We start from the raw sequence: 144,179 nt of genomic DNA, 5'->3' as shown, positions 1-144,179 counted from the left end.
GCGCCACCAACTTCCACAAGAGTCATACACCTCATACATAGAGGATGTCTTGGCTCTGGGCCGCCGTGCGAATCCTTGCATGACGGAAGCCGAATGGGTTCGCCACATCTTAAAAGCCATTGGGTCTGTCGCGTTCAACGCCTTAATCGTGCAAAATCCGGCTTCTGTCCCAGACATCACTTCAACGTGTCAACGCCTACACGAGCTGCAGTCTATTCGTCTTCCACATGAGAGCAGCGATCCTCAGGTTCCCCATTCTCCAGATCTACGTGCTCTTCTCCGCACCATCATCCGCGAACAGCTTCAACTACTAAGGCGTCCACCTACTGCCTGCGCCCACCCCCCTTCGACTTGCGCGAGGTCGTAAAGCAAGAGTTGAAAGCGATGACTACATCCACGACGCATCTTGCTCCGGTAGCGCGCCCCACGCCTACCTACGCGGATGTTGCTTCGCTACCCACCCCTACCGTGACCTCCGTGCCTACTGGCGTTTCCTATAACCATTTGGCTTCGATGGGAACCAGAGCACTTGCTGCGCCATCGTACCCTCAGTGGCGTCCACCTCGTCCGGTTTGTTTTAACGCGACAGCGTTAAGGAGCTCGTGTCGCAGAAAAGCCGGTGTCGTCGGCGTCGGTGTCGGCGTCGGCGTCCGCGGCGTTGGCCGTGAGCGATAAATCACGGCAGGCACTTCATAAATAAAAAGCAACTTCCAAGATGGGCTGGGTGGGAATCGAACCAGGGTCTCCGGAGTGTGAGACGGAGACGTTACCACTGAGCCACGAGTTCGATGCTTCAAAGCGGTACAAAAGCGCCTCTAGTGAACGCGGTGTTACCTTAGAAACGAGCTGTTTCTAAGGCTCAGGCGTGCGTCGCTTGCTGAGGCGCACATTTCGTTGTCGCGCCGAACGCTGCGTTGCTCGACGCTCACCGCGTCTGATGCGGGGCGCGTAGTCGCTGCGCCGTAGCCCAATACCCCTTGGCGGGTCGACGGGAACGCTGTCGCGTTCCACTCTTGAAGGCGAAGCTTAAGCGTCCTCCAATTTTTTACTGTGGTATACGCGGTCAGATATATCGCTTCTGCCGCCGTCGCCAGCAGGATGAAAGACGAGGCTATGCTGAGCACGAGAGAGACCACACTCGCCGATTAGACGCCTACTATCCCGGACCATACTCGCTCCCTCAACAGAGTTCTCCGTCTCCTCCAGCTGCTCCCAATCTGCCTCATAGTTCCCGTTCGGCCAGACGTCATTCTCCATCGCCTTACCGGTGCTCTACATCACCGCTTCGCCCCACTTCCCATCTTGTCGACCAGCACTCGGAAAACTAACTGTTGCAGTTTTTGAAGGGGAAACTGCTTCTTATCGGTCTTCAAAAATTCCTTTTGTTCGCCCGGCCAACATGCTTTCTGTGACTGTCGAAGGTGTTTCCGCGTTAGCTCTCATCGATACCGGTGCTGCCGTTTCCGTTCTTCGGAGTGATCTGTGTTCCCGGCTCCGTAAAGTAAAAACGCCTTATCTTGGACCTGTTTCGCGTGGTGCTAATAATGCATTCATGCACCCCAACGGACAGTGTACTGCTCGTGTTCTCATCGACGGCATGCGCCACCACATTGGGTTTATCATCTGTCCAACGTGTATCCATGAAATTATACTGGGTTGGCACTTCCTGCATTCTGCTTCAGCCGTCATTTCATGTAGAGAGGAAGTTGTCCACATCACGAATACAGAGCTTGGACCTGTTACGGATTCTTCACTTTCATGCGTGAACTTGGCCATCGCTGCAGACTACGTCCTGCGTTTGGTCACGAAGACGTTGTAGCCGTAACATCTAGTCAGATCGCCGATGGAGACGCCCTAGTCGCCCCTTCTTCCCGCTGTACTTCTCGCGGAATTCTCATTGTCGTCCGGCTTTCACGTGGCCGCGCCCTTCTGTCTGCTTGCAACACGACCCCAGATCCTGTGATGCTGCCCAAAGGGATGACTGTGGCAAACCTCGCCGACACTCAACCTATCTCTATAGTCACGCTTTGCCCTTCTTCATCGCCAGCACCAACCTCAGGTTTGGATGATTCTTTCCCTCCTCCAGCCGTTCTTGGTTCTGTCCTAACAGCCGCGCAGTCCGAAGCCTTAATGGTGGTCTTGGCAAAACACAAAGCCTGTTTCGATAGCTGTTCCCCTGTGTTGAGCCAAGCTCCTGCGGCTACACACCGCATCGAAACCGATGGTTCCGCTATAATACGACGACGTCCCTATCGTGTATCGCCGTCCGAACGAAAGGTCATTGAACAACAGGCTGCTGACATGCTTGCGCGGAAGATAATGCGAAATTCATCTAGCCCATGGGCTTCTTCCGTTGCCCTGGTAAAGAAAAAAGATGGCTCCATTTGCTTTTGCGTCGATTATCGAGCGCTCAATAAGATCACACGCAAGGACGTATATCCAATACCTCGAATTGACGACGTTTTGGACACACTACAAGGGGCGGAGTATTTCTCCAGCCTTGATCTTCGATCAGGATATTGGGAGATTCCGATGAACGAGACTGACAAAGAAAAGACCGCATTCGCTACACCAGATGGACTTTATGAATTTAACGTGATGCCTTTTGCCCTTTGTAATGCTCCTGCCACATTTGAGCGCATGATAGACAACGTACTTCGTGGTCTAAAATGGAAGACATGCCTCTGTTATCTGGACGATATTGTCATCTTATTTTCTGACTTTAGCCACCATCTTCGTCGATTAGACGAAGTTCTCAAGTGCCTTGCAAATGCTGGTCTCCAGATCAATACAAAAAATGCAAATTTCCAAGCAAGACGATAAAACTGTTGGGTCACGTCCAGAGGCGTAGCCAGGGGGGGGGGGGGCTTATGGGGCTTCAGCCCCCCCCCCCCGAAATTTTTCATTATGTCCATTCACCATCGACCAAAGCAACCCCCGGCGCCAGAAATTATTCTGGATTTTGTCTAGAACGTCTTTTTCACTCGCGAAAGGACCTCTCACCGCGAACATTTCGAACTCTGGCTTGATTTATGTGACCGTTATGTGGCCGTTTATGTGACCGTTATGCGACCGGGATTCACATAACGCAAGCAGCCCCATCCGAGCACAAAATTTCAAGGGCGTTTTGGTGGCGAACGGGCTCGCCGCGGAATCGCGCGGTGGCCGCGGAATCTACGGAGCCCATAGATTTCAATTCCAAAACCTTATGGGCATAACGTTCTCATAAACTTTTGATGCGAAACGTGCATTGACATTTCCGAAGTTGTGCTTCAGAGATTCGATTGCGGAAGTTCGTGGGTTTAAGGTTATAAACATTTCACGCTCAAGGTGCATTGACCTTTCTAAATTCTTAGATCAGAACATACAACGAGACAAGCCAAATCAACACACTATCAGACAAGTTGACAAAACACGCAGTGAGATCCGATGAGACGAAGCGTTGTGATGGTTAATTTGTGCCGTCATGTCGCATAAAAAATCATCATCATCATCATCAGCCTGGTTACGCCCACTGCAGGGCAAAGGCCTCTCTCATACTTCTCCAACTACCCCGGTCATGTACTAATTGTGGCCATGTTGTCCCTGCAAACTTCTTAATCTCATCCGCCCACCTAACTTTCTGCCGCCCTCTGCTACGCTTTCCTTCCCTTGGAATCCATTCCGTAACTCTTAAGGACCATCGGTTATCTTCCCTCCTCATTACGTGTCCTGCCCATGCCCATTTCTGATGACCTGCTCGTGCCCATTTCTAAAAAAATATCAACATTTTTTTTCACCTACGCCAAAGCATCCACATCAAGACACTAAAACCAGCCAGGGTAACTACGTTCTTATTTTCTTCTACTTTGACATTTATTTGTGAGGATACATTGAGCCTCGTATTTTTTTTTTCCTCGCTACCCTACCTGCGGGCTGCCAGAGCCAGCCAGAGCACATGCGTTTTTCTCGTGTTGCCCCGACCACCGCGCTATGCACTTCGATGCGCGTTTGGTTTTCTCTGGCCGAGTAGATTTTCACCTGGCAGAGTTTTGGACGCCTTCTGGCTAGCAGACGAGAAAAAGAAACAATGGTCGCCCACCGCCATCACTTTGAAGACTCGACGGATTGCACCGCGTTCGTTGAGCGCTACCTCTCCGGAAAGTGTTGTCTCGCCGGTATAGGATACCGAGCAATATATGCGTATGGTTCTCGGTGAACCAAAGGTCACACGTTTTCTTCGATATTCATTCGGTAGCCACATTAAGGGGCCAAAGTAGGCATTGGATTGTGGCCAACATACTCTCCTTTGCGTTTTTTTTCTTAATTTCGGTGCCCCCGTCGCACAAAAGAAAAACATATATATACATTGTTGCTGCGCAGCGAATTGTCACATGGCGACAGCTTGTTACTACCTTTGCGGGAAGTAATCAACCACGGCACGTTTCGGTTGCCGGATACCGTTATTATATTACTGCGATAGCAATTATATTGTTAGGTAGGAAGACGCCGACGAAAAGCTATTTACAAGTATATTTACAAGGCAAGACGCCGCAGTTGACCAAGAGGCAACAGCCCGCGCTAGCTTCCAATCGTCGTCTTCGTCTTCTTTCTACTCGGCTCTTCGTCATTGGGAATACTGCCCCGTAGCACTACCCCCGGCGGCAAAAGCGCCGTCCCGGAGCGACTAAAGGCCGGACTATGAAGCAGTGTAGTAGCTCTAGAGCCTACTGACGTGCACGACATCACTAGACACCAGAGTAGATGACGACGTTGAGCTCACAGGAGCAATTTCATAAGTCACAGGCGTCACCTGGCGCAGCACGCGGTAGGGCCCTGTGTATCGCGAAAGGAGCTTTTCGGAAAGTGCGACGTGACGACAGGGCGACCACAGGAGCACGAGTGCACCAGGCGAAAACTGTACGTCACGGTGGCGGGCGTTGTACTGACGCTGCTGCGTGGTTTGCGAGTCCGTCAGTCGAGCACGGGCAAGCTGGCGTGCATGATCGGCGAGGGCGATGGCGTCGCGCGCATACTCGGTTGTTGAGGTCGCAGCAGGAGGAAGTACCGTGTCAAGGGGCAAGGTCGGTTCGCGACCGTAGAGTAGATAAAAGGGAGAAAATCCGGCGGTGACGTGCCGGGAAGAATTGTAAGCAAAGGTGACGTAAGGAAGAGCAACGTCCCAGTCGTGGTGGTCCTTCGAAACGTACTTGGACAGCATGTCGGTAAGAGTACGGTTTAACCGCTCTGTCAGGCCATTGGTTTGAGGATGGTATGAGGTAGTCAGCTTGTGTTGAATAGAGCAGGAACGCACAATGTCGGCGATAACTTTCGAGAGGAAGTTACGACCACGGTCAGTAAGCAGCTGTCGCGGGGCGCCATGCACTAAGATAATGTCACGCAAGAGAAAGTCCGCGACGTCAGTGGCGCAACTGGTAGGTAGACCCCGCGTGATAGCGTATCGGGTGGCGTACTAAGTTGCGACGGCTACCCATTTGTTCCCAGAGGATGACGTGGGAAAGGGACCGAGGAGGTCTAATACAACACGAAAAAACGGTTCCACAGGGACGGTGATCGGCTGGAGATGACCGGAAGGTAGCGCCTGAGGCGTTTTCCGACACTTCCAGGGATCACAGGCAGCAACATAGCGTCGGACGGAGCGAGCGAGACCAGGCCAATAGAAGCGGCGGCGGACGCGGTCGTACGTGCGGGTTACCCCAAGATGTCCTGCAGTGGGTGCATCATGCATCTCAAAGAGCACAGGCTATCGTAGATGTTTTGGCACGACAAGAAGAAGATCAGGGCCATCAGGGAGGAAGTTCCTTCGGTACAGAATGCCGCCCTGGAGGACATATCGGCGAACGGATGCGTCGGTAGGTGTAGAGCGCAGACGCTTGATGAGTACTCGCAGCTATGGGTCTCGGTACTGCTCATCGGTGATGTTAGCGAAGGCAGACACAGAGAAAATGCCGTCGGCGGTACTACTGTCGGCGTCGTCAGGCTCGTCTACCGGGTAGCGAGACAGGCAGTCAGCGTCCTTGTGTAGTCGGCCAGATTTGTAGGTGACAGAGAACGAATATTCTTGGAGGCGGAAGGCCCAGCGACCAAGTCTTCCTGAAGGGTCTTTCAATGAGCATAACCAAGAAAGCGCGTGATGGTCTGTGATAACGGAAAAGGGTCGGCCATATAAGTATGGGCGGAACTTCGCAACCGCCGAAACTAGGGCCAGACACTCACGCTCAGTGATGGAATAGTTGCGCTCCGCGGGCGAGAGGAGCCTGCTGGCGTAAGCGATAACACGGTCGTGGCCACGCTGGCGTTGTGCCAGTACTGCGCGAATTCCGTGACCGCTGGCATCAGTACGGACCTCGGTAGGCGCAGAAGGATCGAAATGGGCCAGAACGGGAGGCGTTGTGAGAAGATCGATGAGAAGCGAGAATGCAGAGGCCTCGGTATCGCCCCACTGGAAAGGGGCGTCTTTTTTCAAAAGCTCGGTTAGTGGTCGTGCTATGGCCGCGAAATTTTTGACGAAACGGCGGAAGTACGAGCAAAGGCCGATGAAGCTGCCCACATCCTTGACACACTTCGGAACAGTGAAGTGCGTAACAGCATGGATATTGCCTGGGTCCGGTTGCACTCCGTTCGCGTCAACGAGATGTCCAAGGACGGTAATCTGACGACTGCCGAATTGGCACTTCGATGCGTTGAGTTGCAGACCGGCTCGCCGAAAAACGTCCAGGACTGCTGAGAGGCGCCCGAGGTGCGTAGCGAATGTTGGGGAGAATACTATAACGTCGTCCAAGTAGCACAGGCACGTGGACCATTTGAAACCGTGAAGAAGGGAGTCCATCATGCGTTCAAAAGTGGCAGGAGCGTTACATAGGCCGAACGGCATCACCTTGAATTGATAAAGACCGTCGGGTGTTACAAAGGCAGTCTTCTCGCGGTCGAGATCGTCCACGGCAATCTGCCAAAAGCCGGAGCGAAGGTCAATAGAGGAGAAATAGCGAGCACCGTGGAGGCAGTCAAGGGCGTCATCAATCCGAGGTAAGGGATACACGTCCTTTTTGGTAACCCTGTTAAGGTGCCGATAATCCACGCAAAAACGCCATGAGCCATCCTTCTTTTTTACCAGCACAACGGGTGACGCCCATGGACTACATGACGGTTCAATAATGTTCTTGGCAAGCATTTTGCGAACTTCGGTGTGAATGACTTGACGCTCAGCCGGTGATACTCGATACGGGCGGCGATGAATAGGAGGGGCATCTCCGGTATTAATGCGATGTTTAACAGCTGTTGTTTGGGCCAAAAGACGACCGTTAAAGTCAAAAATATCTTGGTAGGAAATCAGAACGCGGTAGAGCGCACGAGCGTGCTCGGACGGCATGTCGGGTGCAATCATTTTCTGTAAGTCGGCGATGGTACAAGTTGCCGACTGCGATGGTAGAGGAGGATCGGTTGAATTGTCGTCTACTGAAATCGATGCTATAGAGTGATCCTCGAATGAGCAAAGTTGGGCCAGAGACATCCCGCGTGGCAGCACTTGTGTCGTCAAGCCAAAATTGACCACTGGCAGGCAGACGCATTTCGCCGTAATAGATAAAACAGTATGAGGTAGTGTGATCCCGCGTGTAAGAAGGACGTCTTGCATAGGAGCCGCGATGTAGTGACCGTCGGGCACTGGTGGGGATGACACGAAGTCAACGTAAGTCAGTGCCGAAGGTGGCAAGCGAACGAAGTCGACGGAACTGAGGCGAGGAAGGTGTTGTTCAGCGGGATCCAGAACAGGCAGGTCGAGGCGGAGAGTACTGGCGGAGCAATCGATGAGAGCAGAATGGGCGGAGAGGAAGTCGAGGCCGAGGATGATGTCGTGGGGACAGTGAGCGATGACTGTGAATAGCACGGTAGTGGAGCGATCGGCGAAGGAGACGCGGGCGGCACACATACCAATTACAGGGGCTGATCCGCCATCGGCGACACGGACAACAGGCGTCGTGGCGGGCGTGATTATTTTCCTCAGCCGGTTACGAAGATCCGCGCTCATTACCGACAAATGCGCCCCAGTGTCGATGAGTGCAGACACAGAAACACCGTCGACTTGCACGTCAAGAAGGTTCAGATGAGTGGGCAACGTCAGGAGAGGATTTGGCGGCGTAGGGAGCAATGCAGCGTCACCTCGAGGCGCTGCATCGTCTAGTTTTCCGGCTGGGAGCGGCGTCCGAAGGGAGTCGGCGAATAGGAACGACGGGGCTGGGGAGAGCGAGATTGTCGTCGTTGGGGCGAAGGCGAACGAGAATAAGGGCTGTTCGGCGCAGGAGAATCGGTGGCGGCATTATCTGAGCGGGCAGCATAGGGATGAGAAAGGCCACCTGGGGTGCGAGAGCAGGCAGTATATGTAGACTGGTTCAGGGAACTCCAGCGACTGCGACAGTGCCGAGAAATGTGCCCGATTCGATGGCAGTGAAAACAAATTGGCTTGTCGTCTGCAGTGCGCCATTCAGAGGGGTTGCGGAAACGTGGTGGGTAAGAAGGTGCGGGACGGGGTGGAATCGAAGAAGCCGGGTGGGGATCAGGGCGATGGGCCGAGCAGATGGTGTGAATACCCATGTTGGCGAACTCCTGGCGGACAACTGCCTGGATCAGGGAAACAGTGACTGCAGGTGCATGGGTGGGGCTGGAGTCGAACGCAGCCGGATAGGCGGCCTCGATCTCACGCCGCACAATCCTGGTAACATCGCCAGTGTTGTTGGGACGAGGAGCGTCGGCACAGGAAGATGTCGCTGGGGTGTTGGGCAGACGGGCAAACTGTTGGTCGATACGTCGGCTTTTAGCGAATTCCAGGCGGCGGCACTCTTTTATAACGGCATCCACCGTCGCGACGTTGTTAAATACGAGCAAGTTAAAGGCGTCATCGGCAATGCCTTTGAGGATGGGGGAGACCTTGTCGGACTCAGTCATGTGTGCGTCAACTTTGCGGCATAGAGCCAAGTCGTCCTGAATGTACGTGACGTAGGGCGCCGTTGACGTCTGCACAGGACCGGAAAGCGCCTTCTGCGCGGCAAGTTGGTGACCGTAGGGGTTCCCGAACAAGTCTCGAAGCTTTTGCTTAAGCGAATCCCAACTGGTCAGCTCATCTTCGTGCGTCCGATACCAAACTCGAGGTGTGCCACCGAGGTAAAAGACGACGTTGGCGAGCATGATAGTAGGGTCCCACCGGTTATTGCGGCTGACGTGTTCGTACAGGCTGATCTAGTCCTCGACGTCTTCCCCATCTTTTGCCGAGAATACGCCAGGATCACGGGGAGCGGAGAGGGTGATGTAGGTCGTCGAAGTGGCAGCAGGTGTCGGAGCCGGCGGAGTCGGGTTGTCGTCGCCGGGAGCCATGAAGATAGGCTCGACGTACCGTCCACTGCGAAGCTCCGTGACGAGGTACAGGGAACGTCCACCTCCACCAAATATGTTACGTAGGAAGACGCCGACGAAAAGCTATTTACAAGTATATTTACAAGGCAAGACGCCGCAGTTGACCAAGAGGCAACAGCCCGCGCTAGCTTCCAATCGTCGTCTTCGTCTTCTTCCTACTCGGCTCTTCGTCATTGGGAATACTACCCCGTAGCAATATGAACACTCCAGGCGCATTCCTGCTGTCGGCGTCGCTCTCATGTTTCGTATGAAGTCCAAGGGCGATAACGTCGTGAGCACGCGCCGCATGCTGTTTGTGCGAGTGAAAGAGTATAGGGGGGGGGTACGACTCGGTGAGCCGACGATGATGGCTATGTCTTGTGTGCGCAAAAGAGAAAAGCGGGGAGCAAGTGCGCCGCCTTCCGTCGCGCGCGATACATCGAGGGGAGTGGATGGAATGGGGCGGGATCTAGGATGTTTTGAACCTGTGATTGGGTAACACGTTTACTTGCCTTGTTTGACGCATTATATACAATGACTTTTTCTTGGATACGTAGATTTATTGGAGACTTATACGTATATTCAAATATCTTGTTGCGAGGTTTTGTGTGTACGTTCAGTGAACATTCTTTCCAGTGACACTTTTGCCTTTTATCAGGCATTTCTATATTCGCATTTCAAATGAACGAGGGCGAGTCAAATGAAAGTGAGCCTACCCACCCTGTGCAATAATGGTTCGGTTCGTTATCTGCGAGGCATGCGCGTAACACACAGGCATTTTTCAAATACAAAAGTGACACGCAGGTTTGAGGGTAAATATTTCTTCATGCTCTCATACACTGGGTTGAACATGATTGCGTGACATAATGGACGCTTCAGACGTTGAGCAGCGTGGTGCCATGAGGTTTTTGACAGCTGAAGGTGTTTCCCAAGAAGAAATTAATCGCCGTATGACTGCCGTGTACGTTGAACATTGCATTTCATTGGCCACTGTGACGCATTGGAGCAAACGGTTGAAAGAAGGACGTGAAAGTTGCAAGGGTGATCTAAGAACGGGCCAAAGCCATCGTACAACCACCCCCAACAAAATTGCAAAGGTTGATGAGCTGATGAGACAAGAACGGAGGATAAGCATCGAGGAACTAGCAGAGCGTATGAACAACAGTCATGGTTCGGTTCACACCATAATTCATGAGCATCTCGGTTATCGGCTCTTGTATGTATGCCCAATATTTTGAACCACCGCCAGAAGATGGAGAAGTTCGGCGCGGCCTTGACTCATCTGATCCGGTATCACAATGAGGGTCACAACTTCTTGTCTGCAATTGTGATCGGGGACGAACCATGGTGCCACTACTACGAGCCTGAAACACGACGGCAAAGCTTACAGTGCAAACAGTCGAATTCACCACCCCAAAAGAAAGCAAAGACTGTCATTTCCGCCGGAAAAGTGTTGTTGACTTTTTTTTTTCGTCAGGGGCCATTATTGATGGAATTTGCTAAAGCCCGAGAGACTATCAATTGTTTCCGATATTGTGAAACGCCGGATCGGCTGCATGTCGGAATCAAAAGCAAACGACGTGGAAAATTGACGAATGTGGTCTTCTTGATCCACGACCTACCTACGATGTTGGGCTGCTGAGTACGAAGTCGCGGAACCGAATACCGGCCACGGCGTCCGCATTTCGATGGGGGCGAAAACGCCTGTGTACTTAGATTTAGGTGCATGTTAAGGAACCCCAGGTGGTCAAAATTTCTGGAGTCCAACACTACGGCGTGCCTCATAGTCAGAAAGTTGTTTTGGCACGTGAAATCCCATAATTTAATTTTTAATTGTTCCAAGACAATGCCCGTCTCCACGTCGCTGATGTGGTTAACACAAAACTGGCAACGTTCAAGTGGGAAACGCTGCAGCATCCCCCATACAGCTGAGACCTGTCGCCTTGCGACTTCCTCATTTTGGCACATGAAAAAACAGCTCAAGGGAAACGGATTCGTATCGGACGATGACGGGAAAGAGTCAGTTGCAGATTTTTTGAAGCAGCAACCCAAGGAGTTTTATGAGATGGGAATCGCTCGACTCGTTAGTCAATAAGACAAATGTCTAAATGCTGATTGAGACTACTTTCAAATAAAATACTCCGTTTGTGATATATTCGCATTGGCTCACTTTCATTTGACTCGCCCTCGTATATTTTGCAGCACGGCTTCATATACGTCTCTCTGTTGGGAGAATAATTTCGTTGCAATTAGTCACGATACACGACCGGTGACAGCTGCTCCTGCGTGATACAATAGAATAAATGACAGCGCCATTGAGATTTTTCACTGGCCGTTGCATATGTACAAAAATTTAAACAAGGTTCTTGAATGACAAAGTTTCATTAACATATTTGCCCTAGACTTGTTCATTTCATGCTGATTTTTAAGGACCTAGTTTTTTATGGCGCAACACAATGTGCACCCCCGGAAGTGTTTACACCTGCAGCGGTTACTTCCAAAAGCTCGTGGATATTTAGTAACCCGAATTTTTGGATCTGAAAATTTTTCATATCAGTGGCACGCATTGCTTTGCTGGTTTCGTGTTGATATAGTTCTAAAGGTTGTGTGATAATTTTTTTACTTATTAAATAGACAAAGACATGTAATCATTGATATCAGTTATTTGGGGCACAATTTTAGGCACATACCAGTATACCTTTTGATGAAAAAATACACATAAAACTTTGTTTGACAGTGCGTAGCGTTCAATAAATAATTTGCAGCGTCTTTGGCGATGGCAATGCAGTTATTATTTATGTAATTGAACCCTCGACAAATTGTTTAAGAGGAAGCTTTAGCTCGGACCCGACTCCGACGCGGCCTATTCAAATACATGTAAAACACAGAAAGGCTTTTCTGAGATAACCCCTAGATCGCTTTTAATGAAATTTGTTGCATTTAAGAGAGAAAGTTAAATTCTAGTATCTATTTGAAGCGGAATTTCGATTAAGGGTCTGAATTTTGTTTAAAATGTTTTGAAAAATTTGACAAAGCGAAGAAAATAAGAAGTACCACGTTTACAAGCTAATAGCTCTGCATCAAGAACAAATATCGCGGTTCTTCAAACGGCATCTATTATAAGAGTCGAAGCGGAAAAATTTAGTATGACAATTTGTACGTTACATGAATTGGTTACGTGGTGTACTAGGGTCCTGCAAAAGCATTATTTCGATAATACTAATTTTTTTCAGATTCATTTTAACATATGAATTTTGTCCTCTGTGGATGTACTATTAGATGCGATTCACAGAATTGTGATATTATTTTTCATTGTTGAGTTAAGAGTTTTAAACGTGATAGTCTAGTTTCCTGAATATTTGCGATTTTTGCAAATTTTTAATAAAGAATTGACCAGAAGTAAGTGGAATTTACGTTTTTCTTTTAAATGCAGATTTGGTGCAGCGGTTGCCGAGAAAAACGAATTCCCCTTCTACATGTTCCCCTTTACAATTTTCTACAATTCCCCTTTAGCTTCCTTAAGAGGAAGCTAAAGCTTCCTCTTAAGTAGTAGGCCAAGCTGTAACGCGAGCATATACACCACTCACAGGCCTTGGCGGCGGACGTGGAACGTCCATTTTGCAGCAGGCGTCACGAGAACGTGATCTTCTTGGGTGAAGGCAAGTGGTCAATAAACCCACATATGCTACCTGAAGGCATCAATGTAGCCGGATTCGAGACCCTCGTTATGCAATAAACGAGAAGAAAGGGGGGGGGGGGTGACGCTGGCTAACACTCTCACGGTCCTACTAGGACACATAAATGCCCAAGAAAGTGGATGGGGAAACAGCGCCGCGATAGCTCAATTGGTAGAGCATCGCACGCGAAATGCGAAGGTTGTGGGTTTGGTTCCCACCTGCGGTAAGTTGCTTTTTCATCCACTTTAATTTCAATTAATTTATCGTTTCTTTATTTCATTTATTATGCACAAGTAATTTTCCCTATGTTGTCCTTGGTGTCAGTGTTTGTTGGCTTCTTAGTATCTATCTATCTATCTATCTATCTATTTATATATATATATATATATATATATATATATATGAAGAGAGTAGGACGCACGTTGAATTAGTACAGTATATTTCACTGACGTTCCGGCTGGGGGACCAGCCTTTGTCAAACCTTTTACAAAGGCTGGTCCACCGGCCGTACCGTCAGTGAAATATACTGTACACAGAATATTTACACACACACACACACACACACACACACACACACACACACACACACACACACACACACACACACACACACACACACAAACACACAAACACACACACACACAAACACACACACACACACACACACACACACACACACATGTTTGGTGAGAAATCATGCATTTTAAAGGCGACCCTCTTGCCTCCTCCACGGTGTTCTGTAACGCTTTGGGGATGAAGGGGCATAGCCTTAGTAATCTCCTCGCTGGAGAATATTATTTGTAGAGCGTTTTCCGTTTAATTGTACGAAGTGACGCGACCCACCGAATAACGTCAACGGAGCGTGGGCGGCTTGTGAGGCGCGGTAATATCGCCCTGAAGAAGTAGTTGACACGGATCGCCACACCAGGCTGCCTGTCTTATTCTAGCAGCTAAAACACGTACAGCTAAAACAGTATACAGTAGTGTACAGTACTATGTAGTAGCTTACCAAGCCTCACTCCCAAGCTTTTTCGGCCCTTCGCAACGCGTGAGGATTCGAATCACCCTTTAAGAACCGCTATAATCACGACTGCTTTTCGGATGCCTCACCGCACATGGCTTCGTATTGTATGCTAGGCTTGAATCTGTGAATGGGGTCAAACAAATCTGCGCGATCGTCGTGCCGTTTATTTGGCGTCGTTTTGGTGACGTGGCCTTTGCAAGCCGATCGGTTCTTCATGTCCTAAAGGAACACAAATGTTTGGTGTTAGACACAATTCTTTGTATATAAACAACTCGTGAAAAGAGGATGGACAGTGACGAAAACACATACGTACAAATTTCTGTACTGACTGCCATTCAAAAGTAGCGCTTACTTTCTCCACTGCGTTTCTAAATGAGTTATAACTGAAGCATAATATCTGAAGCGCCAAACACGCTAAGCGCGATATGCCTGGTCATTATTGGAAAGAGCACTGATATAGATGCGTGAGAAGTTGTTGATAAAAGCCCAGAATACCAGCTACACCCATTGGATGCGTAAAACTAAATACGCACTTTGAGGTAAATATGCAAGGTTAGAAGCGACGTTCGCGTGCAAAGTGAATTCGTTATACAAGACGTCCAATTAAACGAATTTCCGAGAGAAGTTGCACCTCACCTGCAGACATTCTTACTTTCAATGAAGCCATCCCTTAACAGAAGAAAGTAAAAAAAAATTCAGTTTACTCAAACGACAATGTAACACAGGTTGTTGTCGTCATGTTCACTACCATTCAGTTTCGCTTGCAACACACTGTTATTTTCAATTCCGATCTCGAAGTAGTCGAACTGCCCGTATAGTAGAGTTCTTAGATATACCATGACTAAATATTAAATCCTTGCGGCAAGGCTAGACTTCTTGGAATTGCATCAAAGGTCGAATTAACAAATAATAGCAAAATGAACGATTTGGAATATGTTTTGTTACTTCAAGTAGTCGGTGATGTCTTTTCATGTAGTGGTTCTTAAAGCGTGACTTAACCACCATGACGCGAATAGCGCTGACCTATATAAGCGCTGTTTCTGCGTGACTGGCATAACTGATGGCTCCACGTGTGGGATGAGCTTCGGCCGCTAAAAGATTAAAATAAATCCATATACCACCTCTTTGCACCTAGGGAAGCAGTAGCTGAATTTATTGCCTTTTCAAATCTTTACTACCGTTGCGTGCATGAGGGGGCGTGGGAAGGCAGGGGGGCTGGTGGTGTCCAACAACGACAAGCAGGCGGCAGCAGCTGAAAAGTGCGTGGCTCAGCGCTTAGACGTGCCATCGAAAGCGACACCAGAATTGCGCTCTCATGGCAATTATTAACCACACATACTCACTGAACGTAACAATTTGAAGCACTTGGAAATTGATATTCTAAAGACTTTTCACGCCGGCAATCGCAGCTCCTTTTCGTCGAAATTCAGACCAATGACATGCCTGGTTGAGTACGGCGGGACAGTTAGAAATCGTGGAACGGAGTAATATTTTTTTTCAGTTAATGTTGGTTACCTCCTTGGTCATATTTGTATTAGCACGAATTAAAACAGAAAGCTGCGGCAGAATATTGAGTTAGGATACATGGATTACACTCTTTTGCAAGACACATTTGTAAAGGGAGCTAGCAGTATCTTCAAGAAACATAACGGCTGCGAGGTTCGCTTTGCTTGGGTGAACTATGGTTTTTAATTTCTCCAGCGCGAAGCACTGAAGTGCGGAAAGAAATGTCAACAAGGACGAAGGAATGCAAGAGGGCACACGCGAGTGCTCGTGTTTGTCCTCTTGCATACCTTCTTCTTTTGTCCTATTTCGACCTTTCTTTCCGTACTTCAGTGCTCGCGCTGGAGAAATTTACACCATCCACTGAAACCAACTCGCCTACATCGCCATACTTATTCAGTGGGCGAAGTAGTTACTCCTGTATGGACAAAGTAGGCCGAATGGGTGCAATAATATGATTACGGGAGAAAGAGAAGCGCGAAATATATTTGCAGGATATTTACAAAGACTGTAGCGGCTTACAAGATGGCAGTTGGCTCGCGAAGTCCAAGAGCATCGTCTTCGGGCTAAGCTTAGACGTCTTCTTCATCAACTTGTCACATGACCCCTGGAGGCTGAAGCACCGACCCGGTGCTGGTTAGGAGGCGATCGAATGATACGGCTTAAGACGGCCGACGCGGACTACGTCGGAGCCGGGCTGAGTCACGGTGGGGTCAACAGGAACGATTTCATACGTGAGGTCGGTTGCTTGACGCAAGATGCGGTAAGGGAATGGCGTGAGAGTAACATTTCCGAGAGTCCAACGCGTCGCGACGGGGACGAAAGGAGAACCAAGGCGCCCGGTGTGTAACAGACGTGGCCACACGGGCGTACTCCGATGTGAAATTCACACAAGCAGGCAGAACGGTGCCGAAAGGGAGCGTAGGACCGCGGCCAAACAAGAGGAAGAATGGAGAGAAACCTGCGGTATCATTGCGAGATTTATAGACAAAGGTTCCGAGCGGCAATGCAACGCCCTAGTCACGTTGTTCAGAAGGTAGATACAGGGAAACCATAACAAAAAGTGTTCGGTTGAGGTTAAGCCGGTCGTTTGTGGATGGTAAGCAGCAGAAAGTTTGTGTTTCGTGGCGCACGAGTGTAGACTGTCAGTGACAACTTTAGGAAGAAATCAGCGGGTCCAGTCGGTGAGGAGCTGTTTATTACGTTCCGCATTTCATTTCTTTAACCACAGCTAAGATCCCTGATGCTATCCTTCTCTTCATTCTTTGTTGAATTGATATGGTCACGTTGAATGAAATTCGAGCGCCTCAGTTTCCCTTGTCTCATTCATTCGCAGCGAGCGTTTCGAATCTGGAATTGTTGATGTCGCTAGGTGGCATACGAGGGATCTTTTAGCCCTATGCATACTCTGCTACGTTCACGTGCTACATGACGCCACCGAGCAAAAACGATCACTCCACATCCGCCCACCAAGGCTCTGAGTGGCGCTGGTTAACACTCCTGGGGCTAGATCTATAATATATAAATATCCAGGCCCGTGGCAGGAGTCATAGCCGTCGCCGTAGCAGAATTGATAATGGATCACACGCGTAGTGCCGAGGTTCTGGGTTCGGCTCCCACAGGCTACAAGTTGCCTTTTCGTCCACTTTCATTTCCATTTTCTCTTATTTTCTACATTACAATTTCAACCACCGCTATAATTTCCCCGATGCCTTCCTTGGCTTCATTGTCCGTTGGTCATGAACATATACATATAATTTACGGCTGTGTGAATCCTTTTTTGTTTCTTTCCGCAGCTCAACATTGCCGAACAGTTGCTACAGTCATTCCCATGAGGTTTCTGTACTTCGTATGCTGTGTGTGTGAAACTGTTCATTTCTATACGGTAATTGTTTTCATTCGTTTCTTTTTTCACCCTCGCTTATTATTGGTACCCAGGTTATCGTTTCAAGGCATCTTTTGACGTGAAACATCTTTGATTTCGGCCAGCATTGGGCATCGCTTCCTGAAACAGCATGTAACAAAAACATTTGACATCGCTTATATCTCTGCAAGCGTACTATACCGTGCTTTACTTTGGCATCGTTCAGCAAAAGGGAAAAAAAAGTCGCAGTTTCATCCTAAAAGGGTAGCATCCATTGCGATATCAAATTAATAAACAGCTATGCGAAGTAAGGATAGTTCATGCAGTCGATAACGGCCGTGTAAGCTTGGAAACATTCGCTTACTAACTGAATTAACAAGCATGGTGGCAGCGCACACAAGCAAACACGAACACATTTCACTCGATGAGCGCGGACGCTCGCTGTCAAAACGCTGTTGCGAGCAAGCACGGCAGCAGCAGCGAGTGAAGTGACCTTCGTGCTGTCTATCGCTTCAACGCAAGAGCGGCGAGGACACAGCGCGCACAGAGCTATGAGCCATCCGCAGATCCCTTTCAGTATACGGTGCGCGCGACCGCACACGGCCGTGCAAAGTACTCATTTGTTGGGGAAGTCGAAGCCGCGTCTCCCTCCCGCACTGCCTCACCGCTTTCCTCTCTATATGGCACGCGAGGTTGAGCCGCGATCATCAATTGCCTTGCGCCCGCTCGCAAAATACGCCGGAGCACGAGCCCCCCCCCCCTCCTCCTTCCCTCCTCTTGCGGCCTTTCGCGCGACGGAGCACTGCGCGTTTGCTCTCCCCTTTCTTCCTTCGCGCGCGCCAGGTTGACCCGCGATCGTCGGCTTCTCTCGCGCACTTTCACTCCCACATTGAGCATACAACGGGCGATGACGGCGTTATCGCCCTTCGACTTTATACAGAACATCACGGTGACGCGACGTCAAGAATGCGCCTGGAGTCTCCATATAATTGCTATCGCAATAAAAACTCATTACTTCAGCGCGCATCTGTCCCGTGCGCATATGGCACCGTCGTCGCACCACGCACGGCACAGTCAGAGCTAAATTTATCCTCGCGCGCAGATATGCATAGCTCGGGGGCCAGTTTCTCTATCCGAGGGTGTGTGGTCGCATTTAATGGAGCTCACTCATTCATACTAATTACAATCCTTCAACCTCAAACCTGTGCTCATAAGGAAGGCGTTATAGGGGCAATATGTTGTAGAAATTTGACGGTAGCCCGGATATGGCCACCACGCCTTCGGCACGTAGAATTGAAATGGCGTGAAGAGTCATGGACATCGAAACAGAGGGATACGCAGCCCTCTGGCCACGGCGGAACGTGTGCCTGTCCCTAGGGAGCCCGAGCGCAGGAGCCTCAACCGTGTACAAGTGCGGCGGATTCGAGCGGCGCAGGGCGATCTTTGGCGCCATCAGAAGGGCGGTCATTTAGAAGGTTGTCCCCGAACATACTCGGCAAAACAATCGAGCCCACTACGATCAGAGCGAGAGCGAGATTGAAAAATTAGACCGTAAGACCCCAAGTAGCTATAGCCTAAGTCAACCATGCATGCGTTTTAGTGTGTTGTCAGGTGTATAAGTGGGGCATTTTGTTGGGCATACACCCTCTGCAGCACGCTCAAGACGTTTCACGTACCCCACTGCGCCTGCTTCTCTGATACAGCCTAAACAATGCGCCTATCTAGTTCGTGCGCTTAAACGGCGCACGCCTATAACATGTGTTAGCAAATCTTAATCCACATCATGAGAGGGTCGGTCGAAAAGAACTAACGCCATTGTTTTCATTTTTTTCAGCCCGGCAACAAGCTCAAAGACGACCCCGTGCTGAAAATGCACGACAAACTGCGTGTAAGCCACCATTGTCTCGCAGTTCGAACATCTCCTTTAGTTACAATAGGCGCCGTGACTGTGCGCTTTCAGTCGACGAAGCGATACCTGTTCCACTCCACGCGCCGCATCTCCACTAATCCTCATCGCGATCACCTGTACAGGCAGGCAGAACGACGCGGACATCCTCACGATGAGAGAACATACAGCGGTGTGCATTTTCTTTAGTGCATTTTATGTCCGCGTTGTATGTTTTCTGCAACAAACTAGAAGCGGATATACAACAAGGCCACATAACTACCTTCACCTGTACGCGCCGTCTTTCATTGGAAGGCGCCATCACTAACAGAGCGCCATGGGATATGGAGGAGGGGTACAGGATTAGGAGACTAAGCGACTGACAGCTCACCCAATGCTTCATGGATACATGGCGGTGCACGTGAGGTAGCTGGAAAATGAAAGCATCTGCGAAAGACGGTTAATCAAGAAGTCTGTTGAAGGTGGTCGACACTATTATTTTGCACTGTTGTAATAAGTCAAGAAATATTAGCATACACAAAAACGGAGTGTATATCTCATATCTTATTCTTGTGTTAGTTATAAAAAAAGTCGTAGTTTCGCCGAAAGGCGAAGCATCGATTATGATAGCAACTTATTAGACTGCTATACGAAGTGACGAGTTTTATCGGCCGCGTAAGCTAGTAAACATTCGCATAATGACTAAATTAAGAACCATGGTGTGACGCGCGCACAGGCAAACACGAACACGCCTCACTCGATGACCACGGACACTCGCAGTCAAAACGCTGGCAATAGGAAGTATGGCACTAGCAGTGAGCGAACTAAAGTTCGTACTTGCCTCTCACTTCAACGCGAACTAAGCGGCGAGTACACAGCGCACACGAAGCTATCGGCCCTCTGTGCACCTAGATTCTGTACGCATCGCACATAGCTTCCATGATAGGGTCCGCGTGGCCGCTCTCAACCGTGCCATATCTTTGCCTCCTAGATAGCACAAGGCCGATGCACTTCGATACGCGACATCATGCTACGTTGCCCGATTGCCATATAATCTAATGGGGATGCTCTCGAGTAAGGCGCGGTGATTTTGACGTCACCATTTTCGTTATGCCGGGCTTCGCAAGAGAAACTTCTGTTCAAGTAGCGTGACCTTATAAAGCAGAGTGCATAGGCCTGTTATTTAGGATAAGAGAGCGGACAATTGAGCTAGTTTGTTTATTTGCATCTTGAAACTGTAAAAGCGCACTAGGACAAGTACGAATAGAGAATGCCGGAAGAAGGCGCTTACTCACAACTCGAAAATTTCATTGAAAGGAAACAAATATATGCGCGCTAAAATGGAGTATGAGGGCTGCTCCTCTGTGTCGAGGATAACGAGCTAAAGCTTTCAAAGGCAACGTTAAAATTAAAGAAAATCTAACTATCAAGGAACCTAAATTCCTTGTCATGTAGCAAGACCGAAGGGCGGCTTACGCAGTTATCTCTTCTTTATGTGACAGGCCTGTGCCATATCACGGGTTAGTTGGTTGTTGCTCTTGAAGATATTCTGATTGTCTTTCAAAACAGGATAACAACTACAATCCCAATTATGCGTGAGACGATCGTCGTAAAAGAACAAAATAGCTGTCGTTCCGTCCCTACAAGGAAGATCGTACAAATTAAAACATATAGGCACAAGGTATAAGGTTGAGATTCCTTTTTACAGCAGAAAACACTCTTCAGACACATTGTTCGCGTATTCACAGGAAGCCATTGCACTGTAATATTAAGCACACCAAAAAAATTGTAGATTGTGCGATGGGCATTATCTATATGATCCCGTTTAGGTGCGGTAAGGATTACGTAGGCCAGTCTGGACGCTGCGTCAACGTGCGACTAAGAGAACACTTGGCTACGTACAGTTCATCCGGAACGACACATTTAGCCGCCCAGTGTATAGGGAATGTGGTTGTTATCCTGTTTTGAAAGATACTCGGATTATCTGCACGAGCACCAACCAGCCAACCTATGAAATGTCACAGGCCTACCACATAAAGAAGAGAGGAGGTAGCTGCGTCAGGCACCCTTCGGTCTTGCTACGTGATAGAGAGTTTAGGTTCCTTGATCGTTAGACTTACTTCAATTTTAGCTTGTCTTTGAAAGCTATAGCCCGTGATCCTCGACAAGCATGAGGAGCCCCCCTTCTCCGTTTTTGCGCGCATATATTTGTTTAATTTCAATAAAATTTTACAGTTGCGACTAAGCGCCTTCTTCTGTCTTCCGTCCTCGTACTCGCCCTTACGCGCTTTTACAGTTTCAAGATGTTATCTAGGAGGCGTTGGCCATAGAGTTTCAAACAGTTGCTAGAGAGAACTGTGGCGCTAGTGTCTAGGGGAGCTGCAAGCAGGGCAGCTCAGCCAGCGTAGGAATGATAGGTAGTACATGAATTTACCTAAACTTCGTCCTTATGGCTTTAAATGACTTTCGTGACTTTGCAACATGAGAATTTTCAAGAAAGCACTGCGTTATAACTAAGTAAATAAACATAAGTAAAATTCCCCGATGGCAGGATTCCAACACAGGACCTCTAGCATAGAAGCCCCTTGTTTTGACCATTACGCCACTAACGCGTGGAGAAAGCAAGCCCTGCATTTAGCAGCAATTATGCGTGCTTGCCGAGTCGTGCTGCCTTCCGCATTAAAGTAGTATAAATTGCTTTAAAATTTAATAGAATTTGGACCCCTTTAAAACGCATTAAACGAAGCCACAAGAGCCGCTGAAACCCTAAGCACGAAGATCAGGCAAATATATGCATAGTCGTCATTCCCATGGCGGCTGAACGATCGCAGCGACAAGGTTTCCTCTAGTGATTTCAGAAAACTCCATTGGTGTTGGTCATACCCAGACTCCGCCTGATCATAACGCCCTCTCCACACCCGGTGCCTTCCTTGCCTGCGATTGAAGACGGCGTGCGGCTTCCACGATTTCCGCCCGTGCGCGCGCGCGATGGAGCCACAGTCATTGGCTCAGCCACGCACGCTTTCACTCGCACACACAGTATAGGCCTCGTGCACCGCCTATAGAGGCGCCACTGATAGCCACCTAGCGGGCGCTTCCAACAATACGCGCGGGAGCAGTAGCAGACGACAACGCTTTGCAGCAAGGGTGACTGAAGTTCGCGGCTGCGATTTGTCCTTTGTTCGGGCGCCAGACTGCTTCTTCTGCGGTGACAGCTGTAGGGAAGACGCAGACCTCTGTGGGAGCGGGTATGAACAAGATGTTACCGGTGTTTGGGGCAACATGGTCGACATACGCGCGAGGTGCGTCCCGCAGACAAACGCCATGAAGACCATTTACATGAAGTGGAGCTCATGTAAACTAGCCGACAAATTTTGTTGACTAATGCGATGTCTCGACCGTGTTTTTTCTTTAATTCTACCCTTGCCGTAATGCTGCTTCTGTACTTCAATAATAAGCACCCGTCGTTAGTGCAGACTTAGATAACAAATCCGCACGGTGCGATGTCTGCATATGCCGTTGTGATTTTTCTGCCGATGAATACATGTGACGCCGCCCAATAAGTGTAGTGAATGTCGCCTGAAGAAGAATAATTGCGAATTTATTGATAGAAACGCGTACACTGTAGTCAACGAAGCCTGGTTAATAGCACGGGTTAATAAAAGCGGGTTATTAAGCACGGGTTAATAAAAGCGCGTGTTATAGCGCTGTACCGCCGATGAACTGCCGTTCGCGCTGCAGTTTTTGCAATTTTAATTTCCCTAAGGGAGCTGCTTGGAAACGTACAAAGTTATAGTCTAACGTTGCAGTACTTTTCTTAAATGTTACTAGAGAGAGGTGCCGCATGACATACTTAAAGGCAGAGCAGCGCCAGTCAAATTAGATCCAGCGCTGGCGGCAAGGCCGGGTTTAGTCCTATGCGGCGTAAGCATAACAAGAAATAATTCAGTTGAGTACAAAATTCACTTGCAAGAAGCGACTACGTTGTGAAACAAACAAATCACTCGGCGTGTTAAGTCTGCTCTGACAGCATCAAGGTGTGATGACTTACCAAACGTGACGCGAACTATTCAGCGAAAAATGGATCAGCGAAAAATGGACCAAAATACCATATGCAGCAACTATGAGCAATTCTCGCTCTGAGCTACCTATTTTCTAAACACATTTCCCAAAAAAACCACGATATCTAAGATGCCCTCGGGCGAAATGAATAAAGCTGTTAAAGAAGCACTTGCTTGGTCATTCCGATAAGACACAGCGTGATTTATACCCTTTACAAACGAGGCAGGGTGAAAACCTCGCAGCCCAAAAGAATCAAGAGTTATGCATGAAGCAACTAGCAACAGTTAAACATGTGCGAAGCCACGCATAAAATAGATGTAGAAACATGAAGTCCGTGACAGCTGGTGCGAGGATTTACCGGGCCACATAAAACTAACAATTTCAGTTCTTGCAAACTTCTGTAGCTTTAACATACAACACAATGCGCTCATGCAGTCGTGCTGCCTAGCTAGCCCAACGCGGTAAAGAAGCGGAAAACAATATAAGCGCCAAACGGCATTCCGAATAACGCCCTCTCATCTGCCTTTAAACCACATGCTGCACTGCAGAAGGACTTCGTCGCTTACGCGTCTAACTACAATCGAGTAAAAAAAATATCAATAAAAGAAACCGAAGCGACGAAGGAAAGGATGAGAACAAGAAATTTCGCGCCGAAGCGACGATCCATTGCCACCGTTGCTCCTGCTGATGAGGCTTTGCGGGGAATAATTAGAACCCTATCGCCGGCACGTTTTTGCCGGTATTTGAGCCCCCCACCCTGCAACAATTCTTCTTCGAAATTCTTCGGAAGCTTTGGCCATCCCACACATGCGAAGAGTGTTGCCTATTTTGCTCTCAAAACACAAATAAGACGGAGAAGCACTATCAGCGACGCAGCAAACTACGGCGTGCTACGGCGCGCGGCTCGCTCCTCTCCCGTGCGTTCCGCGCAAGGCCGCCACCAGTGGCGCGGCCATCGGCGTGCACGCCGCCTATACGGCGCGTGGCCACAATGTCATCGCGCTTGGACTTGATACAGAACGTCATGGCGACGCCGAAGCCGCCGATGGAAATGCACCTGGTGTGTCCATGCACCTGGTGTGTCCACATAATTTGTATCGCAATAAAACTAACTCATTTGTGGTTGAAGACGCTGTATGTGCGGCTGCGGATCTATAGACAAGAACTTTTAGTGCTTGTAGGCATCGGGCACATCTTGGCGGGGTCTGCAGTTACAGGCGGTACAAACGACCCTGACAGCAATTAGATTTATGATTGTATTGCGCGTTGTGTTACACTGACAGGCCTAATGGACGAACATAAGGGTTTTTGAGGTTGCTTTTATCGCGTTCTTGCCTCCAGTGTTTACTAGTCACGAAATGCGATCGCGGCCACGTCAATAAAAACATAGTCCCTGCACTCGTGCCATGGATAGATGGCGACATTACGTCGAGCTTGAGTGCGCTTGCTCTAAACGGGGGCGACATTACCGTGTGCGTGCTACAAGGGTGGGCCCTAGTCACGTGTGCCAATCGCTCATTCTTAATGGAAGTGCGACTATAACTGTTGCAGCTGACAACTAGTAGGGAAGGTGGCATGACTTGTGTGAGCTGCCTATGGATATGAAGCGGTTAATGGATAATCAGGTTTTCCGTCATCATTGTTACTGATATCTAGCGTAACGTAATAAATGCGTACTTTTCGCTCGCATACATACAGCTGAAGCTGTCGGCATTCAAAAGCAAAATTTTTACTAGAATTGTTTTTACGATGTGCAATTTCATTTATATTTGCACTATTGCAGGACAGATCCATATTTTCCTCAATAGTGTTCTACGTCATATACGCCATATTCAAGGTAAGCACAACTGCTCGGGGCCGTCGGGTGTACGCGAACACGAAACACGTCAAGTATGTTACGAGCGACGGTCGCGAATGATTGGTCAATCAAATATTGCGTTGTAGAATGACACCTTTCATTGCGGTTAACTACCCCATAATCACTAAAAAACGCTTCACATCACGCTACATATTCAATATGATTTAAGAGGCTGCAAAATGTTTCATGATAAACTTTCTGCTGAAAGAGCTGAGAGCATCTCGAACACGAGGCACGAGGTCTCAGATTTTGGGAGCTGCAGGACGGTCATTCCCAAGTGCTACGAAAATACCTAGCATTCTTCATATACACGCACCAGCAGTTAAAGGATCAAAGTAATGTCACTCACCGACATTCTTGGACGTAACTGGATTAATGGATGCTCGCGCGACACTTGTGGCAGAGGCTTCCTTTGTATTCTTAGTTGTGGAAAGGTGCAGGCACTCACCCCTATCTTGCGACCGATTCTAAAGTTGTGACGCTCTGGCTGCATTGGCGCGCGCAACGAAAGATGTTCCCCAGCCTCTCTGATTGCTTGTTAGTTTATCGTTGATACGTCGTCCCGGTATGCAGCGGAATTGACACGTGTGTGCGTGGGTGCTACAGCTAAACTGCCAAGATGAAAATCCTTGCGTTTTTACTTGGGGTGTGGGAATATCCGAAATTTAAAATAGGAATTGAATACTTCTGGCTGTTCGATTCGCGCTCATCTTGAGAATATGCTGTCCTAATTTCTCGAATAATGTTGTCTTTTGACTATATGAAGGGTAGCAGCACTTAATGGAATTCAGAGGCGGAGAGAGAGAGAGAGGGCTCGGCGTGAAAACTGTTCCGAATAATTCTGCTGCAGAAGGGCTGTGCACGTAGCCGAGCAGTACCGCATTCTTAGCGAACGCTCGGGGCCGATAGCATCTGGTCCAGGATATCCAGTTATTCAATATCAACGGCTGCCATTTGGGCAGACCGCATGTGAGTAAATTTCTATTTACGAGTCGCCATGTTCTCGCCCCTTTAAAACAATGTATGATGCTATAGTATCACTTTTATTTCGTTCAACAAACACAACACCGTATGTGTATCTGGGGAAGTGCTTTTAACATTGTTACACTTATGTCATCGCTATTGTGCACCAGGTAGCTGAACCAGCTGCTGCACATTTACAAGCCGCTCATTTGTTGCGTCTGAGTGCGAATTGTAGAAGTCCAGTTGTTTTAACCAAACCAACTGTTGTGAATTTCATATTCCATGTAGCTATATAAATCAAGATATAATATATAGAAAATTCAATATTCGATGTTGTTTTCTTAACAATATTCGTATTAGGTTTGATTGGAAAATATCGCTATTGGAACACCATAATATTTACGCATTTCGGAAAGACAAGAGTTGCCCGTAGGTGTATTGACCGACTCGCACAGTATAAAAAGTAAACAGGTTATTATTTATTGCGTTTTAATACTGTCAGGACTTATTACAACAACTTATCCAAAAGTTACAAAACCTGGAACTCGATACTGAGTCACCACGACAGACGTGGTTTCGTTGATTAGGTTGGCGGTATTTACGAGTGGCAAAAAATCTGGCAATGCCAGATTATTCTTGTTGATTCCAGACATGTGGACGTTAAATCTGAAGCGCTTTCCCGACGGCCCCCGCTAGGGCGGTCGTACATCAAGCATGCATACGTGTTGCTCGGCTCGGGTGCAAGTTACTCGCTCTCTGTTCTATAGCCTTAGCCAAATTTCTAGCAATATTAAATATGCGCAAATTGTCCTAATGGCCAGGTCATAAGTTCATAAGTCATAACGGTGTTCTTGAAATTGGTATTCTTCGTTGGCAGCGCTTCGCCCGCCGGACACGAGTGCATTGCCAATACAGCTGGTGGAGTTCATCGCAGCCACTCTTACATAACTGATGCGTTGATACATTCGTGTTGCGATGCTAATGAGCTCAAGCATTTTCGTACATATAAGAGCGGTAAATGGGAAAGAGTCAGCATACCGCACTTTACATGGTCGATGCACGCAAATAAACACGTCGGTATATATAATCGTGCTGTTTGAAAGCGCAACGTAGCGTTAGTACTATTTACCACTTCGAAAACGTAGTTTCTTTTTGCTAATTATCGCTGCCAAAAAAAATTTGAATGCACAATAATAACTTTCGTATTGCGAAACACGAGGTCAAGGCGCCCCTTCGATGTCCGATAAGCACACGAGCGCTTTCGGTGGTGATACCAAGGCGTAGTAATTTGGGAACGTCCCGTACGAATTTGTGACGCGATTGGAGAGCAACGCAAAACTCTACCATCCTTTGCAACCGCGAATCAAGAAATAATGCTAACACCGCGCTTCGCACTGCTGTTACACGTAAACAGATGGAAGCTTTCAAATGCGCAGCTCCCGCATTTACGTTATAGCCTTTTAAACGGCCTCGCAGTCTCCGAATATGCACATTTACGGAATGCCGCCCACTGTAGCGACCATAGTTTAGCAAGGAGGTGAAATGCGCAATGTTCAGGCAGAGCTAGCCTGCCGTGCTCGAACATCTTGCGAGAATTAAATAACGACGGCGGCAACTGAGCTTGCGAGTGGCGTGCACTCTAGTTGTGGCAAGGTCGTTGTGTTCCCCAACAGCTGGTATATCTTTCGTCTCAGCGATACTGCCACAGAGACGGCACTACGTCCCGCGTGTCGAGGTGGGATGCGGTCACGTGAGTGTGAAGATATTGTCTTGTTGGTACGACATCTTGAAAGTTTCTGCGTGTAGCGCCACCCTTACATGGATGCATAGAAGGGCAGGCCAAGCAGACAGCGCTAGCTTTCAGCAAGAATTCATTTGCGTGATAGAGAGACCCGTACACTACATCCTGCAAAGTGCATGAATAACGTGCGCTTTTCTGAACTGTTTTTCGTCACCTCGAGGTGGCGTCGCGTCGCAGAAGCATCTTCCATTCATCTTCCAGACGGATCCAAACTTGTACCATTACATCGCTTCGAAGGTGCCCCGGCTATCTCTTTAGCTGCCTACGTAGACTTTCTGCGATGCTGGATAGAATTGGAATACACCCCTAGAGGCCGAGTTCTAAAGCGTGTTCGTAATCGAACGCGAACTAGCTCTTTGGGACGCACGTACTGCTGCACCTGAGTTTTGGGGAGTTCGAAAGCATAGATGTTGCAGTGGAGCGTTTGGGCAGAATAAACCTCTCATCCCGCCAGCATCTCCCTCTGTGGCGGTTGCGAGGGAGGGCTCCACGGCAGAGGAACATGGAGTTCGCCTTCCACGCCGCCACTTGAGCCACTGGAGACTACCCACGTGACGAATCTGCTTGTATGTAAAGCCACCTATACTACTGTAAATGGCATCACTCGGCTTCCCCGCATCCATTGAGGCGGCTCGGCAATTCAGCCCCTCACCCCTTCCCCCACTTGTCTTCTTTTTCTCTTACCAGTCTCTCCTATTTCTTAACACATATTTTGTGTAGTGAGTGTGAAAGAATTTAAAAGGGCAGCATCTCGTCATTTCGTCTCGCCCCACGTACACGAGCGTCTGAAAGCTTACTCCACGCATGCTGTTCCGTCAGCCCTCCTCTGCTTTAGTCATTTCTTCGTCGGCCATTTCAGCTGCCCTGGGCACAGGCGTGTACAGCATTTGGCTGCGAGACGCGGAGGGAGCAAAGGATCGAGTGGCAACCGCAGCACAGCCGCCGCTCAGCGGGCTTGGTGGGCTGCACCGGGCGGCGTATTTGCAATTGCTTCTAGGTACAGAGGGGCGTGGCACTTGCGGAGACGACGGACGTTTGCGCGCATGCGCGAGTAAGAGCGGGTGCGAGAGAGGAAATAGAGAGTTTTAGCCCAGCAGGTTTACGGCCAGCGGAGCGGAGCGGGCGAGCGGGGACACGACTGCGCATGCGCACAACGCTGAGGCGGCCAGCGGTTTTACGGAGCAGCGTTTACGCCCGCTGGAAAGCACTCCCCAGCGGAGGGTATACGCAGCGCGCGAGCGTGCGTAAGCGCGCGCGGGCGTGTATGGGAAATGCAAGATGGCAGCCGCGAACATGAACCCCGCAGTTCTGCATCGACGACGGCGACTGCGGCGCTGACCCGTACATTAGTACTCAGTATATTATTAACAAATAATGTACTGAGAACGTGTAATATATCTTTATTCAACATTTCTTGCATTATAAAAGCAAGCGTAATTCAAATTCATTTCTCAGTAACTCCTATTTGGACCACTAGGTGGGGAAGCAGAGCGCCCAGCTCTTTCCGCTCGAGCGGGTGAGTGATCCGCCGGGCTAAAATTCTTTTTTCGCGAGCCGCTCCGCTGGCGCAGCGGTGGAGACCACGAGCGGAGCGAAACGTAAACCCGCTGAGCTAAAACTCTCTAATGTGGGGAGTTTTGCTCCTTGAAAATACGACTCTGCCTAGGTACTACGGAGGAGTTTCTTGGCGCGCCTTGTATGCGCTTGTCTCTAGGCGTGCCGGCAGAAGTCGCGGGGCGCGGTAGTGCTGAACTTAGCATTGCAAGTTGTCGGCTCGACGCAATCATATTTCTTCGATCATGTTTTTACTAATGAAAACAACGTGTCATTATTTCGCATTATTGGCTGCACCTCCAGGACACCAAAGCGGCAACGGGGACATCAAAGCTAGAAGCCGGACTGGTCCGTGGGTTGGGGCTCGCAGAGGCCCCAACCCACGGGCCGCCCTGCTTCCTGCTTTGATCCCCCCGCTACCACTTGGGTGCCCCTGAGATCCTGCGCCGCCTGCTTTAATATAACCTCAGGTGCTCTCCTGAGGCCTCCGTTTGCCGGTTACATGTGCCCTCCTGGAGCAGTGCTTGTAAAAAATCCGATCAATCGTCGCGACGGAAAAAGCGACCCGCTACTTATACAACACCAGTCAGAACATTGTCCCTTCAGACACAGCGATCACCAAGCGGCGTCCGCGCCCACTGCCTCACCGCGCGGGCAGCCAGCGGCAGAGCGCATAAACCAACTCGACCGCACTCCGCAATGCCGGCATGTATAGGGGACAAACGAATACAACGCGTTTAAGAAACCTCCTCCGTAGTGCCTAGGCTGAGCCATATATTCAAGGAGCAAAAGCCCCCAGATTTTCTCTCTCGCGCCCGCTCTTACTCGCGCCTGCGCAGAAACGTCGAGCTCCATCAAAAGTGCCACGCCCCTCTGTACATACTAGCAATCCTAAAAACGCCATCCGGCGCGGTGCTTACTGGCGTCGAAGATGCAGCTGCTCCTGAATGTACTTCCCTTAGCCGCCTTTCACCAGGCGGCACCGTCACATTGCCGAGAAACACTGCCTCGCTTAATTGTGCTATCTGCCGCTTAAGACCATCCGACATTAAATTAAGGCAAGACTTCTTTAGTGATTTTTGCTATGCTCCTGCCAAGATGTTCTGAATGAGCTGGATTGTACAATGGAAGTGGCTTATTAGCCTCAGTTGACAACACCAACTCGTGTGGGCGCAGGAAAACACAAATTTTACATTACAAGTCGAATAATTGGCAAATGTGGGCCTTTTTGGTAAAAGTAACCCAGTAGGAATCATTGAATAATGGGAGTTGGTCTAACTTGAAGGAATTTGGAACGCGTATCGTGAAAGAAGTTACACGCAATATCTCCTGTGTGACGTATCTTATTGATTGTGTATTTGCCAGTACTGACCTGCTGTGTCGTCATCGTATGCTGGTGGGTTAGGTACAATTGCGAGAAACAACACGAAAGAATCGTGAAACGGAGAAGCACTGTTGCAATGCCGAAATGTAGCTGACACCAACATGAGAGGACGAAAACGAGGCGAATAGTATAGAATAGTGCATCTGGAAGATTCCGCTGCTTCGTGGAAGGTGAACACTGGCTCATTCGTGCTGTAGTACGTGACGTAATTTAACAGTGTTACGTTTGGTAGAGTTCATAAGTAGACGTGGTCGATGACACTGCCTTCTCTCGATGAGAACTATTATCAACGTTTCTCGGGCGGCGGCTGCATATGGCGCGGCAGTGCGGGCCTTGTCCTGAAAGCGATCTGCGATGGGGACAGAGTACGCCAAGTACTGATAGCTCCGTGTGCGCTGCGTCTGCACCGCTTAGTTCGCGTTGAAGCGAGAGGCAGCACGAAGGTCTATTCGCTCGCTCCTGCGGGCCCTGTCTTGAAAGCAATCTCGTCTTAACGGACGGACGGGTGTTCTCGTTGCCTAGGCATAGAAATGCTTATGCACTGAAAACCTCATCCTTTTTTGCTGTTGTGCATGTGTTTAGATTATTTCACTTGTAGTTACTGCAGCGTTCTTTGCCCTTCTTAACCAGCCCCCCCACTCCTATGTATAATGATTGGCCACTTGAAGGTACTTGAAGCAAAGAAACAAACAAAACACAAACAAACAAACGAATAAATAAATAAATAAATAAATAAATAGGCGACAAGTCTTATTCGAGTGGGACTGTGCTGATAGTTTATGAAACTACCCTTTCTTGCTTGACAAGCTAGATAGCGTGGCGCTATTTTTATCGCTTCAGACTAGAGAACCCTGATAAAATACTATACAAAGTCAAGAGAGCCTGCAGGCCCTTAAACCACTACGTTGGAAGCAGTCATCTACCTATATTTTACTACGTTTAGAGTTACTGCTACACAGTGTTTCTCTTGCAAGCCCACATAGCTCGACCTCCGCGCAGGCCTTGGTGCTGGTTGTGTTGTGCAAGTTCTACTGTCACCACCGGAGGAAGGTGAAGGACGGCCAGCCGCTGTACACGCCCTACGACCACGGCGCCCACCGCGATCACCACCGAGTATTCGCAGCGCCGACACATCACGGCCATGCTGGGGCTGCCAGCACCAGGCAACTCGTGCCCAGCACCAACGTCGACACCTCCACGGGCCTGTCTACTCCTGCGCGAGCAGCCGGCAGCTACATCACGCAGGAGGGCGTTTGAGCCTACAAATGTTGTTGTGTCTGTTTACGTGTTAATGTTCAATGATTAACAACCGTGCAAGCTTATATGTAAGTAATCATGTCTGTTGTGCTTATTGACGGCTTCTGACGACAATCAGGTGTATTTTTTTTGTGAACTTAAACTGTGCTAACGACGAGACACCGAAGTAGAAGAAAACAGGAGGAACGCAGTGTCTACCTCGGTGTCCTGTCCCTAGCGCAGTTTAAGTTCACAGAAAAATTTGTCTTGCCAACTAGCGTCCCAACACCATCTCCTTGAAATCAGGTGCATTTCTTATGCGCCAAAATGTATGCGCTTGAAAATATATGTAGGCAGTAAATAAACAAGAAGCATTGCAGCTTTGTAATCGGCACGGGTGGTTTCAATAAAGTAAGTTAGAAAGTAAAACGAGAGTATTCAGTGTACCTTTTAGAAGTGCAAAAGCTGCATAGATTTAGAGAACAGCGCGACGTAGGCATGATGCAGTGACATTGCTGGGACAATAGACATGTATAACTGGAACACGTTGGCTTTACCACTCTACATAAATGAACCTAGGTTTCCCTGCCACATACGCCCGCCAGATTTTCACATATGTTTTAATTGTCCACAGAAATTAAAATTGAGGCTTTAGTCACGATTATGTCGAGAATTTATTCTACAGAAATAAAGCGATGTATATTAGGTTTTTCTGAAAAGTTCTTGCATTAGCTGAAAAAAGAATTTTTTCACGAACATTCAGGTGCACCAACGCGGTTTATCTTCGAAGTTGTTGCGGATCTCACGCGCTGTTTGAACCGGTTTAGGCGAAGCTTTTGATGATGTCATCGGGAAACTCTTTTCTTTGTTAGGAACCATTTGCAAATAGAGAGGGCACGAAAAAAAATGGGCATATTTGCCCCGGTATTGGCTTCGGTAAGCATAAAACTGTGGTGCGCTCGATAATGCGCATGCGACGCATGACGACGACAGCATGAAAAGTATGGAAAGACGGCGTGACGATCACTGTATTACAGCTATACAATGACTACACTATTAAAATTTTCACACCCTTATGGGTGTAATGCGGGTGTATTTATCTTTTCACCCTTGTAAACACCCTTGAAACACCTTTTCTTAACGGAAAAGGGTGCTCAACAAGAAAACACCATTGAAACACCCCAGTCATTCTAATTTACACCCTAATTATAAGGGAGTAAGGGAACAAGCTTACAGTATATGATAAATGAACATTGCCAGTTAACGCGTTGATATTCGCTATACATGAAACGCGCGCTACCTGCGCTTGAATCAGGTAGCTGGAATGATTAGATCGGGGCATCTAGGCAGCAGCGTACAGACTCCGAACAGCGGTCAAAAATGAAGTTTCCCACGAATGTTGATATCGAATGGATGACACTAACGCGCAGACTTTGCATAGCCAGATATCTGCAAAAGGCTTCATATGATCAACGGCAAAGTATTTACAATGCTATCACTGAATACTTAAAGGTGTCCAACTAGTTAGACTGGGAATGGTTAGGAGCGAGGGCTAACGGTAAATAGCTCACCAGCTTACGGTTTGTACATGACATTGGCATACTCAGCAACGCTGCAGACTATTTGCAACAAACGCTTGAGGACCTTGGCGAAGAAAGAGTAAGAGTCTGATCGAAAGTTAGCATGCAGAAGAGAAAACTAATGTTCCGCAGCCTGGCGAGAGAACGAATGTCATGGTCGGCAGTCAGCCTCTAGAACCTGCGCAGAAATACGGTTATTGACGTTAATTACTCGCAGGGGCCTCTGATGAGGGCAATTAACAAAAATTAAAATTAGCTGGAGCTTATGGCAGGCATTACTAAATCATGACAAGGGAGCTTACTGCTAATCATTGCTTTCTACCGTCACTAACGTATGGGGCCGAAACTTATGGGTATGTTCCGCAGCCTGGCGAGAGAACGAATGTCATGGTCGGCAGTCAGCCTCTAGAACCTGCGCAGAAATACGGTTATTGACGTTAATTACTCGCAGGGGCCTCTGATGAGGGCAATTAACAAAAATTAAAATTAGCTGGAGCTTATGGCAGGCATTACTAAATCATGACAAGGGAGCTTACTGCTAATCATTGATTTCTACCGTCACTAACGTATGGGGCCGAAACTTGGAAGTTACCAAAAAAGCTTGGGAATTCGTTGAGGACCGCGCAACGACGATGGAATGAAAAATATTAGGCATGACGATAATAGACTGGAAGACAGCGATGTGGATTAGAGAGCGAACGGGGATAGCTGACATTCTGGTTGACATAAAGATGAAGAAGTCGTGCTGGGCAGACATTGCAATGCGTAAGAGAGAGAACTGCTGTTCTATTGGAGTTGCAGAATGGGTGCTAAGGGAAGGGAAGCACAGTCGAGGACGGCAGAGAATAATGTGGACGTGATGGAATTAGGAAACTTGAAGACGCGTGGAACCAGTTAGCACAAGACAGGGGTATTGGAGATCGCTGGAGAAACTTTCGTCCTGCGATGGACATCAAAATAAGCTGATGATGATGTGACGACATCCATGCCAGCTTCGCGGCTTGTCATTCATGTTATGCCATGCATGCGTGTCATGCACGTTCTGATAGCTCGATTTGCGTCGATTTCGGGGGCGGGGAAGGGGCAAGTAGCGGCGTAGCCAAGTGGGGCACGCCGGGCACTTGTAACGCTCACTAACAGAAAATTTTTGCTGCTAAGGCAATGGCCCTGCTTCTTCCCCTCCACGGTCAATTGGGACCCCCCCCCATCACACGAAAAATTTTCTGGCTACGCCACTGTGGGGAGGGGGGAGTGTAAGATTGCTCTAGACCCCTCCCCCTAAACTGTCAACGGAAACGGGGGAGGGCAGCTGCCGCCGGACCTTAGGCAGCCATATACCGGCTGCATTTCCTTTTGGACGTGAATGCTGCTCTAGTGTCATTACACAGTAGGATTCATGGCGGTTCGAGGCCCATGCGACAATAAAAAAAAACACATACAGCCATCAGCAAGTCTTAGCTTGAGCAGATCTTTGGGAGCTGGGCAAGACTCTCATAAAAAGAAAAGCTTGGCACCCGTCTTACATGCATTGTCAACTCTGGATCAGCGCTGACTGCACATTTACGATTAAAAAAAATAACACAGGAAGTCCTCTGGGATTTGTCTGAGTATGCGTAAGCATTGTGACTCTTCCTCATCTACACGCAGTCCATGGTCGTTATCAATGTTATGAGACTTGATACGAGTATAAGCGACAGCGCTGCGGCGACCCGAACTGCTGTGGTCGGCGGCGCCAAGTGAATGGCGCAAGCAAAGTACTGCAGGTGGCGGGGCCAGGTGCGCTGGTGACGTTCCGTTCGTTTCGAGCCGTTATCGCTCTTTAGCACTTCTCATCCGCGTCAAACCATTATCAACCGTTCTCCGGCGGCGGCTGCTTGTGGCACGGTCGCGCGAATCGTATCTTGAAAGCGAACTGCAATGTGAACAGAGTGTGCGCACTGCTGAAAACTTCACGCGCTGTGTTCTCACCGTTCACTTCGCTTTGAAAACAGACGTGCGTACACCTATCTTGAAAGTGATCTGCGAAAAGCGCATAGTGCGGTATGAGTTGAGAGCTTCGTGAGCGCTGTGTTCTCGCCGCTTCGGTCGCGTTGAAGCGAGAGCTAGCACGAAGGTGAATTCACTCGCTGCTGCGGGTTCTATTTTGAAAGATATCGTGCGGTACGGACTGACGGACGGATGGTGTTCTTGTTGGGTAAGTATAGAAATGCTTACGTTATAAAAAAATCGCAGGGTTCGCGCATGTCGCGATAACAACCAACTCCAACCTACTCCCCCGCCCTCCGCTGAGCGATGCCGTCTTGATCGCCCCCTCCCCACCCAGGGAAAAGGGACACTTTCTAACTCAGTTGAAGAAACGATGATGAAACGTTAACAACGACAAGAACGGCATTCTCTAACGCGTTGTCTTATGGCCTCCGAGATTTGCGCGCCATGCTGGCGCGCGCGAACCTGGGAGGCCATAATTGGCTGCTTAATAGCATAAAAAGACAAAAAGATAATACCAAACGACACAGTCAAAAATGCAAAGAAAGAACTGATCTTAGCTATACTGTTTGGGGAAAAGAAACTTAAAAATTAGACAGCCGCAACACACGCCACTAAAGCCACCACCGCCGGCATAACGGGGAACCAACAGTTGGCAACATTCATTCGCGCTTCATTGCTTCGTCCGCTTCGTCTCCGCAATGAGAGCCGCCATCCTTTCGCGCCTGCCGCTTTGGCATAGTTTTGTTTTTCTGCAAGTCCGCGCATGCAGCTCATCGGTAGATGCACGGGTGCACAGCGTCGCATTGCGACCTGCGGCATTTTCTCGTGTTTGCGCAATCGGTGTGAAACCCGTTCTCGGAAGCTTCGACGGGTTTCCGGCATGCGGATTTCAGGTACGTGCAAATGCGTTTCGCCCTCCTATTGCGCTCCGGAGCAAAGCGTGCAATATTTCATGTGAAAGATGCAGTGCCCGTCATCATGGTGTGAATTTAGAGCGGCAAACGAGAACTGTGGCACTTAACGCACACCGCGGCTGCTAAGTCAGCGTGGAAATTGTTTTACGTTACCGTAGTATGTTGCTGTCAGTCTAATCTGCGACTTGTGGACAGCTAGCCCATGGACGTTTGTTTGTGGCAGCGACAGGTATGTAAATGGAAGCGCTAATAATTTTCGAGAGCAGACAGTTATTTCGCTCGATGTTTGGTCGTGTTCATGGCGTTATGAAGGCTAGAAAACTGGCTTGATCGTGCTTAGTTCTAACTGCAAGAGGCGTAACGTTGGCGCTGTATGTGTTTATTTTCCGTGCCGCGAGTAGCACTTTCATGCTTTCGTTGCATGAGAGTGGTAGCTGCTACATGCCGCCTGGGCAGAATACAATAAAAGCAATTTCCTCACTTTCGTACGTATGCAATGTGACGTAACAAAATTTCCAGCGTTTTATTCGGAGCGTAAATATGCAGTATAGCTTAGTAGGAAACTCAAATTCTATCTTAGCTTAGTAGGCGTGAAACAAGTGAAACTCGCATTCCTTCTTGAATTTTTCGCCCAAACCGCACTGCCCGGAGATGCGTCATCGGGTATTTGACAGTAGCTTCGCTACGTAAGTTGTTTTATGCGCAAATATTGCCCGGTTAAGTATCCTGTTAATTTATGCCGACGCACGTTCATCTTAAGTTTAAGCGATTACTATCCCCGAGTACCGGACGATGCCAAACTTGTCGTGAGGTGTAGCGAACGCGGGAAATTCAAAGTGGCGTGGCTGCAAGTTCCTGTTTTTATGTTTCTTGCATTCAAAGCCAACAGACACAGTATCACTGATTTATTTCCATTTCTGCTGTACTTGATCAATCCAATCTGATAACTGTATTTGCCCTTTAATGTTCTCCATTTACTGCCAGAAAATGCTTGAATTTTTTTCAGTATCGAAGTGACGAAATATTTCACTGACGGCCGTGTGTGAAACACGCAAGATGACAAAACTGATAGCAACATGATGAGATGTTTCTTTTATAGAGTTTGGACTCGACTTTTGGTGAGGATGTCGATCGACCTTGAGCCTGGTGACAGCACACCCGACATGGCCAAAGTGCAGCCTATCAGTTGAGTGCCCCCGAATGGACCATCAACACCGGAAAAATGAAGCAGAGCCAGGTAGGGGCAATTTTTACTTTGGAACAGAATACTGACTGCTGCCTCTTTATTTAAGAACTAAATAACTTATTTACAAACCAATCCTTTCTCTTTGTGCAGCCTACACAGAATTTTTTTTGCTTGTTATACAGATCTTCAGAAAGCAGTTCTTCTGAACCCTTTTTGCATGCACAAATAAATAAAGAGGAGTGCACTTTCTGAAGAAATTGATGCACTGAAATGTGCGTTCGACACACAGGGAGATGCAAAATAACCAACAACTTTAAAGCGGTAAAAAAACAGGTTTGAAAGATGTTCTAACATCCTAACCCGCCTTGGCATACGGAACTAAATATGACAGCAACAGAGGTGCATGCAGAGAAGTGTTTGTAATTGTTTGCAAGATATAGACATTGTCTAAGAAATCGTTTTTTTTACTCGGAGCTTCTTGGTGTCATGGCAGTGCAGTAAATGCTCAAGATGATGTCCTGCTCCTAATAAAGCACCTTTAGATTTTAAAATTAAATTAAGGGCTTTTACATTCCAAAGTCACAACCTGAAGTTTTGGGAACCTGGCTTTCTTTAATGTACACCTGAATCTAAGTGCCCGTAAGCGTTATTGCCTTTTACCTCCATTGGAGGGTAGCTGCCATGGCCTAGATTGAAGCTGGGACCAGCATGACTGAGCAGCATGGCATCATAGTAACTGGACTATAACACCAGGTCAGGATGGGAAATACTACTTAGAACTACCAACTTTTTGGCTCACAAGCACTTTGCACTAAGTTAAAGGAGTATGGAGTACTGACAGCGACCGCTTATGTACCAATTTCTTTTTAGACTGTAGACTCCATTATTAGAGTGTGAAGCTCCAAGTAGTCAAAACCAGCCTAAATTACAGAACCAGTTCAAAACACGCATCATGTATAGCTGGATTTGGACATGAAAATGGAGTCAATTCTTGTCGCCGAAAATGGAGGTGGCAGTCACTATTTCATCCATTTTGCCTCAAACATAGTCAATAATAATTAAGCAATTACTAAAATATTCTTTTCGAAAAGGTTTTTTCAAGCATGAAAGGAGGAGCCAAATGGTGTTCAGGTGCACGAGTGGTTAGTTGCACGGCACTTCTTAAATGCATTCACAGGCTTCTTTCAAGCTTGAAAAAAAATTGTATTGCACCTATTGAGCAGTAGAAGCTGGATTGGGAATTTTTTAGGATGCTCTACTATTTTTGCACTGACACTTTTGCTTTGAATATAATATTTGAGCAGTTAAGTAATCGTTAATAATTACCTAATTAGGAAAAACGCAAAAATTGGTTTCACTTGCTCAAAACGATGGCAAACGACATTACCTTGGTTCTGTCCAGCTACGTGGCACTTTTACATATTTAAAGCTTGCACAAGTCACACAGACCACCTGGTACTTACAAGGCATATATAGAAGCGGCTAAGTTGTGTGAGCCAGCCATGTGTAGCGACTCATGAGAAAGAGCCATGTTTCTTTGACTTAAGGGCATGTTAAGATTTACATGCTCGACACCTTGTATCAATGTGTTCTAGGCCTGTTCGTAGTTTAGCTGCTACATAAACCATATTTCTCCACGTGTAAACTCATATGCATCTTTCAAGTATATTGCCTAGTGTGTCCAAAATAAACCATCCTCGCGCTTCCTTCATTATGTCTTCATCTGTTGCCGTGCTAAATTTTTAACATGCAACTGCACAAATTTTATCTAGTTTTCATATTTCCTCGTTGTTTGATGGCTTTATTTCTGAACAAGTTGCTTTCTTTAAACCCAGTTGCACACAGCAGTACACAGCATTTCTGTCTAAAGTGGGATTTTTTTTTCAGATTGACATTAATACACCTTACCTGTGCAATGTAAGGCATTCTGCATAACACGGCCCTGCAATAATGTTTTATATTGCATTCCAGCATCATGAAAAAGCTGTTTACTTACCAGATGAGAATATGTATAAGTGTTGGAAGTAACAACTGGAAGAAGCCAGCAGATAATGAGGCCAAGGAAAGCATACAGGAACATGTTTTAAGTTTTTTATATGAGGTATAGAAATGATAAATTCAAGGGAAATGAAAGTGGATGAAAAGACATCCACCTGTGGGTGGGGAACGGACCCATAACGTTCACATTACGCATGTGATATGCTAACCACTGTGGTACTACGGCCGCGTTCGAGCGTCGACAATCTGAGGGGCCATTGTGGATGGTTGAATGCTGCCTTTGTAGCACAGTGGTTAGTGCATCGCATGCCTAATGCAAAGGCTTTAGGTTCATCCTCCCCCCATGGCTGGTTGTTTTTTGACAATTTTAATTTCCCTTTATCATTTCTACATTTAAATAGAAAATTACAAATAAGTTACCACGGGCCTTCCCTGGCATCTTCCAGCTGTGATTAAGAAAAATTTTGACCCTCAGTATCCTTTCTTCTCGTTTGCAAGAACAGGAGCTTCATTTTAAAAATAATGAATTCACCTTGTGCAGCATCTCTATGTGGTCTCAAATCTTATCACAGCATGTGTATTACTAAGAAGTTTTTGTTAAGATGATTATATAGCATGGGACCTAATTAGTAGCCTTTGTGTACAGAGATATGATTAGTCTAATAAATAGGAGGATTTTAAGAAGCACTTCTAACACCTCCTGAACTAGTTGAGAAAGTGCAGGTTAATCGAGTGGAGATTATATAGTAACCGAAGTTGAGTGATTCCGCATTACATTCACGGAATATACTTCATGATACCTTTCCATTTATTTGTTCAGTTATTAAGAATCCCTTTTGCACTGTTGGACAAAACTACAGAATGCCAACATATTTTCTAGCATTTACTGGTAACAAACATGTCAAAACTTGTTCTAGTTTCTGGATTGTCGCTTTGCCCGTAAACCCCCAAGTTAATTCCGCGAAAACGTACCAAATTTTCCACATTTTTTATGTGCTCATTTTTTCGGTGTCATTCTCATTCTAAAATATATTACTTCATTGGTCTCTGGTTAGAAATGACACAAAAATAAAAGCTGCTCTTGAGGGCAGCTTTCCCTCAATGCCGACTGTAACTCATCTTTGACAGTCAGAGCAGCTTAACATCGGGCAGAAAGAGTGCGACTCGTCATTGGCGATATTGGTACTACCTCCAGTCACTAGTACAGCTCGGGATCAAGGGTTAAAGGTTGCGACTTCGTTGTGGCCCAGTTTTAATTCTGCAGCTGTTACACCAAGGGGGGGGGGGGTGTAGCGTGTGTATGTACGTGTGCATGCCTTAAAATGACTTCATGCTAGAGCAAAGCAACTGTAGCACAGAGAGGCATCAGTCATCTTTATGTATTTGCTTTGTTAAGATGCGCTAAGTTTATTTTTTGCAGTATAGACTTGGCGCTCTTTGGCCAAAGATGCCCTTGTGCTACTAAAACCTATCAATTAATTAGCTTCTTGCAGTAGCAGGTGCTTATTCTTTTTTTCAGGATCGGTGTGCCAGTTGTAATTTGTTTTTCTTGAACTGTGCAATTCCCATTCACAGGACGGCATGTCATCTGAGGTATTCCTTTTTCAATCAAGAATGTTGAGATTGTCTTTGTGAAACTCGATTTCTTGCCTCAAACGAGCTTGTACAAACTGACCAAGCTGATAATTCTAGCTGCTTATATGTGAAGTATGTTGCCGTTATGAACCCTCATAATGAATGCCACATAGCACAAAATTTTATGTGTTAAAACAATTTCATGAAATTTTTCATGTTTTTTGCGTTCGTGTTCACTTCTCTGCTCTTGTGTCCTGTCTGCACGCCTCACCTATTTTTTCTACATATTAAAGATCGTCTAAACTTAACCATGCTTTTTTTACCACAATGCAGGGAGAAAAAGTTCCGGTAACACCATGCATTCAGTATGGTGGCCCAGACGTGTATGCAAGCAACCTCCTTCATGTTGACCAAGAACTACTCTTCAGTGTCTCGCAGACTTCCATGCGAAGCCATCAACAGTCTCGTCTCAGTAGAATGGCTGCTCATCTATCAGCGTGTCCATCACCAAGACTGCCAGTTGTAAAGCTTCTGAACCAGTTTAAGAAAGCTTAGTGATTTTTTATGTAGTTTTCACGGTTGGCCGTAGAATCTTACCATTTTAAAGTTTTCTAACATTTTTACCTGGCACAGTGCGGTGCAATAACTTTAAATCAGTGTAATGTATTTAGGTGATGCTCACTCTAATGCCTATCTGGTTTTGTTAGTGTTTAAGAAATTTGTCTGATGAGGTAACAGCATTTGAATTTGTCATCGTGGCTCGTTTCAATGAGCTCCTAGGAAATAAGACGCAAAACTTATCACACGCCAGTTGTAGCATTTTTGTTTTCATGACAATATACACGTTTCAAAAGATGGAAAGTGGGGAAGAAAGCCTCAAGAACATAATCATCCTAGGATTGTCATGTCATTACAGCTCTGCAATGGCTAATGCCTCATACATCTTGGGAGCACATTGGTCGCAATACCTACAGGTATATTTGATAAGAGAATACCTTGCACCCAGATTTGCCACGCAGTCGATGTCTAATGGCTTTTTTTGTCGTCTTTATGTTACTACTATGTATTCATTATTCATTCAGATGTAAATGACACTACAGGCACTGAAGTATCAAATGGCACTTGCATTTCAGGGGACAAAGTGCACAGCATGCCTGTCGCAAAATGTGTTCTAGGGACTACCTTGCCTCTATAGGTAAATGGACACCAGATGCTCTGTGTACAGTGCAATCGGTGTACTTGTCTGGAGTGCTTGAAAGATGTGCTACGGGCTGTACTGGCACTGTCTGAAGATAATGCATGGTTCTAGAAAGCCTGCAGCTGAGCATCTGCCACCGTACAGAAGGAACTGTCCTAATTTATTTTGTTGATGTGGTTGAAATTTAGGAGCTGTAATGGATAGTTCTGAATGTGGCAGTGCTGCCCAAATAAAGCACAAATTACACACCTCGACTCACACAATGCACTCTGAAAGTTTTGCTACGTGGTATCTGTGTTTGCTGCCTGACCTTATGGCACCTTTAGGAGCAGTCGCCAGTGATTGCAGCTGCTGAGGCTTTATCAACTGGCAAGGTGAAAAAAGAATGCTGTGCCACTAATGTGGCTGCACACTCCGAGATGCAAGCTATCTTGAACCAGGTGTTCGGTAGACAGTACCTGTGCAGCCAAAACATGGTGTTTGAGCCCTATAGGCAACTGCGTTCACAACTGCCCACAAGTGTGCTGTCACAACAGAAAGTAGAGATCAAGCAGCATTTTTATCGGTGTTCAAAACATTAGTGTAAGTCATTCTTTCACCAATCATGCATAGGTAATGAGAACAGGGGATTTGTGACACACAAGGGGCCATGTATCAAATTTAATTAGATCAGTAATCTATGAGATGGAATTATAAAAAGTATACCTTTTGTTCCTCAGTGGTCTCTTGGAGAGATGACCATTTCCGGCAGTATAGTTCTGACTTCTTATGTCTAGATTTGGTGTGCATATTGTAACTATAACACTCAGTGCTCTGTCCTGCTCAGCTTTTATGCTGTCTTTGTGATATTTGCAGTATTTTGCAGTTCAGCTGAGCGAAGTATATATCTTTATTATTACTAGTTTTCATGTTCAACTTTTGTAGTGCTCACTAGTTATTACTAGCCATGTTTTGTTCACATATGCTCTTGGATTGTTGTGCAAAGTGACACGGACACAGACTACAAGCAGACAGGATGAGCGCTAACTCAACTAAATTTTGATTTAAACGAAGAACACACACACACACACACATATATATATATATATATATATATATATATATATATATATATATATATATATATATATATATATATATATATATAGGTGATTGCAAAAAACCACAGCATAAGAACATGACAAGGTATGAAGACATCAGGTAAACATATCAGGAAGTAGGGAAGTCAAAAAAGGACACAGCAAAGAGACACTACTTCAGATTAAGACACGTGTTGTGAAGATGCTGAAATTCGCATTCTAACAGAGACAAAGATGCCTGGCTAACGCAAGTCTCTCCTCATCTTCTAATGTGGAATGCCTCGATTATTTTCCGTGTGATTTGGCATTTGTGTCTCGAAAGAATTTTTGTCTTCAAACAAAGGTTTACAACCGCAATTGAAACAATGTGACGCTATATGTGAAGCATTAGGGTTGTAAAAAGAACGTTTGTGTTCTTTTAGTCTAATATTAATGCACCTGCCGCTCTGTCCAATGTAAGTCTTCCCGCATTTGAGAGGAATCTGATAAACTATACCAGTGTTACAAGGCACAAAAAGGGACACATGTCTAACACCGCAATCATCTTTTCTTTTTTGCCACCCTGTTCAAGTTTCCTATTTATCATAGGGCACATGATAGACAACTTGCGGGGCCGAGAAAACTTTATCCACGTCATATCTATTGGCCACATTCCCTAAACCATGGGATAATCTATGTACATAGGGCACCACAGCAAACCTTATTTTTCTGTTTTTCTTGTTTCTTAGCGGGGCCTTTTACCCATTTTAAAAGCTTTTCGCAGCTTAGTGATCATAAATGTACAGGTTAACTAGCCTTCTCGAGCCTATCTATTTGTTGTGAAAAACTTTGTTTGATATTGTGTGGACATGACTCAGTAATGGCAAACTTAAGAGCTGAGTAAGCTAGTCATGTCCACACAATATGAAACAGTCTTTCACAACAAATAGGCTCGAGAAGGCTAGTTATCCTGTGCATTTATTATCACTAACCTGCGAAAAGCTTTTAGAATGGATAAGAAGCCCCGCTAAGAAACAAGAAAAAAAGAAAAAAAGGTTTGCTTTGGTGCCTTATGTACATAACTATACCATGGTTGAGGGAACGTGGCCAATAGATATGACGTGGATAATGTTTTCTCGGCCCCGCAAGTTGTCCATCATGTGCCCTATGATAAATACGAAACTTGAACAGGGTGGCAAATAAGGAAAGATGATTACGGCATTAGACATGTGTCCTTATTTGTGCCTTGTAACACTGGTATAGTTTATCAGATTCCTATCAAGTGCGGGAAGACTTACATTGGACGGAGCGGCAGGTGCATTAATATTTGACCAGAAAAACACAAACATTTACTTAACAACCCTAATGCTTCACATCTAGCGTCACATCGTTTCAATTGCGGCTATAAACCTTTGTTTGAAGACACAATTCTTTCAAGACACAAATGCCAAATCACACAGGAAATAATCGAGGCATTCCACATTAAAAGATTAGGAGAGACTTGCGTTAGCGAGGCATCTTCGTCTCTGTTAGAATGCGAATTTCAGTAGCTTCACAACAGGTGTGTTAATCTGAAGTAGTGTCTTTTTGTTGTTTCCTTTTTTGACTTCCCTACGTCCTGATATGTTTAACTGATGTTTCTATACCTTGTCATGTTCTTATGCTGCGGTTCTTTTGCAATCACCCATATTTGTGTTCTTCGTTTCAATAAAAATTAGTTGAGAGTTAGCGCTCGTGCTGTCTGCTTCTAGTCTGTGTCCGTGTCACTTCGTGCTACAATCCAAAATGATGTTACCGTACCAACTCGCCCAACTTCCTATCCTTGTGTTCACAGACACACTCAGACTTGTTCTTTCTTATGTGGCCGGTTATTCTTGTACTTTGTAATAAGATGCAGTGCTTTTCGAATGAAAATGTGATAGTTCGTAGTGAGGTTATTTAAAAAAACTTCTCTGCTTAAAATTTCATTGAACAAGCCTGTGCCATTATTCGTTGCTTATGTCTGTATTGGTACGGTTTTACTCCTTATCTTCCTTTTTACATTTAAAATGTGCAGACAATATTATGTAACCATTTCTCTATAATAAAATAATAAATACTTTTCTTCTGACATTGCGTCACAAATTTTACAATTATTTTGTTTAATTAGGTAACCTTAGACTAGCTGATTGTTGTTCTGGTAGCTTAACTTACAAAGCCTGTGGGCTATTCAGTGCAAGCACTTGCTGAAAAAGAAACTAAATTACTGGTTATAAGCAGGTCACTGGCAGTAAATGAAGCATACATAAATTTCAGGAAATAGTGCATGCTTATATATTAAACAGTATGCACAACTACACATGCAGTTTTGTTTGTAAATGCTGAAACATTATTCTAAGTGGACGCGCTCTGTTGCATTTTGTTTGGCTTTCAGTGCTACCTTTAAGTGATATATGTGAAGGTACTAGTAGAAGCATCCCGTGGAGATAAATGACAACTTTGATGAATAGAGGTATAAAATATGTGCTTAAAACGGCAAAAAACTGATTGACAGGCAAACGTATGCTTCTGAAGTACTGCACTTGTTACCGTCGCCAATCCATGCATTGCTTGCGCTCTATTGCATTCAATATGAGATACAACAACGAGCTGTGCTGTCTTTCCCTCCTGGTCGAGCTGGTGTTTCTGCGAAAATTTTTGACCGTGGAGGTTTTTAATTATTTCTGAAATGCATGTAACATCATGCTTTTGGCTGTGTGCTGTTTCCATGGAGTGATAAGTACTGGTGCACCAAGGTGCGAGATATCCTGTGTCCTTAGTGCAGCGCGCGTTGTTATTACACTCTGCATCCTGTCGGCAGTGTACTATCTCTGCAGAGGAAGATTACGAAAAGCATCAGGTGTGTGCGTTGCTGCGATCGTGAAACTTAAATTTTTTGCCTGAAAGGGTCGCACGTTATATATGCTACCACATGACGGACCAGAAGCGCAATATGACGACGTCTCACAGATTCTGGCTCATATTCAACAAGGTAGTACCATAGCTAAGACTAGGCAGCATTCACAACAGCTAGTCTGTCCATTAACTACATGGCTGTAGTGAACGCTAAAATACTTGCAGGGATAACACCCTTTTGGAAGGGTGTTGTCCATGCTACACCCATATTGAAAGGGTGGTGTCTGTGTTACGCCCATATAGAAAGGGTGTTGTTTGTTTTACACCCATAGGCAAGGTGACGTCATATTAACACCCTTCCCTTTGTGGGGTGTTAATGTACACCCCTTTGCTCGGGGTATAGCAATACACCCAAAAGGGTATCACCCATGGTACAAGTCATTTACACCCTTAAGGGTGTTAAAATTTTAGGGTAGGATAGATTGACGACAATGGCAAGACAACAATGACATGACAAGGCTGTAATCACTGCTATAAAATGATGATGGAACAACCATGGCGACACAACGATGGCTGTATGACGGCTATGCAAAGACGACGGTAGCATGACAATGACATGACATTGTTATTGGCGGTGTAAGTGTAAGGATGACATGCCTGCGAAGGAGAGAAAATTGCAAGAATTCACAGGAATACACCGCTGTCGTAATTAAGTCGGTGGTCTCAAGTTTCTTGTAGATAAGGCATGACGGGAAAGCGCCAGGCCAGACGCGCGCACAGAGAAACATTGTTTTTCTTAAGGCGAAATTAACTTAAGCCTTAAATAGCTCGTAGCAATGGTCATACCTGAAACACGTGGCGTCTAGTGGAGTGGTACAAAAATATCACCATCAGCAATGGCTCATAACCCCGTAAGCAAGCAAAGATGCAATGGCTCAAACCCCTGCATAAGCAGTGGTTCAAACCCCGTAAACGAGCAAGAAATGTAATGGCTCGTATACCCTTAAGTAAAAGGCTACAAGCTCTCAGCAAAGCGAAGCGAACAGTGCATACATTCATTGAAATAACCCATGCAACACACAGAAGAGGGTATGTTTCAATAAAGAACGAACTCAAAATAAGCATCCGAACCATCAATAATGCATTGCATACCGCGCTCGGAAGTACGCAACGGCCGAGGATGCTCGCCAAGCGAGATGCGACTTGCGAAGCGGCGGAAGCAAGGCGTTCAACCGCGCGCGCCGCTTCCCCTTGCCGAGAGGATGCAACGCCAAAGAGAAACGTCGTTGGCGCGAGTTTATCCCCGCTATACGAGAGCGCTTTATGGCTTCTCGTTCCCGCGTCATAACTCGGTACTCTAACGGAGGGGCTGAGCGCGTTATTTGCTTGTAATGCGAAGCTTAGCAAATGGCGTTTGTCGAATCTTCAGTGACATCGAAAAACAGTCTTTGTTTCTTCGGAGAAGACTTTTGAGCTGTTGCTGCTTACTCGTTGGGAGACTCGGATAGATGTTGATGGCTGACTAGGAAACTACAGCCGTCAAGGTAGACGCGGCCGAATCCCAGAGTGCAAACGCATCGCTGGTTTCCACAGATTCCTCCATGTACGCGATTGTCGTGCCCTCGCGGAGGTGTTTGTACTCCTGGCTGAAATTGGTCAACATCACTTTCGCTTTTCCTCCGTGCAGTCGAGCGATTCCTCTTGCGACGCAAATTTCGCGATTTAGCGTAGATGTTGGTCGCCCTGGATGACGCTTTCTTCGTCTGCCGGTGTTTTGGTGCTGATGGAAATAATGTTACTGGAGCGAGGCGGAACGGCTGACTCTAACTTCTAGCACACTCAAGGCATGGTGACTCAGAAAAGTCTTCGGCATCGCTGGATCTTGGAGGTAGCGCTACTGATTTGGACTTCAGGTCGATGATGGCTTCGTGTTGGTTCAAGAAGTCCATGCGCAGAATTATCTCGCGAGCACTGTTGGAGGATAACGAAAGTCGCAAGGTAAGGCCGGTCATGAACGGTAATTCTTGCCATGCAGATTCCAGTCGGTGTTATCAGGTGTTCTCTAGCAGTCCGGATGCGAGCGCCGTCCCACACAGTCTTAAATGTCTTCAATTTGGGGGCTAATAATGCACTGACGGCGGAGTGTATAGTCAGCTCCTGTGTCCACTGAGGTGGCGACTTCGTGGACGTTGAGGTTGGTGGTTTTTTTCTTGCGTGGCACTTAGGGCGCGGTGGTTGCGTTATCCTAATGATGTTACGTTGGGTGGTCAGGTGTTTAGGCGGTGTTTTCTTGTCCTCGAGGTTTCGTTCGAGTGGTGTAGTGTCGTCGCTATGTCGTCGAGAAGGTCTCTTCAGCGTATTCGCCGTTGTCGCAGGATCTCGTGCATTTCGATGAACAGCAACCGCACCTCCATTGGTGGTAGCTTCAGTTTTCTGTCTAATGGCTTACGGAGTGGCGACAGGCTGGGCCAGTGTATGGTCGGCACTGCGGCTACAGGTAGCGCCCTGGTGAAGGCGAACGGAAAGGACGTCGGGGTTTCCACTGATTGGCTGCGACGTAGTCCGCGATCTCACGAGGCCATCCGCCAAGCTGTGGACGCGGCGCGCTTACGGCAAACCCTCGTAGTCCCATTTCGCGGTACGGGCACCGGTGGTAGACGTGGCCCGCTTCTCGGTAGCAGTGCAGGTGGTGGTCAGGGGTATGCCAAACGTCAGTCTTCCTCGGAATCTTGCTCTGGGCAACGGTTGGGCATGCTGGTGACGACAGTGGCGGTGGACGGCTGAAGTGTGGTGTTGCGGAGCGTGGCGCGGGTGTGGAGGGGCAACGTGAAGGAGGGCGATGGTGGCATAGCTCGTTGCTTCCGGTTGAGGGTGCGGCGGTTCAGGAACCCGCACTGATTGCTAGAGCGTTCGGCCGACAATGTTAGAAATTGAGTCACCCGGAGATGAGCCACAGGGAACATGTTTCATAGTTCTTTGCGCTTAACTTGTCTTATTCTCTCCTGTTAGTAGCCGGAGCAGAGACCGTGAACTTCCGCAGAGTCTATCATTCAGCGGCGATTGAATTGTCGGGTGCGCATTTCTAGCGTCTTCTCGATCGTCGTGGCCTTTGAGAAATTCTGCTATGGTCTTGGGCGGGTTGCGGATCGGTCTGACAACGAGTTGTTTTATACCGCGAATGAAAAGGCGTATGTTCTACTCCTCAGGCATTTCTGGATAGGCATGACGGGAAAGAGGAGTCTATCTTCCGTCAATACAGCGATGTTCTCCTTAGGGAGCTGTACCAAGCACCTGAGCCTGTTGTCTCATTGTAGGGATGGTCAAGAACACAGTAGCAAAACTGAATCACGAAACGAACTCTTCATTGGGCGTACCTATGCCCACGGAAGAAACGTAAAGCACTACGATAGAGGCGAGCGCAGTAGGCGAGCATCGAAATCTGATGAGTATGTCAAGCGCGTCGACTTCTATATCTGATCACTGTAATCACTGGTGCCCGCGTGCATTCCAGAAAGTACTAAACACTTCGCATCACACACACAGTCAGGCTATACAGGGTTCGGTGACAAGAGACAGATGATAGAAACATCGATAAGATTCGTGAAACTTGCCATACTACCGGTGCGACCTGCGCCAACCAATAACGTTTAACTTTTGCTAGTGGGTGAAAAAGTTAGTGAAGCCTCTCTTCGTGAACGCGGGTGACGCCCAAGCGTATGGGTGCTATATTCACACGAAACCATCGCCCTTCGGTAGACGCCTACACTGTCCGAATGGCGGATCGCATTCAAGATATGGCTCGTGCGGCTGCGCCATACGCGGCAGCTGCCGGAGACGAACCCGGCTCGTCCGTATCGCAAACGAAAAGAGCAATTGTAGCAAATGCCAGAGGAGGTCGACCTAGCGCATCCCCACCTACCTTCCCCTTGCGCGACCTTTCACCTCGTTTCTCCTTCCCCCTCCGCTCGACGTCACTTAGACTTCACTCCAGGAGGCATTGCTTTGCCGCACGTTCAGCGTGCTCCTTCGTACTTACCCCGGCACGCGATTCTCTTCACCTCCAGCCATTCTTTCTTTGGTTCTGAAAGACGGACTGTATACAAAGAGTCCATCGGCGCGCACGCCATCACGTTACTGGTATTTGCCACATGTTGAGAGAGACTGATTTCAAAATTGTGCAGGTTGCTAGATGGGGCGGAATGCAATGTACATAGTTTTGCTTTATGTGGAGAGATTCTGCGCGCGTCTGCTCTGATAATTCGTTCACGGATGCATATGCGGTAGGTGCAAAGGTAGGGCAACCCGACGTAGCTGATGGTTACGTGTGTGCTGTGTTCTCTAGCGTTTATAATTAGCACTGAAGCGAGAAGCAGCCTCAAGGGCCAATCGCTTGCCGCTGCTGCCGCGCTTATCACGTCAGCAATCTCGAAGCGCGTCCGCGGTCGTAGAGAGAAATCTAGTGATGTTTGCCTGTCGGCGCATGACAGAATGCTTGCTAGTTAAGCTAGCAACCTCATGTTTACAGCAGCTTATGTGGTCCAAAGAGGTACTATCCTCTATTCATATAGCTTTCAAATAATGTGTTATACCACTTATGCTTCAGCTTACGGGCGAAGCTATGACATTTTTTAAAGCTTGCGAATTTCCTGAAGTACTTGTTAAAAGTTTGATGCCGTAAAACAAATATTGTTTCAACAGTCGGTAGAACTTTACTTTCCTTTTAAACGCAACGCCTTTCATTGAAATCGATTAAGCGGTTGTCCATTGAGAACACTTCGTCGTTCTACGTATATTCTGATAGAGAAATCGCAGTATGCCTCGATCTAAAGGTTCATCCTAAAGTGTTAATTCCAGATCGGAATTCCAAGATTGCACTGCTTAGAAAACGCACAGGAAAGCGCGTTTGCGTGCTAACTCACGAGCGAATTTATTTAAAGGGGTGGAGACATCAAAATTTTCGTTCATGTGTTTGTTGATTCAAACGTTGCGTCATGCTTCAGGGAGCTCGATAGACAGCGGGATTCATATATATCCGATAAATAATTTAATAATAGCATTATTATACCGAGAGATTTCGGTTTCGGTTTCTGGGCTCCGGGGGATGCTATGACGTCACAGAGGAGGAAACGCAACATGGCTTGGTCACGTGGGCCACAAAAAATAGTGACGTAAAACTATGCTGCGTCGTCTGCTCGCGCATACGCGTGCTCTGCCAACAGAGGTGAACAACTGGCGATTCGAAGTTGTTACGTTTCGCCTACGACGCGCGGTATAGCCGGCGCGGATGCAACGGACGCCGGGGCTTCATTCAAAGCGCCGGACATTTTGGCCCGTTCAGCGCTGCCGTAACGCTTCCTGCCAAGCGGGTCCAGGCATGTTTCAATGCCACGTGTCTTCGTGTGTGCGTGTGTGTGTGTGCATGTTGGTGCCCACGCTTGTCAAAGCGCTGCAGCCGGGGAGAGGAGCTCCCCAAGTGTGAAGCGAGGAGGTCTGATCGGCGCCGGACCGGCGGATGCGTCACTACACTCGTCTCAACGTGTCTCTCAGCGTGTCCGTGCCCCGACGTCACGTGCGCCTCTATCGAGGCGTTCCTTCTTGCCCTCGACTCCGAGAGTATAAAAGCAGCTGCCACCGGACGCCAAGAGAGGCTCCGATTTCTTCTGTCGAGTAACGTGCTCTCCCGTCTCTCCACTTCGGTCGACCTGACCGGCCGCTCGTTTGCGATGCTAGAATAAACAAGTTGTTCTGTTAGCAGACAACTCATGCTTTGCCAGGACCTTCGGATGCTTCCAGTTGTGCCCCAGGCCGCCAGGCCAACGCTACCCTTGGGGCTTGCGACCCAGATGCAACAACTGTTTGCCAGCGGTGAGATCGCGACAACGGAGGCCAGCAGCGAAGGTATGCGGTTGACTGTATGCTGAGCAGCACAACGACCATCCGGGAGCAGTGCAACGAGCCCTGTGGGATGACTGGTTGCCTGCAGCGGAACGACTGCGCTGAATTCTTGGCTGCGAGGTTTGGTGAGTGCGGGACTTTCTTCTTCTGAGTTTTGCCAGGCTTTTGTTAGTGTCAGAAACAGAGCTGGTAATTGCGGTTGTCGTTGCTGCCGGGTTAGTTTGCGGCAAGACAATAGTAGGCAGTAGAGAAAGCAGCATTCAGAGCAGCCATGGATTTGAAGTCGTTGCGCAAAGCGAAATTGCTGGAGCTTGCAAGAGAGTTGAGTCTGGATGTCTCAGACAAACTCAGAAAACCAGAACTGCTGAGGGCTATTCTTGAGTTAGAAGCTGAGGATGACGAGCTGTCGGAATGCCTTGAGACCATTGAGGAGAGGGCAAAAAGACAGGAGCGCGACCTTAAAGAGCAAAAAGAAAAACAGGAGCGCGAACTTAAAGAACAGAAAGAGCGAGAGCAACAAGAGAAAGAAAAAGAGCGAGAGCAACAAGAGAAAAAAAAGCGCGACCGTCAACACGCTTTGGAAATGAAGCGTCTCGAGGTAGAGATGGAACGCGCTCGTAATGGAAGTCAGGCACACGGTGCAGGAGAACGAGCATCGTTCAAAATGACTGACCTGATGCGGCCGTTTAAGCTTGGAGAGGACATTGGTTTGTTCCTGGTTAACTTTGAGCGAACGTGCGAGAAGCAGGGGTTCTCTCGGGAAACGTGGCTACAGCGCTTGCTCACTTTGTTACCCGGCGAGGCGGCCGACGTAGTCGCTCGCTTGAGGAGAGAGGAGGCAGAGGATTTCGACAAGGTGAAATCGAGTCTGCTAAAAAAGTACAGGCTGTCAGCGGAGGCGTTCCGTCGGAAGTTTCGGGAAAATGAGAAAGGCAGAAGTGAGTCATATACAGAGTTTGCCTACAGGCTAATGTCAAACATGCAGGAGTGGCTCAAAGAAGAGAAAGCGTTTGGTGACCACGAGAAAGTTCTGCAGTGTTTCGGGCTGGAAGAGTTTTATAGTCGGTTACCTGAGAACGTGCGGTACTGGGTCTTGGATAGGACAGACGTTGGTACGGTGGCTAAAGCCGCCGAGCTAGCCGAGGAGATTGTGACGCGTCGGGCTCGCGGAGCTAAGGACGGTCAATAGGGTGAATTTGGCTCCAAGTTTGAGAGGCCAAAGTTCACGCCCATGAGAGCAAGGGGGGACACACGTAGTGCGGATGCGAGTGAAAGTCCGACCGAACGTAAGGAGACGGCGGAAGCCGAAGCCGAACGCAGAAAGCGGCTCGAGGCGAGGCAAGTGCGCGTGTGTTATACGTGCCAGAAGCCGGGTCACTTTTCGGCGCAGTGTCCGACCGAACGTAAGGAGACGGCGGCAGCCGAAGCCGAACGCAGAAAGCGGCTCGAGACGAGGCAAGTGCGCGTGTGTTATACGTGCCAGAAGCCGGGTCACTTTTCGGCGCTGTGTCCGGAAACAAAAACAAAAGTCGTGTTTTTGTCATTATGCAGCACTGACGAGAACATGAAGCTTCTCGAGCCTTACATGCGAGACCTCCTCGTGAACGGGAAAGAGTGCCGAGTGCTTCGCGATTCCGCAGCTACGATGGATGTAGTTCACCCCTCTTACGTAGAACCCGATATGTTCACGGGCGAGTGCGCATGGATCAAGCAAGCCGTGGAAGCTCATAGCGTGTGTCTGCCTGTAGCAAAAGTGCTTATTGAAGGACCTTTCGGAGCGCTTGAGACGGAGGCCGCAGTGTCATCTATGTTGCCCCCCCAGTACCCGTACCTATTTTTGAACAGGTCCGATCACCTCCTGCGCGAGAAGGGGCTTTTGTTTGGTGAGGCTAGCGTTCAGGCCTTAACCGGATCGAAGGTTCGGGAGCTCGCTGCAAAGGCGGTAGTTGCGGGGCCGACGTTGTCGAAGAATGAGAAAGGGTCAGAGGCGCAGCAAGCTGATATTCAGAGCACGTCCGAACTCAATAAAATTGAGCCTGTAGCGTTGAAGGCACCAGATACTGGAGAGGAAATGCCCGACACGGGAAAGTTAGAAGAGCTATCTGCAGATTTGCTCATCGCGCCTACGTCAGACGGACTTAATAGGTTGCTAAAAGTCAGCCGGTCGGCTTTGATAGCCGAGCAAAAAAAGGATGGCAGCCTAGAAAACATACGCTGCAATGTCAAGGAAGGTATCGCCAAGAAAAATGCTCGTTTTGTGGAAAGAGGTGGGGTCCTGTACCGCAAGTATCTAGACCGCAGGGGAGTGGAGTTCGATCAGCTGATCGTGCCTCAGTGCTACCGTCAGGATCTGTTGCGCTTGTCGCATGGGGGTTCGTGGTCCGGACACCTAGGAGTTAAGAAAACTAAGGACCGTCTCTTGCAAGAGTACTATTGGCCAGGGTGTTTTCAGGACGCAGACCACTTTGTGAGGACATGTGACACCTGTCCGCGGGTGGGCAAACCAGGCGACAAATCGAGGGCGCCGTTGAAGTTGGTACCTATCATTACGGAGCCTTTTAGACGGCTCGTTATTGATACAGTGGGACCTCTGCCGGTAACAACCACGGGGTACAGACACATTTTGACTGTAATCTGCCCAGCGACAAAGTTCCCTGAAGCAGTGCCGCTTAAAGAACTCAGCTCAGTTGAGATAGTCAATGCACTACTGTCCATATTTGCGCGAGTTGGTTTTCCTGCGGAAATCCAGTCAGCTCAGGGCACAGTGTTTACTAGCGCTTTGACGACAGCCTTTCTCGAAAGGTGTGGGGTAAAGCTGTTACACAGCTCAGTGTACCACCCACAGTCGAATTCCGTTAAGAAGCTCCACGCCGTCATGAAGCGGGTGTTGAGAGCATTGTGGTTTGAACAACAAACTGACTGGGAGCTGTGTCTGCCTGGGGTGATGTTTGTATTGAGGACCACGCCGCATGCGGCTACGGGGTTTTCGCCAGCTGAGCTAGTGTACGGTCGCTCGCTGCGATCGCCGCTTCGCATGCTTCGAGACGGATCACTGCCCTCTCCAATGGCTGCAGACCATCTCTTCCACAAATGGCCGCCGTCTGCGCTGGAGCCTCGCTTTGCAACAATATTCCTTTGAGGTGCGTTACAAAAAGGAGAGTCTCAACGGTAACGCCGATGGCTTAAGTCGAAGCCCCTGACGTAGGAATCAGCCTCAAAGTTATTTGTTACTGATGTTTTTCTTCCTGAGGCAGGATTTTTAACATATTGCTTTTGTTTAGTGTTTCAAAGTGATGACGTGCTTTCTAGTGCAATTTTCCAATTTGTGCACGCGTTCTGGGTGCTGCTAGACTACAGTAAGGAACTAGGCAGTAGTATAAAAGGGGAAAGAGCCTGGCATGGCTTAGTGAGGGTTGTTTCGTGCTTGCTGACTGAGCGGTTGAGTTTCGGCGTAGTTCTAACGCTTGCTGGGAACGTGAGAAAAATGGCAACTCTCCCGAAGTCACTTTGCAGTGTCCTGTGAGAACGAGGCCTTCTCTGTGCGCTGCGCTCAAGAAACGTCGAGGGACGACCGACTTCGGTTATGAGCATCGTCGAGCGACATCCCTCCGGACAGCCGATGCAGTCCCCTGACCATCGGGATCTCCTTCCCCGGCGGGGCGGTCTGTTACGTTTCGCCTACGACGCGCGGTATAGCCGGCGCGGATGCAACGGACGCCGGGGCTTCATTCAAAGCGACGGACATTTTGGCCCGTTCAGCGCTGCCGTAACGCTTTCTGCCAAGCGCGTCCAGGCATGTTTCAATGCCACGTGTCTTCGTGTGTGCGTGTGTGTGTGTGCATGTTGGTGCCCGCGCTTGTCAAAGCGCGGCAGCCGGGGAGAGGAGCTCCCCAATTGTGAAGCGAGGAGGTCTGACCGGCGCCGGCCCTGCGGATGCGTCACTACACTCGTCTCAGCGTGTCCGTGCCCCGCCGTCACGTGCGCCTCTGACGAGGCGTTCCTTCTTGCCCTCGACTCCGAGAGTATAAAAGCAGCTGCCCCAGGACGCCAAGAGAGAGGCTCCGATTTCTTCTGTCGAGTAACGTGCTCTCCCGTCTCTCCACTTCGGTCGACCTGACCAGCCGCTCTTTTGCGATGCTAGAATAAACAAGTTGTTCTGTTAGCAGTCGACTCATGCTTTGCCAGGACCTTCGGATGCTTCCAGTTGTGCCCCAGGCCGCCAGGCCAACGCAACCTTTGGGGCTTGCGACCCAGATGCAACAAAGAGCATGTCGCGATTATTTTAATTGTTGCGAAGAGCGACAACAACGGTAAGAAAATATTGCCGCATGTGAGAGTCGTGATTCATTCCGAAGCGCCGTAAACTTTAGCTTTGAAGTGAACCGGAAAAGGCCTAGCGACGATATCGGCGGCGCCGAACGATCAGAGGCGGTGAAGCTGCCGTCGCTGCCAGAGTGACCACTCCTAGGTCGCTGATTGGCCACTTCGCCGTACGGCTGCCGCACAAATGGGTCCCGGGCCCGTCCTCTCTACAGCAACGAAATCTCGCCGTTCGCGAGCAAAACCGCCGTCGCACGGGGGACCGCGAACGGCAAACGGCGTGCGGCGAGTCTCCGTGCCGGTAACCTGGACGGGCCCTCACATTGAGAAAGGCCAAGCGAACGAGAGACCGCTCCGAGCTGCCGAACTATGCGACTATGCGAGAAGAGAGGCGGACAACACGAACGCCGCATATACTGGTCCCTCTCGGAGTCGGCCGGCTAGTGTTACACTCAAACGTGTAAAGGCCCGTCCGCACGGCAACTCGCCGCACGCAGTTTGCCGTTCACGGGCCGCCATGCGGCGTTCGTGTTGTCCACTTCTCTCCTCTTGTGTCCGTGTCTGCACGCCTTACCCCTTCTTTGCATTAAGAAAGGATTTCTATATGCCTGTAGCTCGGTCATAGTGGAGGCTATGCTCGGTCGCTCGGCTCAGCAGGCTCCGTAATCGGCATTTCATCGCTACTCATCATACGTCACGTTTTTGTGCTAGTATGCTATGACGTCAATATTTTCGTTTCTCCTCTGTGACGTAGTAACTGCCGCGCTACCGATGGGTCTCGACTACGAGAAGGAGTTTTTAATGACTTTTTGGAGCTGAATTAAAATTATTTTGAAATGTTTGCAGTGTCCAATACCTCGTTCTGGGTGTCCTTGCATACGGAAGCAGCCTGCAACATGCTTTTTATAACCTCAAAATTTGGTTTCCCAACCCCTTTAAGTCATACTGACCGCACTGTTGAGTTCGGGCATTTTTTGAAATGGAGCTAGCTCCTGAACAACACCTCCACGCATTTCACGTGCTGTTCCGCATACTATTCATAAGAGGAACTGTTACAACTTGGATCCTGACGCAGAAACACCTAATATGCCCCGCAACACACACATCAGTAGGCGTTAACCAAGATATTTGTACTAACACAACAAGAGAACGAATACACGACACATAACACTATACGAGCCGCAAGATCTACGACCTACGAGGCAACCTTCTACTGTAGTTATCAATGCAAGTCAGTGCGGCGTAGAAAATTAGATTACAGAAAAGGATCACATAAAAACACGCCTTTGCGTACAGCGTGAAATCGCCAAAGAAGGGTGCAGCTTTAATGGTTTTGCATCCTCAGGGAACTTCAAGTACTTCCCGGAGGCGAACTGCCTCTCTCTCCATCTATATACCTAACCGTTTACCTACCTACCTGGGTCACTGGGTAACCCATGCACGATAGGCTAGCGCATCTGCCTGCTCTGCTAACAGAATTCGAAACTAAAGTGTCGGACCAATTTGTATAACAGAATATGTGGGCAATGTGTTGTGATAGGAGTTTGGACTGGATAGGAGTCCCCGTGTCATTAAAGCCTCTCTGTGTTCATTGTGCCATCCCTGTGTGCTTGAGGCCTGGGCCCACATCCTCCTATCACAGTGTACATATGTGCCGCTCTTCAAAGCACCTCTTTCACGCTGTTAAGAACGGCCAGCTGCAGTGCCAGTTTGCCAGCCATTTACGCCAGCGGTGGTAATCTGATCTTGGAATTCCGCCGCCAACCTCCAGCCGCGGCGTGCCTAAGTCGACTTTGTGTCGGGGAACAATACGCGCATCCTCCACTCTCCGTCGCTTCAGCTAGGATGCGTTGTGAATGAAGGAGTTCGACGAAGCAGGCTTTGTGCGCAACACGACAAAGCGGACCTGATCTCCTACGGGCGGGGAAGCTGCCGCGGGAACGCCGACGGACAGTCCTTCCCACGCACCGACCAAGACGGAAGACAACGCGCTACCCGGAACGGCTCCGAGTTCTGTGAAATTCGTGTGGTGTCGGTTTCGGACCATGAACACGTGTGTGTGTGCATGTGTGTGTGTAATCCGTCCTGCGGAAAGGCGCCTAGTTTGCGATGACTAAACGAACGTTCGCGTCGCCTTGTATCGCGGAAGGACCGAGTGTTTAAAAACTGCTGTTGTGCGGATGCTAGACACACTTCTCTTAAGCAGTCATGTTGGACTGAGACTCTCTCTCAAGCAGTCATGTTAGGCTGATGTACTTTCTCAAACAGTCACGTTAGACTTATATAAATACTGTAAATAAACCCATATTCCTCGTTCTCGATGAGAAGCTGTCCTTCCCTTCATCAACGTCCTCAGCGTGGATAAGTTGGACGACGGCATGGGCCAGCTACCTTCGAATTCATGCCGAACTCCAATCTTGACAACGGATCACGAGCGATGAGATGGATCCCCCAATCCTGACAACTGACTGACAGCGGTGAGATGGACTTTGCGACGTGGTGCTGTGACTGCGCTGAGTGCTTCTTTCTTGCTTTGACTCTCTAGGCTTCATTTCGTGGTTGTTCTGTTTAGAACAGTAGGGAAGCTAGATTGTTGAGTGTTGAAGCTAGATTGTTGAGCGTTAGCTAGGTTGTGTTTTCCTAGCTAGGTTTAGAGAGCAGGATCAAGGCAGTAAAGCAGCAATCATGAAGTTAAGGAGACTGCTGAGAGACGAATTCTTGATTGTTGGTGAGGAAGTGGGCCTAGATGTACGCAAGGAAATGCTAAAATCGGAATTATTGGAGCTAATTTCCAATCAGGCCAGTGAGGAAGAAATTGAAATGGGATTGGACCTTCTCAAAAAGAGGGAGAAACGGGAAAGGGAATGAGAAGAACGGGAGAGAGAAGAACGGGACAGAGAGAGATAGAGGAAAGCGTTAACGATCGCGAGTTAAGAAAAATGCAACTGGAACTCGAAAGCAAACGTTTGGAGTTGTCTCAAGGAAGTGAAGGCGCTCTGGGACGATCAAGTGAGGCAGAATCGTCCCACATGGACAGGCTATTAGGCATTGGAGGTCGGGACTGAGATAGGCTTGTTCCTAAGCAATATTGAAAGGACTTGCGAGAAGAAGAACTTCGGCCCGTGTACATGGCCACAGCGGTTGATGTCTATGTTGCGGTGTGAGGCGGCGGAAGTAATCGCCAGACTGAGTGCACAGGATGCATATGATTATGCAAAAGTTAAGGCTAGTCTCCTGAAGAAATACCGCCTTTCAGCCGAAGCTTTTCGGCCATGGTTTAGGAGCACAGGCAAGAAAGATAGCGAGGGATATCCGGAGTTTGCATATAGCTTAAAGGCCAACCTAGTCGAGTGGCTTAAAAGAGCGGAAGCGTACGACAGCAGAGACATGATCATTGAATGCATGTGTCTAGAGCAGTTTTACAAAACCATCCCCCAAGCTGTGAAACTGTGGGTGCAAGACACAGGGAATGTAAACACTGTGGAAGGGGCGGCTGAATTAGCCGAAGAGTACGCGACCCGTAGAAAGTTGAACGTTGAGGACGGGAACTTAGACGGTCGAAATGGACCGCGGAAACCATTTCCGTTCAAAAAGGGTTCGCAGAATAGACGATCGGAGCCTGTAGACATGGAAGAAAAGCCCGCAGAAAAGAGCGAGGAGAAACTTAACGGAGAAACCGCACAAAAAGAACAGAAAAGAAAATTCGAATCTTTTAGACCAATTCGCTGTTACAAATGCCACAAACTGGGACATATAGCTGTAAACTTCGGCAAGCCTAGAGTAGTTTTCTCCTACGTAGAGGAAAAAGACGAGAATATGGTACTTTTAAGTTCATATCTTCACGACCTGCAAGTTAATGGGAAACCATGCCGAGTGCTAAGAGACAGTGCCGCCACGATGGACATTGTCCATCCGTCTTACGTGACGGTAGATGATTTCCCCGGAGAAGTGGCATGGATCAAACAGGTTGTAGAACACAACGTGTGTCTGCCCATGGCCAAAGTCAAAATCAGTGGACCATTCGGGGAGCTAGAGACTGAGGCTGCAGTTTCCAAATTTTTGTCCTTGCAGTACCCTTACATCTTTTCGAATCGTTCGAATCAGTTACTGCGTGACAAAGGGGTTAAACTGGGCGAGGGCATAGTACAGGCATTGACGCGAGGCCAAGCTCGTAAGATCGCGTCGCTTTCGGCTGAAAATGCACAAGCTCCTTCAGCGGAAGCAGTAAAGGGGATAACTTCAATACCCGAATCCGAGATAGGCCCGAGGGACAATAAAGCAGTTGAGGAGAGCCTGCCAGCTGACCAGCTCAATGAGAGCGTAGCACAAGAGGGTCAAAGTTCTAGCCTGCAGGAAGAGCAAGCTGAAGCACTCACAAGCGAGACAGGGTCGTTATCACCGGCCTCAAAGAACTTTGATCAGCTCTTACGTGTGGATTGAGAGTCGCTGGCAGCCGAGCAAAAGAATGATGAGAGCTGAGCTAAATTACATGACACAGCTAAAGAAGGCATTGCTAGGCGCAACGTGACTACACATGAGAGAGGAGGAGTGTTGTATCGGCACTACAGAGATCGAAAGGGGAGGATTTTAGATCAGTTAGTCGTACCGACTAAGTATAGGGAGGACCTTTTGAGTCTCTGCCATAGAAATGGGTGGTCCGGCCACCTAGGCATAAACAAATCAAAGGAAAGATTGCTTATGGAATACTACTGGCCTGGCTGTTCCAAAGACGAGAAAACTTTGTAAGATCATGCGACGCCTGCCAGCGTTCTGGTAAACCAGGAGAGACATGTAAAGCTCCACTGAAGGTAGTGCCCTTAATAACAGAGCCTTTCAGATGACTGGTAATAGACACGGTAGGGCGCCTTCCAAAAACAAAATCGGGTACAGGTATACTTGTTTACCATGCTGTGTCCGGCTACAAAGTTTCCAGAAACAATCCCTCTCAAAGAGCTCAGCTCCACCGAATTAGTAGACGCACTTTTGACAGTGTTTGCGCGAGTTGGGTTTCCAGCCGAAATTCAGGCAGATCAAGGGTCAGTATTCACGAGCGCACTGACTTCCACATTCTTGCAAAATTTCGGGGTAAAGTTAGTACACAGTTCTGTCTATCACCCTCAATCAAACAGTGTAGAGAGGTGGCATTCGGTGCTTAAGCGAGTTTTGCGTGCGCTCTGTTATGAGCACAAGGAGGACTGGGAGAACACAAGGAGGACTGGGAGAAATTCGTGTGGTGTCGGTTTCGGACCATGAACACGTATGTGTGTGCATGTGTGTGTGTAATCCGTCCTGCGGAGAGGCGGCTAGTTTGCGATGACTAAACGAACGTTCGCATGACCTTGTATCGCGGGAGGACCCAGTGTTTAAAAACTGCTCTTGTGCGGATGCTCGACACACTTCTCTTAAACAGTCATGTTGGACTGAGACTCTCTCTCAAGCAGTCATCTTAGACTGATGTACTTTCTCAAACAGTCATGTTAGGCAGATATAAATATTGTAAATACACCCGTATTCCTCGTTCTCGATGAGAAGCAGTCCTTCCCTTCATCAACGTCCTCAGCGTGGATAAGTTGGACGACGGCACGGGCCAGCTACCTTCGAATTCATGCCGGACTCCAATCTTAAAAACGGATCACGAGCGATGGGACTGAGCCCCGAATCCTGACAACGCTGACATGGGTCACTGCACGTAGATGCACAAGTGCGCAGGTACCGCTCTTGTACTCGGTCTGCGCTGGTCTCCAACGAACCTCTTTAATGCCAACTTGAGTCACTGGGCATGTGCCACCGGGTGTGTGCGGCTCTTCAGTGAACGTCATTAACGTTGCAGCGCCCACCGATGCCGCCACGCAGGGACACTAAGGTCGGTGCCCTCAGCCGGCGCCTTGGTTACCGCTGCGAAAGACGAGGAAAATAAAGAAGGCGGCGCACACTCTATGAGCAAGCGCGGCATGCGCATTGCTGTTCTAGATGTCTACCCGGTGGGGATTTGCCGTCTCCATCGGCTGGATCCTACACTGAAACTGCAGATTCCATCGAACTTCTCTCACCGTGATGCAACTTTTCTGCGCCGCCTCTGGTTAGGGGTGGATTTTACGAAAGCCTACTCATTCCTTATTGGATTGTCTGACACACCGATCTGTGATTCGCGCAACTGCGAAAAGACGATCCAGCGCGTGTTGTGGTTATGTAACCTCTATGACAACAAACGGAGGGTGTTCTTCGGAGGGTGTTAAACCGATTAGTTAACAGACCATTTTCAGAGACTAAGATTCTCGGACCACGGCCCCACGTGTCGGAGGCTTACAAGGCGACGCTGGCACTGCTACCTTTCATGAAAGCGACTGGCCTCAGTGACCGATTAGAGGCGTGAAGTTATGCACATCCGCAAGCATATATTCACATCGACAGTACCTTCTTCCCTCCCCTTTTTTCTCTTCTTCCCTTAAACCCCTCGCCCTGTGTAGGGTAGCAAGCCGGACGTGTGTCTGGTCGACCCCCCTACCTTCACTTCCTTCCTTTTCCTCCTCCTCCTGCCAGGCTGGTACTCATGTTCTGGTGCTCCGCTGCGACACGTCGGTTCGCGACAGTGGCGACTTCGGCCTATGAAATGACCGACCCAAACAACCTACCGCCCTCAGACAACCTTCCGCCCGACGCTACCTCGCGCCCACGGGACGTCGCAGCTCTGTAGCTCCACTTGCCCACATTCTGGCGCGAGAACCCGCATGTTTGGTTTGCCCAGGTGGAAGCCATCTTCTATCTGCACCACATCATATTCTCTGTTTCGCCACTTACTTTACGGCCTGTCTCCTAAGGTGCCTCAAGAGGGGGTAACATCAACGTTGCAACATTGGGCGACGCCCTGCAGCAGCAACTTAAACAGAGTATTTTAGACCGCACCGCGGCGGGGCCTCAGAACGCGTGCTTCCAGCACCCCCGAGAAGCTTGGAGACTGCACTGCCTTTCCTATTTGGTCAACAACACGCGGCAGCTCCTGGGCACAAGTAACGTCGACTTGAATGGTGCTCTTTGAAGGAGCTTTTCCTGCATCGCTCGTCGCAATCCATTCGCTTTGTTTTGGCTGCCGCAGGGAACTTGACCCACAACCGCCTCGCCGAGCTCGCTGATCGAGTGTACAAGACGACTTCTCATTCAGTCGTCACCCTTTGTTCAACATCAGAGTTCTCACTCATGTGCCGCTTACAGTCCCGGATTGACCAGCTCGCCGTTTCCATGGACGCCCTACGGATGTCCTCTCATGATCGGCGCGACTCCTCCAGTCCTAGGCGCCGTTCATCTTCCCAGAGCAGTCCTCGCTCGCGCATCCGTCAAAGCTAGACTTTGCTGGTATCATCCATGGAACTTTCCGGCACCGCGCCTGCCAGTGCAAGTCCCCATGCAACTCGTCAAGATGCACACCGCGAAATTACTGACAGCGGCGTGTGACCTCGCCTTACAGCTCAGCAGCCTTTCCTTACTAATAGATTCCTTACTAATGGCCTGCGCTTCCTCGTAGACGCGAGTGCCGAGGTTAGCGTATACTGCCAACCTCACAGGTTGACCCAATCTCGAAGTCACTTGGACATACGCTCCGTGTGGTGAACTCTACCTCCATCGCCACCTATGGTCTGCGGTCCCTTACTGTGAACATTGGCCAGCGGCGCATGTTCCGGTGGCTCGTCATCGTAGCCGACCTCAATCAGCCAGTCCTCGGCTGCGAATTTCGGACCCATTTTGACCTCCACGTCAGCATGTGCGGGAGGTGCTCCAAACACTCAACGGTCGCTCTGCACCGGGCCCGGATGGCATCTCCAATAAGCTCCTCCGCAACTTGAACGAACAATCAGTTGCGCTGCTCACAGGGGAGGTCAATAAAATTTGGGAAACGGGCCTCGTCCCCGACTCCTGGAAGACAGCCTCAGTGGTGCTCATCCCGAGACCAGGCAAACCTCTTGCGCCGGAGAACATGCGACCCATCTTGCTTACGTCCTGCGTGGGTAAGGTGGCCGAACATGCCATTCACAACCGTATATCTAGGCACATAGAAACTAATGAGTTATTCCCTCACAACAAGGTCGGCTTTCGGCCGGCACTCTCCACACAGGATGTCATGTTACTTATAAAGCGGCAAATCATTGACGACGACACTAGAGACACTCGGGGCATCCTTGCTCTAGACTTGTTCAAGGCTTTTAACAGCTCGCACCGGTTCGTGCTAGACGCCATCTCGGAGCTGGGCCTGGCGCCACAATTCCATGCGTACGTTAGCTTCTTCCTGAGGGATTGAAATACCACTGACAAAATAGGGCAAATCAAATCCAAGGAATTTACATTGGGAGCGAGAGGCACCCCGCAAGGGACGGTCATCTCTCCCCTACTGTTTAACATCGCCATGAAGGGTCTTTCGGACAGACTGGCCACAGTAAGAGGAACGGGTCACGCCCTCTACGCGGATGATATTACCGTGTGGTGCATGGGAGGGTCTGACGCTGCAGTGTAGAGTGCGCTCCAAGAGGCGCTCGACATCACAGAACACTTCCTACTAGACACGGGCCTGAGTCTGTCACCAACCAAGTCCGAACTTCTATTGTATAGGCGCACCCGACGGGGGGTTAGGTGCTTCACACCCTTAGATCTAGTTCCCATAGCCCTTTATACGAGGGACGGACAACAAGTCCAGAGTGGATACCATCAGGGTCCTCGGACTCTTGCTGGAATCTCGTGGGGGCAACTCACAGACTACAGCCCGCATTACCTCCAAGACGGAGAATATGCTTCGGCTTATCCTCAGGATTTCGAACCGCAGAGGGGGTTTAAGCGAGAGCAATCTCCTCAGACTCTACCACGCGTTTCTGATGAGCCACGTTAACTATGTAGCCTCCGCGTTGCGCTGGTCTAAACGGGATGAGGCCAAAATCGCCGCCCTCATGCGCAAAAGCATCAAGCGCGTGCTGGGTTTACCACTCTCTACCAGCACCGCGCGTCTCATGCAACTAGACATGCACAACACCCTATCAGAGGTGATCGAGGCTCAACGAGTGGCCCAAATAATACGACTCTCATCATCGCGAGCGGGGAGACGCATCCTCGAATCCGTTGGATGCGGTCCCCAGGAAATCACGGAGCGCAATGTGACCCTATCACCCGTGGTCCGAGATTCGTTCATGGTAGATCCCATGCCACGTAACGTCCACCCTCAATACAATGTAGGGCGCCGGGTAGCCAGGGCTCGTTCCCAGTTAAAAGCGGCTGCGGCAACTTCGATTCTCGCATGTTTTGTTGACGCCGCCCAGTACGAGCGCTCTGATCACTATGCCATAGTTTCGGTTGACTCCAACGGCACTCTCAATAATTCAGCATCCGTGCGGAAGGTTTCTGCAACAGTAGCCGAGCAGGTTGCTCTAGCTATAGCACTGAAGGACCCTCTACGTCCCAATATCTTTACAGACTCCAGGTCTGCAGCCCGAGCTTTCGCCTCCAGCTCGGTCTCAAAGGAGGCGGCAGCCATCCTCGACAGCGAGGGGGCTGCTGGTTTTCATAGCATCAAATGGTTCCCAGCCCATATTGGAATCAATGTGCACTCTGAGGTTGATAACGCCAATAAGTTGGCCCATGACTGTGCGCGAGGTCATACACACAGTGGTGGTTCAGGTGGACTCACGGGTGGCGACTTAGGACTGTACATTGGTTCACTTCTCACCTTCCATGAAATCTTGGCACATTATCAACTCGCTTGACGGGCCTTTCCGCTGCCACACCCTAAACTTAATAGACCACAATCGTCGGTATTTCGCATGCTACAAACGGGGTCGTCCCCTCCAGGGGCCGATTCAGTCACTTTGCGCCTAATGTAGAACCCCACTGTCCAGACGGCGGGTAGGCGTACTGCTCCTTATCCCATATGCTCTAGCAATGCCCTGCGTTACGCAGCTCATCGCTAACCACTCTAACCGACTGGGAGGCAGCCCTTAAAAGTGGCGATCTCTCAGAGCAACTACGGGCTGTCCAGAGGGCATGCGACAGGGCGGAAGACCACGATCTTCCTACCCCGACGTAGGTGCGGCCCGCGACGGCTACGGGGACTCCCTGAAAAGGGAGGTACCCTGACGCTGTTCCTCAGAACCATTAGTAAAGTTCTTTGTCTGTCTGTCTCTCTCACAAAAACACGAATGGGAAAATCCCCTCCTCGGAAATGGAATTCGCATCCCAGTCAACTGCAAGGTGGTTTTCACTGATGCCGCTTTACTGTATGTAGCGTAAGTGCGTATATGTAGCGTAAGTGCAGCGCTTTCGTTTAGGCACCGTACAGACGGTGCGTAAACATAGACGGTACACAGCGCCTGTAGTCATTGTCTTTAGTGAGCCAGACTGTTGAACGCGCACGCGCCGCCGAGATACGCGTATAGAACTGAAATCGTCGGGACCCCTTTCATTTTACCGCATAAGTAGTTCTCCTCGACGTTTCCTCCCATGAGCTTCCGTTTCGAGGAAACTACGTCATCACCTGGCATGGCTCATCACAAAAGAACAGCGAGGCGGTTACCCTCCTCTCCCCCCACCAAAATAAAGCGGGCAGTTAAACCAAAGGGCGAAGCATTGACATCAATAGGAAGGCTTATCGTTTGTCTGAAAATCAGCGTATAATGTTCTAACTACACGCGGTAGTGCCATGCTGGCGCGACGCCGCATGGGAGACAACTTAGCTTTGGCAGATGCAATAGCGCGTCGGCAGCTAGCACGCGTCTGACAACGCTGGAATGACAAGGTGTTAGAGGCGTCCCGGATATGAGCGTCACTCACGCTTCGGCAAAGCTGCACAAGGCGGCCTTCCCCCGTTATCCTGCAAATTCCTAACAAGGCAGAGAGAAACAAGACAGAATACCCAGAACTCAACAGATGGATATATCGCATAGTCTACTAGAGAGAGAGAGAGTGCTGACAAACACATCACACGTTAGCAAACTTGAGTCCCTTCCGAAATGTTGCATATACAGGATACCTTTCTTTCATTCGTGCACTTATGACAGTGTGTTAATTTTTTATCTGTACATTACGGGCAGACAGAAGTGTGTAGTGCTTCACAGAACGATGAAGATTAAAAAAGCGAAGCGATTTGGCTGCGAAATCGCTGTGGAGACAATGCAGTGGGGTGCGCCAAACATTCTTTTAGTTTCTGTAGATAGAAATGACATGCAATAGTATATATTACCGCGACCTTTTACGAATGATTTGGCTTTATTATTAACACAGTCGTGCTTTCATGACACATAGAAGTTCATACTACAACATTTCCTTATTTGACATCCTTGTCACCATTTCAGGAGATATTGCGAAATTAATACAACGGCGACTGTAGCTAGCCAAAGCCTGTAAGCCAGCGCCGTTGCGATCAGATGCATACCAGAAAGATATGTACGCAATCCTTAAGAAAAAACTCATGCGTGCCTGTGAGGACTGGTGCTATCGGTATATTCGGCACGCGACCTCTGTCTCACTACAGCCCGATTGACTCTGAGCAGGGTCAAATAACGAAGACTCCTAAATGTTCCAAGCTACTGCAATTTGCTCAGCAGCGTGGGGACAAGCGGTGAACGTTGGCTATTCCATATGTGCTCTCAGGCTCTAAAAAAACAATAGTCATCCTCTATACAGAATACTTTCCCTTTGTTTAACGCACATGTTACTTTCAGGTCACGAGCCGCATGCCCCTGTCACCATGACATTGCCTTTTTGACCGGCAAGTAGTAAGAGAGGAGCGTTAAAAAGGAAGGGCACACGAGAAAGGTGATTATTGTTGGGGAAGAAGGTAAGCCCAAAAGGTTGTCAATATCTTTTTGAGTATAGATACACAACATTGAACAGCACCGAAACCATGTAATCTACACGAAAATCGAAGTTCTTGACAGCTAGTAATTGCGTATTTTATTGCGCAGAGTATTGTAAGCTATAGGCCTATAGCGAGTACTTCTCTTCAATGCCTTTGTTGCTCAGGGCTTATGTTGCATACGTCGAGCTAGGTGAAAGACTCCTTCGAAAGAACGAAAAATTAAAATAAAATCCCAGCGTAATGTTCAGGCCGCTTGTCTTCGTATAAAGAGCAGTTAAATTTCGAAAAGCCTCTCATGGGTTGAGTGACATTGCAGTTGAATGCATCCGAAAAATTCTTGAGTGCAGAAATAGACCTTGTGAGTCTGAAAGCAGAAGAGAAGATCATGTTAATGCCAGTTCGCAGAAGGGAATTCCGGGACGTTCTGTAGCAGAAGAAAAAAAAAAACAAAAACAAAAGCATGTGCAGCATTAAGGAGACGTCGTTAGAAAAGTTTTGAGTAAAATAAATTTTAATGTTAAATAAGCAAAGAAATGACTAAAAATGCGAATAAATGGCTCATTTTAATCTCCCTGAAAGTTTAACAAAGTTGCGTAATTTCAGTTCGCCTTCCATAAACTAAACAAAAGACATAAAATATAACTTGTATACAAACATGACGACCCAATTCAGCAAGAATGTGACATCTGACATAGAGTATTGGCGAAAAACACAATTTAATATTGACGGCATACTCAAGTAGCGCGATGACACCAACTAGTCCAAATTATAAGTTCTTACTAGAAGATAATTCAATAGTTGCAGGGACTATGTGCGGAAAGATATTAACAGGAAAAGGTACTCACATAGTCGTTGGCAAACTGACTGCGTACATGGTGGTGTTATTTAGAACAAATGATCACTAAATAGAATATCTGAATAAATTGAGACAGTATCAGTAAAAACTAACCTTCAATTTAAAGTAATACTTTGGATGGAAAAGAAAATGATCAAAGTTAGAGTATTTTGTGGCCGGAACTGCAGCACTTATACGCCCATGAGAAGTTGCAGATTTCAAATATTTTCTCGTATTTGGGCTGCTTTGTACCAATAAATCTTTTTGAAACATCAAAAGGATAAACTTGTGGGCTCGTTGGTATATAGCATCACGTAGTGTAGCGCAAACGGAATACAAATTTTGGAGGACGCTTAAGCTTCTCCTTTAAGAGTGGAACGCGACAGCATTCATAGATTCCAGACTGCTTCTCACGGTTCCCGTCAACTGTAGCTTATGTAACCGTAATGGTTACCGGGAAACGCTGCCAGCGAATCTATGCACGAAGGCGAGCTTCCTCGTAGAAACGCGGCCTCCTACGTGTGCCGCGGATGCGCGAAGGCTAGCGCCATCTGGATGGTGTTTTAAGAAACCGGGCGCGACGCTCTATGGATGGTAGAAATGCTGGAAAAGGGCTTTGTGTTTGAGTTATCCCGAATAATGTTTTCTCGTATATGCAAAGTACAATCCGATGCTATCACTTCAGCAGGTCGTACTTTACGATTTTTCTCACGCATATTACTTTGTAAAAAAAATCAGTTTAGTAACGTCTTTGCGCTACACGGAGGGCCTGCGTAGTTGGGTAAGTGTGATTCGGAGTGTCTGTCTTCTTCCCTCGCAAGACGGTCGACGCTGGACGCGGGATGTCTAAGTCATATATATTGCGATTTTCCAGTGCGCTTAATGCTATGGCGTCAAAAGGAAACAAGAAGACAGGGAAAACGTGTCCAATTATTTCTGTCGCACTGTGCTTTAAGTTTTCGCCACACTGCAAATGATTGTTTAAGCTTGATAAGTTTAGGGTTTCTCTCTCTTAGAGCGCATTGTGCTGAATAGTTGCAGATGAAATTTAGCAACACTCCAGAAGACATTGCACGAATCCATGACCACACGGCAAGTCGGTGTGATTAGTTAAAGTGGATGTGCCACGGGTATTTGGCGTTTTTTAATTTTTGTGTTATTTGGTCATTTTTTTCATCACAAGCCTTTTATCGCGGTGACAGAGGCCCTTTAGATATCGAAGGGTAATTTACTAGTGGAGCGCGAATGGTTTGTGTACATAGTGTCCCTTTGTTTATCGAATCGGATGATCGATGTTTGTGCCAACGTAGAGCAAGTAGTCAAGAAAATACAGATGTTGCTGGGACATACGTTCAGATTCAATGAAAGTACACTTGCGAAAACTAGCTGCGACGCTGCGCTGATAAATGTCAAACGCGGTAGCACCTAGTCTTGTTGGCACCAAGCCTAGCGTGTTTTCTTCTGAACTAGTCTTACTCCACGCCAAATGTACAAAGACGGGCCAGTCTGCTATATCTGATGTTTACATTTCTATTGCTTGCACAATATCTTCCCGCAAAATGCATATCGGGGAGCGCATTTTCCTTAACGCGAAGCGTTTTGATTGTTTTCTGATGCTCGTAATACATGGTATCGCAAAAGAAAATTATTAAATGGCTATTTTCGCATGTTGTTCTACAGACTATACGCTTGCAGATCATCCGTAGAATGCGCCGTAATAATCTGTAGAATGCTCCTCGTGTAGTCTGCGCTGCAAAGTCCTTAAAATATGACCCACCAACTGGCTAAAATCAATATTCTGCTTGAACAGATAATGTGCGTAATTTAAAAACAAGGATACCCTTAATTTACTATGACATCTTTTAAGACGTAGAACTGCACAGATCAGTGAAATTTCTTGGCGCAGGATACCACGTGCGCATGACCCGAAAAAAATTTGCTGAATTTGTTTAGTAGGTTTGTTTATTTTCTTTATTAGCCAAATGGGGTCGCTCAAGCAAAAACACAGCGTTCAAAGGTTGTCGGATTTTAGTTGCGGCTTCCAGTGCTTAAGACTAGATTAAGTTATGCTGACTCAGGCCCATCATCACTCTGTATTGTGACTTCACTGGACTACCGCTGTCGTGCACGAAACAGTAGCTGCGTTGCGTGTAGGTGAGAAGTCTGAGTGGTCCCAACGTCTGCTGTCCCCGGAATGCTCCATCGTCTTCTATGCGTTCTATCGTACTCCATTCCTGACCTTTTCTGTCTCGGAAGTTTTCTGTTTGGTCTTAACCAAAGTAGTCAGCCCACTGAAAGGCAAGGTGGCTTGCGCTGGCGTGATCCTAGCCGCAATGTTGGAGGACCAGGGGCCTTATAACGTAAAACTATTCCAATATGTTTCTATTCCAATCTCCTGACGTCAAATTTGCGTAACCGCCGACTCAAGCATCGGGCGGTCACCCGCAGAGTTGTCTGAACAAACCAATCGAATGCTCCCCTCGTTCATAGGAGGTCGCTTTTGTTTGCTTGAAAAACGAATAACACTGCCTGCTCTGAGTGGCTTGTCTCACCTAATTGGCTCACAAGAGTCGAGGAGCATGCTCAAGTGGAGAGGGATTCGATGGGGTCGAGCCACTGCACTGAATAACGATGACCGGATGAAGAGGGTGGTGCCGGTGCCTGCGATTGGTCCGCTTTCTCTTAGCTTTCGGTCGCTCGTCGACAATAGCAGCGGCATGCAACGGAGGCTTAAGAATCACGCTAACACAGATCCTCAGCAAAGAAGGGTTGGCGGAACGAGGTCTTAAACGTGCCGAAAGTGCTCGAAAGCGTTACACGGCCAAACAAAAAGCTGTATTATACGCAAATAAAACCATGCTTTCCGGCAGGCGTGAGTAGCCAGTGCCTGAGCGATCGGCGGCAGCCATCTTTTATTCCTTTCGGAACGGGGCAGCCTGTGGCTATACCGACAAAAATTCAGTTTTGTTCGGCATATTAATGCATCTTTAACGCGTACACGTCACTTTGACGCGGTGAGTTTTTGCGGTTTTGTGACGTCGCGTCACAGGCAGGTGAAGTGGGTGAAGCCCGAAAACTTTTGAACAATAGCCAAGGGCTAACGGTGCAAAGGCGTCGAATCAGTAATAACTATTTTTGTTTTGTTTGGTCAAATTATGCATAATCAGTGTGTACACGTCATATATGATGGGGAGCTATCGCGGTTTTCGTGACGTCGCGTGACAGACAGGTGAAGTGGGGGTGGTCCAAAAAAGTTTTTCACCTATCGCGGTGGGCTGATTGCAGAACTGGAATAGAAAAGTTTGGAATAGTTTTACGTTATAGCGCCCCAGCCCTGTGAGAAGTTAAATATTATAGGCGGTATATGGAAGCCGGGCATTCTGTGCGTCTCGTGCGGTGTTTCTCACGGTTCAGCCGTGACTCTCGCACAGACGTCAGTAGCTTTCCGACAGTGTCTTTGTACTCCGTTTCTCACATGACAGGCAACGCTGCGGAAGCTACACAATTATGGTGCGGGCACAGGCGCCTCACGCCGCGCCTTTCGCAAGGCAGTTGTTTTTTAATCTGCGACGTTCGCGAGGTAAAATCGGCTTCGTATATTACAACTACAACTCGGGAGCTCAAGTTCACCTCAAATTACATATTCTTTGCAAACATTTCCGCTTTCAGTGTAGGCCATGTACTATATTTTGGTCGCGAGCACAGCTTATGTACTGAGGCTTCTCGTCGCAAGAACAGGTCACTCTGCTCGTTTAGAGGTGAATGGTTACAGGTCTCCGCCGCCCTACGTCTGAAGCAGATTTCATGATGTAGGAATACGAGACCTGATTTCACACAGGATTTCAGGGTGCACCTACATAACATATTGGGCACAATATTTTTGTCGAGGATGCGAGCAGTGATAAGAGTATCTCCAAGCTCCGTAGCGTTGCCTGCTGTGTACCAAACGGATTACAGTGGCACTAAAGCAGGTTACACGCGGCAGCGAACGTGATACGCTGAACTCATTTTTGTTAGCCGCCATGTTGAAGGAACAGCACAATGAGAAGGTGCGTCCGTGACGTCACGTGCATGTTGTCTATATGTTGGTCAAGTTATTTGGGCCAAATTGAATTGATGTAGTCGTATATACGCCCACCTGATTCTTCCTGGCACTCCTAGTTGGATGAGAACCTCCTTTGTCACATTTATCTGCTTAGAAACCTCGCACTGAGACTGCGAAGAGAAATAGTCACAATTAAAAACAGGCGTTCAGTACATCTCGTTCAGTTTCATCGCGGCGCTAACATAATGCACTAGGATAGTCATCGCTGCCTACGCTTCTAAGCTCTACATTGAAGCACTGACACGAAAAGTGATGTTAATCTTGATGTGCGACTAATCGGTCGAACATCAGGAAGAGCGCAGATACCATGTCTATTGGTGTCGGTGCGAAGTTCAATGGTGGCTGACTGGCCAAAATGGCCCAATATGGGTTGTGACGTAAGAAAAGCCGTGAGCGTGTGAAACTCGGTCGCCTGTTCAGGACCACCCACAAAAAAAAAAAAAGGTTTCTTTCTTCAAAACCTGCGTGAGTGGACGGCCAACGTCGGCGAAGTTCTTGACAATATGTCGAAAATATGAGCACAAGGCAACAAAGCTCCGTATGTCTTTAGTAGAACATAGTATAGGGAAGCCTTTGACAACGCGAATTCTTTCTGGGTTAGGTTGCACGCCTCCAGCGCTCACAAGGTGGCCAAGCACAGTGATTTCGCGGCGGCCAAAACGGCATTTGGTAGAGTTGAACTGAAGGCCTGCTTGCCAGAAAACTTCAAGAACTGCCGACAAGCGGCTAACGTGGCTTTCAAATGTCGGTGAGAAGACGATAACATCATCAAGGTAACAGAGGCATGTTGACCATTTGTATCCACGAAGAAGGGACTCCATCATCCTTTGAAATGTGGTTGGGGTATTACAATGTCCAAAGGGCAGTGCCTTAAGCTGGTATAGTCCATCGAGCGGAACAAATGCGCTCTTTTGATGGTATTGATCATCGACGGATACCTGCCAGTATCCTGACCTCAGGTCTATAGAAGAAAAGCAGGCAGAGACGGGTAGACAGTCCAGAGCGTCATCGATCAGCGGCCGAGGGTAGACGCCCTTGCGCGTTACTTTGTTTAAGTGGCAGTAGTCTACGCAGAAGCGAAAGCTGCCATCTTTCTTCTTGACTAGGACGACCGGTGATGCCCACTGCATGAAGGTTCAATGACGTCCTTGGTGAACATCTTGTTTACTGCACGCTATGTCACTTCTCGCTCGGCATAGGACACGCGATAAGGAAGTCGTCTCATTGGGCTGGCGTCCCCAGTATTGATCTTATGAGTGACCACAGATGTCTGTCCCAAAGGACGGTCATTAAAGTCAGAGATGTCACGGCAGGGCATCAATATGTGCCGCATATCGGCTGTCTGAGCAGGAAGGAGGTCAGACGCTATCATCTTGTCAATATCACCATCGACGAGATCGTGCGAAGGGGAAGGAGCAGATGACAAAGAAGCAGCGCTGATAAATGCAAAAACAGCACACTCATCGATACAAGAGATGTGGGCTAGAATCATGCCGTCTGGGATAAGTTGCGTGCATTAGCTAAAGTTCAGTATGGGTAGACACGTTCGATTATCCGCAACTGTAATAATAGTGTCAGGAAGAGCGACGTTTTTGGCGAATAAGACGTCAACGATCGCGGTCAAGATGTAATCGCCATCGGGAATGGGTGGAAAAGACCGCAAGTTCACATATATAACGGTTTGAAGAGGTAGACGAACGTAATCCACTGAGCAGAAGCGCGGTTAGCGTGCAGAAGGAGCGTCATGGTAGCACGGTAGGTCTAGCTGAAGCTAGCCGGTTCCACAGTCAATAAGGGCAGAATGCGGAGATAGAAAACCCATACCGAGGATGAGTTCATGGGAGCATTTCTCTAGCACGGCAAGTAGTACGCTTGTGGATCGGTCATCAACACTTATTCGAGCGGAGCACATCCCTTGCACGGGAAACGTTCTGCCATCGGTGACGCGAATAAACGGTACTGTGGGTGGTGTTAGGACCTTCTTAAGGCGACGACGAAGCTCCGAATCCCTCACTGAAATCTGTGCCCCAGAATCCACTAGAGCAACAACACCTGCGTCATCCAATTTAACGTCTATCAGGTTCCTTCTGGTCTGCAGTGTGGTTAGAGGATTTGACAGGCGAGTCGTCAATGCAGCATCACCTCTGGGAGTTGCATCGTCTAGTTTTCCCAAGGGAGTCGTTCAATCGGTGACGTAGGTCGGCGTAATTGGAGCGAGAGAGAAGATTGGCGACTAGTGACCACGCGGGGATAGTGAACGACGACACTGCATGGAGCGAGTGTCGTCGTCGAAGGTTTCGGGAAGCTCGCGGTAGTGCTGAAATCGGCCATGATCCATGACGAGGCGACGGTTGTATCCATAGGGCGCCTGATACCAATACCACCTGCTGTTACAATGGCCGGCCACGTGTCCAATACGACGGCTGTTGAAGCAAAAGGGACTGTCAGCAGCAGTCCTCCACTCAATTGGATTGCAAGTACGGAACGGTGGCCTTTGACCTTGGGCGTGCGAAAGTGACCAAAAGCGGTCGATCGGCTAGTAAGGAGCTGCGGCGCACAGAGAGTCCAGGCCAGCATTGGAGAGCTTCTGATGAACGACAGCTTAGACTAGTGGCACCATCTGGGAGCTATGGTCACAGGTACGGCCGCATGTAGAAGCAGGAGATATATCGTAAAGCTCACGGCGGGTGATCTTCACGTGTTCTACGGTGAGCGGCACCGACGGCTCAGCTACGTCTTCGCACGACCACGTTGCTGCCGTGTTCGGGAATCGAGCGAAATAATGGACAATGCGTCCAATTTTGGCGGCCTCAAAGCGCTTGAACATTTAGATGATAGCATCCACGGTGTCGCAGTATTTGCAGATTAGCAGATTGAAGGCGTCATCTGCTATGTCATTTAAGACGTGGCCCACTTTCTCAAACACGGTCATGCCGTCGTCGGCTTTGTGGCAAAGTGCAAGCACGTCCTGTATATAAGTCAGTAACGACTCTGTCGCTTTCTGCGCACGAGATGCCAGCTCCTTCCTTGCTGCTGCATTTCTACCTGTAGACTTGCCGAACAAAAAACGCATATTTTGCTTCCATGCATCCCAGCTCCCAATTTCGTCTTCGTTATTCTCAAACCACACCTTCGCTGTTCCTTTGAGGTAGAATAATACGTTTGCCAACGTGATCGTCTCATCCCAGTTGTTATTTTACTTTCATGCTCGTACAGGGTCAGTCCTCGATGTCGACATTGTCTGTCCCGCTGAAAGTGCCTGGGTCTTTTAGCTAAGCCAGGACGACCGTTGCCGTTACAGTCGCCTCGGTGGGCGCCGACCACTCTTCCGCCATCGTGGAGAAAGCCAAGCGTCGGCCGCTGCGGAGCTCAGTTGTGCCATGTGGGTGCCCCGCACCTCCACCCGAACGCTACGGGGATAAGAATAGCCAAAAAAGATAGGAAATATTATTTGCAAGATATATACAGAGCTATACGGCTGCAGGCAAGATGGCAGAACAACAACACGAGCGCTACTCTGACCGTCGTCTTCACCGTCTTTCTGGGGCATTCTTCCACGCTCGGCATGATGCGTTCTTCAGTGCACGGGAATAGCGCGCAACAATATCAACTATAGCTAATTTCATGACGCAATTTGCAGAGTATAAAGAAAACGCAACACTTGCGAGTATGCATGTAGGTGAACCTGCATTATGTTTTGTGAAGTATACCAGGCAAGCGTCATTATTTTCTTAGAATTACAGAATAGCAAAAACAGAGTACATGAGGCAAATATTTCATGTAAGCAAATAATTCGCAAATAAGGAAGAAAACACTTTCTAAGGTTCTTTTTTGTTCTAGCAGTCGAAGCCAAAAGAAAAAAATATTATTAGTTTTCAGGCACCATCAATGGTTGGCGGCACGTGTATGCCGGCCGAAAAATCATACGCAGATATTACTGTTAAATTTCCGTACGATAGTCGGAGTTAACTTCTATGGAATCTCCAGCGCAAAAGAAAATGATGAAAACTTGAAAACAACCGATGTTTTTTCAAGTGTGCATTCGGATTCGGCGGGAAGTCATCTCATACTTTTTGCAAAGGACAGTCTTGGATATACCACAAAAAAATAGTATTATTATATGATGTTACTGTGAAGGGAACGAAGAAGTTGAATTGGACTAGACGAAGACGAAGTCTGGCAGTTGCCTGAACGCCATATACCCCAGTTGTACATATACGTTATTTTACACTCGTGGGCCTGCTTTCTTCCTGCAACATTTTGGTGGGAAAGTAGTTTTTCTGACAAGCCGACGCGACGTGAAGGCGTCCAGAGAAGGACAAGGGAACCAGGTGAAATATGGTAGTCTCGGTGCCGAAGGTCGTAGCGTCGCTGTTGAGAAGCTTGCGAGACTGTGAGGCGATGACGGGCGACATCTCGGGCCTGGGCGGCTAAGTCAATAGCATCGCGAGCGTAACCAGTGCTGGGTGATTGTACTGCGGAAGGTAGCAACGTGTCAAAGGGCAAGGTGGGGTCGCGGCCATACAAAAGGTAAAATGGTGAAAATCCGGCAGTGTCGTGACGGGACGAGTTCTATGCGAAAGTGATGTATGGTAAAGCGACGTCCCAGTCACGGTGATCGTCGGAAACGTACATGGCCAGCATTTGAGTTAGCGTGCGGTTGAGTCGCTCGGTGAGGCCGTTCGTTTGAGGGTGGTACGCGGTAGCAATCTGGTGTTCTGTAGAGCAGGAGCGGAGCAGGTCATCGACGACCTTCGATAAAAAGTAGCGGCCGCGATCCGTCACCAACTGGCGAGGGGCGCCGTGGTGCAGGATGACGTCGTATAGTAAGAAGTCGGCGACATCTGTAGCGCAGCTGGTTGATAGCGCTCGTGCGATGGCATATCTCGTGGCATAATCGGTTGCTACAGCAATCCATTTGTTGCCTTTGATAGAAATTGGAAAGGGGCCAAGGAGGTCTAGGCCCACACGAAAGAAAGGCTCTGTGGGGATATCAATTGGTTGAAGCAAACCAGCGGGAGGCGTAGCAGGCGTCTTCCGGCGCTGACACAGGTCGCAAGAAGTGAAATTAACGGCGCACAGAGCGATAAATGCCGGGCCAGAAGAAGCGGCGCCGCAGGCGGTCGTATGTACAGGCGCCCAAATCTTTAAGTGGCTTGCGCGAGCGGCGACTTTTCCCTGCGTCAGCGCCGTATGACGGGGCGAGGCTAGAAACAGTCTCAGGCTAAGCGCACGGCGACAAAGCGCGCTCAGCTGGGCCCATCGTCTGCTAGGCTGTTTCCAGCCTCGCCCCGTCATACGGCGCTGACGCACAGAAAAGTCGCCGCTGGCGCACGCCAGTTAAAGATTTGGGCGCCTGTACGAGTGATGCCCAGATGTCCAGCAGTAGGAGCGTCGTGAAGTTGCTGGAGCACGGCTAGTCGAAGGTGCTTGGGAACGACTAGGAGGAGCTCCGGGCCGTCAGGACGAAGGCTACGACGGTATAAAGTTCCATCACGCAAGGTGAACATCCGGAGGGACGGGTCATTGGGCGAGGAGCTTAGGCGTTCCATAAGTGTTCGAATAAGAGGATCTTTGCGCTGCTCGTCGCCAATATGAAGAAAGCCGGAGATGGATAGAACACTGATGTCCGAGTCTGCATCAGCATCGTCCGGTTGATCCACGGGATTGCGGGACAGGCAGTCAGCGTCTTTATGCAGGCGCCTTGACTTATACATAATAGAAGATGTACATTCCTGTAGACGCAATGCCCAACGTGCCAGTCGTCCAGTTGGGTCCTTCAAAGAGGATAGCCAGCAGAGGGCGTGATGATCGGTTACGACGCAGAAGCTCCGACCGAAAAGGTACGGCCGGAATTTCGCGACCGCCCATACGAGCGCGAGACATTCTCTCTCAGTAATGGAGTAATTTCGCTCGGGCGTGGAAAGATGGCAGCTAGCGTAAGCGATGACACGGTCTTGGCCCTGTTGACGCTGAGCGAGGACAGCGCCGATGCCATGACCACTCGCGTCAGTTCGTACTTCAGTGGGCGCAGAAGGGTCAAAGTGTGACAGAATTGGGGAAGTTGTAAGTCGCTCAATCAGCGTAGAGAAGGCTTTCTCCTGCGGTGGTCCTCAAGAGAAAGAGACATCTTTCTTAAGAAGGTTAGTGAGAGGGTGAACGATGTCGGCAAAATTTTTCACAAATCGCCGGAAATAAGAGCATAAGCCCAGAAAACTACTAACATGGTTTGTTGAACAAGGTACAGGAAAATTTCGCACGGCGTGAATTTTCTGTGGATCAGGTTGGATTCCGGCGGCATTTACGAGATGGCCGAGCATGTTAATTTCAGGGCGACCGAAATGGCACTTGGAGGAGTTTAGCTGAAGGCCAGCCCTGCGAAACACGGAGAGTATGGTTGTGAGGCGCCGCAGGTGGCTCTCAAAGTTCGGCGAAAACACAATCACATCGTCAAGGTAGCAGAGGTACGTAGACCACTTGAAGCCGCGCAAGAGAGAGTCCATCATGCGCTCGAATGTAGCTGGCGCATTGCATAATCCAAACGGCATGACTTTAAATTGGTACAGACCGTCCGGTGTGAAAAAGGCGGTTTTCTCGTGGTACATCTCATCGACACTAATCTGCCAATAGCCGGAGCGGAGGTAAGTTGATGAAAAGTTTTGGGATCCGTGAAGGCAATAAAGAGCGTCATCAGCAGGGAATAAACATCCTTCTTTGTTATCCTGTTGAGGTGACGGTAGTCAACGCAGAAGCGCCACGAGTTGTCTTTTTTCCTAACTAAGACAACCGGTGATGCCCACGGGCTACTGGAAGGTTCAATGATATCCTTGTCCGTCATCCTGTCTACTTATCTCTGTAGGATGGCCCTTTCTGTTGCGGAGACACGATATCGCCGCCTATGAATGGGGCTGGCGTCACCGGTGTTGATGCGATGCGTGACAACAGATGTCTGGCCAAGTGGACGGTCGTCCAAATCAAAGATGTCCCGAAAAGTTGATGTTCCTAGTCGGCGTATAGGGCGAGAAAGTACGATTGTCTGGTACTTGGCGGTAGTGACTCGGACACGACCGCCGAGGAGGCGACAACCAATGGTTGCGGCAATGACGGGCAATGCGTCCAGTACCGGAACAATTAAAACAGATAGGTTTATCATCCGCTGTGTGCCAGTCAGCTGAGTTGCGACGAGGGGGCGGAAAGCTTTGCGTCTGGGAGCGAGCGGCCGGAGAAATCTGGTAGGTGTTTGTATGGCGAACCGAGCAGAGAGATGGAATGGCCAAACTTGCTATTTCCTCCCGAACGACCGCTTTGGGCCAAAGCAGGCCGACGAGTGTAAAGTGACGTATATTTAAAACTTGCGTATATGGCGTTCAGGCAACTGCCAGACTTCGTCTTCGTCTAGTCCAATTCTACTTCTTCGTTCCCTTCACCGTAGCAATATTATATTGTATTCCTTATATATATATATATATATATATATATATATATATATATATATATATATATATATATATATATATATATATATATATATATATATATATATATATATATATATATATATATATTGTGGGGATGCGCGACTCTCGCGCGTCCCCTGATATCTTGTTTTCCCGCATAGCTCCTGCAGTGCGGCGTCGCCGCGTGGCCTGGCACCCGCAGCGGTCGGAGTGGTACAAGCGCAGTGCGAGAGATGGCGCGAGTGTTGCGCTACTGCGGGGTTACTTGGATGCGGGAAAGGCTCCATCTTTGGTTCGGGACAGCAAGCAGTGCGGACGTGTCGTGCCGCGCGCGCGCCGACCCATGCTTCTTCGAGACTGTCTCGCGTGGCCGCCTTCGAACGCGCCACCGTTCACGTGACCGTACACGCGAACGACCAGGCGTTGGGATCCAGCATGGGGCGAACATATTCGCTCGCTATCCGGTCGCGGTGAGTCGGACTTCCTGTCGCGCGCCCATCGGCATGTTTTGTGGATAGCAACTCGGCTAGCAGGCATTGCTCTATGAAAGGTGCAATAAATGCCCTTGTGATTGTTTGCACTACTGTGTTGTCGTTCCTTTGTCCCAAGAGTACGGGAGGAGAACCCCACAATATATAGGGTGTTGAATTAGTAAAAGTTAGGAATCTAGTATACGAGGTGTGGCAGAAAGGTAATGAGACTGGCAACGCTGGAAGAAATGTGGCAGCGATGCAGGCGCTCGCTTCACAGAGTTTATCCATCATACACTCCCAGACACTCAGTGAAAGTGTCAACCTCATGCGGTAAACACGCAACCCATGAGAGCGTGATAAGTGAAGTTGTGTTTTTGTACTGTGCTACAAAAATGGAACAGCGAAATTTGGAGCGACGCTGTGCCATCAAATTTTGTGTCAAACTTGATGAATTTGGGAGTTTGAGTTTGGAAATGTTGCGACGAGCCTTTGGGGAACATTCCTTATCAAAAGGAGAAGTTTACGGTGGCACAAAGCATATTTGGAGGGCCGCGAAACAGTGGAAGACGAACCTCGCTCAGGGAACCCTTCGCCGTCGAAAACTGTCGAAAATGTGGAAAGAGTGAGGGCCCTTGTGAGGTCAGGCCATCGACTAACACTTATACTGATGAGAAATGTGCTAAATCGCAATCGTTTTATCCGTCATCAAATTTTGTCTGAACATTTGGGCTTGAGAAAAGTGTGCCAGGTTAGTACCAAAACACCTCTCCATTAAACAGAAAGACAATCGGAAGAACGCGTGCCCTGAGCTCCTCGGCCGGATAGAAAATGACCCAGACTTTTTCAATCGTTTGGTCACTGGTGATGAATTACAGATTTCCAAGTACTCTCCAGAAAGAGAGCATCAGAACGGTCAAGAGTGGCACACTCACGCTTCTCCTGGACCGAAAAAAAGCTCGAATGAGGAAATAAAAAATAAAGTTGATGCTGATTTGCTTTTTTTGACAGTAGGGGGATTGTTCACACAGGTTTTGTGCACGTAGGACAAACTGTCAACCAAGTTTTTTTATAAAGAAATCTTTGAAAATCTCAGAAAGAGGGCGCTCCGTGGCAGACCGGACATTCGGCCGCTTGGATAGTAACACCACGACAACGTCACCTGTCACACGGCCATCTTCATCAACCAGTTTTTGACGAACGAAAGGAATTGAGTCATTCCTCAGCCCCCCTATTCGTCTCATTTTAGCCCGTGTGACTTTTTTTTTTATTCCTAGGATCAAGTCCCACTTGCAGGGGCACCATTTTGGTAGTGTCGAAAACATCCGAACGAACGTAACCATAAAGCTGAAGGCAATTCTAGTTGAAGACTTGCAGCACTGTTACAGTGAGTGGAAACAACGCCTCCACCGATGTATAGCTACCCGAGTGAGCAATTTGGACAGGATAACATTGGTGTGTAAAAATAAAACAAATTTTGTTTGAGAAAAAAAATCTGTCTCATTACTTTTCTGCCGTACCTCGTATAACGAACATTCGATAAAAATCACCCTCGAGTATCGAAATAAATGTCAAGATATTTCTGATTTTTAAAACTACATATATTGGGAAGTTTGCGCAGAGTCTGTTTGGTAAGAACGAAAGTGGACCTTGTATGCACTGAAACCTACGGAAGTGATACTATTCACAATGACATGCTTCAGAAACTGAGGTAAACAACTAGTTTCAATTACCGGAGCCACTGTGGCAAAGAATGAAAAGAAACGAGGATACAGCATATGTTCCTGTGGAAACGAATGAAAGGAAACAAGGATACAGCATGTTCCCTTGCGCTTTTTAACATATAACTATTACATTATGATTTTATTCTATTGTGTTGACGTAACCGTCGATGCGAGCTCCAGGTGCGGTGACCCGCAGCCTTGTCTCAACAGCCCAATACAGCGCTGTCCTTGTTTATAGGAGGTCAGATTGTTTATTTTCAAAGAAAATAGCATTGCCTACCATAACAGGTTTTCCTAATCCAACAGACATTTCCCTGTTTGCAAACAGCTTGGCGTCACTGTGAGTGCCCCTACCACCTGCCACACCTTCGAAGTGGGCGCAGGTTGGCAAAAGACGTTCGTGCCACCTGTTCTCTCTGCATAAGAGTGCTGCTTGTATATCGACTGCCGCGTTCGTAATTCCAGGATATTGCTATTTCTTTAACTGACAGCGTCTATAAACTTTCTTAGAACCTATAATCGTTCGCGTTTTACCAGCACAACAACGTAACGTTGTTGCCGAGTGCATGGCTTCCTTAAGTCCGCATGTAGCGATTTCGTAAGAGTATGCCTCTTACGTATACATCAAACAGCCAGGAAAATTTATTATTCTTCTATAGCGAACATTCACCCCAGATGATACCCATTTTCACGGTGCCGAAACGATACCTAACTTAAAATGACTGGTGTTCGCACAAAAATTTTTGTTGCATTGCTGTGAATGTACCTTTTTGCACCTAATTTACACTGTTGCTTTAAAAGATACAGAAGGTGATCTTCATGCACAACTATCAGCCATGTCAATCACGTTGGCTCAGTAGAGCCGTACCAAGTGGCGGCGGCTAAATTCAGATTAGGGAGGAATACAGAAATGCTTCTTACCACGCTTTCGGAGTACGGTAGAATACCCCAGGTGGCCAACAATAATCCACACAGTGTCCCCCAAAAGCCACTCTGCAGCTTAGGTATGTTAAAGACCCATCTTTAATTTTAGTTAGTAGTTATCGTCATGTGAACGTACGAGGCAAAAGCGTATATGAGTACACAATCCGTTGCGCGGTAACTTTGCTGTGTCTGCTGTCTCCCTTTGCTGCGCTTTACTTTACAAGATCAAACTTTGCATGTTTATGTGCATCATCACACCTTCAAGTCCATGTCGTAAAGGTAACTATAACAATAAAAAAAAAGAAACTTTAGTTTTACTGAACACCAGTGAGATCCGTGTTAAAACGCGATAAGTTCAGTTAGTTTTCGTTTGGGCATTCCCCGTGGTGAAATGCATGCACACAGCTTCGACCCTGGTCAAACCATCCTGGGAGGCCATTTAAATCATACATTGATTGATAATGAACAGTTGTTATTGCAATTAATAGAGAACGATGTTCACAATCTAGTATTTTAAAAGCAAGTTTTTTTCATTACGGAGTATGTTACGAAGCGTTGTTTATTATGAGGACAAATAGGCGATTAGAACTAGAAAAGGTAGTTTCTTCGCATGTGCAGGACTTTTAAGAGAATGCGAATGATCGCTGCATAGCCTGTAAAGCGTGGCTACGTACACTTCATAGCTTGCTCCACTACGCAAGTTCTGACGTTCTATATCTCTACTATAGCCACGGAGGCGAAAATTTATCGCACCTTTCCTTCAATGTTATGTTTAACTTGAAGGAGTTGACGCTATTAGATATTCGAGAGGTATTACAAAAATATTAGCATTTAACAGTGAATATTTGATTCAAAGACGAATTGAATAGGGTACTAATCGATTCCTTATGCAACATTTTCGAATATTTGCACGCCTTTCTGAAAAAAGAGTTGGCAGAGCGATGTTGTATGCGTGCTGTGCGAACTCGACAACATAATACTGCCACGAAAAAAATTATCTTAAGCAATATGTCTCATTATTTTAGGCAACATGTATCAAATTATGTCAAAATGCATGAAATGACAGGACAGTGAACTGCGTCTCATGCTATGAAACGAACTACAGCTCGTCGTACAAGAGGCGAGTTTTACCAGACCGGCTTTCAAGTCCGCTCCGCTCGGGCTCTGAGCGCGAGCTCTTGTGCGCAAGCGCCCAACACCTGTAAACAGTGGACGCGGGATGATAATGAGGTATTCTGCCACATTTAATTCTCAGCCTGCACTCCAGGGCTAACTACCCCAAGAAGGTTATATTGACGGCGGTAAGTCAAGTATGACACACAAGGAGCTTTTTTCCTTGAGAGGTCGTGAGACATCGTGATTTCCAATTCGCGGACTGTCGACTACTTATAGGTGCTAAATAACGAAGTCAACGTAGAAGTTTGCTCAAACATTACTCAAGATATCCTTATTGAAGGACAAATAAACAGCAGCAGCACAAGAAGAAGAAGCGAGCCTGAGCTCCTTATGAATACAAGATGTTTCATGGAAGACTGCCTTCAGTTATTAAGGAGAGCTGATTGTTTAGAAAAGGATGAATGTTGCTCGCCTACATTTATAGCGGAGACAAACAGCAGAAATTGGGCTATATGTTCCAACACGTTCGTTCTCACTGATCAGATTAACGAGCATAATAAAATTATGGAATTCAAGTCGGCCACCACTCAAGAAAGACACTTGCCAGCAGTAGGAATCCTGAGAATATCAGTTTCATGCCATCAACCTTCAGCTTAGGCGACTTAATATATTCTTGTTTCGAGTAGTTTTCAACTGCAACGCTAAATGAAAAACGCTTTCTTATATTTGTCGCAAGGGCTTTATTTCCGACTACCTATTTTACCATTCACGTGGGCCAATCCTGAACATTGTCGAGTCTAGAAATGTGCTGAACATTGTTCACAGCGTTTGTCAGCAACAATAATCATTCGAAATTTCTTCCAATTCATATTTGTCTAAAAATGCTACTCAGGTACTTGGATAGTTGCCGCAGGTGAGTTGTGACCATATTTAGTTTCTTTAAACGAATGTTTTGTGTAAAGATAGGAAAAAGAACGGTTTTGCATGTCATTGCAAGAATGTGCACTGACTTCACGAAATTGCTGCTATGTTCGTGAATAGCCTTTTGGGGAAACGGAGGGAGATCCTACGCGGGTGAAGAGTGCACGTGTGACTGAGCTCCAGAAAGTTGTCTCGCAGGGTCATTCAAGTTTGCTGAGGCTGAGGCACGGAAAGCAGAAGCATCTTATTTAGTATAGCTTGTAACATTTTAAGGCTGACAGCAACCGAACCTTGTTTCATTCTTCTACCGCTGCTGTCCACAGTCAAAGCATTTATTCGTCTTTACTGGTGCACTACCCTCCACCCGGCTTTGTTTTGTCCCTCTGGATATAAGGAATCACATTGATATTGTTATATTTCCATGGCGCCATTTTCTGTCACGTAGCCGCTGGTTTCGAGTGTACGGTTTTTGTAGCCGTTTTCGTCACTTTAAACGGTCCCACAAGATTTGTGTTAGCACCGCGATAGACTTTTCATACTAGAATAGATCAGATGGCCGAAACTAATTGCTGGGAATATTGTTGTTCTAGCACTTGTCCAAAAGCCTAAAATCCCCTGTGTATGTTTTATTTGCTTCTATATTGTTTCCTTGCTCTCCTGAAGACCAAGTTTCCTGTAATATGGAATATGTTGTCTGCAGGCAGATAGACCAGCCCACCGAAGGCGGCATATTAAGGACTGCATCTCAGAGCGCTATTATGAGATCTGTTGTACGACATTGCTCCTTGTAGACAGCACTTCTACCCTCCTGAGAATACCGGGTAAATGCTTATACAGGGTATTTCAACTAACTTTAGCCATAGTTTAAAAATGTGTTGATGAACTCTAAGATGACGCGACCAAATACATGTTGCTCTCTTTTGTATGCAATGTTGTGTCATGCTATTTTTTTATTTTTCCTAATCAGATCATCGGTCAAGAATAATCAACTTCTGAAGCAACAAAGCTAGGGAAAAAATCCAATTAGAAAGTTGCAGAGCGGTTTGCAAAACGTCTGATTAGACAGTTTCTAACTTTCTATCTATTAAGTATTAGTGTTTTTCAGCTTACTGCGGATACCCGCGAAATACAAAAAATACACCACGTGACATGCGTGCTTGCGCGTCGTGATTGCACTGCGCCCAAGCGTTCCGCGCACAAACGAACACAGAATTTAGCCGGGTGGGCTACCACTGCGTCTGCTTGTCGCTATCATGAACCGCCGCGAGGGAAGTACATCGCTGGCGTATATCGCACAGCCAACGCCTTCGTCACTGCCTTGTCGCCTTTTAAGTGGTAGCAAGCCCTGCTAGATTATATATTCGTGGAGTGGAGGCTATGCGCTCCATTATGCCATATTAAGAAGGCATGAAACGTAAATATTCATAGCTAAGCCTGGTTGCATGACACATTCTAACTTTGCAGCTGCATTTCAATCTTGGAATGCTCTGCAGTTCGGAGTTTTACGCATCGTTCAGCTACGTTCGACAATCGGTTTTGTAGTAGCGTGCTACATATTTATCGTGTCTACGAAAAAAAAGAATTCGCTGCGTTGTTTGTGCTGAAATTACGCACGGGGGTGGTATTTATGATTATGATTGTTTCTTGTACCGTGTTATAAAAGTAATTGACTGGTCTGGTAACAAGATGTAAAAACCGATGTTGTGTACTTCCAAGCTGCCTATGAGGGCTCACTTGTCCATTCCAGCTTTCTGTCGTCAAGTTCCACATAAAAATTCCCGTAGTGCATCAGTAAGTAAGAGGTCAAGATCTATTTTGATACCAGTGGGTAACAGAAGCGAGAGGTCGAGCGTCCTCCCTAGCTAACGATCGGTCGTGCAGAGATTTGCATGGATTTTTTTTTCAGTGAACCGAACTTGTGAAACGTAGTTCAAGCAAGCCTGGCTGTAAAGGCCGATTGTGGTGATTTAATGCTGAGATCGCCTATGGTGATTTAGGCACGAACAACCAAGTGATTTAGACGAAACATTTTTCGTTCAACGAGCACATAATTATGCACTCGAGTGCATTTCTTGGTGATCTAGGGCGCGATTTCTTTCACATACGGTTTAAAAGAAATTTGATATGTATGTGGTAATTCGTAATTTAGACGCGCGTATAACAAGAATGGTTCAAGATACGCTTTCTGACGGTCGTTTGGTGCATCACTGAGAAATGTAGACCGCACGGCCTAAATATTTAATTGCAAAAAATAGCAGGTAATAAATTTTTCATTGGCGTTCTTATTACATTAAATTTCCTGCAACTGAAACAAATTCTTGCGTTTTCAAATAATTTTGTTAAGATTGGTGCTTCTTTAATTCTAGGCACATTTTGAAGAAGCATGTTCTGAGCAGAACAGGTTAGATGGATTCAAAAAGCTGAGGCCGGATGCTGTCCCAACTCTGTTTCCCTATCGTGGTAAGTACATATGTAAAATCTATTTAGGAAGATAAACAAATGTTCCATTTCGCTTCGACATTCGTCTATCTAATTTATGTTTGTAAAGAAACGCATCTGAACTCATTAGCCCAATTGCGCGGTGGTGTCTGATTCTTATTTTATTTTTTTGAAATCGAAGCACCTGAAAAGGTTCATAATATGCTCTGGGTGGTGCGTTTCATTTGAGAAAACTGCTAAAATTTTCCTTGCAATTTTTACTCTGCAAAGCGAAAATGGATATCTAAGCTGTTTCCTTTATAGGCAAACATTTCATTGTTGTGATGCTTCCGTCTTTAATTTTTTTTCAGCTGCTCGAAAACACCGGAAGTCCCCAAAGAAGCGCACTTGTGCCTTTACATCTGCAAATTCGTCTCCCAACAAACATGTTTGCACATCTGGAGACGTTCCACAGCTGCCTCTACATCCTGGTGACGTAAAGATTCCTGACCAAAATGCTCAGTCCAAGACTCCTCTCGACAAGGCAGCGAATGGTGAAGACAACACTGGTGAGTTGAGGTGTCATCGTGTGTCAGCAGCCGCCTCTCCAACCAATCTGCCTCCCAACAATTTAGCAAGTGACACAGACGACACTCCTGAGTCCAGTCGTGATAGTGTGTGAGCAGCCATTCTGCCACATCTCCGTCCCCACATTGTAGCAAATGACGCAGACAGTACAGCTTTTCCACACGATCAAACAACCACGCCAGCGGTCTTTATGTTTGGAGGTGGCGCAACTCCCACATTGTTGATGTTGCGCCGAGAAAATGCTGAGCTGCGAAAAAAATAGCGGCCTTAAAAGGAAGTGTAAAAATTGGTTACGACTGCATGAGCAAGCCAGGTCAAAAGTACGGAGTATTAACAAGAAAATGAAGTTAGCTCAGCAACAAGTAAATGCGTCAAAATAACCAACATTTCTTGCTGCAGATCAAGGAAAGGCTCTGGCAACAAAAACCGGGATTCGCAAGTGGTCGCAGAGGACTACACAAGTAGCTCTCCAAATCAAGGATGCATGCGGTACGACAGGCTACGAATTTCTCTGGTCTTTGAAATATCCGCTGCCTTCAAACAGGACCTTGATTCGAAGAATGCAGAACATTCGTTTTCTGCCTGGTATTCTCACTGAGGTGCTGGAAGTTTTAAAACGCAAGGCGGTAACAATGGAAGACATCGAGAAGGACTGTGTGCTTTTCATGGACGAAATGGAGATCAGCCAGGACTTCCAACATGATTCCTCCCTCGGTTGTCTTTTTAGAGGTACGACTCTACAGGAGTCAACTGCGATTGTCGCCAACCATGCCCCTGTGTCTGTGGTTGGTGGTTTAAACACAAGATGGAAGCAAGTCATCGCTTATCACTTCGCTGGTCGTTAAACTTACGGAAGGATTTTGAAGGAGCTAGTGTTTCATTTAATTGAGCTCTGTTTGGAGGTTTCTTTGAGAGTGCTTGTTGTGACAAATGTCATGGGAGAGCGAACAGGGCAGTGTGGCGCCTCCTTGGACTTTCAAGTCACCGACATTCAGAAACTGTCTGCTCAGTTGCACACCCCCACTTGGATGGCAGGGAGCCATATTTCTTGGCCAATCCTGCTCGCGTTTTGAAATATATTCGAGGTCAGCTTCTTCATGCAGGCAGTTTTACCATGACGGTAGAGACATCAAAGAGCATGGCACCCTAGGAACAGCTGTTGGCAATGAACATGTTAAGGCTGATCTCGAATATGGTAGCAGCAAGAACTCAAAACTGCTAATAAACTGTCGGACTTTCACGTCAGCAACGAATATTTCACAAAAATGAAATTAAACACCGCAGTGCATATGTTCCGCAAAGCACCTCCTGCCATTCAGAATTTAATCAAGCAAAATGTCTTGAAGCCGGAAGCAGAAGAAACTGCATGGTTTTTTGACCTTGTGACTAAGTGGTACACTCTGATGTTATCACGACACCCCATCGTCGCTTTAAGCCATTTTGATTTCGTAAAGCACAAGGAAGCAGTTAGAACCATGGAGCTTGCATGTGCCACGTTCAGTCGAATGAACATGGGAGTGATTGCACATTGAAAGCCATCTCAAGCATCTCTCGATGTCGACAAGTGTTGTACTGTGCCTGTCGGAGGAGCTCCTGGCGAAGCACGGATAGTTGTACCTCCTCACTGCTAGGTTAATCCAGGATTGCCTTGAAAATGTTTTCTCAGTAGTGAGGCTCAATAAACCTGTGCAAAGTGCGTACGACGTAAAATGCGCATTAAAGGCCATTTGCGTTAGCCAGTTTCTGCATACACCCAAGTCTTCTAGCTACAAAGTTTATGACAGTAGTAATTTGGCTGACCTCCTTGATCCAAGCCTGGAGCTGGCAGAAGACCACAGGCAGCAGTCTGAAGAGTTGGAGAACCTGTTTGTGATTGATCTGTCGACTGCGGAGTGCGACATCATAGCTTACGTGCGTGGTTTTGTTCTCAAGTCTATTATGAAGTCTATGTGCAGCTACAGGAGCTATGAATAAGTATTGACTGACAGCACTTTTGTCGAATACAGCAGCCTCATTCACCTGAAGGAATATCTCAATAATTCTGGAAACATCATTCAGCCAAGCCAAGTTGTAATGTGTATTTTGATAGATTGGTGAAGAGTACTTCGAAACTTTTGCAGAAATGGATGAAGTCATGAAGCTCAAGAAACCATTTTCTAGCATTTTGATTGCCCTGCAGAAGTCCGTAAAAATGCACTTAGGATGTTGCGACTTGCACAAGCCTAAGGTAGAGACGATGCTTCTCGAAAAGTATGTAAGAACAAGACTGAATATCTACCTTCGGCAACAGCATGCACAACGGCTAAATGGGGCATCCAGAAAAACCTGTGCTTCCGCAAACTTGGAATACCTCTGCAGTCAGCTTAGACTTCAGAGTAGTGCTGAAGTTCTCGCCAAATTTTTTTATGCGAATACACTTGCAAGGCATAAGTACGAGAAGCTGTGTGTTGACTAGTTGTGGACTGTGCGTTTGTTAAGAACTCTGCGGAACTTGCGCAACTACGCAATACCGCAGGTTGATGATCAAAGGAAACTGCTGCCTTCTCTGCGTAATATTACATAGGTGTGTGTTCAAAATAGTTGTACAATATCGTCCTGTTAAACTTTCTTTTCGTTGTTCACCACAGCCTGCAAAAGGTACCACCCCCCCCCCCCCCAGAAAAAAAAAACAATGGCATGCTTTCCTTCAAATCATGCCTTTTGTTAACTTGCTTTTTTGCTGTCATAGCTGAGTGCAGGCTGCTCACGACATGTTTTTGTTCTGTACATTATTTTACCATGTGATGTAATTTTCAGTGTTTTGCTTCGGGTAATTTTCTTATGTGGGTTCATTTCTTCAATATTTCTGTTCATATATGTGTCCCTGCTCAAAGTACTACTGGTGCAGGTATTATCATATTGATTGCTTTCCGGCTGTGATCAATGTAGCAAACAGTATTCTTCTCCAGCTGCTTTGTCGTAAAATGCTTATTTTTGCTTTGCTCGCATCAGCATTGTGCGCTTGTGTAGCCCATTTTGGCTTTAATTTGGCTCCTAACCGCTGTGTTTTGAGGTCATTTTTTTCAGTACATGCATTGAAAAAAGTCACAAATGATCAATGTTACTTAATTATGCCTTACAGGGTTGCGTAAAGTGCTGTTTGAAGTCTGATACTACTGTTCATAATTAGGACATATGTTTGCATGCCTGTTGGATTTCCCATGTTATCCTGTCATTCGTCGAGTGTGTTTTTACATGCAAGGTAAGCGATGCAATAAAATAAGTTGGCGTGAATTCTGTGTGTCTTCACCCACTAAAATGCGTGTAAATAAAAGGGCGCTCCACAGCCCATTCGGCTGTGGAGCCATAGATGCGCTATATTGTGTCGCAACAGCAACCTAGATATTTCTCAATAAATGCATGGCTACGTATTAAATTGATACATTGGGCACGTTCAGTTCGCCAGTTTGAGTAGAGTGCTTCATGAGATTGACTCGGAGGGTAGTGCAATTGTGGTCTAGTTTGCATGCACAATATTTCTTATATCGAGAATGGTACTGCTGTGGCGATATTCTTTATGTGTAAGCATTCTTCGCGGGGCACCCCCGCAAAATCTCTCCGTAACTCCTTTTATCTGCCCCAAAATGCGTAATTGGCGAAGATGACACATTTAATCGTTATAGTAGCGTAAATGTGGAATACTAGTAGCGTTACAATCTATTCCGAACAATTTATGTATATATATATATACATATATATATATATATATATATATATATATATATATATATATATATATATATATATATATATATATATATATATATATATTAACAACACGTAAAAATCCACTAACGAAATCACTAAGGTCTATTTATTGCAGCGCATTCACGCGATTAGCTAAAAACCGACAGGAATCATTTTCTGGGTTAAAAGTGGCATCGAAAAACGATGAAATAAAAGCTAGACACGCTACTTCAATGCCACCATGGAAACGTAATTTTGGTGAAACAGTGAAGCGGCGCAAGAGTGCTTACGCATTAGTAGATAATGCTCAGATATTTTTCTGTCGGTCGCACGAGCTCACCTGGGAAAGAATAATTACGCCTTAGTAACATTCTGAATACCAGGAAGGACACAACACCGGATTTGCGCCTCATCGAGCTCTATAATGTACATGAAACTGCGCGTGCTCGCGCGCTTCTACGAATAGCCTTTACCAAAGACGTAAATGCAGCAGCAAACGATCGATCCTGCAATCCCGATCGTGTTCAGCAGGAGGACGCCTTTGAAAAGCTGCTTTGTTGATATGCCCTAAACGCGCGTACTTCTCAAAGCAGGCTGGGCATATGCTGACGACCAAGATGGCGGCCCGTCATGTTTGGCAGCCGCCACAGCCGCCGTTAGGCAACCTTGGAGCCAGCTGTCACCGCCCTAAAAGAGACGGAGCCGCGCGACATGCAGGCTCCCTACGGACGTTTGGTCGCGAGCGCCATGTGTTGGTTATTCAAGGTGGCTTTCTGTGCTTTCCTCCTGATTCACTTGCTGCAACTGCCTTCTCGCCCTCTATTTGCCCTCGCCGTCTTTCATTAGTCGCGGCGCTCCGCGTTCGCTCTTTCATCGTTCGCAGTGTTCGTTCATCCGGTGACGTCGAGGGAGGAGGAGGCATGCCGACACTCAACGTAGCAACTAAGAGCTAGGCTCTAAAACTTCGCAACCGCCGGTTTCCTCAAATATTCCGTCAATTCTTGGCATTGCGAAAAGTAATAGACATCCGTTCGTGATTCAGGATTCGGTAGTCGGTACAGAGCCTCCGAGATCCATCTTTTTTCAGAGCCAGTGTAATGGGTGAGGCGAACGTGGACAATGATGGCCGTAATATTTCAGTAAAATATTGTGGATCTGGCTTTTCAACTAAAGTTGCTACCCATGGGCAATGTAGCGCTTTTTCCCGATGTGCTAATATCTTTCAGCTTGAAACAAAAGGGAAATTCAGTGCTGGTGGCCGATAGTTGTCTAAACGGACAAGTTCGAGGAATTTCCTACGGACGTCGTCTTCGGACTTAACAAAGCGATCCGCGATACTCAGGGCAGCGCGCTTATCTTCGGCCATAGTCACTTCATTGTTCCAATAAATGTTTAACTTCGAGGTCGTCCTATCTGGTTTCGTAAGTAAAAGTTTAGAGTTGCATAATTTTGCTACGAGGGTGTCGATATCAGCGTCCTGGCTTTGATAAGAGACACTCGCTTTCGCCTCGTCATCATAAATTTGTCTATTTCCATCAATGCTTCGCACTTGCACCGGCCTTCTTCGAATGATTACTTCCCACCAACACTTCATATATAGCAGACACGGATGAACTACTGTTTACCAATGTGTGAATACCTTCACCATTATTTTCAGTTTAATGTAAAAAAAAATGTTAAGATCCGTTAGAAAAAGAGTTTAAACTGTTTTTTGTCTGGTGTGACTGGGTACCCCCTTTTATTAGCGTTTTCGTTTCACTGCTTCTAAACGAGAAGCGACAGGGTGTCGGTAATCGCTGGCACAGGACATTACCTTGACGGACCACTTTCTTGCATGCCATTTGTCACGGTCGCGTGAGCTCCATAGTACTTTTAGGGGAGCATAACCTGGACAAGGCAGATGTTGCGTAGTTGAATCGAGGAGATGTTTCTGAAACTACCTAGAATTTCTTCCACAGTTTCGAGTGATTTCACTTGCATCTGTCTCTGGAGTTCCTTGGGAAGCCATGACTAATAAGCGTCATGGAATCAGGCTCCGGAAGTTGCGTGCTCGCGATCTGAAGAAGCCATCACTTTCCATAAGAAGACTCTAGGGAATTCGTACAAGTTTGTCAGTCCCACCTTTCAAATGGGTTTTCGTCGAAAGGTACCAGGAAGATCCTTGCCTACTCGTCCGACCTCTCCGTCTTGTGGACAGCGAAATAGAGCTCGTACCACTTTTTTAAAAAAATATGGGGTTTTACATGCCAAAACCACTTTCTGATTATGAGGCACGCCGTAGTGGAGGACTCCGGAAATTTCGACCACCTGGGCTTCTTTAACGTGCACCTAAATCTAAGCACACGGGAGTTTTCGCATTTCGCCCCCATCGAAATGCGGCCGCCGTGGCCGGGATTCGATCCCGCGACCTCGTGCTCAGCAGCCCAACACCATAGCCACTGAGCAACCACGGCGGGTAAAAATTCGTCCTGGTCCGGGACCCGAACCCGGGACCTACCACTTTTAAAAGGGCCCGGTCAGCAAGAGACGCATGCTCGTGATGCGCTCACCGGCCTCCTGTCTTGAGTGTGTTCTCGCATGCTTGCTTGGAGAACTTTGCGCAAGTTTGTAGGCTTGAGCTTTCGCCATCGAATGTATAAGACTTTACCATCCCCTTATTGGGTCTTTGCTAGAATTGGATTACGGCAAGAAGTCTCTCGACCTGCATGCTGCTGCGGCGAGGGAGCATTTATAGGAGGGACGAGTCAGCGGAGGAGCCTTCATTGCTTGGGGAAACGTTTGCATGCGTTTGCACAAGTAGAATCATGGTGTATTCTCGAAACTTCAACTTCAGCTTTAGTGCTATTTGAAAGTCAAGCTCCTGCAGCGTCTTCCCGATTTTTCGAGCAATGAATTCGCGCAGTTGGGGAGTCGTTATGCTTTTTAGCAAATCAGACTTGGTGCCTTCATCCAACTCACATCTTGAGAAAAATGGCTCATCACGTGAACTTCGGGATACAGTCAGCGTTATTCACATAGTTGCGGTCTCAATCCTGTCAGACTGCGCCAGTGGAACATTTCAAGCTTGACAGCAGCAGAACCTTGCGTTATTCTTCTTCTACGACTGGAATCGACAGTCAAACAGTTCTTTATCTTCTATCGTACTTTGGGTCAATACATAGCTGAAAATAAAGGCCAAAAGTGCTACACGTAGTGCTGAAGTAGAAGTTTCTTTTTTCGGGCTACTATTCCGGTTTTTGGAAAATGCCAAACAATAACTTTCGCTCTAGAATCACGCCGGAGCGGCAAGTAACGCTGATTCATTATCTGTATTAAAAGCAGCCAATACCAAAACTGATGCCTAACTTTGCCGCATCATTTGGCGCAGTAACATATGTTCAGGAGCTCCTCCTCTGTAGCTTTGCATTCACTATGACAGAACGGTGTCCCTGAGTATAGTCTCATGATTCTGTCCTAATATACATGGCTTAAATACTTACTGGCTTCAACCAGTTATGACATGTGAACTTAAGCGATTATCTAATACGAAGTTCTGGATGATGTGTACACTAAATTTGATGACCGAAACCTCCGAGCTCACAAAATAATCAAGAAATATAGATAAGAAAGCAAAGGGCCTGCGGAAGAACGCAAGCAAGGCGCGGTGCTTTCGATGTGCAAAATCTAAAACTGCCTAGTGCTTCTCTGATAATGTTGCATTACTAACTACAACGTTATTAAAACAAACGAAATTTTGAGGTTTTACGCCCCTAAATAGGAATCTGAATATGAGGTACGCCAACGTGTGGGACTGCGTATTAACTTTTACCACCTCTGGGTTTTTAACGCGCACGCCAATGTAAGTTCCCCACGAGCGTTTTTGCATTTCGCCTCTACAAAAATGTGGCCGCCGCGGACCGTATTGAACCCACGACCTTGTGCTCACCAACGAAATGTAATACCCACTAAGGTACTGCCATGGACGTTTAATGTTCTCATTTGTCGCAAAAATTCTAATGTTTGCAAGACGTACATTCGTGAACAACAAAAAAAGAATTTCATACGTGCTCTAGATTCTCTCCTTTCATTACACAAAGACAGTCATCACTGCGACTAAATTTTTTATGCCATATGACAGACGTTATTATATGCTGAAAGGCTTCGACAATGAGCCAGCATAAAGAATGAGGCGAATGCGCAAAAAGCTTATTCTCGGTACGCACCTCAATGAGAAAAAAGTAGAACAGGTGTACTCCCTTGTATCGGCCAAATCCCCTCTCCGAGAGGCCCTTGTCACTCTTGCTCATCTTCGCTTTGATCAGTGCATACATCTGTGGAGGTGAAAGAATACAAAGATTTGTTTATCGCGCGGCTCTTCAGGAACTAAATATTCGGTCAAACTCATCTTGGCTCACGTTGAAAACAATACGCTAGCTGTAGACAGTTGCTGAGACTGCACAGACATCACATTATGAACTCCAATTTCAAGTAGAGAAGCACGGAAGCAAAATGCGGCCAGCTTAGCTTAAATTCGGCAGATAAATATTATTTAAGCACACTGAAGCAAGCGACTCCAAAGTCAACAAAGGTGCCCACAGATGGAGTAGCGCACGTAGTGTAAAGGTTATAAACAGGGATAACGAGTTTCAGGAAGGCTCGCAGCGGTAGTTCTGTCCCTACTACAGTCCCCCCTACAGAAGCTAAAAACTACCGCCTCGAGTGGGAAAACACAATCGAAGGAAAGGGAGCGAGTAAAACCAGAAGTAGTACCTTATGTGCAGCGTGTGAGCCATAACCTCAAGAAGGTAGCTACCAGATATGGCATTCCGGTTGACTTTTCGGCTCCAAACAAGTCAGCTCAATTGTGCCCCCGGATCACACGCGAGGGGCCGCGAGGCTGCCAGAAGCAGCACGCCAAACATTTCAGGGACTGTGTTAGAGGGGTGGTCTGCGAGGTGCCCCTAGATTGCGGAAAGTCATATGTCGCACAAACGGGACGTTGTATTAATGACAGACTGAGGGAGCACGCTAACAGTATCGGTAAGTGTGACAACGCGCATCTTCCTGCGCACTGTAAAGCCTGTCGTTGTACGCCATGCTTTGAACATATATTGATTCTTGGCAAAAGTAGGGACCAAACTGCAAGGGAGTTGTTGGAAGCGTTTTATATAAAAAAGAAAGGGTCTGATTGTGTCAGCGATACATCTATCGTATTATATTCTGCAGAAATGTGCTTTATCCAAATTATGTTGTCATGACCATGTTGTTCTGTCACACCTTGGCTCCCTGCGCATGAGCGGAAGTTGTCTTTTCTTCTGTACGTTTGTTCAGGCTGTCATTAAACAGTTGGTAGTTTGGCGCTTCACTGTCTTCTTTTCTTCTGTCGCTTTTCAAGAAATGTATTTTGCACCACAAAGTATACTTAGGAAATGGAGAGAGTATTCAAGTTAGGCTGATTTCACGTGGTTCACGATACTGACTTTTTGCCGCCTACGTCCATCTTCAAGGTATTCTCCGAACGCGAATCCACATGTAAGGGGCCTTTATAGGAAGGAGTCAATGGTCCATTGCCGGGAAACTAAACACAGGCTGCCCGCGGGCGATACGTGGAGATATAGGTCGAAGATGGTTGGGCCAGCAATGTAGCCTCTCTAAGTGCTGCGCGGCTGCTGGCGGAGTGCCTTGCTGGGTGCAGAAAAACTGGCCTGGAACGTGGATTGCTGATCCATATAGCATCTCGGCTGCACTGACTCTGAGGTCATCCTTGATTGTTGTTCGCATCACCAGTAGTACAAGGGCCAGCCTTTCCACTTAGTGCTGTCTGTTGAGCATGGCGGTCAATGACGCCTTCAGTTGTCGGTGGAGACGCTCGACTATGCCGTTGCTCTGTGGATGGTAAGCCGTGGCGTTATAAAGGCGCGTACCCAGCAGTCTTACCAGGGCAGAAATAAAGCGAGATTTGGAATTGTCGGCCATGGTCAGTAGTTAATCGCAAAGCAAACCGCACCACGACACCCACGTAGCAACAAAGGCTTCCGCCACTCTTTCCGCCGTGATGTTTTGTAGAGGCGTCGCCTCACGCCACCTTGAGTACCGGCCGACACCCATGAGGAGGTGCCAGAAATCTTGGAAGGGCGAAAGAGGACCGCCGAGGCTGAATGCAGGTGATCGAAACGGCTCTCTAGTGGTCGAAAAGGCTACACCGCTGAACGCGTGTGCCTGGTCACTTTCGCGGCTTAACAGGCTTGGCAGCTTCTTGCACAGTTGCGAACATTTTTGATCCCTGGCCAGACGAAGCGGTTCGCGATAAGCCATGTGGCGCTCTGATGCTGCGATGACTTAGCCCATGCAGTGAATCAAATATCGGCCGCCGAAACTGATGGGGCACGAACTGGCGACGAGCTGCCTGCGATGTGTCGCATGTGACCAATGTTGTGTAGGGAAGCGCCACCTCCACATGCTGGAGCGACGGGCTTTTTTTTTCCGCAATTCGCGCATCTCGGGGTCATTTTGCTGGACGGAGGCTAGAGCTTGGAAATCTACAGGGCAAGTAGGCACCGCGCCAATCCGCGACAGTGCGTCACCAGCTTGATTTCGAGTCCCAGAGATATGGCGGATGTCCGTAGAAAATTCGGAGATAAAGGAAAGTTACTGAAGCTTACGTTCTGAGTATGAGTAACTGTTCTTGAAAACAGAGATTAACGGCTTGTGGTTGGGCAGAATATAAAATCTACATCCTGCAAGAAAATTTATGCAGATCCCACGCACTGATGGAATCGATCTAAGCGAAGCTTTTCGTGTTGGACGCTTTGATTGGCGATAATTAGCAATGATGTTGGCGTTGTTGCGCGCCATATTTTATGACGTATGAGAGGGTTGAGAGTTGTCATTTCCTCACATGGCACATCGCATTGTGGCAGAAGTATTAAACTGGAATTGGATTATGGGGCTGTACGTGCGAAACCCACACTCAGATTACGAGGCAAGCCGTAGTTGCGCATTAATTTTGACATCGTGATACTTTTTAACGTGTCCCAAAATCTAAGTGCACGTACATTTTCTATTTCGCCCTCGTCAAAATGCGGGTGTCGTGACTGGGATCCAATCCATGACCTCAAGCAATACCATAGCCGCAAAGCTAACGCGGCGGGCACAGAAGTGTTAATTTGACGGTCGACCGCTTCCGTAGTATTTCCTGGACCCTGCTGTGTACCTTAATAAATGCGGCTCTGCTTCTGCGCGCTGTGCGTCAGCTGCCCGCCTGACATATTTGCATGACATCTATTTTTCATAAATAGCCGCAACGTTCTGTACTGTACATTGAACTCAAGCTTATCCTGCTTCCCCGCAACCGCTGTCGTATAGTAGTGGGGTTTCCTTGCCTTCTCATGTCACCTAACCCCTCTCTTAAATGGGAATTGCCTCTGGTCCTCCATCTCCTTCTTCTCTTCTCCTCTCTACAGTTCTATCTGCGTCCCGTCTAGCCTCGCACGTTAGTAGAAAGGGAAGCGTTGCAGTTTCTGCAATACTTCTGAGGGGAGTCACGGATAATTACGGCTGCCAAGAGGCTAATGTGGCGACGGCCAGGGAGCTCCAGAGCGCATTGTGCACATTCGACGCGATGGGGTGAAAACGAGTTTCTCCCGTCGCTTTTCCTCTCTTACTCGCGCTTGTGATCTATATACACGCTCTGAACCATCCCCCGAGACGGTGTGCGCGACAGCAGCAGCCACCGCAGCCCATGGCAGCCCACAGCAGCAGCAGCACCAGTGTGAAAGTCGAAGGAGAAGGCAAAGAAAGCTTCGCCTTAAAAAACTCCGTGCCCCTCCACTCTGTCAAGAAAGATGACCAGCAAGGCTGTGTACGTTGGCCCCTTAATGGCAAACTGCAACACCGCCGTGGGTCAGACAGGCATTGCACTATCTTCGCGGTCGGCCAACGTATGGGGAGTGCCTAACGCCTGCTTGAGTTCCGGGCGAGTTGGCCCGGCATCGCACACCTTCGGGAGCGGCCCACATGAGGGGAGTGCTTAACACCTGTTTCACCTCAGCCGCAGGTCGGCCTGGTATTGCACTATCTTCGGGATCAGCCCATGTATGGGAAGTGCTTAACGCCTGCTGCACCTCCGCCGCGGGTCGCCCCGGCATTGTACTATTTTCGGGATCGGCCCATGTATGGGAAGTGCTTAACGCCTGCTTCACCTCCGCCGTGGATCGGCCCTGCATTACACTGTCTTCGGGATTTTGTGTCTACTCGCGGACACAATCCTGGGGGAATTAGCCCTTAACAACTTTGCTGTAAAAAATAGAAAACATAAATGCTTGAAAGCGCAATAGATGGTCAACATCTACCTCTCGACGGTGCTGTAGGGAGCTTGTGTAGGTGTGAGGCGCTTTGAGAAGAAGCCCAGCGGGCCCCAGTCTGTGCCATCGTGCTGCTATACTGCACCCACTGCGGTGGTGGATGTGTCTGCGATAAGGCGATTGGGCGCGTCGGGTAACGAATGAATCGCCAACACTGCAGTAGACAACCGCGTTCTGGCTTCCTGGAAAGTGTGTTCGTGCTCCGAGGACTAGTGGAAGGTAGACGGTTTTTTGAGTCGCGACGCAGCAGGTCGGTAAGCGGTTGAAAAACTTACGCACGTGATCGTATAATGCGCCTGTGAAAATTTATGAGCCCCAGAAGCTCGAGCAACTTTCGGAAGGAAGTTGGGAAGGGGAAGTCCTGGATTGTCTGCACCCGTAATTCCAGTGGCTTGATGCCTTGGGCTGGAATGCGATGGTCGAGGAAATCCAGAGCTTCAACTACGAAAATGGATTTGTGGGGCTTTAGGAACAAGCCGTGTGCCCTTCGCCTGTGCGACTTGCAATGAGAATGTCGTCAAGGTAGAGGAAAATGAACGGGAGTCCACGCGTAACCTTGCCAATGAACATATGAAAAGCTTGCGCCGCATTCTTCAAACGGTAAGACAAATGGACGAACTTAAATTCTCCAAATGGTGTAGTGATTGCTGTCTTCGGAATGTCACTGGGCTATACAGGAACGTGATGGCACGTGCTCATCAAATCGATATTGCTGCACATTGCGGTTTCTGTGAGACAAGCGCCGAAGTGATGTATATGCGGAAAGGGATATTGAGTAGCGATGGCATTCACAGCTCCGGAATCACCCAAAGGCCGCCAGTCGCCACTGTCCTGCTTTGGAACCAGATGTTGAGGTGCAGAATTGCTGGAGGTAGAAGAGTAACACCGAGTTGAAGCATGTGTGCGATCTCACGGCGGGTGACCTGCAACCTTCGTCCAGCGAGCCTCTATGGCCGCGTGGTGACGAATGGGCCGGTGCTGATGATATGATGTGTCACCTTGTGTTTCATAGACAGCGCAACTTTTCGGTGCTTCGTGAGATGCAGGTACTCAGCAAGTATCTTGTCGTACTTTGAGATTGGCCGAAACGTACTGATGCTAGATGAGGTGGTGTTGGACAGCAGGCCAAGTACATCGATGGATGTGACGTTACTCTCTAGGCGCCGAACGCGAACACTCACGTCTAGGCTGAAATGGCCGAGGAAGTCCGTTCCCAGTATGGCAAAGCTGACATCAGCGATTATAAACAAGCATCTCTACAAGCACTGGAGTCTGATGTTTAGTGTTAATGACGGGACTCCATAGGACGCGATGGCAGTGTTGTTCACTGCGTGGGCATGGGTGTGGACTTGCTATCTGCGGCCGTGGCGGTAACCATAGACATCTCGGCTTCGGTATGGACGAGGAGGCGGGTGCCGGTGATGCGGTCGACAAGGAAGCATAGGCGGCTTGCGCGAGAACCCATGTCCCATGTTGCCGTTAGCGAATGGCCTGTCCGTTTCCTGTCCACGAACAGGGATGGGTGCAGCGACCAGCTTGTTGGTGAGAGCGACGATGGTACCCGCACAACTGCCGCGGCGAGTCTCTAGGTGCGCTGCGAGACTGAAGGCGATTGCTAGTGTTGAAGTTGGTCACCAATGTTGCCATCCGTCCTCAACGTCTCCAGTGCACTGGCAAGGAAGTCCGCTGTTTCCTCCTGGTTGGTCTTCTGGCGCTGACACTCTCGGAGCGATGACAAGTAGCTGTGCTGCAGACGAGCAGTCGCACAATCGGTCAGCGAGGGCAGCTAGCCGATCGAGACTCGCCTCGTCGGAACACGCCAGCATTATGCGTGTGGACTGTGGGAGCGACCGCAAGAACAGCTCGCGCAAAATTGAAAGCTGGCTCGCATTTGCGGTGTGCTCACCCAGTAACTGATGTAACCACTGCAGTAGTTGGGATTGTCGTTGGTCACCGAGTTCCTCGGAGAGGAGCTGTTGGAGCCTACTCTGTTGCGATGGCTCGAGACGCTGCGGGACCACGCGTTTCAAGTCGTCGTGTCCTGTGGGCCGAATGCATTCCCGCTAGCAAGTCGGGGATGTCAGGGGGTAGCGCGGCAATGACGTGCAGGTACCTTACTGTCTGTGAAGCGCTGCGCGGGAGTTGAAAACGGGCTTCTACTTGCATAAACCAAACTCGAGGATTCTTGGGCCTAAAGTGGGAAGCTAGAGCTCTGCGGCGACGAAAGGAAATCTACTCATGGCGTCTCTGTCAGCAGGAGTAGGAGCAGCGTCGTGCACGGCAAGTGTTCAAAAAAAAAAAGAAACGTAAGTGTCCTTGGTCGCCAGTTGTTGGGAGCTCGGTTAAGCGGAGAACAGGGTGGCTGGCCTAGTCAGGCAGCCACCGCACTTCGAAGAAAAAGCAGAGGGCAATGATCGCCACGTGGAGGCAAGGCGATGTAAAATAGATTTCCCAGAAGCGGGGACAACGTATAATGACCGACAGTTGCTGCAATGCAATACATTGATGACGTCGTGGAATAGTCCGGGCTTTTTCCCATCAAAAACACTCTGTAGAACCGGGTATAGGCGACTTTTCTGACGTAGAAATGACACGTTATTTGTAACCCGTAGACAATAACCTGTTCGGGAACAAATTACAGTTCCTGAGGTGGTGCATGAATGAACTGCGTTGTACTGCGCCAACTGAACTGTCAATGGCTTTAGATCCATGTTTTATTTGAAAAATATAAAAAGAAATATTTATAGATCTAAATGTTCAGTTGTAAACAGGTCTCACGAGGAGTAAGTGTTGCTCTAGAAGTACGTAGGTACGGAATGATTAAAAAGAATAACAACTTCATATTAGTGGCATAGAAATAAACTTTTTCCTTTTTTTAAACTGAACCCTTATGTGCTCTTGATAGACGTTGTGCGAGCGCGACTTCACCAATTTTGTTAGCATGAATATCAATGACAAGGACGGAATACATCGGGATAGTGTACGAAACAACCTCGCGAAGCGATGAGCTTTGGCGTGAGAAGCTGTCGGCGCTCCAGGTAATAGCACATGTAAACCAAACGATACATTTGGGCCGACGTATGCTGCAGATGGAAAAGGAAGACTGAGAACGCGACTTGCAAATATGAAATTACGTAAACAAGAGGTGTTACAAAAGAAAGAAACCATTCTTTTCATCGAAGCAATAAAAGAAATAGCGACACGCAGAAATGACTAATAAGAAAGATAACGAATTGCTGAAATTTAATTTAGGCAAGATCATGCACCAGATTCGGAATTTTAATTTCAGAATGCCAGTGATCAATATGTTATCCGTTCGCTTAATGCACGATTCGCTTCCCTGAATATGTAGCTCCATGCTGCTCACATTAATATATTTAGATATGTGTAACTGATATTGAAATTAGCAATCTTGTTATGCGTATACGCTCGGCAGTATCACAGGTCAGGTCAAATTTAACAATACTGACCATATAACTGACCATATAACTGATTTTACTGAACTTCATCACTATAAATGGGGCTGGAGATGCAAGAAACACCAGTTATTAGTTCTTGAAGAAAAAATAGATCAATAGAGCAGACACTCATCGATTGTACCGCACCTCTTGCAGCGGACGGAACATCACCGCTTCAACCAACAGGGATTCCAGTAAGTCTTCCATAGACCTCTCCGCAACCTGCGAAGTGAGGAAACCTATTTTGCAAATTGTCGACAATGCAGGCGCATGTTATCATAGGTGGCAGAAACGTACGGCACATGGGTTTGTGCGAAGCATGGTAGTCATTTTGTTGATCTGGCAACTTTGTTCACTGTCAGTTTCGTGCTACTTAGACTTAAAAGACCTTTAGCAGTTCATTCTTACGTCCCGACCAGCTCCCATTTCTCTGACGACATACACGGGTAAGAACGCAGGCACGCTGTCATTAGAGATTGACACAACCAATTTTAGTTACACTTGTTGTATTTAGAAAATAAAGCTGCACTGTACCAAATCTACACACACACACACACACACACACACACACACACACACACACACACACACACACACACACACACATATATATATATATATATATATATATATATATATATATATATATATATATATATATATATATATATATATATATATATATATATATATATATATATATATAAGCATATGCCTCGTACCTCGTAAAAATGTTCACCTTGTAAGAATTTGTTTCTAGCCATCGATTTCCAAATCTTCGCCGCTGAAATATGAAGAACGAGCTTGCTGTTCCGGAATGTTTTATCGCGCAGTGAGAAAAACAACTTTATGAGAAGTAAAACAGCATTGTACTTCGCCCCTAGACGAGTACCTCTAAAGCAGTTAAGCAGAACCAACACATCTACCCAGTGGACATGCGTTAGACCCCTACTGACTTAAATACCGAAAATTAAAGACGTCGCCATATTAAATATTTGCCTTCAGGTCTTTGAAGTTGCTTAGTAACAAAATATGAATATAATGATGTACCTGTCCAACGCCTCGATTAGTGAGTCGGCGATAAGTAAAAGACGTATGACTTCGCAGTAAGCACCAATTGACATTGCTGTGCACGGTTTTTTTTTTCAAGCAGATCACGCTGACGTTGCCTATAATTTTGATACTTTGAGAGAGCTCCCTATTGCTTTTAGTATGTTTTAATATCGAAGTTTACTTACAGATTATAAATGCTTCCCGCACGTTTCATCAGAAGCACTTTGAATGCTTCCTTCCCTCTTTTTTGCAATAAACAAATGCATTTAAAGAAACCTACAAACAGCTTTTGTTTTGTATAGGAAAGAAGGCAGCGCGGCTTTACTATTTCGCTCCTTTTGCTTGTTTCGGCTGGATAAGACGGCACGTGGAGTGAAAACGAACTGGAACTTGTAATACGGGAGCTTTGCCCGTGACACACCCGAACCATTTTGTACCACATGGCGATTGATGGAATTTGTTTTAAAAACCTTGCATTTAAATAAATATACTTGCTAAGAGAGTTCGCGCTGGTGTCATTCATGCCTGCCTTCTTGTCGGTATGTGCCTTGGACAATCCAGAGTTCATGGACATGGCGTAAACTAATCGACAAACAAGTAAGGACAGCCTGGTGATCGCGTCGGTTCGTTGACAGGATGAAGCAGAGCTAATGACGAACGCAAACGAAAGAAGCAGCCAAGACGGTGCTCCGACTTCCAACTTATATTTTTGGATGGGAGGGGGGTGATGAAGAAAGCTGTTTATGCACATGGAATACCTGCATTTATTCTAGCCCGCGCCAATAAAAGGTGTCATGTAAAGTTACTCCACAGGCATGTCGTAACTATAGGCTGAATATTTGTTTCTAGCAAAGCTTAGTTGAGGGTCGGCGCACCCTGCTATTGTTTCTTCCCGTTGTGTTTGTTGTTAGAGCGGTTTCACAGTGTGAAAAGCACAGAGAGTATCGGTTGTGGATTTCAGTTCCGGTTCGCTTAGACCCATCGACGTTTGGCAGCGAAAACCGTGCTCCGCCTATGCCACTGCTGCCTCGCAACAGCGTTGTAACTGTTCTCGATGGGGCCCCATCAGCAACTGGAATATAATGGTGCGGCACCTTTTGTTTATTATTTTCAGCAGTGCGGTTACGAACGTGTCCTATCCTTACGCTCTGGAAAATATCTATGCGACGTTCATCTTAAATGCCAGAGAGTGGTGCATGTACTTGTAGCAGGGCGTTCACGATATGAAACTACGTATGAACAGAAAACGGGGGGGGGGAGGGGGAGGGAGTAGCGCATGGCCTCGTCATGTGTGAGACACGCGCCGTGGCTCTGAACTCGAGGAAGGCCAGTAAAGTAGTGCCAAACCCCACACTTAGCCTAACTTTTGCTGGGCTTCCCCCAGCTCCGCTGGTTTCTGGTGTTTTCAATAGCAGAGCCACGCATAATTTTTTGCCACTGCGAGAAAGAGGACCGCCGAAGCGAGCGTGCGGGTTTTTATCGGAGAGCAATGAAGTCACACTACCTGTGTCCCCGCCGCGCCGCTCCCCCCTAGGCTCCACCCACCCTCGGCGCGTTGCTTTGCTATGCGATGCTATTGTCATACTCTGCTTTCACTCTCTCTCAGCTCTCTCTCCCCCAGCTCGGTGAAGCTGCGGACGTCAAGAGAAACCCGGAGAGGTTCTAACAGCTGCACCGTAAACATTATGCAGAGGTTTAATAATCCATTATGCTCGTAACATACTTGGAAAAACTTGAGTCACTTTTCCCCGCGAGAGTAAGCATGTTAAGCCACAGAAATGCGAAAAACAAAAACGACTAGCTTGTTGTGACACCACCGTGAAGTTCCCGTATTAGCTGAGCGTGACACGATGGATTTTTTTGCCCTCTTGACATGCCTCATTCACTTAATTTATTGGCAATAATGAAGTCTCTTGAATTCTAAAGGAGCCATATGCTGAACATAGCAAGCCTTTAAACCTGTTACTACTAACAGCAGGCCGACTGCATGAATATTACTCTGTAATCTGTGCCGTCACGCTGAAGTAACGGCGCTTAGTTATCGGCGCACGAAATTCAGGAAATTAAGCCGTGTTCTTTTTTCTTCTTTGTTTCTCATAATCATCTTCTTGCACTGAAGTTAATAAGAACAGAAGTTTCCGAGAATACTTTATCAGTCCAAGATTGTTAAGTGCTTCTATCTAGTGTCCGTATTTATTCTAAATACGGCAATTAGCAGGGCGGAATGTGCAGGCTGTTTATCCCTTCTTTGACGGCGACATTAATGATACGCGTTTGGGGTGCCAAGAGCTTTTAGTCCAAGTGGACGTAGGTACCTGGAACGTTAAATCGCTGACCGTGTCCTTGTAGAAATCGAACATGCATCTTTCCACGTCTGCGTATTTGGCTTCCGTAGTCTTGCCCCAGGACAACTTACCGGCGGACAAGAAACCTGCAAGAAACGTTAGTGCGGGGCAAGCTTTTGTGGTCTCAAAGGGTTGCCTTGCGAAAGGCAGTGTAGACACATACTACACTGCCATCCGATGAGTTTCTAAGCAATCTCTTTAGAGACTGCGCAGTTCCATGCACCTTTTTGAAAGTACTGTTGGACGTTATCCCTCCCCCTTTTTCTTCTGCGTTAGAATCTGGGGCCGAATTCATTAAATTTTTGTTTGTAAGGGTTGCTCGCCATTAGGCCGCGCGCCTTCGCTAATAATATGTCCAGCTATAGGGCAGGTACAGCATGACAGCGTTATTTTACGCAAGAATGACTCGTAAAAAAATAATTCCAGCGAATTCCGATGCTGGGCATACTATTAGTGAAGTCTATCAGTCAATGGCTAAAGTAATTACGAAAGAAAAACTTGGTGAATTGTGTTCCAGATGACTGCTACGACTAATAATCTAAACAATAAGGCTGCAGATAGTCCTGGTCAATAGAAACATAGATAGAAAACTATAGCATGCCATGCTTGAGCAACAATTCTAAGCGTGTACATGTCTTACAGTTTCACTGGGCCGTAGTTGTATACTGAAGCTACAAGAAACCTTGCATGTTTAGGGACGTTTCGCCTGAACGCATGGCAAACAACTAGGGCTCAAGATTACGAGTAGTTGACAGTTTCTAGAGTGTGTGCCTGGCAAAGCACTTTTACTGTTTTCATAACGTACAGTGACAGCAGACTAACGAAAGAGCAGTTATTTAAGGGAAAAATGGGACAAACATACAACTGTAGCAATCGCTACAGAGTAAACCGATACGGGTCCCTCGTAAGAAAAGCCTCGCTTCGATTGGGTGGATTCTCATTTTCCCTTAAATAATTACTTCTCTCCACTTTGCGGGTATCCGCAGAACTATGAGGCTGAAAGGGCAATTACTTCACGACTTCATGCGTCCTAAGCCCCGTTAAGCTGGGACAGGTAATGAGCAAAATCTGGCGTAATAACTGTACTGTTTATGGCGAACCACAGCTTAAAAAATGAAGGCATAATATCCTGTCACAATATCTGTTAGTACACCATTTTCGCAACCCAGATTTTCCATGAGCTCTACGCTGCAATAATTTTCGCTCTATAATGTCCCAGTGGACGTATGTTTGCAAGTGTTCAAGCTTGAGCAACTTTGCAACGGTTCACAGCACACGCATACTGAGAAAATAAGAAACTTCCAGGGAGCCGCAGGACTTGCTCTCTGAATCGCCCGTATATTCTTAGGAGTCTGCTTGTGTGCGAATCTCTCTTGCGGGTGTTTTTTGGGCAGTCGTGAAAAAAAAAAAAAAAACTTGCTGAACGGTCTGTGTGAAAGTTTATGAAGATGCGATACGCTGTTGTATTGTTGATCTAAACGCGGATGTTGGGGCGCCCACCCCACGCGGAAAGAACAACAAAAACGAAAAAAGAACTCGAATGCAATTGCAAGTCGGACACGCTACCCGCCAAATGCTTACTGGTGTCGCGGCCTGCCCGCGATATACATGGCACCAGTTTAGCGAAATTGTGAGGCACTGACAAGACGTTATTGCTTGATTGTGCTTGCTACACGCCTTCACCGATCCGCCTCATATGTTATTGTTCTATGTATATCCAAACCTGTACTCGCAAAAACAATCGGCAAAATATCTGACTATGACTCGGAGAACCATTACCTGCGCAGCCACACTGGCTACAGCAGGTAATGGTTGCAACACCTGGAAAGCTTTCTTAGAGAATTGCAAGCCCTGAATATCCCCCCAAGTATAACGCAGGTGAAGAAATGTGCAGTTAGCTTATAAAATTGCAAACAATAATTTTGATGTTCTACGCATCTGATAGGCTCGCCTAAATATCTTCAGGCAAGGATCAGTGATCAGCGGCAGCTATAGTGGGCACATGGATAGATACACAAAACGAACGCAGTTGCATCAAACTACTCTTGAAGGTTTTTTTTTTTTATTTTTTGAGTAGTTTCGGAATATTTCTCAGCCATTCGGTGATATTTGTGAGAATTACAGCAATAATGCATGGTGTTCCATTGCCCTGGAAAATGCAAAGCACGGTGCTTCCGCTCATACACGTATCTACAGGTATTGTTTGGCTTACAATCGGGGTGATTGGTTCACATTAGTAGTACCACCGACGATGGAAGCTGCAATGAGGCAACAGTGGCAACAGCGATAGCGGCACGGTCCTCCCATCCGCCCATCTCTACGCGGCCTGTGAAGCATTCTGCAGCACACTACAGCTCGAGCCGGAGGGCTACGGCAAACGACCCGCAATACTACAACGACACGGACATACGGATTTAGAAGGGCTGGCTGTGTAGTTGGGCAGCTCGCGTTACGGTAAACTGCTTACCAGCGGCGTCGCATGATCGATTATTCCAAAAATAGAGATCAACGATAGCATTCGGGGAATTGACTACGCTTCCAGGCCGAGTGATTTCTCAACCAATAGCAAGATGGTACGATGTGCTTCAAACAAGCTTTTACGTTACATTCTTTCCTAGAAGCAAGACGTACGAATAGAAGAGGGGTGTATCTATCGCAGCCGTCAATATGAACACAAAGAAAATCTATTGTTACAAAGCTTAATTAGAATATATAGAACGAGAAAGATTGGAAGTAAAAAGCACTCACTGCGTTTCATGAACACCTTAGACATCTCCCGAATTATGTCGGGAAGAGCTTTGAACATGTAAAATATCCTGTAACAAAAAGGTAAGCACGACTACTAAACACGAATGCAACTCATCACAAGGCACCGATGGCTGTTGTTGAGCTCTTAATTAGCTTGGATTTAATTGTATAGACAAAGCATCTGTAATCACGACTCTGAAAAAAAATCAATTTGCATTAGATTGTTACAGGACATTTATAATATGTAAGACCTATACACGTGTCTTATATAGTATATAGTCATCTTCATCTTCGTCAACCAATTTAATGCCCACCGCAGGATGAAGGCCTCGCCCAGCGATTCGCAATTACAGTCGTCTTGCGCTAGCTGAATCCAAGTTATGCCTACAAGCATTCTAATTTCGTCACCTCACCTCATTTTCTGTCATTCTTGGCAGCGCCTCTTTCCTTGGCACCCGCTTTGTTTTTCTAATGGACCAGCCATTGTGTACCCTACGAATTACGTGGCCTGCCCAGCTCCAATTTCTCCTCTTGATGCCAACTACCGCTACACCCATTTGCTTTCTGATCCACACCACTGTCTTCCTGTCTTTTAAGTTAGGCGTAACACTTTTCATTCCATCGCTTGCTTTAGTGATCTTTAATTTTTTCTCACGCTTTTTTGTTAACCTCGAGGTTTCTACTTTATATGTTAGTACCGGTACAATGCGATCCTTATACACTTCTCAACGATAGCGGTAGGTTCCCTGTCATTATTTGATATTTGCTCCAAACGCCCCAGTGTATTTTTATTTCTATTTAGACTTTCTTTTCATGATCAGGGTCCTCGGTGAACGATTGACCTAAATAAACGTAGTCCTGAACATATTCAAGGCGCTTACTGTCGATCACAAATTCCTTTTTCCTTGATAGGCTGTTGCACATTATCATTGTCTTCTGCATATTAACCTTCAGCCCTACTTCGGCACTTTCTTGGTTAAGGTCCGCAATCATTTGTTGCAATTTTTTCCCAGCGTTCGTCCCCGTTTGCAAAGGGAAGGTTGTTGATGTAGTAGTCTGTAGTGCTGTCCTTCAATATAGAGCACCTGTAAGAACAACCTCTAGAGTCCATAATGGCAGCAAGCATGCATGCGTGAGTTTCATGACTCGCGACTCAGTGATTCGTGACTCAGTGACTCAGAAATCTTCCGTGGAAGATTTCTCACTTGGAGGAGTGCGAAGGCCGAAGCCAAACACTGCACATTCACAAGCACGTACAAAGCGTTACTTAAGTGGAAGAATCCAGGAAATGGTTGGGATGTATAACATCAGAGAAACAAGAAGCAACAAATCTTTGCTGAAGCAATGAAACGAAAACTTAAAGCTAACGAAAGATTCATATTCCCAACCAAGGTGTTAGCCGCCAGAGTAGGGGAAGTAGTCGCTGCCGAAAAATGAGGATGACGATGAAGTTATTTTTAAACAGCGCGGCGAATTAAAGGTTACCTTGAGACTACTGGACCTTCAATTATTGTTTAATGTTAGCTTCACCGCATAAGAACTTGCCTATGTAAAGTCACCTAAAACAACACCCCTGAAAAACGTAAATTATCATTAGCGAGCCGTACGTTCTAACCACCAAACCACGGCAGATCCGCGGAAGTTGCAGATTACACCAACTGGCTTTGAGTATTTGTAAGAACCAATCTGACCCAGATTTACCCTAGCCACGATGCAAAAAGTGGTCGCAAGATCAAATAGTACTCTTGCGCAGTATAGGAAGGCAAACGACGCCATCGAGCGATAATTAAGCGATTTAATCCGCACTGCTTATCTCATAAAGGCTTACGTTTTACATTTTAAAATCACTGTAGGCAATAAAAAAACTGGAAGCAATAAAAGTTAGCCTTCTCTTTTTTTACCAAAAAGGCCAGCTGATTGATCGTAAAGCAAGCTCGAACGCGACATATCTTGTGGTCATGACCGATTATCCAAGTAGCAAACGTTGTGCATTTCTGCCGCCTAATGAACGAGAAATGTTAATTGGTATCATGTTTTAGACTACACTTGCCTAATTACTGTCTGGAGTCATGTTAGAATTATATCTCCATTGCGAGCACGTCGCTTAAATATCGCATATTTATATACTTCTATATGATAGCAATTATATTCACACTTCAGATCTATTTTCGCCGTCGCCATGAAGTTCTTCAAAAGTCCAAATGAAGTGATATCAAATCATGCACGCGCGCCGTTTGCAGTGTGTGTGTGAGGAAACGTGTTCGAAGGATAGCCGAGAAATATGATAGCGTCATGCGCACCGTCGACCCGCACACCCAATGTTAGAGGTTACTTGATGAAGAGTGCGCTAGTCCGGATGCGGTGAAGCGATGTGGTGACGAGAGCGCGGCAACATGAGCAAACGTGCGCTAGTGTGGGGGAGCGATGAGGTGAGCGGTGGCCTCCCCCTCTGCCCCAACCGCGGCTGTACACGGCTTAGGCCGAGCGCGTATACACGGGCCACGAGGCGTAGAATGGAGGTAATCGGTGACGGGTGGGAACGTAGGTTGAGCTGAGATGTCTGGTTGCTTCATGTGCGCTGCCTTCGCGCTCAATTTGACTTGCGAGTCGCATAATCTCGATTGTCAGACACGCACTGAAGCGAGGCCAACGCGCTTCATGCCGCCCTTATTGTAGAGCAAATGTTTGCAGTCGTCCAGTGCGATCCGTTCATGTTTGGCTGTGCGCGCGTGACAGCGCGCGTGCTTGAAAATGTATTTATTACACGAATATTTACTGGAACTTTCACAGCCGGTGAAACTACTAACCTTGCTGCGTGTAGTTGTCTAATACTTTGGCATCACTATCAATTTTCATGTTTCGTGCGAAGCTGCGACAACTACACGAAGCAAGGTTCGTAGTTTCGTATGTCGTGGATATTGCAGCAAACACTGACTTACTGATGAAATTCACAAGTATGTTGTCACGTACGTACTGTCAAACCCGAACAGATCTCACTCCACGAGCACCAACATTTACTGTTACGATGAGAGCGGGATGAAGTGAGGCAGCCACGGTCAGTGCATTCCCATTTGTCCTGTCTCTAGCGTTTTTGCGAGCTAGGCGGGCCAGAACACAGCACACATAAAACCATCAGCTATCTCTTGTCGCCCCCTTTGCACCCACCGGAAATTACACCAAAAAAAGTGCGCGCGTGGCCACGCCGAGCGCAGCCGCGGTTTCAGTACAAGGGACACGTGATAACCCCCCCCCCCCTTCCCCTCCACTGCGCGCGCGAGAAGACGATACATCGAGCCATTACCTTTCACGGCTCACACTCTCACGATTTCCCTCGGCCCTACAGCAAACGCCGCTCGGTCGCCATCTTGTCATACTTGGACTTTTTACAGAACCTCAGGGCGACGTCGACAATGTCGGTGGACGTTTTTCTGGAGTGTCCGTATGATTGCGATCGCAATAAAATAACTTCGAATACCTCTTTTTAAACACCTATATGCTTGCACGTGCAAGTGATCACTTTCTACAGTCAAATAAAGAACAGGGTACTCACTTTTCCTCCATAGTTTTGGCGTAAAGTATTTGCCCGAACAGGCCCATCGGCGCATCTGAAAAATGAGAACACTCGTCAGGCAAACCGCCCGCCAGTCAACGCTCGCATCTTTCATACGCACACAGGGAGTTCTGGTCTGGGTTGTAGCTTGCGGCAAATTCAAAGTTGGAAACGACTGGAATCCTGTCAAAGGAAACAGAACATATGAAATAAGCTTTTGGTCTCCCAGCATATCTAACAGCGGACACGTAAGGATTTCAAATCATATAAGCGAGGAAACAGCTACAGTGACTCTAGGCGTTGACGAATTCACCACCACAACCACGTAATAACATATACGTAGAGAAGCGGTTGGAATAGAGGGAACATATCTTAACTGCTGGTGGACTAGCCTCACCTCCCTGTAAACCAGGAAGCAACAGCATATACAAAATGCAATAAAAATTGTAAACATTAGGCGAACAAAGGAACCCTCCGCACCTAAAGGAAGACTCAAGCTTCAGAATGACGCATACCTTGGTTGCCCATTGTTTGCCTGTTTAAGTACCTGTTTTCTACGAGTATTTGTCTTGCTTAAATGCTATAAATGAATTATTGGGAAAGTACACAAAATCAATCACAACGCATAATAGTTGTCGGATGTAAAGAAACAATATTCTACAAATTCCTTGCGCACATGGTAACAGCAACGATATTGTTACAGGAAGAAGGAACAATCTCCACAAAAAGTTTTATTGTTGCAATAAAGACACACGTTCTCAGCCTTATGTTGGCGATTTAGGTCGGAGAAACTGTATTTCTGTCTAATTTAGCTTCTACTATTAGTAAACAAAGAGAAAGAACATGACGTAAGATTAAGTTTATTGAAACGAGGTTACATACACGGATTTAGCTTTCCGAATTTTATTATATTTAAAGCGACCATCGTCTATTCGTGTTCCCCGTCCAGCGCGAAACCAGTTTGCCTCGTTTTCCGCGCCTCCACATTGGCGTCACTGCCCCCTGCTCGCCTGACGGGGGCGGCACCACAGCCATTCGCCAAACCTTTTACTTTAGAATAAAGCTAGTCGACTCTCCGTTCTCAACCTGTCAAAACGCCTATATTATTTGCCTCCGCTAAACAGTGCTCCCTACAAGTGGCGACCCAAGAAATGTATGTTTTTTTTTTATTCGAACACTAGCCACAGACGACGCTGCACCTACTCCTGCTGACAGAGACGAAGCTACGATTACGTCTCCTGTCATCGCCGCCGAGCTTAAGCTTCCCAGGTTTTGGCCCAACAATCTTCGAATTTGGTTCATGCAAGTACAGTCCCGTTTTCAACTTTGGCGCATCACTTCACAGACAGCAAAATACCTGCACATCGTCGCCGCGCTACCGTCAGACTTCGCCTATGCCATAGACGACTTACTAGCAGGTACGCCTTCGGCCACAGCATACGACGGCCTAAAATACACGGTCCTGCAACGCCTCGGGCCATCGCAACAGAGTAGGCTCCAACAGCTCCTCTCCGGAGAACTCGGGGACCAACGACCGTCACAACTCCTGCACCGGTTGCGTCACTTGCTGGGTGGTCACTACGCAAACGAGAGCCAGCTTCCAATTTTGCGCGAGCTATTCTTGCGGGGCCTCTCACAGCCTGCATGCATGGTGCTCGTGGGTTCCGACGAGACGAGTCTCGATCAGCTGGCTGCACTCGCTGATCGCATATGCGACTGCTCGTCTGTGGCACTGAGCAGAGCTCAGAGCACTGAGTCTCTGAGCCAGGATACCGACTCTCGCACCTGGCGGAAACAGTCGACCTCCTTGCCAGTGCACTGGACAAGCTGACGACGGGTGGCATCATTGGTGACCAACTTCGGCGCAACCATTCGCCTTCACAGCGTCGCAGAGCCCCTAGGAACTCACCGCGCCAGTTGTGCTGATACTACCGTCGGTTTCGCGAACAAGTCGCTTCCTCGAGCGCTTTTCGTGAACGGAAAATGCGCCGGCCAGTCGCTAACGGCGACATGCGATATCGGCCCTCGCGCAAGCCGTCTATTTTTCGTAGTCGACTGCATCACCAGCATTCACCTCATAGTCGACACCAGAGCCGAGCTGTCCAGCATACCTGCTACGGCCGCCGATCGCCAGCGCGGCAACGCTCACACCCCCGGTCCACGCAGTGAACAACACTGCCATCGCGTCGTACGACGTTCGCTCAATAACGTTAGACATTGGACTCCGGCGCTTGTACAGATGGGTGTTTATGATCGCTGACGTCAGTTTTGCCATACTGGGAGCAGACTTCCTCAGCCATTTCAACCTAGATGTGAGTGTTCGCGATCGGCGCTCAAAGGATAACGCCACATCCCTCGATGTATTTGACCGGCACTCCAACCTCACCTCACGTGGCATCCGTACGTTTCGGTCGTCTCAACGACAAGATACTTGCCGAGTACCCGCTATACTCGAAGACTCGAAACGATGCGCTGCCCGTTAAACCCAAGGTAACGCCTCACATATATATATATATATATCCCAGGCAGCACACCAGCAATGGTCCAAGCTTGGCCCATTTCTGGCAGAAATTGGTACCAATCCTCAACCAATGTTAGCATATTGGCAAAGCGCAAACCAATCCAGTGTTGGCCCAGAATTAAAGATTGGACGAATATTATGCCAATGCAGCAGCCATTGTGCTGCTAGCTTAGTACCAGTGTTGAGCCATATCGCTGCCATTATTAATCCCAGTTTTGAGCCAATGTTCTTTGCATGACGAATATTGTAAATACGCTGGCTCTAGAATATGCAGCCATTTTTACCGCGAACCTTTTGCTAGCGTCATATTTTGATAGCAATTGTCCCCACACTCTCTGCCTCAGTAGTAGCTAGGAAAGCTCGACCGAAAGATGTTATGTCAAGAAGCAGAAGTCCTCTATACATTCAAATAATAATAAAAGAATGCTGTAATTAACTTTTATGACAGTTTATTTACGAATAAATTTGCACAAACACGCATTTTCCGTGGACCTAAATGGGTGACCCTCGGTTAGGTTCAAAAAGTTTATTTACAGGCAGGCGCCAAAGAGCCAGTTTTCTTGAAGCTATGTGGATGGTGGTGGATAAGGCAGGACCATGAGGATAGGAATTAGGCAAGGTGACAAGGACGGTGGGCTGGCCACTGCTTTCAGGGCAGGGAGCTAACGCTGGTAGGCAGGCTGATCAGTGCTTGGATGTCGGTGGGCTGGTCAGGCCCCCGAGGACCACGATAACGTGGTGGTTTCGCTGAATTTGGTATCATTTCCTTACTTCACCCTCACCTGGAGGAGATGCTTGCACGGGAAAATAAAAAGAAACATTATCAGAGATGTTGGTATGACCAAGGTATGTGGCAGTGTTTTCATGTTGATAAATGGCCATACAGCAAGAAGTTTGAGCAGAGAGTTCGAAGGGGCGAGCCAAGAGATATTGCTGCAAGTGATTTGTGAGGTAACACTCCTTAAGATTTCAACATATACGAGATATTTCGTAGAAGGTGTAACAGAGAATGTTTAGAATACAAACTTAATATGTGCAGGATCCGTCCGCCTTGTTTACACCTGACACCTAGTCAGCGTAGCACTTTCTAATTAAAGAATTGCATCAAAACCTACTACAGCACAAAAAGCCTAGTTTCAGATACTCTAGACACAATGCGGCCTTCGTGCAAAATTTTTATGTTAAATCCGAGAAGTTACGTCAGGAAGCCCTAGCAAAAATAGTAGTTCATTATACTGAAAGAAAAAAATACGGCCTGTGTGCTTGCTGGAGATTATGCTTGACCTAGAACAGTGATAAGAAGCGCGGTTTCTCGGCATTACTAGCAAGATCAGGCAGCGTGCATGGCATGATAAAATCAAGATCCTGGAATTTAGGTGAAATGCACAAACAGATTTACCCGTGTTCTACTCTAGGCACTAGTCAAAGGCTGTGATTAAAAGGAGCTAGGTAAATACAGGCACTCTACATTAACCAGGGCTGTTTCATTAAGATATATACCGTGTTTATAGCATTCGTCCTAAACCATCACAAAATAATTGTCAATTCAGCTCACAGCTTTGCTGCTCAGTAAAAGTTGATGCATCTACATGAGCAATTTATCAGCACGTAAATTTCCGCGTGCAAGAAATAAATAAGACAGCATATTTCAATGGCTCTTTCGGCTGTGCACTCATTTACTGCGATAGCAGCATTTTCCAGCAGTGAAGACCACCATTTCATTTTAGATTGCCTGCTTATTCCTGAAATAATTGCGTTCCTCCACTACAGGGAACTTGACAACGATCTAGCGGTTATATGAAAATGTACTCATTTAAATAAATGGTATTGAAAAATACGTATTATGCCATTTCAAATGTAACCACTCTACACAGAAAACTGCTTTAAATTTCTAGTCAGCCTATACATATAATCCGCACATCAATGCCCCAAGATTATAGCAGGGAAACTCAATACAACGTTGTAATCACCAACACACACTGTTCTTTGCGCCGTCCCAAACTGATGCAGGGCTGAGCATGAATGGAAAAAAAGCAACATTAAGGACGCGGCGAAACTATGAGAAATGTTAGAACTTCAACAGTAATACACACAGAAATCATGTAATTAAAGCGAAAAGAAAAAAAACTTCAGTAGCTGGACGTAATTTTAAAGGCAAGATCCTGTTTTTAAAATAGGCTAAATTTCAGGATACTTGAGTACCTTGCTTTTAATAGAAACAACTTAATGCTCCGTTCTCTAATTCACTCCTTGTGGCTCCTTATAAAACTGATGCGCGAAAGAAATGCACTCACCATTGTAAGATTGACGCTTCTCGGTATACGAGTTCATACCACATGAAAGACGGTGGCCACCAGTGCCGACTTTCTTCAACTTGTTCCTTTGGCTATAATTAATTTTAAAACTCACAAAAATCCGTGGCCCCTCTGCTGCGTATTTCAAGATGTAGGCTTCTCAGTGGGAATGAAGACCGCAAAGGAGCACTTTTTTCACGACAGCAGTGCGCTGACAAGAACGGACAAGACTGCAAGCACTCTCGCCACTCAGTCGGTGCACTCAGCTATGCATAGAAGCAAATCGTACGAGGAAAGGGAGAACGAAGAGAACGGTGTAAACGCCACCCTCTCCCCCGCAGGACCGACCGCGTTTATTGCGCGGCAGCGACGGAGGGAGACAAGACGGACAATAGTGACCCCGCCGCATTCCCGTGTGCCTGCGAGCGCAGCCAATTCGACACAGCAGCAAGCAGCTATCTGAGCGCTTGATTGATAGCACTGACCAGGCCCCAGTGGGTGCGTGGGGGAGAGGGACGTGGGGGTTGAAGGACGGAAAGTTAAGCCGAAAACAAAGCAGGGATGCGCTGTGCCAAAGACAGGCAAAGACGAGAGGTGTTGACACGGACAAGCCCAAACTTTCAACAAATTTTTCTTTCTGTCAGGGGCATCCATACAAGGCGCTTACTACACATGCACAAACAAGCAAATCTATTGCAATAGGAGTATGATGATTATATCACCACAGCATGCCATGCATGGTAAACAACAAAGAGAGAAGTTTCGCTAATACATATCGCTTCATCTCGAGGCAATAAAACCGGTTCCATCAGCTCTGTGGCACTGTCATTCTCGATTGTCCTCGGAACCCTGATCCTCTAAAGCCACGAAGTGTACATGCAAAATATACAATGTGCAGGCAAATGCGCAATACCGTCGGTTCTTATGGAAAGCTCATATTCTATATGCACGATAAATGAAGCAGTGGCTAGTTTGCCCCATATACGGCTTCCCCTGCTCGCTACGTTGTACATTGGCTTTTTTCTTTAGGGGGCCGCATTTGGGTGAAGGCGAATTGCAAAAACGGTCGTGTACTATGCATGGGTTTGACGTGGAAGAACCCAGGTGGTTAGGATAAATCCTGGCAGTCGGGGCGACTAGTCAGGGCATGTCAGGCGAGGCGCGACTAGTCGCTCCTCCACGATGTTGAGCTTCGGAAGATTATGAGGTTCCTGGGAAACGTTCGGCTGGATTGTAGCCACGTCGGCGGCGGACGTTCTCGGCCTCCTGGTACTCTGGGACCTGGCGGGCGCACCGCATTCGTTTGGCGTAAGCAGCCCGCTCGTCGTCGGTTCTTTTGGCCCGCCGTCGGCGTACATAATCCCGTTGTTGCTGCCGCCGACTATCTAGGCGGGCACGCTGTTCTAGGTCCGTGAGGGAACAGCTACTCGATGGGCCCAAACCGTCAGCCCATTAGCGCTTCTGCTCTTGTTGCCGGCCCTTCAGGGCACGTTCTTCTTCGGAGCGAACAATACGCCTCCTGCCAATAGCGCGACCAAAGTACAACTGCTAACGTCGCTAGCAAGACGACTACTTCAGGACAGAACGAAGCACAGCTATTGGTGGATACAACATTTCATTCTACTCCTACGAACCCGGCGCCGAGCGACGCTCGCCCGAGCACCGAGAACGGCCGACAATGAACGCTAAATACCCATTCTACATGGCTCGATAGACGCGCGCAATTTTTTCCAGAACCTAGCCGTATATCAACAAGAGCTCAAAGCACTGAACATGAACATTCTAGGCGATTGCTCAACGCTATCAATGCAAGTTGCTCAGTTTTGTGAGCAACAACAATCGTATTTTGCGTGTTTGCATTTCCTTTGCTAAAAACGACGGCGCTCGCTAATTTCCCAACAAGAATACTATGCCACGCTGATACCGCTCCTCCCGTTGGTGACCAGCGTGGAGGGAGGCAAAATAAAGGAGGGAGCATTATGTCGTGCAGCCAGCTTTGGCATGTGAACACTCCGTGAAACCACACGCGACCGCTTGCGTCGAGATCACGGAGCAAGAATAGAGATTTGCTGAAACGTCTGGTTCCCAGTAGCTACGCCAGTAGGTTTTATTCGGTGTGCTTGTTCACCTGTCCTGCCGTGGCTCTGCCTGCAGAGCGGGAACATTAAAACCAAGCGTGGCGTGGTATCACGTGTTGGGCCACCAGGTTTGGCTTCAATCGCGTTGCCGGTATGCTCCCTCCGTTTTCCTTCCTCCATGGTGACCTGGGGGTACCACGTGCACATTGGTATAGAAAGAAAAACCTCGCAAGGTAGATCAGTGTTATTGTTGTGGGACAAAGGCCCCAACTGATGTAATCTGTCTTTAGAGTGTACTGAACAGAGAGCATATAATAGAAAGCTTTATATTAGGGGTCGAAGGCATCTTTCTTTGCCAGGGACCAAACTTCTCAGATGGTTTTGTTAGGACCCAAGTGGCTTGGGTACGCAAGAGGAACACCATTCATTTGCTTCCGCTAATCTAAAATTCGCTAGTAAGAAGAGAAACTACACTCGCTACCGGAACGTTGTGCTACGACCGCAAACTATGACGACTTGAGAAGCATTAAACTTACATAGGACGTGGCTGCTTGGTTTTGAGTTCGCTCTTGGACGCATTAGCTCCGCTGAACATCGCCTTAACAAAATGTGTTATCGGATCTTGCTTGTAAAGGTCCGGTTTATACTGAAAGAGAGAAAAGAAAATCAGGTATAGCGAACTCAAACAGCTCAGCTCGTCAGTTCATACTTATACCTAGAAAATTACGCACCCGAAGCTGCCCTGTGTACATACTTGGTTGTTGAGTTATTTCTACGCGAAGAATTTGAATACCTATATGAGTTCGATTCAGCGCTTCTCCCATTTGCCTTACCCGCGAGAGTTATATTGCGGAAAGATACACAGGACAATATGCAACGTTATGCGGGAGCATTATGCAGGAAACGGTCGGACTGATGATGATGCGTGTGACTGAAGGATACCGCGAACTTTGCAATTGACCATGATTTGTTCAACTATGACTTGTTCAGCTACAGGCGTGATCCACTGACTGCGGCCACTTATAAGCCACTGTAGATTGCAGCAGGCACAATCAAGAGAGCAAGAACTTAAGAGTGTTACTTCCGGTTCCACGTACGAATCTGTATTGAAGGAACTCGTCTGAGAAGCGACTGCACATACAATAGTCACGGGTTTTACGTTAGGATTATGAACGTAGAAAAACATCACAGCCAATTCTTGGAAGGTATGAATATTACAAGCAAGATTATCTGTTGATATAAGTACATACATCAATATGGCGATCTTGCGATGCGTACATGCAATTTTAACAAATAAGGCGCACATGATTTGCACATTTTGCTGCCACATTTCAAGATGCCCTCCAAGTTATATTATGCTCTCCCAATTGACGTAGCAATTATGCAAATTACTAATAGATCTTCAGTCGCTCGGCCACTCACTACAAAAGCACATTGAGAAAAAAAATCTCGGTGACATTGGCTAAGTCCAAGTTCTCGATTTTTCTCTTGCAAGCCAGATGTTGCAAGCCCGACACCTGTTTAATTTCAAGTTGACCACTGCGGTAGCACCTTTAAGTGATGGTATAGTGCAGGAGCATGTACAGCAGCTCCCCGTCCGTGTTGCAAGGCAGTTAGACATTCCACTTGGAGCGAGTTTTGCGAAGGATTAAGGTTTGGCACTCGAAGAAACCGAATTTAAGGAGTGACAGCTAGTAAACAGGAAACGAGCATAGCCATGCGTTCAAGGTATTGCAGTGCTGTGCGCAACACTGAAAGACGGATTTCTTTGTGTGTAGTGTCAGGTTTCTCGTGGGATGAATATAAAACATGGAACACTTGTCAGAAGGAACGTTCAAGAATCGACATTTGGGCGAGTTGGTACTCGTTGAACATCTTGAAGGGGCAGCGCCAGACAACGAAGGCAAAAGGCAGGAAACACACAGGACAGCGCTGAACAGACAACTAGCTTTATTAAAAGGCGCACATAAAACTTATGTAGTACAACAACATTAGGTGTCAGAGCATGTAGGGCTCACTAACGGGTAATGCCTACTCACATGTCACGCGGCATTGCTCTGAGCATGGGTGTATACTACCATATATGAAGACACCACAATACTTTCCGCGCATAGCAATCAGACTACGAAAGAGATTATTTCTTTCTTTCTTTCTTTATTGATTTATTTAAGACAATGAACAGATTGTCTTAGGGGACACGGCTAAAGGCAAACATTTGCCTGACTAGGCCGTGCCACCCGTACATTGGCAGCAACATGGCAGTGGCAGGCTTTCAGGATGTCACACATGAAATTATAGTACACATTTTCAACACTTGAGTACACAATTCGCGTAAGAAGAAAGAAAAAAATGTTAAAGTTTATACAGTTTTCTAAAAAAATTGAAGCACAACAACAACAGGAAAAAAAAGAAGCATCTACGAAATTTTTCATACCTGTAGCTGGAAGGTTAAAGTTTACACAGTTTTCTAAAAACAACAACAAGAAACATGTACAAAATTTTCTATACCTGAAGTTGAACATTTCTATTAGTCTTCAGATAGTAACAATTCTTTTACCGTTTTCTTAAAGTTTTGCTTTGAAATTCCAGAATTTAGCAGGTCCAATACCAAGGGGTAGTTGTTTAGAAGGTTAGGAAGTTGAACTGCTAGTTTTTGTTCTCCGTATTGTGTTCTGCAACGTGGTTTTCCTATCAGAGTTTTTCTGAGGTTATAGCTTGTCGTTTCGCCATAGTATTTACTTTGGAAGGAACATTTGTCTTCCCAGAATTGCCGTGAAATTTGGAGGAATAATTTGTAAGTGTGAAGTTTTGATACTGTTAATATTTTAAATTTGTTATAGTATGGTTTAGTGGTATCAGTACGTTCTAAGTTACCTATCGCGCGCAGTGCGCGGTTTTGGAGTGTTTGAATTGATTTTAGGTTAGTTTGTGTAGTGGTTGACCAAACTAGAAAACAATAAGTTAATCGAGAATGTATAAGCGCGTTGTAAACATTACGCTTCACATTTATCGGTAGCAAATATCGCAACCTATTTAGCACACCGACAGCACGAGCAATATTTTTTCTAAGAACATCTACGTGCGGTGACCAGGACATATTTTCATGGAATGTAATTCCTAAAAATCTGGCTGTTGGTGCCTGTTCGAGGTTGACCTTCTGAAATTGGAGTGTTAGGTGAGGGTGGATTATTGTTCCTTTTGATTTAAACACTAGATACTTAGTTTTAGTTATGTTTAATTGGAGTTTATTCGCATTTAGCCACAAGCTTAGTTGCTGTAACCAGATGTTAGCTTGCTCAAAAAGATTTCCTATTTCCCTTCCTGAGAAAAACACGTTAGTATCATCCGCGTATAATATAATATTGGAACAGCCTTGAATATTGACAATATCATTAATATAGAGTAAAAATAATACAGGCCCCAAGACGGATCCTTGCGGCACGCCGTACTTAATGTACTGAATTTCGGAACTAGCTCCATTTATTGTTGTGTACTGTGTTCTAGAGGTGAGATAGCTTTTTATTAAGGATATTGAGGCCTACTACAGCAGGACAAAATGATCGCTTTGTGTAAGCATGCCATCATTAAATTTGTATGATAGTGAATTTGAATTTATAAACAGCCTCATAGTGTAGCATTAGATTACAGGGTCTTGCGTTTCTGCCTGCGCACTGATAATGACGCCATCGATGGGAGAGCATGTGGGTATGGGTTGTAGTACGGAAGCTTTTGTACGCCTTATAATAAAGTTAGTTGTGAGTTCAGCGCTGTTCTGTGTGTTTCCTGCCTTTTGTCTTCGTCGTCTTGCGCTGCCCCTTCAAGGTGTTCAAGAATGAACGTTACTGAGTCAGCTGTCTGTATACACATCCTTATACGTATATATGTCAACACACCGCAAGTGGCAAACTCGCGTTGTCAAATGCTCGCGTAAACGCACTTACAGTACGTGCGCGACATCGCCTCGTCTCGGTTATCACCATCCCATTTTGTACTGCCTCAAAAGCGACGTCTCTTATTTTTCTTTCTGGGTTTTGGCAGTGACTTTTTTCGCACATGCAATATTTCTAGCGCATCTTCTACATCACGCAGCCATCAGAACACCGTTACTTTATCAAAAGCCCGCTCCGCTGCGGTGTGGCAGCTTTTTTGCCCTCCGTACCACCCGAGACTAGAATGACTTGCCGAGAAAAAAACTTGCGCTGATGAGCGATCCAATATACCCTTAAACTGCCTCATCGTAGAAATTACGAGCAGTGGTAAAAGAAAGAACACCGACATTTCGTGTTCTACCACTGCTTACTACTTCAAGCCTTCATTTTCCCGTGATCTATTCACTTGTTTGGACTCACCCCTCTAGCATTCTCAATGTTCATTCTGCCCTTCACTTGCCCGCACCTTTGTAATATCCCTTAATTGATCCCTCGGTGTACGAAAAGAAAGCGGTGAATTTGGCTGCAGTATAGTGTGAAAAGGGGTGAGTTGATCTTTTCCCCACACCTTTATTTTGCTTGTCGCTCGAGCGTAAACGAACACAAGAGTTGCTGCGCTGATGTTAAGATTCCAAGGATATTCTCATTGTGTGTCACCTATAGGCTGAGGCACAGGACATGCAAAGGCACAAGGCGTGCAGGAGCACAATTCTACCGGTGCCCACTTGTCATATGAACCCCTTCTAGTGAGGAAGTCACAAGGTCAAGGTGCGACTCCTAATAGCGCTAGGTAGGCGGCCGCTGCGAGGTGGTGAAACTGACGCGTCGGTAGGTCGCTGGTAGGTTTTCATCTGCGACGACGCTGTGGGTCTGGAGGAAATCGGGCTTAAGCCTGTCCATCCTTAAGCCGTCCTTATCCTCTCCGTCCATTGAGGATGATGACGAAGTGCTTAGGACAGCGCTTGATGACCTTAAAGGCTCCATCATAAGGTAGCCGTAGCAGTGGTAGGACCACATCAAGCCGCAATAAGAGGTGCGTGCAGTCGCCGAGAGCATGACTGATGGAGGAGTGTCGTGAATGCGGACGGATCTGAAAACATGAAGCGGCGTTCATGACAATCCTGAGGCGACTGGCGCAGTCCCATGCCTGGCATGAATGATGAACCTGGTGAAGTATCAAAGAATTGTCCATTTAGGGTCGTGCCCAACGCTGCACACCAGGAAGCGCCTGTCCTTATCGCACTACGAAGATGGAGCAAAATGATAGGTAGGCACTCGTGCAAGGTACGCGTATCGGTGGTTGGAAAGCCATTGACGAGGTTTTGAGCTGGCAGTGGAATCGCGACACCCTGCCTTTACACATCGAGTAGTATGCCGTTGTCGTCACATGCACTAAGCAGCCGGAATAAAGTATGACAAGCGACAGTCAAACTGACGACAACGATCGGCGGTAATCGTCGTTGGACTTCCGTAGAGGATAATCCACAATTTCATGAGTGCGCGGGGGAATGACTCTGCCGTGATGCCGCTGAGTGATAGTGCTTCGGGCCATCGCGTGAAACAGTCGATACATGTGAGCATACGTGTCGATATGTGAGCATAGGCAAACTAGGTCAACGAGCACGGGTATGAAGCGCGAATCATGAGGCCTGAAGGCATCAGAGGGAGTAAAAGTGTATCGCTGAACTTTGGTTTGCTGGCACTTGAGACATGCATGCTTCCCGCGGCGGACATCAACTTTCGTGCATGGCCAAAGGTTTCATGTCGTTATGAGGTGCTCAGTCACACGGCTGCCACGGTGCAACAAAGTATGTAAAGCATCAAAGACGCTCCGACGAAATGATGCTGGAACGTAGTCGCAAAGCCAATTGGTAGCGGTGCCGCAAAATGAAGCGAACCACGCAGCCGGGAAGTAGCACGTCTTCGAATGCAAGAGCTGTTCTAATGTCGAAGAGCCTGCAAATCGCTGTCCTTTGTTGTGCTGTAGCCATGGCTGCGAAATCCACAAGTGGACGCTCGGTAATAGCCGTATTGGTTTGTATCCATGACAGCGTGTTATCAATGGGTTTATCCGTGTCACGAACGCACTGAATATTACTTGTAAATTCGGAAATCTAGGCGAGCTGGTGGATCTCACGGGTCGTGTTGAAAGAGTTGGTAGCAATCGAAGCGTACGTGAGCTGCTCGAGCTCGGTAAGGATGCGAAATTTGCGACTTTCGAGTAATTGGCGGAAATGTTTCACTACCGTGTAGGCAGCCAGCAGTTCGCGACCGAAGGTGCTGTTACGGCGCTCAGGTGGTGCTAGCTTCCGTGAAAGTAAAGAGCGGATTCCTAACTTCGTACACCAACTGCTGCAGTACTGCACCCACAACAACACCCGAGGCGTCAACCGTCTGTGAAGTAAGGGCTCCGCGTTTGGATAAGCTAGGAGGATTGCGTTGGCGAGAGCCACCTCGATGAAACTGAAGGCTGCCTCGGCGCTGTCCAGGAGATAGCTGCGTTCGACTTGGACCGGACAGAAGGGAATGAAGCGAGTGCAAGAGGGTGGCGCAGTTTGGAATGAACCGTTCGAAGTAGTTGGCGAGGGCGAAAAATTCCCGAAGTTTCCTCGTAGTCGAGGGACGTGGAAACTAGCTGATGGCTTCCATACGAGCCGAGGCAGAGGAGATTCCATGAAAACCCACACGATGACCCAGGAAGTCAAATGCACCAACCCCGAATTCGCTTTCGGTCTATCCGCCACAACTCTGTATTTTCGGAGCCGCTCAAAAACTAGAACAAGGTGAACTTCGTGGGCGTCTGCTGATTTGCTCAAAATAAGCATATCGTTGATGTATGCGAAAGAGCAGGTCAAATCACGCAGCACTTGGTCGATGAACCGTTGAAATGTTTGAGGGGTGTTTTGCAGACCGAAGGGCATGCGTGGGTATTCAAACATACCAAAAGGTGTTAGTGGTCTTCAGCACGTGAGAAGGTTGTACAGGTATTTCGCGGTATGCTTTAACCAAGTAAATTTGTTGAAAATGGCGCATCCCTACAGAAAAGAAGTGATATGTTGTGTTTGGTACCAGATAGCGCTCCGGTATCGTCACCTTGTCAAATGCGTGGTAATCACAGCATGGTATCCAGCAACCGGTGGATTTGGGGATGATGTGGATGGGGCAGCGACAAGGGATCAAATGAGGGGCGGACATATCCGAGATCAAACAATGTTTGAAGTTTTGTCATGGGATCTTGTAGGGAGCAAAGGGGAGACGACGAAGACGTTCTTAAACGGGCGCTCCCACTGGTGCAATGTGATGCTTGACGTGGTGACATACTCAGTCTTTAAAAGAAGGGGCCCAGAAGAGGTCAGCGAATTCTTGTAGAGACGTGGACCACAGTGAGGAGACTTCGGCATGTGCTTGTGCAAGACGTAAGAGTGATAAGTGAAGTTTCACTTTAAACCGTTACACTCCTCTCGATATATCGGAGTCCAGGTGACAGCTTTGTCAGAGGTTTACAAACAGTTTAAAGTGCCACAGAAAATCCGAACCAATGCTTCCCATGATGGTTAGGGAAATACAGTGGAATGTCCGTCGCAAGCCAAAGTCAAACGTTGAAGGCTTCTGACCATTGGTCCGATGGTGTAACCACTGACAGCAGTAAGAGCCGGCGTGGTGTGGCATAGTCGGACCTCTTCTAGCGTATAGGCAGGATTACGCATGTCTCAGCGCCTTCGTCGACGTGGTATCGAACCTGGGCGATCTCGTCAGTGACGTAGAACAGGCAGATGGACGTTCGGCCTGTAGAGCTGGCCTGCATTCAGTGCATAGCCTGTGCATTTCCCGGAAAGGTGCAACGGTGGTGACACTTGCGAGCGCCATCACGGCAACGATCGTGGTGCTAGCGCACCTTGCGAGGCACACTCGGGGATCTGCTTCGATTCGGGCTGTGTAATCGGGGTCGTGGCGGGCTGCGATGTCCTTCACATCTCAGCTCGCTGGCCAGCTGGTCGACTTTGCGGGTGCACAGCTCGTTAGCGTCGAGGAGATGGTCTAAGCGCTCGCTATGCCCCGACGACCCAAAACCAGAAGGCGCAGGTGGTTTCTCAATGGCACAGACTATGAGTGCAATGACGGTCATGACCTTGTCGGCCATTTGTGTTAAAGAGTCGAGGGATCCAGAAGAGCAATCATTCAAGGTTATGAGCACCTGCTGCCGCAGTTGCTGCAGGAAGAGCTCGCGGAACCGGTGTGTTTAGTCAAGCGTTGCGAAATTCGATTAGATGCATCACGCGACGCAGAAGATCCATTGGTTTGCGTTCACCGTCTTTTTCCGGAGGTGAGCACTTGCTGCAACCGACGCTGTTAAGTCTAGGTTGCGCGGCATATGTGCCGGTCGCCAGCAGGCGGAGAGCGCAGAATATCTCTGACAATAGCAATAACAGAAGGTGCAACTGCACTGATAACGCGGCTGTAATTTGCTGTTCGCGACATCAGGCGGTGTCAGCGGGAAAGCGGCTTAAGGCTGAGGAACCGGAGTGCCCCGCACGACGGCTGGGACTATGAGAGTTTAAGCGCACCGTCGACGGGGTCTGGTATCGTAGCGTTCGGCGTGGCCGCATTGTCGGAGCCGGTTTGCATGTCCTGCTGGAGTGGGTAGGCATCGAAGCATGATCAGGTCGACACCGACGAGAAATTTCGTGAATGTATGCTGCGAGTCTCGAGAGAAAGTGTGATTGTGAAAAGGAAGAAGCGCCACTTTCTTCAGAGAGGGACGAGGATGTGGCGCGTTGCTGTGCGGCATTCGGGGCTCATCACTTTTGGGTTGCTTGCTTTCAGACGTCAGGTGTCGAGGAGTGCCAGAAGTCACTATTTGTGGAAAGGCGTGAGGTGATCTGCTTCCGATATCTTTATTTTAACGGTCACTCGAATGTAGGCGACCACGAGACCCGGTGCGCTGATGTCAAGATGACCTGTATTTTCTCCTTGGCAGCCCCCTAGCTTGAGCCCGAGGAGCATGCGGAGGCGCAATCTTGTCTTCCAAGATCCCGTGCCTACACATGTCTTTTCACAATGATGGCATGCGGACAGATCATTAACCAGCTGCAGATCGCATAGTTATTTTTTCAGCTTTAATTACGGGCACCAATTTACGTACTTCCATTTTGATGAGGAAAATAATGTTAGATTACCGACGCGGCTTCGCGTATGCCAAGCAATATTGTGTTGGGCATTTGTCACACCACATTACGACACATTTGGAGTTCTCGCGGTGCTCTTTCCGACAGCCATCCAGGCTTATCTCGTGCACCACCTATATATCCTGGACTTTGCAAATATATACCAGTCTTACTGCTCCTTTTCCTCAGATGAACGAGAACTTTGTAAAGCGGCCTAATAAGTAGCGATTTCCCCCCTTTGTTGGGTGCAACCAGAGTTCTAAGTTAACTGTATGTATATTATGCACGGCATTCTGCATAGTGGTGTGCTTTTAGTCGAACGTATAGGGTTTTGCGTAGTGTGTGCACTTTCTTGCGCGACCACGGTGGCTCAGTGTTGTCGTGGTTACGATGCAATGATAGAACTGTATTTGACTGAGGTGCAGGGGCAAAAATATTTTATTATGGTGCGAGAATTATGTGGCCAAAATGATTTTCCAAATTATTGGTGTCAAGGAGTTCAAACACCTGGAATGCATCAGTATTGCCAAGTAGTCATCTTGCAGGTAGCGGCCTGTTCACAGTCATAGTGATGAGCATAACTACCGTGCCATATAGCCGGGTGGGAGAAATAAATTTCACACACATCACAGATGCGTCTGCGTTCGAAATATAGCTATCGTACAGTGGCGCCTATACGAGTAATCGAAGATGAGTCAAAGTGGCGCCGCTAGGCAGAGTTGACTCTGCCTAGCAGTGGATCTTCAAGTGCTTCAGAAATGCAATAAAGCAAAATACAAACTTAACATGAGGCAACATTCTAACTTATCGCCTGGAATGGAATAAAGCTAAACAATGGCCTTACTGTGCCTTTTTATGTAGAAATGCTGTTCATTGGATACTGGGCTTTCATAAAATACAGCAAAGATTACGATATTGCGTAATAAGAAATTTGAGCGCAGCTCTATACGTGTTTTTAGTTCGCGATATATTGGCTGGCGTGGTCAACCTGTCTCGTGCGGTGCGGCACGTTGCAAGCGAAGCGAAGTGTAGCGTGACTGCATCGCCAATCGGGAGATCGCGAAAGGAAGTGCGTGGGAGACGCGGGGGCGCGATTTGCCGCAGCTACCGCAGACTGGCCTCCACGCGCTACTCTCGTGCCATATTGTAGTCACCGTCGCAAGCAGAGCCCACCCCGCTTTTATTCTCACGGTTTCGCCATACCCTCCTCCACCAATTTGCGCCTCATGGTTCCGCTACACCCTCCTCCTCCGCTTTCCTCCTCGTGCTCTCTCCGCTATCACTGCCTTTCATCCCAGGCTATTGGCCTCGAGCTCCACCACTGGAAAAGCTGGCGCCACCGTCGGCGTGACGTAGCATGGGGATCACGTGGACACAGCGACCGCGTCGGCTGCTTCGGAGGCGCCGAAGCGACCTGAAAACGAAAGTTTAAAGTCCCAGCTGCGCTGCGGTTCTGATTAAGTTGTTTGGCTTTACCGCCTTGGGTGTCTGCTTGACAACATTTTAAAGTACTATAATAGGTAGTGGCTACCTTTGGAGGCGTGCAGCATGGTAGACTACTGCTCAGTGCCGCAGTGCCCGACGTACGCAACGGGGCCCGGTGTCAGCCTTATTCACACGTAGCCGCAGGACAAGGAGCTGCGTGAAACTTGACTCGCGAAACTTAGAACCGGCAGATAGCCATCGGCTGCAACTAGGGTATGCCGCAAGCACAGAGGCGAGGAAGATTTCTACTACGGCTCCGGGACTGCGATGTTCGGTGAGTAGCAGAAAACGCGTACTGAGACACTCGCCCGCGCCCGCTGCCCAGGTAATTCCATGATGGTTTGGTCTACGAACTTGATGCTAGATACTGGCAAGTTCACTGGAATGGAGAGGGAGCGGTAAGAAAGAGATTAAAAGAAAGGCATGGGACATGGTCATGTTTCTCTTATGAATTAATGCACTGGATTACGAGCAAGCAGAGGGAAATCGCACGCTGAGAAGACCGATAAACATACAGTGCGACGCAACTTGAGAAATAATATTGACATGTCCAACAACTTACAAGACAAAATAGATTGAATCGTAGCGACGGTACATCACAGTCACCGTAGGCGTCGAAGTCTCTATAACAAAATCATTTTTGAACAGTTCTGATGGCGTCCACGCAACAATGGTTGCTAGTGTACTGTCAAATGCTCGTATGCTGCGGCGTAAAGCTCGCGGCACGGTGCGAAAACGCGCTCACAGTGAAAGCAAAACATTGTGTGCGGACATGCACGCAGACGCGCAATCGGTCGCTGCGGATCCGTGCGATCGGTGCAGTTAGACTTCATTCTGTTATGCTCATTTGGTTATACAGACAACCCACTATAAGAACATATTTAACATGGTTTAGTCTCAGCGTTTGCCTACATTTCATGCAAGAAGCCGGTTCGGGAGACTCCATCGCGCCGACCGCGCGCAGTGGCCTTTACTGTATGTATTCGGTAAAGAGATAGCGTTTGTAAACAATTCTGTGCTTTCAGTTTGCACACGACTATTATATCGACAGACAAAAACTTCCCTCGTTTTGAGAGTACTTACATAAATGTACAGGAGGGCTGCCGCGTGGTGTTTTTATTGAGGGCCGTAAGCAAAACCTACGACGCGCGCGCCACCTGATCCCTCATACTACACAAGGGAGGCGCTTCCGACAGATGGCGACTCCGTAACTCATCGCCGCCATATATTTGTCTTTCATCCTTCGCTGTGATCGTTCGCTCAGTTACGAGGGACACCGACGCTCGCCGCAGGTTCGGGCGCCTAAGAGCTGCGCTCAAAGACGCTGCAATGACTTTCACGGTCAGCCCTGGTGCGAGAAGATCGCAAACAGAGCGCATTGTTGAATCACACCTAGATGTTGCTGTTATTTCTTTGCTCAACATGTTTGTCATAGCAACAATTCGTAAGCAGATAGCAGTGGATGTGTAGTATTTGTTTCTTGCTTGTATGGTGTTGTCCGTCACAAGATTTGAGAAAAGTTTTCTGAGCTTAGAAGGCACAGTGATATTGTCGAGATCGGTCTACGTTCGGTACGATTAAGGTAAATTACAGCAAGAAAGCGACTTTAGAAAAATAACCAGGCTGCCTCAACTTTTACTTACGCCGCACTTGAGGTCCTTGATATTTGACTTGGCCTTCAAGAATATGTCGGGAAATATAAATGCAATGTTCATGTTGGTGATCTGAAATGTAGGATGACATTATACAAAAGTAACATGCAGTAAGTGAGTTTAGGCGGATCCTTTACTTCAACTTCAAGATTTAGGAAGATGCTTTTAAATGTTTCCGTCTATAGATTGAGTACTCATGTCATCTCTTAGTGCAACGACGTTTTAATTAATCGCAGAATAATTTGTAGTATTTACAGGAACGCGTGAAAGCTTATTGACAAATATGAGGTGATTCTTTCTTTCGAAACTAAAGTGAATCGCGACGTAATAAAAATTTGAGAATCTAACAAAACACTGCGCAAGAAAACATATTTGAAGGATGCTTGCCTACAAATTGGTAAGACATCTAGAGGTGACAAGGCCGCCAAATTACATTTTACGTGGGATTGCGCCATTAGTATTGCAAACTGCTAATTCGATAATCAGCCATGTGAGGTAAGCAACGTTGTGTTAATAATGTACTATTAAGGTACCTGTGGAGATAAGTGAGTGTTGATATGTTCTCATCTGGTGGGCATCACTTCAGGCGTGCGCCTTGAGAGAGCATGCAATGCCTGCGTATGGAGGCATACGGACGTGTTCCACCTTTAGACGCAATATCTTTCATAACCACCAAAAATTTCGTAAGTTCGTAGGAATTCATTGTAGTCTCACATAAAGGTATAAACGTTTGTTTGAGGTCACCTATCCGCACGGGAGAAGTGTTACTACGCTTTACATTGTGATTTTCGTGCTGAGAATTTACCATGGAAATATCTAAAATTTCCTGTCGCTATACTTCGCAACAAAGCAGCGCGCGTAGACCGTCGGCGAGAAAGAGTTGAAACGATGTACCTTTTCTTTGACCAGCTTCGTTTCCTCTTCAGCCAGCCAGTATATACTGCCCGCGAAGCGTTTCATAACATCCTTGAGGTCGTTGATCCACCACGTGAGCTGCATAAATGAGTTCTTCAGGTAAGACATGTACGTGCATCGAACAAAGCGATGACGCTGTATTCACAGCTCTCATGGTCAACAGTAAGGCCGACAAGTGGGCTAGCAGTTAAACATTATTCCTTTAAATGAGGACAGGCCACAAAAAGCACGATGTAACAAAGAGAGCGGATGACACGAACGCTGCCAACATTCTTGTTTATGTCGTGTTTGTTTTATGCGCTTCGTCTACCCTCGCCCCTATTTTGCTTTATAATCAGGGTGGTCGCCTATCTACTGAATGCCTTAGGTATTTCATAATAAATAGCTGCAGAACTGTATTTTGGACCTTGGAAATAGACCATATTCAAGAGCGCTTTTTATTCAATGGCATAGGCACTTTTGTATAAAACTTTTACTTATTCCGAGGCGCAATTAAATAGTCGCTTCGAGCGCACCGTTAGCATAGACCGAGATTTGTAAGTATATCATGTACACTTATACTCTAAGACATCAAAAAAGTGTATTTTCGAACATCAACGGCTGACCGACAGGACGCAAGAATGTAGATATATGTTCCTGGATACAAGAAAGGGGGGTGGGTAAAAAAGGGGCAGGGACATGCAAACCAGATGACATAGCCTGATGTCATAGGTTACAATTAAGTCTTCTCTTTCGCGCTATTATACGGTGACTGGAGGTTACCAATGTTACATAGAGTGTCTAGGAAGTCTCCCATGCTCAAAGAATGGCAAAACGTGAAAGGAGAAAACTGTACGGGTTGTGAATTGTCAAGTGATTGGAAGATATCGCGCGCCAAGCACCACATATCTGCTGAAATTTTACGATTGCTTGAGTTGTTTTGCTTGCTTGAGCATAAAAGATCAATTTATTGCCACTTTGCTTTTGCTCAGTCGGCGACTTTCTAAAACAAGCTTTTAGATAACAGCTGCTGTTTTCTTGCCTTAAATTCACGGAGCGCTCGTTTAGAAACATGGCTGCATTTTGCAACTGCTATTGGTAGAGAGAAATACATAAAATTGCTTATATTCCATTATCTTGCGCGTCTTCAAATGCGCGATGTTGTGGCGCCCATGAAAACTGATTCTTCGATAATTGTTTAGGCACTTTCGTTTGTGCTATATTGAGATGGCAGCTAAGAACATACAGCGTGTCCGAACTATCATGCCACAAGATACGGACATGCCAGGTATCTGGACAGAACCACGTTAATACTGTTTGCCGTCGCTTGGAGAAACATCACGTTTAACAGCGCGAACTTGAACAAAGGACGGCGAAAGAGACAGCCGTAGGCAAGCGCTCACTGCAAATTAGGCCCAAGAGCGACGGTGCTTTTCACGAAATCATGTAGGGAGACATTGTCGTCGGTGTGTAAAACGCCGCTGTGTCCCTTTCTTGATGCCAGCGCGTTGCGGCGGAGACAAAGCAAGACCCGTAGTCACATTTGTTCCACCGAGTGGTCGTGAGTGCATTGATCACCCGCCAGCTTCTCTTTTTAGCTCCGATGCTCGTTTTTTCGCGCTGTATCTGGACGTACAGGAAATCCCGATGCAGACGTCCTTGTCTCAGTTACTCAGACCGCAGGATTTTACAGACCCTCAATCCGTGACCAGTGGATGGGCTGAAACCATCGAACATGATCTGTACCACTAGGTACACTGCTTGGCACGGCACGGATGCAGAATGAAAGCACGCGAGCGCGGCACATGGCGATGGCTATGAGGGTTACGAGCAAGGACGAGGGCGTGAGCACCGAGTTATTAGGGCCCGAAGAAATAGAAATAAACTGTGTGAGAAGTTGAGTGCTTGATTAAATAATTAGAATTCATTATGTAATCAGAGGGAATACAAAAAATAATCTGATTATCTCCAAGCAACGGCAAACAGCACTGCCTTGGTTATGTCCAGCTGTGTGGCATTTGCATGTCTAAATTTGCCGTTAGCGCATGCCTACGTCTGCCTTTTTCGCCGTCCTTTGTTCAAGTTCGCATTGTTAAACGTCATGAATCAACAGCAACTAGCTTGGCCGCATAACTTGCTTGGAGATAGATTAGTTTTTTATTCCGCCTAAATAGATAATCAGTCTTACAAAATTAATCACATTCTAAATTATTAAAATTAGATGAGAAGTGTTAGTGAGAAAATTGTAGAGCCACATGAAAAGCTCCTGATACAGCTTTCTCTTGCTCAATACCTTCTACATAGAAGTGTTTTTCCAGGCGTGAAAGAAGCCCGCGAATACACGTAAAACTGCTATACGACTGGCCGCTCAGGACACTTTGCGTGTATTCGCGGGCTTTTTTCATGCTCTGAAAAAATACTTTTACGTAACGCGCATTTAGCAACAGAAAGCTGCATCGGGAGATATTGATGTCGTTCCAGAATTATCTAATTTACACTTTTCATCAAATTATAATAACGGACTACTTGATTAATTATTTCAGAATAATTATACAACTAGGCGGAATGCCAAAAATAATTTAAGTGTCTCCAAGCGACGGCAAACAATACAACGTTGGTTCTGTCCAGCAAAGTTGCATTTACACAGGCTTCAATCTTGGTGGACGTTAGTTGACATACCCTGAATACTCAGCATACTTTGCAGGATGCCCAACAGAGGTACATTAAGGAAAGTAATCGAGAATACATGCTGAAGGGCAAGATATGAGTGATCTGGCATAAGTGCTCATCCAAAAATCGAAAAACCATAACACCGCTTTAGTTTTGGCGCACACAGCCACCAATTTTTGACGTCGAAGGCGTAATTTGCTATGTCAGCATTTCTGAGCAAGAACCCTTGGCAAATATAAGATTAACACATGACCTGGTTTCCCACGTTTGCAAAGCTTTTACAGAAATATACAGAATAATTACGCGCAGTAAGGCTTGTTAGATGTCGCGTGCTTGGTGGGGACTTTTTCTACGTGTGAATGGACAAGCTGACTGAGGCGGCATGAATAACGAACGATAATTATTCACAAATAATGGGCCGTTCGGTACATTTGAGCGGAATGAAATTAGCGTTGTAGAACTGCTCAGTTATGAAACAGAGATAGTGCGTTTACTGAGAGCACAACGCTTCATTCCTGAAGGGGGATATGCAGAAACTCACAAAGAGAAGCTAACAGCGCGGTGTATCAGTCTTTCGTACAATGGCCTGTGTTATGCCTTTAGCTTCGTTCAAGTCACTAAGCTATGTCCGGGTCGCCAGGCACCAAGCTATTCATGGTGTTTGCATACGAAGCAAATAGCTGACAGCGGATAGATGCGCCTATCTTTCCTGTCTTGCCTTGGCGTTGTGTTCAAGCACCACGCCCCTGCAGCGACTGCACCGCCAACGTATGCGAGAGAGCTGCCCTCGAACCGCTACAGCCTTTTACGCGAGAGGACAGCAGGTGCACGCTTGGAGAGACCTCGGATACGCATTTTAACGTCTTGTTTTACCTTTTGTTTCTTTACAAATGACTGAACCTGTTGCAACTGTTCTATTATTACTATAGCGAAAGAATCGTGAATATCTCAACTGATCGCATGAACTTTCGTCGGCTGCTTCGTGTATCTCGCACCAGCTTTACGTTTACGTGAGCTTATTATTTGTTTTCCTGACAAGGCAATTCAGGTTAATAGCCGGCGTCATCTCTTTGCTTAGTATGGACAGCTGAGCTAGTTGGTTGTGATTAGCATTATGAAACATCCTTCGTCCTTCGTCATTATGAAACATCGTGTTGTCTTTCTCTTCTCGTCCTTGTTCATTTGTGCGCTGGAACGATGTTTCATAATGTCATCTCTTTACGAAGGCATTTAGCGATACTGAAAAGATCGAACGAAAAAAAAAGATACGTGGGCTCACGTTCTGCGTGACGGCGCTCAGGCTGGTGGAGTTGGCCAACACGTGCGCCAGCAGCGACGGGATGCCGTACGGGCAGGTGAACTCGGTGCGACGCATGCAGATCTGCGGCCTGCGCGACATGTCCTTCGGCGAGTGCACCTTGGCGCCGATCAGGTTCCGGTCCTTGGCCAGCTCTTCCGGGAAGAGTGGCATCAGGTAGATCAGCAGGAAGAAGCCCAGGTAGTTGAGCGCCCCTCGCCTGTGCTTGCTGCGGAGCATCGGTACGAGGTCAGGGGCGAATTCGGAACGCTCTTTCTGTCGAACCAAGAAAGCGACTTGGGTACATGGGTATGGGTCACGGGCTCTGTGACATGATTCATATTCGATAGAAGAATTCACTGATTGGAATTGTTGTACGTTCCTTCTTTTCGAACGCATTTGGCAGAACGATGTCGTATATGTCCAGAAATTGTTCAAAAATTTACATTTTCTCTCAAACACTTTTAGTAAAAGCGAAGATATTTATTCTTCCCGGCATCTATGAGTAACCGATGCCAGAGCAATCGGCGGGCAACCATCCTCTGTATATTTAGGAATGGGGCAGTCTCCGGTTGCTCCGAAAGAAAAAATTCTTCTTTGTACGGCACATTTCGCCATGTTTAGTGCGTACAAGTCACTTTAACGTGGGGAGTTCTTGCGGTTTCGTGGCATTTCTTAACATGCAGACAAAGTGGGTGTTGCCAAATAAATTATGACCAGTGGCCGACGGCTAATAGGGCAAAAGTGTACAGTGAGCAGGAATTACTTTAATTTGTTTGGCTTAATCACGCATAATCAGCTTGCACACGTGATTGTCATATGCGGAGTTTTGCGATTCTTGTGGCGTCACCTGGCAGACAGCTTCTGTGCTCGTGGGTACGACGAGAACAGTCCGGCTACGGGCCCGAGTTCTACGCCAGCTGCCCGGCCAGAACGCCACCCCCGTCTGTCGTGCCGCCTGCTGCCCGAGGTCGGCGTTCGAGCTTCTGTGCCCGTGGGCAGGACAAGAGCAGTGGGGCTACGGGCCCGAGCTCTACACCCAGCTGCCCGGCCAGAACGCCGCCGCCATCTGCTCGTGCCACCAAGCCGCCTGGTTTACCTCTCCGAGCCAGATCTGGCCAGCCCCGGTCGCCCGGTCAACCAACGTACACCACGACCTTTGGTGAGACCGGCGCCACTCCTTTCGTCAGCTTGTCGCCGCGTCGCCGCGTCGAGATTGCTGTGTGTCCCTGCCGTCGTGGCAAGCCCGGACTCGCGCACTAGTTAGCTCCATACTAGCCCCAAGTATGTGTCTTGATGTGCATTTGAGTGTTGCTTTTATGTTTGCTATATTCTTCTATTTATTTTTTAGCCTTCTTTAGTTCCATTAAACGTTTGTGTGTGTGTTCGAAACGAACGGCTTTGTCCTCAATTGGGTTCTCGGAGGCTCCGCCTAAGAGAACCGTAAGAACCTTTTGAGCACACGAATCTTTGCCCGCGCATTTGGGTCATCACAAATTGGCGTCCGCGACAGGACAAAGCCGTTCGCTCGGATTTTTTTTCTGAAGGCTAGGAACTATGGCTAGCACACGAGATCTGTTAGCCTTAGCCGAGCGCATGGGGCCAGAAGGTGCGGAATTGAGGGCATGGTTGAACGAGCAGGAAGCGCGGGCGCGAGAAGAGCGGGCAGCGGAGCGCGAAGCCAAGAAGCAGGAGCTTGTATTAGAGGAGAGAAATTTACAATTGCGGCTAAAAGTCGCACAGGCTGAGGGCGCATATCTGAGCAAGAAACAGCCAGGAATTAGTTTGTCTGGCTTAGCCACCGTCGCCCAGCGATTGGGTTTGCATGGGGCAGACTTGCACAGATGGGTGCAAGACAGATGGTTGTTAATATGCGGGAAAGTTCGGAGGGAGTGCTACAGGCGAGTGGCAGAACAGGCAGCTGAGAGGGAACGCCTGGAGGAAGAGCTTCGCAGGGTGCGCGTTCGCATCAAGGCACTCGCGGAGGCTTGCTCCGAAGGGACGAGCTCCATTGTTGAGGATGCAGCACAGCAGTGCAGGGGCAACCCGAGGGTTCCCTCCGACATGGCCTCAGGCCTCGGCGAGCAAAAAGTGTCTCAAGGAGAGACAACTTGTGATCATACCATTGTAGGCAAAGATACTGATGTTAGGTTGCAAGACAAGAAGCAGATTGCTTCCGTAGCTGAACCCGTGCTGCGTGGGCCCGGCGCAGGCGATAACTGGTTTGTACAAGGTTCAAATCTACCATGCATAAGCATGGTTGACAAAACTAAAGTTAGTACTGAGAACCTCCTACAGGCAAAATACAGTACATCGGAGTGTTTGCGCCAGGGTCATGATGGACCTGAAGATATCAGAGGAACCAGGTTTGGTTTCCATAAAAAGAATTGAGTTGTCCTTACTGCGTTCCTTGAATTCAACAAAGGCAACTGCTTGTGACTTTGGGAGGGCTCAGGCATGTGTACCCCACCAACTCATGGCTTTAAGGATCCAGAACATTCTTTGTGTTTTCATGCACTCGTGTGTGGTTCGACCACTGGCACTGATGCGGCCACGCGTTACAATGTTCACTACCTTAGAACGCAGGCAGTGACTTGGTCGACACCATGCAGAGACATTATTGCCTGGAGCGGTATTATCGCGGACTGGCCAGTGTTCTCTGATCGAGAAGATAGATGTCTAGTCCGCTTGATTTGGGAAAGGGTCACCTAAAGGAGCCGATACCTCGCTTATATCTTTTCTCGGACTTGTGACCCCGGACATGGTGACCTTGGACTTCATTGATTTTTTTTCTTCAATAGGGTATTATGATTGCCTTTGACGCTACCATTTATTTTTCACTTGTTGTACTTTCTTTGAATTAGTGCCTTCCTTTCACGTTTTTTTCTGTGTGCTCAGTGAACTGTACAGTGAGTTCTTGTGAACGGACCATGACTGTAGTGTTCCAAGCATGTGTCAACTATGTCGCTCACTGAGCGGCAGTTTTTCTTCTGAAAAACTTGTTAAAAAAGGGGCTTATGTGATGTGTGGTGCGCGACATGGTGCGGTAATCGAGACGTCGGGAGCAGACAACAAGGAGTACACGCGCCAAGGCAAATTCCGTGCTGGAACGAGAAAGACGACAACGCCGAAGAGCGTCCGGCACGAGAACGGGCGGCGCATGAAAAACAACAAAAAAAGAAAAGCAACCAATTAGAAAAGACCACGGGGCGTCAGGCAGCCAATCTGAGAATGCCAAATTGGCCAGAGCAGAAGAAAAAGCGTGGTGCGCTGGCAGAACGGGAGGACACGCAAGGAGACGCAGAGGAGACGCCGGGGAGACGCCAGGACAGTTCCAGGAAGCGACGGCAGGAGGAGGTCAACCACCGGAGCGGGCGTTGAAGACGGGCCGTCGGGTTCCGGACCCGAGCCACCAGGACTTCACCCGACCGGGGCCTTCTGTCAACCTGTTCCTGTGCGTCGCCCGTCTACCCGAGCGTGCGGTCAGCTCCTCAAGGCCGGTGAGCTTCTGTGCTCGTGGGTACGACGAGAACAGTCGGGCTACGGGCCCGAGCTCTACGCCAGCTGCCAGGCCAGAACGCCACCCCCGTCTGTCGTGCCGCCTGCTGCCCGAGGTCGGCGTTCGAGCTTCTGTGCCCGTGGGCAGGAGAAGAGCAGTCGGGCTACGGGCCCGAGCTCTACACCCAGCTACCCGGCCAGAACGCCACCGCCGTCTGCTCGTGCCGCCAAGCCGCCTGGTTTACCTCTCCGAGCCAGAGCTGGCCAGCCTCGGTCGCCCGGTCAGCCAACGTACACCACGGCCTTTGGTGAGACCGGCGCCACTCCTTTCGTCAGCTTGTCGCCGCGTCGCCGCGTCGAGATTGTTGTGTGTCCCTGCCGTCGTGGCAAGCCCAGACTCGCGCACTAGTTAGCTCCATACTAGCCCCAAGTATGTGTCTTGATGTGCATTTGAGTGTTTCTTTTATGTTTGCTATTTTCTTCTATTTATTTTTTAGCCTTCTTTAGTTCCATTAAACGTTTGTGTGCGTGTTCGAAACGAACGGCTTTGTCCTCAATGGAGTCCTCGGAGGCTCGGCCTAAGAGAACCGTAAGAACCTTTTGAGCACACGAATCTTCGCCCGCACATTTGGGTCATCACAGTCACCTGCCAAATACATCGACACACAGAGGGTTGGGATACAAGCACATGATCACCTACAACTGTTTGCATGACACCTGTTCCGTAAAAATGTAGTGCGAAGAGGACCTTCAAGAGAGCAGGCAGCAGCTCTCCTCTGCTGTCAGTGTTACAATGCAGTTGCAGCTCTACCAGTATGGCTGTAACAGCTCGCTTGGAAAGATGTTACCGGGCTAGAAAGTCCACTTCGTCGTCGTATTCCAGTGGATTCTGCCTGTCAATCAGACGCCGGGCTGGAGTCAAAGGAGGAGGCTTGTACACAGTCCCGTAAAGACGTCCACTTGCTCGTCGAGGAAACCGTGCATAGCTTTTGAAGCTGTCGTCTTCGGATAAATATCGCAAGGCCGTCATTCTCGCCGCTCGCTTTTCGCAAAATAAAAGTAAAAAAATATGGCCCAAAACGCGGTCCGCAGAACCAGACTGGACGTCAATACAGAGCGGCTGGCTACCGCGGCCTTGGCTGCGCACGGCACCTGTTCTAGCAGAGCGTACCGCGTACAAAGTTGTGCGGAGAAGCATGCGTTCAGCTAGAGGAGCACGGTTAGGAAGCATGAAGGTAGCATTCCGGCTCCCTAAGCGCGGGGAATCACCAAGGAGGCCCTAACTCTGTGCCCCTTAGTAACGTACGTTCCAGAATTGACGCCAGGTCGCCTTACAGCGTGCGAGACATCCTTAGTAAGGAAAGGAGTGCTTCAGAATCCGGGCCTAAGAGACTCCTCCTTAGGGCAAGACCCAGTTCTGCGAAGACCATCTCGCCTCGGTGGGGGCAGTGAAACCTGTGCGGAAGTGCGTAAGCCCTCCCCCTCAAAGGCGGTTCGGCTACGATCACTGTGGTCGTACGTTTTCCCTCACCTAGGGATCTAGGGAAGACAGAGTGTATTTAAGGAGCTGTTGCGCGGCTCCTCCGTGTGCTTTCTCTCGCAGTCAAGCTAGACTGATGAAATGCAACGTCCTTATGTAGATACTACTGTAAATGCACCCATATTCTTCGTTCTCGATGAAAACAAGTCTCTCACTTCGACAACGTCCTCAGCGTAGATGAGGTGGACGACGGCATAAGCCAGCTACCATCTATTTCATCCCCCACTCCAAACTTTACAACCCACGTATGGGGAGTGCTTAACGCCTGTTTCACCTCCGCCGAAGGTGGGCCCGGCATTGCAATATCTTCGGGATCGGCTTACGTATGGGGAGTTCTTAATGCCTGCTTCACCTACACCTGGTTCGACCCGGCATCGCACTACCTTCGGGATGGACCCACGTATGGGGAGTGCTTAACGCCTGCTTCATCTCCGCCGAAGGTGGGCCCGGTATTGCAATATCTTCGGGTTCAGCTTACGTATGGGGAATTCTTAATGCCTGCTTCACCTCCATCGCGGTTCGACCCGGCATCGCACTACCTTCGGGATGGACCCACGTATGAGGAGTGCTTAACGCCTGCTTCATCTCCGCCGAAAGTGGGCCCGGTATTGCAATATCTTCGGGTTCAGCTTACGTATGGGGAATTCTTAATGCCTGCTTCACCTCCATCGCGGTTCGACCCGGCATCGCACTACCTTCGGGATGGACCCACGTATGAGGAGTGCTTAACGCCTGCTTCATCTCCGCCGAAAGTGGGCCCGGTA

At 47.5% G+C, this 144,179-nt stretch overlaps 2 protein-coding genes across 2 annotated transcripts in view; one reads left to right on the top strand and one right to left on the bottom strand.

Moving 5' to 3' along the window:
- Positions 1-32,569, top strand: part of LOC142571204 (uncharacterized) — a 45,930-nt gene extending 13,361 nt beyond the window's left edge. Inside the window, exons 6-7 of the mRNA XM_075679475.1 lie at positions 19,287-19,340; positions 31,959-32,569. Coding sequence (XP_075535590.1) covers positions 19,287-19,340; positions 31,959-32,216 — 312 coding nt within the window. The 3' untranslated portion in view covers positions 32,217-32,569. The remainder of the gene's footprint in view (positions 1-19,286; positions 19,341-31,958) is intronic.
- A 36,112-nt stretch (positions 32,570-68,681) lies between these two features.
- LOC142570711 (uncharacterized) lies at positions 68,682-138,617 on the bottom strand. The gene is made up of 12 exons (XM_075679057.1): positions 138,360-138,617; positions 134,411-134,509; positions 133,508-133,588; positions 121,822-121,931; positions 114,514-114,575; positions 114,393-114,447; positions 110,843-110,910; positions 108,065-108,180; positions 104,844-104,918; positions 97,099-97,206; positions 73,586-73,662; positions 68,682-68,976 (listed from the first exon to the last, which is right to left on the bottom strand). Exons 1-12 carry the CDS (start codon positions 138,615-138,617, stop codon positions 68,832-68,834), a joined length of 1,254 nt encoding a protein of 417 aa, XP_075535172.1. The 3' UTR covers positions 68,682-68,831.
- Positions 138,618-144,179: the final 5,562 nt, after the last annotated feature.

The sequence above is a fragment of the Dermacentor variabilis genome, chromosome 2 (assembly GCF_050947875.1).
Source record: "Dermacentor variabilis isolate Ectoservices chromosome 2, ASM5094787v1, whole genome shotgun sequence".
Taxonomy (NCBI): Eukaryota; Metazoa; Arthropoda; class Arachnida; order Ixodida; family Ixodidae; genus Dermacentor; species Dermacentor variabilis.
Note: the sequence above shows the minus strand (reverse complement) of the source record. Positions and strands in the feature narration are given on the sequence as shown.

Coding starts and splice junctions, on each gene's coding strand:
- LOC142570711 (XM_075679057.1), bottom strand. CDS start 138,617: ATGCTCCGCAGCAAGCACAGGCGAGGGGCGCTCAACTACCTGGGCTTC. Junction 114,448..114,513: donor CCCAGACCAGAACTCCCTGT/GTGCGTATGAAA, acceptor CTCATTTTTCAG/ATGCGCCGATGGGCCTGTTC. Junction 97,207..104,843: donor TGTTCCGTCCGCTGCAAGAG/GTGCGGTACAAT, acceptor TCACCTCCACAG/ATGTATGCACTGATCAAAGC.